General features: G+C 37.4%; 1 protein-coding gene and 1 long non-coding RNA gene across 4 annotated transcripts; one reads left to right on the top strand and one right to left on the bottom strand.

Moving 5' to 3' along the window:
- On the top strand, positions 4,581-103,056 carry TNIP3 (TNFAIP3 interacting protein 3). Of its 2 annotated transcripts, XM_013998200.2 has the most exons (14): positions 4,581-4,750; positions 20,983-21,068; positions 55,842-55,962; positions 69,774-69,860; positions 73,496-73,573; positions 75,556-75,621; positions 76,993-77,121; positions 79,370-79,498; positions 83,023-83,142; positions 85,993-86,118; positions 90,352-90,402; positions 91,301-91,399; positions 94,250-94,310; positions 102,273-103,056. In XM_013998200.2, the coding sequence occupies exons 1-14, from the start codon at positions 4,748-4,750 to the stop codon at positions 102,302-102,304; spliced, it is 1,188 nt and encodes a 395-aa protein (XP_013853654.1). In that variant the 5' UTR covers positions 4,581-4,747; the 3' UTR covers positions 102,305-103,056. The 2 variants fall into 2 exon arrangements, 1 of the variants encoding a protein (XP_013853654.1); XR_002346816.1 differs by lacking the exons at positions 4,581-4,750; positions 20,983-21,068; positions 55,842-55,962 and adding an exon at positions 69,159-69,550 and having other exon boundaries at positions 83,023-86,118.
- Positions 45,913-56,199, bottom strand: LOC106510483. 2 transcript variants are annotated; one of them, XR_002346818.1, is made up of 4 exons: positions 55,806-56,199; positions 53,693-53,836; positions 50,528-50,663; positions 47,430-47,605 (listed from the first exon to the last, which is right to left on the bottom strand). It is a non-coding gene; the product is annotated as an uncharacterized LOC106510483 (long non-coding RNA). The 2 variants fall into 2 exon arrangements; XR_002346817.1 differs by lacking the exon at positions 53,693-53,836 and having other exon boundaries at positions 45,913-47,605; positions 55,806-56,175.

Here is a 144,179-nt window from a genome sequence, read left to right on the forward strand (position 1 = left end):
CACTGTAGAACAAAGTGAGAGTTATATTTTTTGTGATTTTTTTCTCATCTACACAAGAGACCTTAAAAAGCATAAAACCAATCAAAATGAAAAAAATTTTTGCTATTCAGGGTGATACTGAACCATAGAATCTTTGACCCTGATGGGATTTTAAGCATTATCTGTCCCAATCACATTTTTAGGTAAAGGAATTGAAATCTCCAGGGGTTAAATGACTTTCATATGTAATGACACTGTTAGAATGTATGCCATGGGGGAATAACGCATTGGTTTAAATTAAACTTCTATAAAGAGATCTCAGCATTTTGCTCCTTGGTATACAAAATTATTTCCAATACAAGCTTCAAAATTACCTTGTGAGTTTCAAAGTTTTACATTTGTTATGTAATCTTCTGAGTCCCTAGGGATAAAATACTGAGGGCCCCTTCTCAAACTTTAGCACAGTAAATGACTTTTCCATAAAATATCCATAAAGCTAATCATTTTAATGACAGTATCTACAGTTTTAAAGTTCCGGTCTATTCCCAAGTGTACAAACTCTACAATGCTGCAGATTTGGACTCAAGATCTGAAGATCACATGAAAACAATTGGCAGCAGATGAGGGTCATGGAAAGTGGAAATCACAGCTTAAGATCAAAAGTCATTTTTCTAATTTAGATTTTCAATTGAAAACAAGAAGCTTCTATAAGAAAAATGTCCCTTTGCGCAGAATGTCTAGGCTTTCTAATGCTCAAACTCAGTTTTTGCACAGATGGAGAATGTGTAGACTATTCAAGGCTGGTCTTGCAAAATTCAGTCCAAAATGCCTGACTTCCAAGTTAATGCTCTTTGGGTGGTAATTCCTGCAAGATAGGAATGATGAAAAGCAAATTTAATGTTGAAAACAGGTATGGTTCTTGAATTTGGATGAGAAAATACACTCATGTCTATTGAAGACAGGAAGGGATTCAGTTGTGGTGAGGGTAAAAGTCTTCGGGATCGAGTGTCAAAGAGGTCTCCTGAGATGTCTCCACTCTGTCAACACCTGCGGTGTCTTATAAAGATCTCCACATCTTTGGGCCTGGCGCATAGTGATAACTAGACTTTGTCCCAAACAGCTGCATTTCTGATTTATCTACATCTGTGATTCATGTCTATGGTTTCTTTCTCTTTAGAAATGAGATTTATGCCCCTTCTCCTCCCTAATTGTTTTTCTGATGTACCCTCTTTTTGTCAGAATTTTATAGAAAAAAAAAAAAGGTCTAGTTCTTAGGGAAAAGTAGAACTGTGATATTTTAATAGTTTAAATTATATTCCATTTAGCCTTTTGTTATCCGTGCTAGAATTTAAAAAAAACAATGTATGCATACACACACACACACACACACACACACACGCACGCACACGCACACACACACACAGAGTAATGAAGAACTCAGTGAAAATGCATAGAATTACTCAATTCTTGAAAAGGATAGTTCTGTGGGGGGGAATAGACAAAAAGAAATCAAACTTGACCATTAAAGCACAACTATAACTGTTCCCAGAGTTTTATGAACAGGTATTCAATTTTTCAAAATGAAGAAAAAATTGTTCTCTATGTAAATTTTCTTCCAGATGAAGATTTATCAAATAGCGAAATCATCTGTACTCCGCATTGTTATGGGAATTTGAATCTGGGAGGGAAAAAAGTGACATTTTTATGAAGTAGAAAGGGGAAATTAACACTAAGTTTTATTCTTCATAAAATAGGCTAGGAGACAGTAGAGCAGAAGTCCTAATATTACTGTTCTGGTTTGATATCCATCCAGCTGAGGCTGCTGGCGTAACCATCTCCGTCCCTTAAGTACTATTACAGGTGATATCCTGAGTTCTAATGGAAATACACTCTCTGGTTGAACCTCTCATAGAAACCATGAGGACCAAAGTCTGGCAAGAGGCCATGGCCTCCCTCTTGAAGGACTCTGGAGGATTATCAAATGTCCTTCATCTGCAGGAAGCTCTCGCCCAACAGATGGAATCTAGCTTGAACAACTCCTGAGAAAACTGTATTTTAATGCGACAAACATTATTAGGTTGATTTTACCACATTTCTTGGAAAACCTTACAGTGATGAAGGCTTTGAAAGTCAATTTCTTATCTGTGGTACCTGGGTGATTGTCTGCATTCAACCTCCATTCTTCCTCATGATTTGGAATCTGGGATGTTGGGAAGCTGAGAGGAAAAGGAGCCAGAGTTATGGCAGAGAGGGAGAGAAGCAGGCCTGGAATTGGGCCAGAAAGCAAGCATGTGGAAGTACTTTGCTGTCTGCCTGAGGACGCCTGTGGACGGCCTGTACATGAAGCACAGCTGAGGTCCATTGGAGCTTTGTGACTGAGTGACACATTCAGTTCATCTTTAGAGACAGGTTGGATTTGCCCTTTCCCAAGCCTAAATTTGGGAAACTTCCTTACCTTAGCCCCTCTAATACTCTCAATATTACTTCTGGACAAAGGAAGAAATATTGAATATGACTTTTTTTTCCCAAATTCAACTGTCAATGGCTTTGTCTTACTTTTCCCTCAGTCACTTGTACCCTCAAGCCATATGAAATTAATTTTAGATCAATCACATTAGGTACTAGTCTTTGGGTTTTATTTTCCACCCACTTCCTTATTTTTCCCAAAAGGTAAATCACTAAACAATATGCTCTTTCGTGAACAGTAAAAATCACTTGGTCAGCAGATAGCCAGCTTTTGCTTGCAGTGGATGTTAATTGGCTAGGATGTGTACTAGAGGCAATATAGTGCTCTATGGACCAGGAATGCCTTTATTTCATGACAGTGTTCTAGAGAGGGTCCAGCTTCCCCTTTATAGTTGTGTGAAGTAGAGATAATAAGACCTGTCCTTCTGTTTTAGAGACCCCTCCCTTCTCCAACATTTTCGTGAGGTAAATGAAAATAATGTCTTATTCCATCTTCCGTTGATAAGCATCACCATCCTCACTGTCCATCCCATGGTTTTTAATGGAAAGAGTGTTCCTGCTTCATCTTCAATAAACTCTGAAAGAAACTTCCAGGCTTTCTTCACACCTTTTAATTTAGGGGGTCGTCACAAGATTGATCCTTGGATACACTCTGGGAACACTTCAAAGTGTTTACAGCAACAATGACATGGTACATTTGTATAGCACTCTGTCATTTTAAAAGAAATTTCAGAAAAGGAAAATATCAGTTAGAACTAAAGCTTCCAGGGTATAAGAATGACTTGGCTTTCCACCTTATTGTTGTTGGCTGATAAATGTCTCCTTGCTCTTTTGGTATTACACTAAAATGGCATATTCTTGTGAAAGTATGTATTTTCCTCACATGGATAGAAACTAATGGTGTAAATGTCATTTTGTGTTAACTCAAAAGACCTTTTAAAAGACATACTCAGAAGACTTTAGGAGATCTTAAAACAATCATAGTGGTATTTTCACATCAAATATGTTTACATTAATAAATCAGATTAAAGACTGATTATTTACCCCCTAATTTCTGTTTAGATTTTTTATACTGATTGTATGTACAAACTACATTGCACTCTGGACTTTTTTTCTTGTGGAAAAAATTTGAAGTTATAGACAAAGCAAAAAAAAAATCATAAACTCTCATGACCTCATCACTCAGCATGGATATTTATGACATTTTTGTCATTAAAAGAAGATACCTTTGAAGTTCTTTTTGGGAGTCACTGAGTTTCCAGTGTGTGTTTGTGGAGTGAAATTATAGAAGTGGAATCTTCTCACTGTGTCAATCTGTGTTTCTGAAGTACAATGCCTCTTCTGATGAGAGTTGAAATGCAATAACAACAAACTCTGATATAATCTATCTTCTCAAGAGTGTTGATCACATACTATTGGCTGTTTACTTAATCTCACCATGTCCACCAGAAAAAATGAATATCCAGTATAATCAAATGGCATAAATAACCACTAATTATTACTCTTGGGTATTTCATCCACAATGATTTCATTTATGAGATGGTATATTTTTTTTACTATTTTGGAGAGGTTTGCCCCTGCCAATAATTATACAGACTATCGTCCAGTGGAATGAGAAAAAATATGCATAATTCCTATCTTATAATGCCAGTGAAGCAATACAATTTCCCCTGTAGGAAAACACTCAGCAACTCCTTTTTATTTTATTTTTTTATAAGAGAGTGGGCTTATTTCTAAACTATTTTAAAGAGTGGTTAAATGTTAACCGGGGTGCTAGCTCTCTCAGGGAAAGAAATAGGAAGATGAAACAGGGGAACATTCCTAGAAATGAGTGTGTGACCTATGTGGTCTTTACAGTAAATTATACTAATTCTACATTTATGTTTATGTGTTGTGGCCCTATTAAGCTGATATAACTTTTCCATTAAGTGGGCAGGTGGATTTCCTGTAGTACCTTCAAGTGCCTGAAGAGGTATATTGTTTTCTTGTGTTTCCATTACAACATAGAGACTAAGAGGGAATCCTCTGTGGTATTTTTTTACATAGGTTGTGAATCTTGTTATCTGTAGGCTGTATTTGTATCCGAAAGGTGAATATTAATAGCCTCTTGGCAGCAGAGTGACTTTCTTAAAAAAGGGGTTTCCCTGTGTATGGGTGGATTAACCTTTCAAAATATATGTTTCTACTTAAACCACTTAGTTACTGTTTGATTCAAAGGTTGTCATAAAGACAACCTCTCCACATCTTTATTAGACCTTGTAGTACGCTTACCTAGATCTGAGCGGAACTTTCAGTATAGAGCATGGTGAGTAACGGATGCCTTGTGCCTCTACTTTCGTTTCGCTTACTTGCTAGAGTTTGCTATAACGTATTTCTTTTTAAAATGCCTGAAGTTTTTGTATTAAGACGGCATGTGTGATTTTTGAGTTCGCTAATATTAGCAAGTAAGATCTGGGTGCATGTATTCCAGGTGGGAAATGAGATAGAATTTATAAAATGTAATAATGTGTGATGTTCTCCTGTAAAATTTTTATAGCTTTCATGAGTTATCCCCTTTGTCCATGTCAGATAAAGTAAGCTTTTAAAATGACACATTTAACCATATGGTGTTATCGTATACACTTAACTATTCCTAACAATCCTGTAAATACTAACTAAATTTAAGTACTCACAAGAATAATCTTACTGTGTTTGTCCTCTTAGGCTATATTTCAGGGTTCAACAATCTTAATTAAGCAATGATCAGTGCAAGGTGCCAGGCAGAGTGTGTCACAGTAGTGGAGAGCCTTGCTTGTATTCTTCACGGTATTATGTAATCCTGTTGATGGGAAGCATAAAAGTTCTAAAATGATGTATTTCTAAATATGAAGTCACTGGGTTGTTTTACTTAAATAGTCAAATTTTCCAAAAGAGATTGGAAAAAAAACTTCCCTAGGTAAAATTTAGTTGTAAGCCATCAGATTGACATCCAAGGAAGCTTCATTTTAAAATCCAGCAGTGGACAAAGACAGACCAGATAACTATGAGCACAGTGATGATTTATTTTAATTAATTTAGCAACATTAAATTTCTGGCTTAGCCACAAAAAACTTTCTGCTGTGACATTCTAAGAGACTTCATTCTTCTTGGGAATCTCGGGCAATGCCTTGTTAAAGAAACTCTGAAAGAACTTTTTTAAATGGCAAAGCATCCAAGGACCTGCTCCCATAGCCAGCCCACACAGGAGCTTAACGTTATGGGTGACAAATAAGTATATGCAGGATGGGTCAGTCTTAACACAGACTATTTTTAGAAATGCTTTCCTAAAATTTTTGAGGCTATTTTTAAAAAATCAGATTTGTAATATATTTTTAGAGCCCAGAAAATAAAAGGGAAAAATTTCTCTAATTTTCTCCTTTGCTTTTCACTCTCTGTCTCTCAGCTTGCTTTTCTCTCTCTCTACCAAGTCTACACTAGTACATCATAGGCTTCCAGGATAATTTTTCCATTGAAATTTGAAACCACTGTACAATTTCCCAATATTAATGAGATAAATGAGGCATGAATTTGTAAGAAATAATAATTCTTAAACATGGGAAATTTAGTATTAAACTCAATTCCTCCTGCTAAAGGAACCTGAAACAAAGGCATCAGAGGGAACTGTGGAACAACAGAAGAGACAGGCACTGTTCTACATGCCTCATCAATCAAGGTCCCTGACTCCTTGACCATCTTTTTCCACTGAGTTTAAGCATCTTCACCTAGATTGTGAGGGGGGAGGGGAAGGAGACTGAAGATGCTTAGTAAGTTCTTTGTCAACTGAATACTTCCTGCCGAGGATAAAACCTTAGGCCTCATTTTAACTGCTAACTTTTTAAAAAATTGCTCTTTAATGTTTTATTCTTAAGCACTTTAGCTATCAATTTCTAAGCTTTGCTTCCTCATTAAGATTAGATAATGCAGAACTCTCAGAGGAAAACCTTTTAGTCACGGTTGTTCTCCTATCTGTTTGGTGTTGTGACAGTTTAAATCTTTCAAATATTGTTTTCGTGAAGGAAGAAGGACTTGAAAGAAATGGACTTTACACACACATGCCCCCAAGACTTTAAGAAAGAGGCGGGAACTTTTAAAAATGTCTTTCTACTGAAACTGCACAGAACATGAGTAAAAAATTAATTTTATTTGAAAACACGGTGAAGATTAAATATCTCCAGGGTTTTTAAATAAACACAGTATATGGAGGAAAATTATCCTAGTGGCTGCAAAGCACAGTCCCATCAAATGGATCTCTTGATGGACCTAAGAATGTAAAAAGTCTTGGAAGACAGAGAGAGTCACAGTGGGGCAGTTAGTACACAGTTAATAGAATATTAAAATAATCAAAGCTAATTATTCTATGTTTTTGCTAATCTGATACAAAAATTATGCAAGAAGAAATATATTAAGTAGCATAATTAATAAATATATTTGAAAGTAAATTACCCCTTTTATAGTTTTAAGTTACATCTTAAATTATAAAGATGGCAAAATGTTTCCTTTTGCTGTAAATAAATATTGATCAGTAGAACAGGTTATGTCCTGATGCCTCTGAGATAGTTTGTATGCTCACAGGTATATCAGTACATTCTTCAATGGGTTGCTCTATTCACTTCTTTTTCTTCAATATTAAAGAATACATTACCATTTTTCACAAGCTCTTTACCAGGAGAAGTTGTTCAAAATTGTTCTGGGAAGACAGCTTACATTATTTTAACTACAAAAGGGAAAGCAGTGGTAGATATTAAAAATAAAAGAAAAATTGTTCAGCCTAAACATGAAAATATGCTTCCCTTTTGAATTTTTCTTATAGAGAGGAACATAAAATACTGGAACACTATCAAAACAATCAAATTTGATTTACAATTGAAAAAAGTGAGTAGGAAGGTTTTCAACTTTAAAGTGTATCATAAAGACAAATTTAATCCTACCTAAATATGTGTCAAAAAGATAAAATTCTAATTAGACATCTTTCAGTTGCATATTTAAAAACAAAAAATATATCAAAATCTAAAACCATAACATTAACATTTAGATAAGACTAAGGCAGATACTATATAATTAGTCTGAAAGAATCTTGAACTTTACATGTAAAAACCAAAGGATAGATGCTGTGTCTGAATGACCATGGGTCAGTTCTCATTCCAACTTTTCATTACCAACAGAATGAAATTTATTTATTAAAATTTATTATTATTATTATTTATTAAAATCTCCAGGCTGAGCCCAGTAATTATCAGTTCTTATCATACTAAAGAGTTTTTAATTTATTTTCATTTGAGTCACATTGATATAGCATAGTTCTTTAAACATAAGTTTGTTAATCTTGTGATAATCATCTGGATGTTAAAATTCCAGGTAATTTCTACATAGTCATAGCTATTTAGATTTATCACAATTGCTTGATTTTAATAATAATTATTTTGAAAGTATAGTCAATGACATGAGTGTTTTTGCTAAAAATTTGGTTCAAGTCAGAATACACTCACCTGAAGCACATTCCCATAGAACAAACAATACTGGCTTTCACGATTTTCATGATTTTCAAGAAAACAATCAACATTCATAAATAATAACATACATAAAACAGTCATGTCCCCAAAAAAATCACTTTCTCTACAGGCTTTCCAATGAGTTTTGAATGTTAAACAGTATTTAAATTTTACAATGTTTATTTAGACCTTACTATTCACCCTTCCTTGTAGAGGAGGTGAACTGGAAATGCTTTCAGACATAATCTGTTGTTTAATCTTTATGTTTTTTCCTGTTGAAGGTAGGAAGTATTTTTCCTGCTTCACAGAGGAGGATATTGGGGCTCAGAGAGTTAAAATAATTTGCCAAAATTCACTAAGTTTGTTGCGTATAAATTCACTACGTTTGTTGAGTTAAAATAATTTGCCAAAATTCACTAAGTTTGTTGAGTATAAGAGATAGTTTGTTAAGTATAAGAGATAGTCGGGACTCACATCTTTTGACTCTTAATCCAGTTATCTTTCTAATACACATATTAAGAAAGATGAATTTATAATTTGGGGGACTTCACCGAAGTTCTTCAACAGAAATCCACAGTATGAAAACAATTCCTCAGAGAGGAATAAAGACCAAAAGTAAGTACATGCTTGTCTTGCTGTGGGGTGAAGGACTATTCTATGGACAAGATCTTCTCTATGGGATAAAAACTGGCCATTGGTCATGTTTCAGTAAGCCTCTAAGACACATGCATCACAAGCGATACTGCACTATATATAATTCCAAGATGACCCATTTCACAGCAACTGAGTGTTGGAAAGGCTCTTAGCCATTATAATGTCCAAAGGCCCCAGATTTGAGAGATGGTGATAAACAATTTACCCAGGGACAAACAAGTTTACGGACAGCCCTGGTGACAGAATCTTGGTCTCTTGACTCCTGTTTCAGGAAATTTTCCACTTTCAGTCCCCAAATGTTAGTTTTTCATATAGAGGTTGTTCAGGTGCCCTGAAGTGCTTGAGTTGTACAGGTGCCCAGAAGTGGTGGTAAAGAATTTTACTTTATTGCTATAAAACAAAAAAGACTTCTTAGAAGGAAATAGATGATAAAAGTCCCCTGATTTGGCACCTTTCTCAGAAATAAGAAATGGAAAAAGGGGGGGGGGTTCTTCTTTTAGGTATTTCTTTCTTTTGGTTTAACCAAACAATGTGTAGCCAAAAATCTTTCTTAGTCTCAATTTCCTTCGAGTTGTTACCGTAAATGTGAGTGAGATAAAATTTTCCTCTCTTCCAATTCCTTCCACAACCACAATCAAAAGGCCTTAAGTACCTGTTTTGAAAAAGGAATCATATTTGCTAGAGAAAATAAATGAATGAAACCTAAAACGTATATGTATTTTTAATGGCATTATCATATTCTTAAAAAATAAAACCTTGAGCATTTGCCAAATTTAGCATAGAAATTATCTGAAATATCTTAATGAAATCCTAGCTTTGTGCTTATAAATTTTAGGTTGATTTTTGTAATCACCTGATATACTTTATAGTCTCTGTTCCTAGGTTAATTCGATTCCTTTTTTTTTTTTTCTTTTTTAATTTTTTTCAAGATAAAATGACTTTGATGGGGAATTCTGGGGATAAATTTTCTTGAACATACAAACCAGTTTAAAGAGTAATTTAGACTGAACTAAAGTATCATTAGGAAACCATGTTTAAGATTTTTAATTAAAAATATTACAATTCCATATACCACTAGCAGCTGACATAATTAATATCCTTCAATTCAATCATTCATTATGTGTGACACATTTAGCATATTTTGGCACTGTACCAGGTACAGGGAATTCAGCTGAGAGCAAAACAGATGTAAAAATCACAGGACTTAGAGTCTAGTGGAGAAGATGGCCTTAAGCAAATACTCATTTCATACCAAAACGGTGAAATTACAATTATGATAAATGCTACAAAGGGGAGATGCATACAGTTGTAAGAGTGCATTTTAAAGGAATTTGTCCAGTGTAAATCAGGAAAGATTTAATTTGATGGAGGAAGAATCTCACGAGAAGGAACAGTACCTTCAAAGATAATAGCAGAAGGGAGCATGGCACCTTCAAGGAACTAACAAAAAGGCCAATGGGTAATTTTTAAAAAAGAGAAAAAAAGAGGCTGGAAGATACTTCTGAGTCAGTGGGGGAAGAAGGTAGCATTTTTGGTTATCTTAATGACTATGGCTGGTAATGTTAAGCACCTTGCCATACCAGAAGAGTTGCGACAAAACAAAGAACCATCACTACCAATTATCCAATAGTGACAGTTTTGAGACATGAGAGCCCTTTAAGCTATCTTAAGGACTTTGGTCACTGTAATGGAAACCCATGAAGGTGGTTTTATTGTGGGGATGAAGAGATGGGAGACGACAAGATCAAATATGTGTTTTGAAAAGTATTCTGGAGTGTCCGTCGTGGCTCAGTGGTTAAGGAATCCGACTAGGAACCATGAGGTTGCAGGTTGGATCCCTGGCCTCGCTCGGTGGGTTAAGGGAGGGTCTGGCATTGCCCTGAGCTGTGGTGTAGGTTGCAGACGCTGCTCGGATCCCACATTGCTGTGGCTCTGGCGTAGGCCAGCAGCTACCGCTCTGATTTGACCCCCAGCCTGGGAACCTCCATGTGCTGCGCATGGGTGTGGCCCAACAAAAAGACCAAAAAAAAAAAAAGAAAGAAAGAAAGAAAAGTATTCTATGTCTACCATGGAGAGAGCAGATTGAAGGGAGCCAGCAGTGGGAAGGGGCACACCAGTTAGGATGCTCCTTAAGTGGTCCAGGTAAAAAGAAATGGTATTGTCAGTGGTTTGCAAGCATTGGAAAGAACCTGTAAAATACATGAAGTTATTTCTTTCCAGCCAATGTAACATAACATTAAACATAAAGAAAATTTATTTGGCCCATTAGCTCCCCACTTCTTTCTTGAGTTTTGTACAAGTCATTTAATCCTACTTTAAGGAGAACCAAACACAGACAACAATAGACCCCTGTCACCTTCCTGCCATAAGTGTTAACCCAGTAGTGATCCTGGTCATTGTACCCAGTGCTGACAACAAATATTTGGCAATGATCATCATGGAATTTTAGAACCCACGGAACATTAGATATAATCCAATCAGGCCTTGATTCTGCAGTAGAGGGCTAAAACCTAGAGAAAAGAATTAAAATGCTTAAAATTTTAATCTAATTAATTTAGGAATTGGGACCAGAAAAAAAAGTAAAAACAAACAAAAAATTTTCTGATTTCTAATCTAGTGCATTTTTTTCATCATTTTTTTTCTTATTAATAATGGCAAGAGTCTCAAAACTCATGTATTACTACCTACATATTGGCAACAAATATGCTCATACTTCAGAAAGTTACAAAAGGCTGTGAAAAATAGATCTGATGGTTGCTGAAAGTCAACAGAAATATTGTTTAGGCATATTGCTCTTTGTTCACTTTGCTTTTTGGAGTTTTTTTAAATTGAATTTTAAAAACTTTAGGCAGGACATTCATTTACTTGTTCTCCACAGGCCCAACCACTGCCTACTGTCACCAATTTATCTTAACTTCTTGACCCTGCCGGCATTTTCCCACTCCTGACTGAAACCGCTGCTATTTTTCCAACCTCCATTTAACCTGCTCAGCATGAACTGACCATGCATGCTACCTATTCTGTTTGTAAAATGTAGATTGGCACTCAAGGCATGCCTAATGCTGGAAGCTAAGGACATTCACTTACTTCTGTCTCCACAAGTTTAGTGGTACATTTACCAAGTCAGTCATATTTATCCCCCCAAGCTATAGGGAATTGCATGATTTACTTTTTTTACAATTACGTGATTTAAATAAAATTTGTATAAGCTGATGATACATGAGTACAAAAAAATATAGTTGGTCTATGCATGGAGTTCCTGTCGTGGCTCAGTGATTAACGAATCCGACTAGGAACCATGGGGTTGTGGGTTTGATCCCTGGCCTTGCTCAGTGGGTTAAGGATCTGGCGCTTCCCTGAGCTGTGGTGTAGTTCACAGACGCGGCTCGGATCCCGAGTTGCTGTGGCTGTGGCTTACACTGGTGGCTACAGCTCCAATTATATCCCTAGCCTGGGAACCTCCATATGCCACGAGTGAGGCCCTAGAAAAGACAAAAAGACACACACACAAAATTGTTCTATGCAAGATAATTTGAGTATCTTGGAAACATCCAATAAAGGTGAGTTGTCAAATTTAGACTGGATGTGGGTGAGGCAAATTTAAAAGATTGGAAAAATAACAAAAAACCTAAAAGCATTCTATTTTCAGACAGCTTTGTAAATGTCTTATAAGTTTAATTCTCTTGTAAAGAAATTAAAATTCACAGATTTGTTGTGGGCCAGAAAGCCTAAGTGGAACACCATCGGTAGATCCCTACTGAGAAAACAGGTCTTGGCAACTGACATGCACTTGCATACTTTAAGTTACAATAAATTAATGTGGTTTTAATATATTATTCTTTATGAGTCCCAGTTTTAACCAATTTTTGGAACAATTGACTACTTGTAGGTCTCTTATGTGATCAATAAGAAAGCATTTATGTATTAGGCTCCAGTATGTCATTTCTTTAAAAATCAATGTAAGACTATAAGTGCTTTTATGTATGTACTGAGAATATAGGTATGCATGGTTTTCAGCACATCATAAAATCTTTATTATTTATCACATAAAGATGTAAGGATAATAATTTTCATGATGGTTTAGTACTTACCTAGGACACTTCATCTTAAAAATATATTGAACCTAGTTAACATTTGATTTTGAATTCTGTTAATTAAGGTGGACTCTGGAATGAAACAGATTTTCTGGGGAAGTATTATGAGTTCTAAATTATATGCCCCAGAGAGCAGAGCATTTTATGCAGATAAAAATCACTTGTCAGCCTCAGGTTTTACTGCTTTTAGTAAAATGTTCAAGTTTTTGATTGCACATTTATTTTGATACATTCCAATGCTATAGCGTAGACTTGACCAACATAACAAATTTATACAATGGTAGAATTCTTTGGCAATTTTTAATGTGATATTTCCAGGGTCTGTAAAACCCATTTCTGCATAGTTAGCAGGTAATACTCTCACCATAGTCCCTGAACCTGACTTTAAAAATCCAAGTGTATTAAATGGCAAAAAGTTAATAAAACTTGGTTTACTTCCAAAAGTAAGTTTATCCTCTAAAGTTGGGTTATTTTGGAACTGCGAATTGTGTAAACTTCTGCTTAAACAATCAAACAGTTTATGATCTTCACTGATGTTCTGAAATTCATCCAAGAATCCAGGACATCTTTTGGTTAAATTAAACAGAAAGCAACAACTTCTTCTTGAGCAGTAAGAAACTCCTTAAAAAGAGGAAGAACTGGTAGGAGAGAAGAAAAGGAAGAATAAAGTAACCAAACAATGGAAACAAAGAAATGTGTTTGCTTTTAGCTAAGAGGATGCTGTCAGCCAGTTAGGTATTCTAACTTCTATGATCTTTTAATTGTAAATCTTTTGGTTCCCAGAAATTATATGTGGTTTATACCGGTTTTCTCCCATGAAAACAAAAATATAAAACAACTTTAAGTAAAAATTTAAGCCCTCTCATTTTCAAATTTCCTTGATTTAAAAGACAAAAATAAAACAATGAAAACAAACCGCTAATGTCTGAGCACTTCTGTTGGCTATAGTGAGTCCTTTTGTCCTCAAACTCTTAATTGTCACTATCACTCATTTTTCATTTTAACATCTCTCCTTTCACACAGTTAGGTATCTTAATTCTACCGTTAAAATATTTGGTCCTCACTGTGCTTTAAGCACCATGTAGGATTCTGGGGATGAAAATAAGAAACACCTGGATTTGTGCCTCTTAAGTATAGCGTTCTATTTTCTCAGTAGGATGATGAATTCTTTGAAAGCAAGCACCTGTTTCTTTACTTGGAATCTTAGAAGCTGAGAATTTGAGAGTCAAAAGGAGCCTTCAAAGATATCACATCTGCTAACACCTATACCAAGCTCTCCCAGTATGAGTTCCTCCCAACCACCAAGAGTTAAAGTGGTGAAATGACCATGATTACTTCCCTCTTCCCTCCAAGATTCCATTACAATGACACCCGTTAGCAATTCGAACTCACTAATCATATGCCAGGCACTACTGTATAAATTTTATTTTCCACTTTTAGATCTGTATGCTGGCTTATTTAAGTGATTGCTTTCCAATTGTGGTTTCCTCCATCCTGTCTCATCTTACTTCTTTTTTATTTAGAGAAGTCTTTTCAGTATTTCTTTTAGAATGGGTTTAGTATCGCTGTTCTCTTTTAGCTTTTGTTTGTTGGAGAAATTCTTTATTTCCCCTTCTATTTCAATAATATTCTTGCTGGATAGAGTATTCTAGGCTGCAAATTTTTTCCTTTCAGAAATTTGAATATATCTTGCCACTCTCTTCTGGTTTGTAGCGTTTCTGTAGAGAAGTCAGCTGATAGACTTATAATTAACGCTTTGTGTTTCTCTTGCTGCCCTTAGAATCCTCTCTTTATTTTTAACTTTTGCCATTTTTATTATAATATGTCTTGGTGTGGGCCTGTTTGGGTTCAACCTGTTTGGGGCCCTCTGTACTTCCTGTATCTTGATATCAGTTTCCTTTAGATTTGGAAAGTTTTCAGACATAATTTTTTCAAGCATATTTTCAATTCCCTTTTCTTTTTCTCCTCCTTCTGGAATTCCTAATATGCATAGATTATATATTATCCCATAGATCTCTTACACTGCCTTCATGTTTTTTCATTTGGTTTTCTATCTGCTGTCCTGATGGGGTGATGTCCATGATTCTATCCTCCAAGTCACTAATTCATCCATCTGCATCACTCATTCTGCTCTTTTCTGGCTTTAGCTCATTTTGCATCTCTGCAAATGAATTTTCTAACTTTTCTATGTTCCTCCTTATATTTTCTAGTTCCTTCCTAAAGGAATCTGCATTACTGTTCACATCTGCTCTTAGTTCCTTGATATTCAGCCTGAATTCCCTCAGTATTTTCACTATCTCCCTTTTGAACTCAGTGTCTGTCAGACTGCAGGGGTCTGTTTCATTGCTTGCTGCTTCAGGTGACTTCTCCTGCTCTTTTAGCTGGGAATGGTTCCTGAGCTTCTTCATCTTGCTTATGTTTTTTCTTTTTCTGTGAGTTTAGGGAAGCCAGACCGTAGTCTTGGGGGGCTACTTCTGTGCAAGAACACCCCTTTGTATCTTGTAGGAGGTTACTGTTTATTTCTGGTGTGGGAGTTTGGATATTTGCTGTCTCTTTCTTCAGTGTGAGCAGGCTGTTATCCCCACGGTGCTGAGTGTGTTTCCAGGGAGAAGGAGGCAGTGGGTAGGGCTAGTAGTCAGTGCCTGGTTGCTGGGCTCTTCACAGCAGCAAGGACCTGCAGGAAGGTGGTGCAGGCTACTCCTAGTCACAGGGCCCTGGGAAATGGTAATGAGCCTGAGGCAGATTTACAAGGTGGCCGGAGCATTTGGCAGTGGCAGGCGCAGGGTATGAGTTCCCAGGGAATGAGAGCAACAGCAGGTAGTGTTAGGTCGCAGTGCCCTCCTCTGAGGTGATTGGGCTGCAGGTGGTGTCTGTTCTTGGACCCCTAGGGGTGGCAGGCCATGCCAAGCTTGTGGGCACTGCCCAGAGTGTTCAGCAGTAGCAGCAGTAGGGCCAGTTTGCTCCCAGGGGTGGGAGAGCAACAACGGGTGGTGTTTGGTCACAATGCCCTCCTCTGTGGTGCCCTCTGAGGTGGTTGGGACCGCAAGAGGTGCCTGTTCACGGTCCTCTAGTGGTGACAGGCCACACCCTCCTCTGGAGTCAGTGATAACTGTGGTGGTTTGCCTTGCCAACTGTAGACCATCCAAGAGGCACCCTGTCCCACTTAGGCCACACAGGAGGTGCTGCACAGGCTGTTCCTAGTTGCAGGATCCTGGAAGTGACAGTGACCAAGCTTGTGAGTTGAGGATTCACCTGAAGCAGCAAGCAATGAAACAGATCTCTGCAATTTGATTGGGGCCACAAGTGGTGCTTGTTCACGGAGTGCCCACCTCTCAAGTCAGAGATAACCTCAGTGGCTTGCCCTTGCCACCTCTGGACCATGCAAGAAGCACCTCGTCCTCTTAGCCCCCACAGGAGGCGCTGCAAAGGTTACTCCTAATTGTAGGTTCCTGGGAAGGGACAGTGATCAAGCATCTGGGCACTGCCCAGAGCATTTGGCAATGGCAGCAGCAGTGTGTGAGAGCCCCCAGGGGAGCTAGAGCAACAACAGATGGTGTTCAGGTGCAATGCCCTCCTCTGTGGTGCCCTCTTGAGGTGGTTGGAGCTGCAAGTGTTGTGTTGCCTGTCCTCGACCCTTAGTGGCAGTAGGCCATGCCTACCCCTGGAGTCAGAGATAACTGCAGTGGTTTGCCCCCGCCACCTGTAGACCACATAAGAAACACTCCGTCCTGCTTAGCCCATATAAGAAGTGCTGCACAGTCTGCTCCTAGTTGCAGGGTCTTGAGAAGGGACAGTAATCAAGCACCTTGGAGCTGCCCAGAATGTTTGGCAGTGGTAGCGGCAGGGCAGGTGTGTTCCCAGGGAAGTGAGAGCAACAGTGGGTTGTGCTCATTGGCAGTGCCTGCTTTTTTTTTTGCAGACCCCTGAGGTGACTGGGGCTGCAGGTGGAGCCCACTCACAGGTTCCCAATGGTGGCAGACCCTCTGAGATGAATGCCGCAGTCCATCCCTGCTGCATATACATCAGGCAAGGCCACACTTAGCGCCCCCCCCCCGCCCCCGCTGCCCTTAGCCCACATAAGAGGTGACCATTCCTCTGAGAGCCCAACTGCAGGTGCAAGGAAATTCCTATGAGCTTCCTATTCCGCTAGCCCGCACAAGAAGTGCCCAGTCTGCTATAGCCAACACAAGAGGCTTCTTGCCACCCTTAGCCTGCACCAGAGGGGCCGCGCCCTCTGAGAGCTCAAGCGCATGCGCACGGGGATTCCTATGGCCGGCCGCCCCTCCTCCTCTCGCGTCCCCAAGAATGGCTCTTGGCTTCTCCTGCAGGACCAGACCTCCTCCCAGGTTCCCTCTGCCATGGCGTCCCACTCCCCAGACCATAGGACATTGCTCCTCCACCTGCTACGCTTCTTAGCCCCTCAGGCTGTGCCCACACACCCAACCTGAGGCCTCTCCCCTGAACTGACCTCTGGAGCCTGAATCTCAGCGCCCAGCCGCCACCTAAGCATTTCAGGCTGTGGTGTCCGGGTAAGTGGTGCAGATGATCTGAGCGGCTCTCGCTCTGCTTTGTCCTCCTCAGTCCAGCTGCTGCACTTTTCTCTCGACTGTGAGGTCCCTCCATCTCAGCTGATCTCCCCATCGGTTAGGTGACTTCTCAGGATTTGGGTTCCTTTTCTCTTTCACAGCTCCCTCTCAGGATTCCTTTTCTCTCTCTCTCTCTCCCTCTCCCTTTTTCCTTTTTTTTCTTTAGTTCTACCCAGTTATGTCAAGAGTTTCCTGCTCTTTTTGGAGGTTTAAGTTCTTCTGCCGGCATTCAGTAGAGGTTCTGTGCAAATTGTTTTATATGTAGATGTGGTTTTTTAATGTGTTTGTGGGAGAGGGTGCCATCTTGATACTTTAACGTATAAATTTTACACATATCAACATATTCAAACTTCATTATAGCCCTAATGAGGTAGGTACTGTTATTATGACCCTCTTACCACAGAGGCACAGAAAGGTTGCAATCTCTCAGTCAACGAGTCACTAGAGGAGAAAGGACTGGACTTGGGCAGTCTGGCTTCCAAGCCTGCTCTTAGTCGCTATGCTACTCTGCTTCTGTATATGCAGAGAAAATACATTTTAAACGTTTACAAACAGGAGAAGGAAGCCAGCTCCATTATTTTTCACCCTACATTTTTAAACCGCTAATAGGACTAAGCTTTCCTATCTTCACTTTATTTACCAAAATTTAGCCTGATAATTTAGGCCTTTTCCAAAAATTTTCAAAAGAATGCTAATCTAATCTACTTCTTAGATTCTAGAAGTAATTTCAGAGGAGAGATTTCAGTATTTAAGTCATAGTAGTTTTGTTGGCAGAGAGGAGTCACCTTATGGTCACACTTCTTATCAATGATAATAGTGTACAAAGCTTCTGTGTCTGGTGCACCACAAACATGAACATTTCTGGGAGAAATAAGGACTTCTCAGATGACCCTGCAGGGTAAAGGACAAATGTCACAGACATGAGAGAAAGGAAACATCTGTTGAGTTCTACCTAAAAGTTAACAGAACTAGGAGTATAGCAAGCAGAGACCATAATTAGTGTACAAAATTGAGCCGTTTATATTGTAAAGACTTCAGGATAAACTATCTGAGAAATTCACCTTGAATGGGCAAAGGTTAAGAGGAGTCTAGTATCCGATCTTTCCTTTATCTTTCTACTATTCAATATTGATACAATTTGCTTAAATGAAAGTTGCATGATCTATGTCTGGCTTGTCCAATTTAGGATTTGTTTCAAGTATTCAAAATGTTTATCAAGGCAAAAATGTTTGTGAACCTCACTTAAACTGCAACAGGCTGCAGCATGCTGCTAGAACTCAGAGTTCTGACTACCGTGTTTCCTGGTTTGGTGGAGCAGGTGCTTTGCTTCCTGCCCATTTTCATGTTTCCACGCCTGTCAATTAAAATCCGGGAAGTCCATGCCCTCTCTTCCAGGCTGGTTTTGAGAAAAATTAAACGGAGTGAGAACTTCAGTAGAATTCCTTGTTTTATGGTTTAATGTCCTCCTGACTTACAATTAGTAAAGTGCAGAGAGGCACGTAAATTTCTGCTATGTCTTGGGAGACTTCTGAAGTTGTTCGTTTTCTCTCAGACTCAGAAAAAGTGAGGCACTGATACTGAGAAAGGCCCTTGGTCCTCAGGGTTGGTTTAATTTTATTTGCTTCCACTTGAAAGAGAAGCCCTTTAATTGCTGAGTGTCTTTTTCTGATTGTCTTCTTTGTTATTGTCTTCTTTGTTCCATGTGGTAGAAATGGGTAAACTATTATAAATTACAACTGTTCCTGGGAAATGGACCTTTCTGACTATTGCTAATTGATATTTGGCTTCCTGGAGAAGAATAACAAGTGTAAAATTCCAACCTATGAAAAGTCTCTTTAGAAAGGAAGTACAATATTTGGTAAACTGCACCATTGAGACTATACCTATCTTGTCTGTTTCTAGTGCCTTGGAGGCATTTTCTGTCAATTTTTAACTGTAAAATTTTAAGTTTGGAATTTTCCCTCTCCACCTGCTGTTTTGGGGGTTGTTCACCAGCAGAGCTTAAATAATACAATGCCATTGACTAAGAAATATATTTTTATGAGTTTTCATTTATAATATAAACATTTCATATTTTACTGTTTAAATATTTCAGTATTAAAATTAGATCTCACCTTGTTTCAAATGTGAAATTTCATCTGTTCATTAATGGAACAACAATAGAAAATCATTGAGTCAAACAGCTTGACATCTAATCTTAGATCAGCCACTAATTGGCCAAATCATTTCCTCTTTGGGCTTCTGTTTTCTCTGCTGTAAAATGATGGTGTTATAATTCTCAGTATTCCCCAAGGTCTCAAATTCTCTGATTCTCTGATACTCCAAGACTCTGCGTGTCATTTTAGTTCTACTGAGAAATTAGCATTTTTAAAAGGAATAGTGAAACCATTGAAAACATTTTTTAAACTTATTGCAATTTTACTTTATAAATTAAATTTTAAAAACATCATCTTCCAGAAATTAGAGGGAATACTCAGGCAAGTTACTTCTGTCAGGTAGGACCTCACTTGTGTGCCTTTTTGATGCATCTGCAGAATTGTGTATAATTTCCAGAGTGTCACATGAAGAAACTGGACAATTTTGCGATTTTGTATAGGTAAAAGATTAGTTGGTGGTCTAATTCCTCCAACAGTCCTGAAAGACATTTGCTTTCATCTAGAAACTGGCTGCCATGGTGGTAATGAATGACTTTTAAACAGCTGTCACAAGCTGAAAACCAAACAAAATTAAAAAGCCACCCTCCCACACTATGTAAAGACAGCTTGCCAATAGCAAAAACAAATCCTTCTTGGAGCATTTTAACAAACAAGCCTTTTTTTTTTTTTGCTACAATTAAATAGAAACTCATAAAATTCAAACAAATGCCACATTTCAAACATGGCTTCATGTTTCCCACAGACCTGAACTGCCTAACTTTTCTAATGGGATCCCAGCAATTAGTGGTTTCCAGATGCATTTAAAATGTGTTAAGTGCCTGCAGGAATTGGCTTGTAAAATATACACAAAGTCTTCACATGTTTCAATCTCAAGAATCTACTATAATCCCCATGAGGGACTATGATGTCTGTATAATGTTCGGCCACAGTTTGGTGCTTAAGTTGCAATTAATATTAAATAGGAAAAAAAGTGGGAAATGAAAAAATTTCTGTATCTTAAACACATTTAAAAAAAATTTCCTCCTTCTGTTTTAATGATCACATTACCAGTCCCCTTGCTATCTTGAAAATCACAGAAATAGTCTCTAACTCCTATTGGAGAAAAGAGTTGAGAAGAAAACTCTTGGTGCCATTGGGTTGTTAGGCACTCCTGGAAAACTTATTCTTGGACTGTGGCTAATTGAACTACAAACATGTCAATCTGACAACATTAACAGTTTATGACTCGTGCGTTGGAATGTCCAGCTTTCTTTACTTGCTCCTGGACAATTTCTCCCTGTCATGACACTCTTCCTTCACTGAAAGACTGGGTCCTTATGTTTACACTCCATATTTTACTTCTGATTAAAACTAGGCAGAAGGCAAGTTTGCAGTCTGTCTTCTTATAATTGGCAGAACTGGAAACAAGACATGAGAATAAAAACATGGCTTTGGGGGGAAATGCATTTAACAGGTGGTTTTTCCTCCAGTGACTGACATAGTTATCTTCCCTTGAGACACAGCCAAGCCTCATGTCCTTTACATTTTTTTTTTCTTTTAGATTCCAAGGGGAAGACTCTTAAGTAAAAAGGAGAAACACGAAGAGAAACTGGTCATGTTCACCAATCAATCAGAAGATTCCGAAAGGTAATAACATTTTATTTGGAGGATGTATGCCTCTAATAGTTATGTTCTAGTAGGAGCACTTTGCTTTCAGACAAGAGTGATGAGTCTATTAAGAGTAGATGAGAATCTATCTGGATACAACCATAAAGCACTGATAAGTAAGATATGGTGGGTAACAGTGTGGACTATTTGAACACATTTTCTTTCTTTCGTGGCTATTCAAGGGGCAAGAAGCATGGTAGATTATGGAAGTTATTTGATTTTTTAAAAGTATGTGATAAATTTCCCTTAACAAGTTTGGATCTTAAGAAAATTCCCCTTGAATAGCACACATTTTCTCCTGGGAATCAGTTCTATTCCGTTAATAAGGGGAAGAGTAGCTATACCTTCTCTCCTGAGTTATTAAATCCTGAGCTCAGGTATAGGATGAGAAATATGCTAGGTCCCTTGCCAAAAACATCTTCTTCAGTCACTTTCCTCATTCTGGCTTCAAGCTTCTCTCTATTCATTGACTTAACATAGTTTTTTCTATGACTTCTAATTTGGCACCTTTAATGTGCAAGATATTGTGCTAGCTGTTTGCAAACCATGAATCAGATCCAGTGCTTTTCCTCTAGCTGCTTGCAGTTTAGAAGTGAAAAGCTGCATATGTAAGTGTATGTTGAATCTTTTGTCTCATAAAAGAGGCACTGATAATCTGTTCTGAGAAATCATAGGAAGGTAAGATTCCTAGTTGTAAGCATAGAGAAATACATAAAGAAGGATTTGTTTGACTTAATTTCTGGCAAAAATAAAACAGGGAGAAAGATGAAAAAGGAGAAAAAAAAAAAAGAGTGTTCCAGGCTGAAGGAATGTGTATGAAAATGTCGTGTAGGTAAGTTGGTTGAGGACTTGTGTTGAGACCAGTGAGTGATTCAGTTTAGTCTCCACATCCAGCATGTAATACAAAACCTATCATGACTGAGAGACTAACTAGCTGAGAACTTATTCTAATAGGCCAATGTTTCTTCGTCTATAGAGACAAAACTTTTTTCAAGTGAAAGATAATTTAAAGAAATAATAACCATCAAGTTCTTGAGTTGCTCAAACTAAGATTCTCATAACCTGTGGATTTGGAGACATATTCTCAGGGTTCTTATTCTGTGAAAAAACTTTTCATTAAAAGGGGCCCATATGTACTTCCTCTGTGAGAATCAAGACTGTGCACAAGGGGACCCATTTAGAATTTTGAACAAGGATTAACAATAAGCTAATCTGGTAACAGTGTTTGAAACTGGCAAGAGGGACAACTAGAAACCTGAATAAACATAGAAATGCTGATTTCTCCTGTTCCTCTCAACCAGCTACATTTAGTATCAACAAGCATTTTAACCTTTGATTTCATAAATTTGGCATTTTATTATGCATTACTCTTTATTATTCTGTAACTGTACTATGTGTATGTTTTATCTCCTTGATAAGATTTTATCTTCCTCGAGGGAAAGAACTTGACATACAACAGTATTACCTTCTTTAACAGTAGGTTTATAATAAGCATTAATTAATTTTATATAAATTGTCATAAAATGTGTAAGTAAAACATAAATTCACATCACAGGAATAGTTTGAGGATTTACTGATTACATTGACAATCTCTAGAAACTATGGCTATTACAGAAGCATAGAAAACAACATATGATAGTGAATGACTTCCAGGAAAGATGATCCCAACGCTCCATTAGTAGCAAAGGTCCATATTTGGCAAATTTTGCATTTAAAAAAAAAGAATGAAAGAGAAGAAAGGAAAGAAGAATAAAGAAAGGAAGGCAGACAGACCTGTTGTTTCTGTGTTCTGAAAATATGTATATCCTGGCTTTTCTTTCAGTATGGCCATGATGCAAAAAGCAGGGATTATCCCCCCAACACACACGCGTGTGCACACAGGCACACACGCACACACACCATTTTCTTCCATGTGGAGAATTATAAAGACTCTGCTCCTGAGCCCCATTCTATTACCTCCTCTCCTCAGCCACCCATATTAATGTTTAGACTCTCTCTATTTACCCATGATGAAAATTACTCAGAATTTAGTAGTTAACATGGTTTCTGCAGTAGTACAATTTTGTATTTCTGAGAGAATGAGAGGTAGGTCCTTTGACAGTAGTTTAAAATGTTCCGGAGATACTTTTCAGGTTACCCTTTATGATGTATATGACTTGGGGTCCAGAAGAAGGATAGATGGATGAGGCAGATGCTGCAGTCCATGCCTCTGTCTCAGGGAAGTTGAGAAAGAGAGAAGGAAGAATGGCATGAAGACATGCCACAGGATAGGAACAGAATAGAGAGTGCTGGGCATCTTTCTCTCCTGAACCTACTCCTTCTACTTGGACTATTTCAGGTTCTGCAGGATGAAACTTGCTACCTCTTGAAGGTGATACATTGGTATCATAGTTGTCAAACCAAACTTCTTTTCAGAGTAAAGGAGCAGAGTAAACACACTTGGACCCCAGTGAAAAATTATCAAAGTAAATACAATACTTTATGGTTTTTATACTTTTCTTTAACAAAACCTTGAAGCATATTGTTTAAAAACAGCTCCACTCAACATATTATGATCCTGGGCTCATCTTTGTTTTGACATACTCTTATAGGACCAGCTCCTCACTTGAATTTTTCTAAAGCACATTATTCTAAAGCATTTAAATTCTTCCCTGTACTAACACTTATTGTAAGGAATGTATTTTTAATAAATTATGTGTTCAGAAAATTATAACCTAGCAAGGAAAACTGTTATGATTCATTATAGCCTCAAGTAAAGTAGTCTCTGGAGAATAAAATGAATATTAAATTCTTATGATGTGCCCCCTTTACCTGGCATTAAACTCCTTCATGTTAGTACTTGTTCAACCTACGTATTAAACAGTCAAATACAGTCTCTGTTATTCACTGCCTTCTGGGAAAAATACACTGATTTCAGATGCACTTAAGGAGCTCCCGTGTACTTCCCCATATTCAAAGTATTCAAATGTCCTTATGTAAAACACTGACGTACTTTAAAAATTAAACAATAGGGTTTTTTTCCATGTGTATAGTATAGTAATAGTACTATAAAAATAGTATTTGTTAGCCAACAACTTCTGGCTATTAAATGTCATTTAAATATTCATATTTTTGCTCATAAAGGGAAGAGTGGCGTAGGGCGGTTTATGGGGTGATAGGCAGATGTTTTGGTTGGAGCAAGACTGTGTGGTAAGCAAAAGCTAAAATGATTATTTTTATGATAGTCTCCACATTTTTACAGTTCTTTTGGCCTCTTTGTTCTTAACTTTCTTCTTACCTGACCCTAAATTAAACTATTCTGGAAGGGCAGCAATAAAGGGCCATTTATATAGTTGCTATCTACATTGTAGAGAAGTTAATGGCATCGTCTACTTTCTCAGACAGACATACATTATTTTCTACCCATTCACATTGTTTTGTCAGATAAGAGAAATTACTTTATATATATAATGATTTACTTTATATAATGATTACTTTATATATATAATGATTTTTATTTTTTTCCATTATAGCTGGTTTATAGTGTTTTGTCAATTTTCTACTGTACAGTACAGCATGGTGACCCAGTTACACATACATGTATACATTCTTTTTTCTCACATTATCATGTTCCATCATTAGTGACCAGACATAGTTCCCAGTGCTACACAGCAGGATCTCATTGTTAATCCATTCCAAAGGCAACAGTCTGCATCTATTAACCCCAACCACCCCATCCATCCCACTCCCTCCTCCTCCCCCTTGGCAACCACACTGGCATGTTCATTGCAGCACTATTCACAATAGCCAAGACATGGAAACAACCCAAATGTCCATCAATAGATGATTGGATTAGAAATTACTTTTGAAGTGCTAAATAAGTATTTTTAATGAGTCACAGAACATTACAGATCATAACATTTTTTCTCATAAATTTTACTAATTCTTAGTCATGCTTTAATTTAAATAGTTTCAGTATTAAAATTCATGAAACAAATGTGTTTTTCAGAAATTATACTTTTTCAAACTAATAAACATCCACAGTTATATTGGGCTTCTGGACAACAGTCTAATTAAGTCTCTTCTCTTTCCAAAATAAAGAAGTAGCATCTCAAGCATGTGTTTATGTGTAATATATTACATAAAGTTAACTTTCATTGGATGGATACATTCACAGAGATTTAAGATAGGGTGGCTTTTAGAAAACTTGTGTTTTCAGCCAGGCTCCACACATTTCAGAAAAACTTTTTCCACACAAACCACACCCATCGGGAGTTCCCATTGTGGCTCAGTGGTTAACAAATCCAACTAGGAACCATGAGGTTGTGGGTTCAATCCATGGCCTCGCTCAGTGGGTTAAGGATCTGGCATTGCCGTGAGCTGTGGTGTAGATTGCAGACACGGCTCGGATCCCACATTGCTGTGACTGTGCTGTAGGCCAGCGGCTATAGCTCCGATTCGACCCATAGCCTGGGAACCTCCATATACCGAGGGTGCAGCCCTAGAAAAGACAAAAAAAAAAAAAAAAAACCCACACCCATGGGATGAACACAGACATTCCATTTTCTAAGGTCCATCTTATACAAAATGCCCAAGAAGATATCTATAGTATATCTTTTATTTTTTTATTTTTATTTTTATTTATTTATTTATTTCGCTTTTTAGAGCTGCACCCACGGCATGTGGAGGTTCCCAGGCTAGGGGTCGAATTGGAGCTACAGCTGCTGGCCTTCGCCACAGCCACAGAAACACAGGATCTGAGCCACATCTGCAACCTACACCACAGCTCATGGCAATGCCAGATCCTTAACCCACTGAGCAAGGCCAGGGATTGAACCCACATCCTCATGGTTATTAGTCCGATTCATTTCCGCTGCACCACAACGGGAACTCCTTTTATTCAGTTTTTAATATGGCTACATAAATTCTTTGATTGATCCAATGCAACAATCTCTTATAAAGTTTCTGCTATGTGCTAGGAAGTGTCTGGGGAAATGTTATTGAAAGGAATACCAAATTAAAATTCTGCAAAGGAGCTTATCAGTAACCTGTGAAAACTGGTACTACCTCTTAGCATGAAATTTGTGTGTCTGGAGACTGGATCTGCCAGCTTTTACCTCAGTGGAAAAGTCTTTGAGATTAACTGTGAAGGCACAGAACTTACTTGGAGGTCTATAGTAGGCCCCAGGCAGGCGGCAGAAAACATGCAGCCAGTAGAAAGATTTATTAGTCTGTTCTTTGGTGTGTGTGACTACTCTTAAGATTTGCCCTTTTTTCACAGAAGGCTTCAGAGTTTAAGCTAACTGCATGTCCTCCAACATGGTAATTAAATACACATACCCTTTTAAAGCAATACATTTAGTTTCTGTGGCTTGAATTTGACATTGTTTAAAGCCAATTAGCATGATGGAAGATTTGGCATTAGCAAAATTCCAGTTTTCAGGGAAAGTTGGAAATAACAAATTCACAACTCTTTATGCTGACAGGAAATTATGTAAAAGCACTAAGTGAGGAAATAATGTGGAAAAATGAAGGGACTTGGAGTTTGAAAAATTCACTTTGGTTTTGGTTTGAATCCTTCTCTTTTATTCCTTTATATATATAAATTGAAATTTTAAATTTAATATCCTCAGCGAATTGGATTTTTTCATCTCTTGTAGGCTTCTACTTTGAATACTAGTACCTCTTTGTTCAAACATAGGTTTACTTTAGAAAGTAGTCAGGTTATGTTCAGAATTTGTTTGAAATAAATTTTTATTCCCTGCTTTTAGTCATTTATATCATGTGCTAATTTTTATATTGAGATAGTGCTCACTTTATATGCTGAATATATTGCTCTGCTAGGAAGGATAGCAATTTCATAAATCCCACATCACCTCACTTTCCAAGGCAACTGCACTAGACAATCATTTTTCCATTTGACATCAAGGAAATATTTCTAAGTTAGAGACATCTGCTCTCCAAATACAATTACTTTCATTGTTCTAACCATGGAAGTGCCATTATTCTCTTTATATCACCAGATCAATGTTTACAATTATTGCAGAAAATATCAGCACATTAAAAAGTAAAATAAAATTTATTTAAAGACACATCTTTTAGATGATTTGCCTTTTTTAAGTAATTTTTTTCTCTGTGCAGTATCACACTTTTATTAGTTTAGAATATAAACAGGAAGGGAAATGTAAATTAAGATGAGCTTCACACTCTATATTGTTATTGTCAGTATTTGATTATGAGATTCTTAGGGTCATATTCATAATCAGATTTACATTTATTTAATATTTTACACAGCATTGACAGTCTTTTCACATTTAAATCTAAATTTAGAGTAGATTACAAGATACACAGAAAAGTAAATTTCCGTATGTGATTCTTGATTACGTCCAATTGCTTCTGTGTCTTACCTGCTGAATAGTGATTTGCTCTTTATGGAAAAAAGAGCTGATCACAGTGAGTAGCACACAATAAATACTCTGAAATGTTTGTTGAAGGAGTAGGTGAATGGATACTAATTTGGCCTATAAGGTTTCTCTACTTCTCTGCTAAACAGAGCATTTTTCTGATCATTACAAATTAAACTGCCACCTTCTTATTCTCTTTGTCTTCATCTTTCTCTTTCCTTTTGAAAATAGCTTTTTTATTTTCTAACTATCACATTGAAACATAAGTTATAAGTCAGTTCTTTCTCTATGTAGCAACTTCTTGTTCAGTTACTTTTTTTCTAACACCCTCACTTCTTGAGCTTTCTGTCCTTCTCTCCAATCTGGATTGTCACTCTTTGGCCAATGGTGCAGCCTTTTTCCTAGAACTGTCTTTACTACCTGATAACATCTAATCATTGGTTCTTTTCTGATCAGTTTTTCTCGTGAGGGTTTTTCCAATTTGTAGTCTTGAGATACATGAATGGCTGTAGGTATTTAGAGCAAAGTGAGGGAGGACTTAGACTACTACAGTTTATTGTGCAGATTTTCATGCAACCCCTCATTCCCAAACCAGACCTCTTCTATGTCTTCTGTCCCTGAATCCAGAGGCTTTTAGTTTCGTCTTCCTCAAAGAATCAACCTCTGGCCGTGTGAGTGGTAGTTGCTTGGCCACCGAGGTTCACATGAGAAGAGATCTGGGGGTTCGAATGCTCCAAAAATCAGAGAACAAATCACTTCCCTTGTTTTCAACTTTTTCTTCTTCAGTCCTTTCAAGTACTCAAGCTTCTCAAAGACCCTATGGGGCAAATTGGCCTCACTTCTTGGTGGCTTCTCTCTCTAAAGACATGGGTTTTAACTTCCTCTGCTCCAGTAATTCTGTTACAACTTCTGCTTTTCTTTTTCTAAAAATGGATTGTGAAGACTTTCATCCAGTGTTGTCTCCTCTCCCAGTTCTCTTTGTCCTTGTGGGTTTATGATGGTCTAAAAAATTCATTTTTTAGGATTTTAACAGGACTTTAAGGAAAAGAGTTAAATTCATATGTGCTATATACCTTACAGGTATCTTTTTGTTACAGAAGCAGACTAAGTCAAGATCAATTTTGAGGATTATTTTATAAATGAGACTTGGTGTTTAGATACTATCTGAAGCTTAATGTTTTCTGACATTTTCAATTTAATGGCCAGAGACCCAGTAAATCATCAAGTGTATTTGCATCCAGTTAACTTCATAGAGTGTTAATGTGTTTCATTCAATACTTTGCACCCGAATTCTCCACATTGCTGATTTCAACCCTGGCATTTGCTGTTGTTTTCACTTGTATACTTTGCCTTGGTCCAGTCCCTTACCTTTAGCCTCTCAGAATCACTTGGTTTTGGAAAGTCTTTTCTACTCACCATAGTTAGGGGTTTTGCTTTGTAAGCTGCATTCAAACCTTGCTCATTAATAATCCAAGTTAAGCCTATTTATATATGTTGATTTGATCAGCATGTGTGTTCTCAATACTGTCTTATTAATGTTAATATTAATTTTAGATTTACTGTGTTTCTCAATTTGTCTTCTTTGCTTATTTTTAGTACTTATTTTTGCATTTAGGAAAACTTATATTTCAATGAACTTATTCTAATTTATACTTTTTCCCTTCTACAATTTTTAATTTTGTCAGAACACATAATTTACATAATGCTTTTTCATACTTGTTCTCACCTTTTAATCTTGGGCATATTTTTAGATACATTATTCTAATACTAATCAGTAGTCCTTTTGTCAAAATTTCTTTTAGTTTTGATACATGTAAAGCAGCTTATTTGGATACAAGATACTTTACTCATATTTTCCTAAAATTTTTTTAAGTGCTGTGTCATTTTTGTCTTGCTTTTTATATTTCAGTCAAGAAACTTCGTAAGTTTCTTGGTATTATTTTCCCAGAGGGCCAATTCTTAAAAATTGAATAGTTTCACTAGACTCTGTCTTGTAATTTTAAAGGTAAGTGGTGGTCTGGGGGGACTTTCAACAAGATTTTTTTACTTTGATTATAGTTTTAATTGTAGTTTTATTTCATTGTTTTATTTTTCTTATTCAGAAAAATCAAATGTGTATTGGATCATTTTTGCTGTTCTATACCAAGTACTTTCTTTCTGATCCTATTTATTTCTTCATTTTATTTTTGTTCCTTTACTCAAAATCTCTTATGAGTCTCTATGAGACTATCCTTCCTTGTGTACTTTGTAATTTTTTCTTCACCCATCCGATAATTTTTATCTTTTTTTCAATTTTCTTTCCTGAATTTAGTTGTATCTCATTTTAGTTTGTGCTTTTATTCACTTCTGTCCTGGGTTTTTTTGAATTTATGATTTAAGGTCCACCTTTATAACCAGAAATGCTTAATTAGAGCTGTTTAATTCTCATTAGGGTATGTGTTTTATTACAATTTTCCTGTGCTTTGAGTCTGGATTTTTAGAGAATATTTTCATTGGCTAAAATCTTTTGATTCTCACTTGCTGTTTTCTTCTTATAGTTTGTTTGTTTGTTTGTTTTCTTTTTTTTAGGGCCGCACCCGTGGCACATGGAAGTTCCCAGGTTAGGGGGTGAATCAGAACTACAGCTGCCGGCCTACACCATAGCCACAGCACATGGAATCCTTTACTCACTGAGCAAGGCCAAGGACCGAAGGGTTCGTTACCACTGAGCCACGAAGGGAACCCCTCTTAAAGTTTTTAATGTTCATCGCTCATCACTTTATAATCATTTTCCTGGACTAGGAATAATGTCTCTATGTAGCCTTGATGAGAATGTCTCTCTAGTTTTCTTAGTTCAAGAGAACCCTCCTCTGCTAGAAAAAAGAAACGCTTTTTTGGTATACTTGTTCCAGGTTGATGTGTATCCTGATTTTATTTCCCTGGAGTTCAATTCCGCAGCCTGATTTCTTAGATCTCTTCACCACCAGACTCCACAGGATGCTTCTTCCTTCCAAGTCTCATCCTCTCCTTCCCACCCGTGCCCTCCGAAGGCCACCACTGTCAAGAGACAGATCTCCTTGCATCTCTCACATTCATGTGTGTCTTACAAGTACAGGCACTGATTAATTGTTCTGGGTTACATTTTCAAAGATATTTATTTTTAAAAATTCTTAGAAGACAAAAGCAATGTCTTCTCTGGACTAAAGCACATAATTGCTTAAGTCTCATAATACAGTGTCTCCCTTTGTAGCTGGGGCAGGCAGATTTATTCATTTTCCTAAGATCAGGACTCCGCCTCTGTAATGCAATAAACTTGGTCACAAGTGCCACCTGGCTTCCTTTGCACCTCATTGTGAAAACTAAACTTGAGGAATTAGCCCAGTTTAGCAAAACACTGACACACTGGCTATTGCTATTTCTGTGAGCAATAAAATTCTTTGTTTCTCATATAGAAGTCCCTCTCCTTGTCAATATCTATGAAACAACCGATGAGCTAAATTGTTAGCCTACAAGTGGGTTAAAGTCTCAGCCTCTTACAGTTCTTGATGGTAGCATTTTAATCTTTGAGTCCCTAAGAGCTAGTTTTCAGACATATTTTGAGCATTTTCCCATTCAGAATGGGAATTTTTCCTGTTTTTTTTAATCAAAATATCTGGTATATTCCTTTTTTAAAAAACACATTATGAATATTTTCAAGTATACACAAAAGCAGAGAAGGTTTTATGATGAACCCCATAATCATCATGGCATTTTTTATTACATTAAATACATGCGCAATCTTATTTCATAAACATCCACAGCTACATCTCAACTTTGGAAATTTTTTAAAGAAAATCCAAAATGTCATTTCATCTGTGAATATTTCAGTATTTCTGAAAGATAAGACTTTCTTTTAAAAAAGTATAGCCACAATATCACTGTTAAACTTCACATATTTAACAATATTAACAACAAAACTTTCACATCAAAAAATATCTAGTGTTAAGCTTTTTCCCAATTCACTTATTTCTATTCACACTTTATTGAGTTAGGATAAAGCATTTGAGTTTATTGATCTAGCTCCTAATTATCTTTTGGTCTACGGCTTCCTCTTATCTTTCTCTTCTTTTTTCTTACAGTTTTGTTGTTTTGTTTTGCTGTTGTTGTCTCTTAAAGAAATTGGGTAATTTATAACATTTGCCAACAGCAATCATGTTGATCATATAATAGATGTTCTTCTGTCTGGTGTATTTACTATAAATTGCTCTTTAGATCTAAAGGCTTGGTCAGAATCAGATTTTATTTATTCATTTGGCAAGACTACTTTATAGGTGGCAGTGTATATGTCTACCAGAAAATACTTAATGTTTGTTCATCTCTTTTTTGAATTACTATCAGCCTCTGACAGTTGCCTAGATCCATTCACGTATTGTTATGATTATAAAATAGAAATGGAACATTCTACCATTTCTTCTTTATTGTGTAAAATACTTCTATAAATAAAAGTTTCCCCCCAAACCATGATTATTTTGAGGTACAAATTATAAAAGAGAGGCAATGTAAATAATGTGATTCTGTCATTTATCTGTTTTTGAAATAATGAGGATTTTTCCTTTCTCAGGGAGATTTTATTGATACTCATCACCACTAGAACCCAATGCTCATCACCAAGAGGACTCCAATTGCTCCTCTTTTCAACCCAGTCCTAATCAGACTCCATTCTGGCATGGTTCCCAAACCTAGCTCTATTGGTTTGGGATTGAAATTTGTAGTATTCTCTGCCTCCTATTGCTATGGACTAAATTATATTCCTCCAAAATTTATGCATTGAAGCCTTAAACCCATGTGACAGTATTTGGAGTTAGGTCCTTTAGGGGATGATTAAAGTTAAATGAGATCATAAGGGTGGGGTCCTGATGCAATAGGATTAGTGTCTTTATGGAAAGAGACACCAGAGAGCTGGCTTGAGCTCTTTCTCACCACACATAAACACACACACACACACACACACAGAAGAAGAAATCATATGCGCATGCAGCAAGATGGCACAATGTGCAAGCCAAGAGAACAGCCCTCAGAATAAAATCCACTTTGCTGGCACCTTGAACTTGAACTTCCTAGCATCCAGAACTGTTAGAAATAAATTTCTGTAGTTGAAGCCACCACTCGGTCTGTGCTATTTTCTTATGGAAATTCAAGTAGACTAAGATACTTATTTATGCTACAGATACCAATTATGGTTTTTATTTGCCCTTCTTGTTGATCTTAAAAATTTTGGAGAATGTGTGGAGGAATGTGGATTACACAACTGCTAAAATCTAACAGAAATATAGAAGTCCAGGCAATATACTGGGAAATATTCTCCTAAAGAAACACACATACTTTTATTATCAAAGTTAGGATTATCAAACCTGGCTCAAGACTATTAGAAATGTTGCAGAGTTCAAGGATTTATTTTCTCTCTGTATAGTGGTAATCTTTCTTTTTTTATTATATAGTGTAACTTATTAGAAGATAATGAAAACTCTTCTTATCAATGGCTCAGGGAAGCTTACACACATCATTTGAGCAAAGTTGATATAGTTCTTATTTATTGACAAGTAAAGAGTATCAAGCAAAGCTGATATAGTCCTTATTTATTGAAAGTATGGTGTTTCTTTTCATAAAGACACTAATCCTATTGCACCAGGACCTATCCTATTGCACCAGGACTCCACCCTATATTTATTCATTCTCTATATCAATGTCACCATTTAAAGGCAGGACTGTGGTTAAGAGTGTGGTTTCTTGAGTCAGACTACCTGAGTTCAGGTCGTACTTTTTAGGTAAGTTACTTAACCTCTCTAAAATCCTCATTTTCTCATCTTCCTGATGGGGATAATAATAGTTGTGAGGATTAAATAATACATACAGAGCTCTTGATGCATAGTAAGCATTCAATCATCTGACAGATGTATTTAAAGCAACCAACAACCAACCAGCTTGGTTTATGTATAGAAAATGTTTTGTCTTAAGAATATTTCAAATTTCAATAATTTTTTTACTTAGAAACAGTCATTAAAATTAGGTACAAGTCTATACAATACTCCAAAATGTGTCACCGACTTACTTCTTATAATAAGAAATATAAGAAGCATCTAGGACAATTTTTAGGCCATACTAAACGTCAATAAATATTTGTTGAGTGAGTGAAGTAAAATCACATAATAAAATTGTGAAACTGACATTTATCTCACCCCATTTGGGATCAAGGATAGAGGATCTTGAGTCTTCTGTAATTATGTTATAGAGCTTCAGAGACACACATGAGTATATGTGAGATTTTCCATGACTTTACTGATCTGAATGTACAAGGCTGTATGGAACTTTGTTATTCTCTCTGGGATCAATAGCCTTTCTATTTATAATTCTACTTGGGCTTATATAAGCATCACTTATACCCACTATAGCATCTTTTTTCTGACACCAAATGAGTGATTTTTTTCCACACCCAATTCTCCAAAACCTCTGGGTGTCCAACAATTCAACTCAATTCTGATACTAACTACCCCACAGATTAAGGGCTCAACCCACAAGACTACCCCCACTTTGAACTCTAGTCACAGGGGCCACCTATATTTCTGACTGACCGATTATAAACTTGGAGGTCCCATAACCCTCTCCTCAAGTTCTATAATTCACTATAATATTAATACCTTAACTCAGAGTTAGAGCAGCTAAATAGAACATTTAAAAATCATCAGACTTACAAAATAGTGTAGAGAGCTTTAAAGAAATACGGTGTCTACATAAAATTAGTTGCTTAATACACTGACATTTAATAAATCATGTACAGAGACCCCCAACTTAAGATTTATTGAATTTATGATGGTGCAAAAGCGATATGCCTTCAGCTGAAAAGGTACATCAGATTTTGAATTTTGATCTTTTCCCAGGCTAGCAAAGTACAGTGCCTTACTCTCATGATGCAGGGCAGCAGCAGTGAGTGGGAGCTCCCACTCAGACAAGTGATCTCAAGGGTAAACAACCAATACACTTACAATCATTCTGTACCCATACAGCCATTCTGTTTTTCACTTTCAGTAAAATATTCAACAAATTACATGAGATATTCAACTCTTTATTATAAAATAGGCTCCATGTTCGATGATTTCTCCCAATTTTAGGGTAATATAAATGTCTTAGCACCTCTAAGGTAAACTAAGCTAAGCCATGATGTTCAGTATGTCAGGTGTATTAAATGTATTTTCAACTTATGATGGGTTTACTGAGATATGGACCCATCATAAATTGAAGAAGATCTGTATTGGTGCATCCTGGTTCCTACCAAACTTGAATAGATTTAATATTGATGGAGTCTTTTTTGATTTTCCTGAGATTTGTTCATTATTTTCCCTGTGTAATTTAGGAGTTCCTGAATTATAGCTGTCAAAGCTTAATGCCTTCTTTATGTTTTGAGCTATATATTGTTTTTTTGTTTGCTTGTTTTATTTTTTTACTGATCTTGAGGCTGCTTTCCTCTGCACTTCCGAACAATTCTCTGAACTTTCACAGTCCCTTCACCTTTTCTCTTCAATTGTGGGTAGTTAACAATACCAACAAACAGCAAAAAAAATAAAACAAATCAAAAACCCCAGACCACACACATGGTATTCTCATTAACGTGACTCTCCATAACTGTTCTTTTCCAATGAGAAGATTTTCCTCCACCTGACCACCTTTTTTTTGCTCTTAGCTCTTTGCCCTTTGGAGTCAATTTAAATTTATTTATGTTTTGAAGCAAAATGTCAAGATGGACATACACACCCCATAAATATAAAATTAGATAGCTCTGTACCCTCAGGAGCTTAAAACAAGGAAAAAATCCAGGTCATATCCAAGTGTAACATTTCAACACCTTTAAGTAAATTTGTATTTAAAACGTCAGAACACTAAATAATGTGTTTATGATAAAATGCCTCTGACAATAATGAATAATTCCTAGACTTCTCATTTCTCAAACAACCCAAATTTGCTCCTCCCTGAGTCTTCTGTCTCAATAAAGGGCAACCAGCATCTCTGCGCAGATTACTGTGTGGCTTTCTGACTAGACTCCCTGCCTTTACCCTTGCCTCCCTACAGACTACTCTAAACCCAGCAACCAGAGTGATCTTTCTAAAGTATGTCACATATTACTCTTTTGCTCAAAACCCTCATCTCTTCATAGTAAAAGTCAAGATTTCTTAATACCCACAAGCTTCCTCGAGCTGGCTCCCTTTTGCTTTGGTAGCATGAACTACAACTCACCCTCCAGCTCCCTCTACTCCAGGCAGACCTTCCTCCTTGAGTTCCTTGGACACAGCCGGCAAGCTCTAGTCTTGGCACTAGCTACCTCAACAGGGAATACTCTTTCCAGTAAGCCATGTGGCTTACTGGATTTGCAGGAGGTGCAAATCTTGCTGAAATGTCACCTTCTCAATGGGCCCTGCCTTTGATCACACTATGTAAAGTTGCAATCCTTACCTCCCCAGGCCAACATTCCATAGTTTTGATCACACTGACCTTGCTTTGTATTTTTTCTATCACATCTCTACCTGCTGAAATGCTAGCTAGACAGAGAAGTGCTGCAAATTCAAAAGGGAAAAGACATCCATAAAGAAAAATCAGTCAAGCACCAAGACTAATAACTACAGAAGGGAACAAGCAAATAAAAATAAAGATATTGAAATGAGATCAACATGATTGTTAATTAGGAAAATACAAATTAAAACAACAATGGAATACTAATTGTTGGCAAAGATATTAATACATCTAGAGCTGACATCAGTTATAGGAAAATCATGGCTGATATAAATAAAAATTACTATAACAAATTTTGAAAGTAATCTAGAAGCATTTTTCAAATATTAAACTTTTATATCCTTTGACTTGATAACCTAACTTTGGTAAATCTATTCTACGTAAATAAAGTACCAGTATATAAGAATGTATCTAGACAAATATTTCTTTTACAGCATTGATTATAGTGACATTAAAAAGAAAAAACAATTAGAAACAAATTAATATTCCATCATAAGATAACACAAATTTGATCCATTTATAATTCTCAATATTTGGCCGTGAAAAATGATTAGTTAGGAGTTCCCATCGTGGCTCAGTGGTTAATGAATCCAACTAGAAACCATGAAGTTGCGGGTTCAATCCCTGGCCTTGCTCGGGGGGTTAAGGATCCAGCGTTGCCATGAGCTGTGGTGTAGGACGCACACGTGGCTCGGTTCCCATGTTGCTGTGGCTCTGGCATAGGCCGGTGGCTACGGCTCCGATTGGACCCCTAGCCTGGGAACCTCCATATGCCGCAGGAGTGGCCCTAGAAAAGGCAAAAAGCCAAAAAATAAATAAATAAAAAATAAATATGATTAGTTAGATCTATGTGTATGAACCTAGAAGAATGTTCAGAAACATGCAAGATAGCCAAATAATTAGCAGAGTAATATATAATATGACAAAATTTTAATTTTTTTGAAAAGGAAGAAAAGAAATGTATATAAATATCATATAAATATACACATGTCTGTATAAGCATAGAGAAAAGCATAGATACTGGTGCTAACACTAATTATCACATAAAGTGGAACTGAGAGAAGAAAAGATTTTTTTTAAAGTCTTCTTTCATGTTTGCTTGTTAAAGTGCGAAAATATCCTATACAGAAAAAAATAAAATGCACTATTATTTGAAAATACATGTCTTAGTACTTTGATAATGCATAATGAGGTTATGTGTCATAGCAAAGTACCTATATTTTTATCTTAGTCCTCAAAAAAAGTTTTAAAATCAATTATGTGATTCCATTATTGAGTTGATCTAGGGTAGTTCCTTTAATTTGCATAGCAGGAAAATGAGCTCCTCATGGCCCAAGGCAGGTTCTCAGTATATGACTAAGGAATAAATGAATGGATGCATTAATTACTAGACAAAGAATGAGCTAAGTACTTGCCCAAATCACTGCCAGCAGTGGCAGATGTACATCGAGAATGCAGATTCCAGGTCCAGGGCTCTTTCCATTAGGAAGTAGGCATGGGAAAACAACACGGAGAAAGATGTGTGTATTGCTTACAGCAATGATAGGCTTATTTGGAAAACTCTTATAGCAGTCTGGCTCTGATTTTGCCTAAGGCCAAAATCAAGATGCACACAGTAAAGAACCATAATTATCTTTCCCTCTTAGAAAGCTTATTACTTTCTGTTTTGGTTGTTTTGTTGTTGTGTTTGTATTTTGCATTTTAAAGCACACAGAATAATCCTTGGAAACTGCTTTTAAACAGATGAGACACAAGACAGTGCCTAATACCCAAATGTTCTGCCCTGGAGCCTACTGCTCTGTCAGAAGCAGGCCAGTGACCACACACCATCTTGCATGGAACGGGCTTGTGGTTTCTGCAGTGAGGCCTCCCGCAGTCCTTCCAAGCACTAAATAAAGCTTCAGTATGGCTACCCAGTTGTTCTCTTTTGTGGAACATTTGATTAGCATGTTTTCTGGACTTTCCTTACACCCCAAAACTTCCTCTCTTGCCCCCTACTCATTCAGGCTCGTCAGAAGTGTCCACTGACGTAGCTTAAGGTCCATTCATAAATTAACCGTGGTTATCGTAGCCACCAAATTTCCCACTTGACCTTCAACTCCTACTCTCTTCCCCAACACACAGTTCTGCTTTTACTAATATTCAGAGCCTCTTACCAAAAAGTGACCTTTACTTTCACTCTCACCTAGCAGATCCAAAGAACCAGTTTCGCTTTGTAATACTGCCCTTGGGGTTTAGTTCCACCTAAGGTATGTTATTTTCCAGGGCAGTTCTGTTTTCTCTCTTAATAGAGACTGAGCAGAGGACTTGAAATGGCCAGCTGGCCTCGGGGCTCTAGAAATCTGCTGGATGAAAAGGAACAAAAAGCTCTTTGAGGGAATAAAAACAAAAACAAACAAAAAATCTGTTGAGGAAACAATAGCCAACATGCCTGTTTGCTGGCAGTAATCCCCTGATCATTAAATCAACCACACAGTAAGTGTCAGCCACAGTTCTGTCTGAACCAGATTGTTGTGTCATAGGAAAAAGATGTTTTCTAATCAACAGTCGGTTGGTGGTTACCTAAAGCGCCAAGGGAGCTGGGAGCCTGCTGGTCAGGACGTGTGTGCTCCAGGGTCTCTTTATGCATCCAGAGACTGCCAGTGACCCAACAGCTGCCAACTGCCAGTGACCCAGCAGCTGCCAACTGCCAAAACTTTGTGTAATGATGAAAAACGTTGCTCAGAAATGTGGAAAACCCCCTGAGCCTGGCAAGTACTAACTAGGTACAGTTTTGAGAAACTGGGTCTAAATAAAGACAGTTGAGGCCCCTACTATAAGGTTTTTGAGAAACTTTGGACTTACAAGTGTCCTCTTCTTAATTTAAGATTATGCGAAGGGAATTTATAATTGTTATGGTGTCCTCTTTGTGAAGACCTTTCTGAAGTTGTCCCAGTAAAGCCATTGTCTAACACTCTTAGGTGTGGTTGGTGTCACCTATTTGGGTGAGAACAAAGGCAAGAGGAATTTCCTTTAGTGAATCTGTGTCCATTTGGGGGCATTAAAGGAACCCATTCAAAGTGGTTTCAGTGTCTCAACAAATGAAGAGAAGAAATGCCAGATGCCACCCCAGTGTTGCCAGGTAAGGGCTTTATCTCCGACGATGGTTTTTCAGAGAGGACATAGTTACCAGGGCACCACTAGCCAATAGAGTTGCCTTTGTCTAATTGAGAAACAGGTGTTCCTTCTCCTGGGTGTACACAGCCCCATGCAAGAGCACCTGGCTTGGCAAAAGGAGAATGGATGAAATCCCAGCCTTCCCCAACACCAGCCAGGTGCTCTTACACAGCAATCTACACAGCTGTCATCAGTGAGTTACCCTGACAAGTTACCTGCTCTGATGTTGCTTCCCAAAGTTTAAGCAAGCTTCCTTAGATTCCTTTCTTATCCTAGGGTATCAAAGGGCTGCTTCAACTCCAGACCTTGTGACGTGGGGTTGACATGACCCATTTCTTCTTCTCTGGGACATTCTTCCCCAGCCATTGCAGCTTGGTACACACAAGCAGTTCCAGTTCAGTGTAGGGGAATTTGGAAGATAAAAATCAGTTCAGTTACCGGTTTAATTTCACATCTCTCAGCTTGTCAAGGGTTGAAACCTTCAATCAATTGTTCCCAGTTGCCACTTCCTTTTCTAATCCATTGACCCCCAACTCATGCCAGGAAACTCGGAGTCCTTGTTTTCCCTGCCCACTTACTTCTGCCAGGCAGGGATATTTCCAATCTACACGCGTAGCATGTTTCATATAGGCCTCATGCCTAATTTTTTAGCTTTTTATTTATTAATTTAAAAAAAATTTTTTGGCTGTACCCTAAGCATGCAGAAGTTCCCAGGCCAGGGGTTGAGCTTGTGTCAAGGCAGTGACAACGCAGGATCAGGCCTGCTGAGCCATGAGGGTATTCCCTGACTTCTTTTACTTTTAAATGGAAACTGCTTGCAAAGTAAAAACAAACTCCATTGACTTTGCCCTGTCGCTATTACTAATATTTTACTCAACTCTTCCTGGCTCTCACATCCATCCCTTACGTCCTTGAAGTTGGTTCCCCACACACACCCCCTATCTCCTGGAACACTTCTCAGGTTTCCTTTTCTTTGGATTTCCTCCAGATTTTCTATTTGGGGGGGTTTTGGGGTTGGGGGGTTGTTTTTGTTTGTTTTTTTGTCTTGAACTATCACTTCTCTCTTGTCCTTGCACTGTGTTTTCAACTGGGCCTGCCATGTTGCATCTAGGTTCTCAAGTTTTTTATTTGCTTTGTTTTCATGTTCCACTAAACATTCTCTTAATTTTTCTACAAATTTGTATTTCTAGCCATCACAGAAGATCTATACCCCTTTTGAAAAGATCTCTTTAAAAATATTATGTTGAGGGAGTTCCCGTCGTGGCTCAGTGGTTAACGAATCCGACTAGGAACCATGAGGTTGTGGGTTCAATCCCTGGCCTTGCTCAGTGGGTTAAAGATCTGGCATTGCCGTGAGCTGTGGTGTAGGTTGCAGACTCTGCTCGGATCCCGTGTTGCTGTGGCTCTGGCATAGACCGGCAGCTACAGCTCCGATTCAACCCCTAGCCTGGGAACTTCCATATGCTGCAGGAGCCGCCCAAGAAATGGCAAAAAGACAAAAAAAAAAAAAAGTTAAAAATATTATGTTGATAATCTCTTTCCTAGTAAACTCCATAATTCTACTTTTTTTTTAAATTTAAATATCTTGGAGCTGTGTGAGTGTTTTATGAGGTAAAATTCTAGGTTCACATATTCACTTTTGAGAAGGTATTGTTTTCATAACATTCCATGATTTTATTAACATTCTCTTTGAACCTACTCAAGTAGATATACTAAACTCTCGATTACCTTAAGGCAGTTAATCTTGATCAGCATAGTTAGTCCTCACTAGATCGTCTAAGTCATGTTTATTAACCAAATTGACACCAAATTCCCTGTGAGTTTGTTCAGAGGCAGGAAGATGTTATAGCTGCTATTTTTAAGAGATTCTGAAATGTAAATTCTACAAGCATAGGGATCTTTTTTTTTTCTTTTCTGTTCATTGATATACCAGGAAGAGTGTCTGGCATATAATAGATGTTCAATAGTTATTTGCTGAATGGATAAGTGATAAAATCTAGTCTTTTATGTTTTCACCTCTGTAGCTCTGCGAGGATGATTTCATAAGGAAAAAATCTTCAAAGCCTTCAAGGCCAAGTAAACCTCTTTGTAACTAAAAATTTAGGCCACAGATATCAAACTCATATGTTTTGGGCTATTTTTTCCTCTGAAAATGATTCTCTACAATGAAGCTCATGTACTAATTTTCAGACTATTTCTGTAAGTTTATGTATCTTTCCTGTAGTCCAGTCCTTTTGTCTTAGCATTTTGGTTTGAAAGTCTTTTTAAAATGTCATTGCTATTGTTTACCTTTTCTTTCCTGTAGTTTACAAAAAAAAAAAAATGAAATCTTCCCTCGCCCAGATTCCTGAAAGAAACCAAATATTTATGCTACCCAGAAATTTGTCTATTACATACATCCCTTAGTTCTTTTCTAAAACATGTTTGAAAAACACAACAGAACATTTTTATATTTACTCAATTTTTAAAATTGCCTTTGCCTATAATCTTGGTGAAAAGATTTTTTTTGTATATTTAATCAATCAAGCAAGATTTATCCTTATGGAAATTCTTTCCACAGATTAAATGACTTTCATGTTAGTAAATCTCTATCATAAATTCCACTGCTCACTGAAAATAATAATAATAGTCTTCTTATATGACGATTCTTATTAATTAAAATAGTATTAGTAACACTTGTGTCTCTGGTAGCTAACACATTTTAAGGAAAAATCCTAAATGTGTCTTCAAGTTGTTTCAGAATTCTTGGATGAATCCCAATATTTTGTTTATGTTTAGCTTTATAGCTAGGTTTAGAATAGGTCTTGTGTATACTTAAGCTTGCACTTAGATGTTAAAGAACACTCAAAGTCTTTAACAGTTAAGTCAAAAATCATTCTTAACAACCATCTACTTGATAAATACAACTTTTGCATTGTACCGATATCCCCCTCCCTGCTGTTTTTTGAGTGGTTTTTGCCTGTCTTTGGTGTATTGAAATACATTGTATTTTCTTAAAGTTCATTAAGCCTAATACTTGGCGCCAAGTCTATTAATGTTTGTTCTTAAATGTTTTAAACCGAATTTCTATTCTACCCACGGATCTCTTTACTAAAGGAAAAGCCTTTAATGCTCTGATGATGTATTAACAAGAAAAGGTAAAATATAATACTTTACATTCTCATATTCCCAATTTACAAAAATACATGTGCATATAAAGAAAAAGGATAAATTTACCATGATTTTACTCTAAAATTTCTATATTAAAGTTGTATTACTATTATAGTAATTATTATAAAATTTTTACTACAGAGGATTGCAATATGTGTTATCCCTATTTATCCATTTAGCATTTATTATGACTTGATGCTGCTAGAGATGCATACTTATATTTGGTACGAATGTATGTTTTTAAGCAATTATTAATTTTTTTCATCTTCAAAACTAAATACCTTTCCCTGAGTATTTTATAATTCCATTTTTCTAAAAATAAGTCTAATTCTTTGGTTATCTAAATTTCACTATATATAATTGTGTTATGATCTCCATTAAACAGTCAAGCATACATAATTACTTCCTGTTCCAGTTCCTAATTTTTAGCTCTTAAAAACCAAATGTCATACATGGCCCTTTCTTGTCTTACTGTCTTTAAACAAAAGCACATATCATAGAAAAAAGAACTGTTTATGAAAAGATATTAAAAAAAAAAAAAAAGGAGTTCCTGTCATGGCTCAGTGGTTAACGAACCGACTAGTATACATGAGGATGTGGGTTCGATCCCCGACCTTGCACAGTGGGTTGAGAATCCCGCGTTGCCATGGGCTGTGGTGTAGGTCACAGACACAGCTCGTATCCTGAGTTGCTGTGGTTGTGGCATAGGTCAGCAGCTACAGCTCCAATTCAGCCATTAGCTGGGAACCTCCATATGCCTAGGAAGACAAAAAGACCAAAAAAAATTGTTTTAAATAAAAAGATCTATCACTACAACTACCACTGATTGATCTGTTCTAATTTTTTTACCTTTGGCAATCTATACAAAAGCCCTGCTCAATAAAACACAATGGTTGAGAAGGACTCAACTTGGGCAAGTTACTTCATCTCTATGAACTTCCATTTCCTAAACTATGAGACAAGGGAAGCAGTCCCTACCTCAAGGAGCCTTTCTATGGATTGAATGGGATAAAGCATAGACAGTGCTTAATGCAGTGCCTGGCTAAATAGATGCTGTCATCACTGTGACTAGCCTGGCCAGGGGACTGTGTGTACATGTTTCAGTACGTGTCATCTGAGTAAGAGTAAATGTCATTTTTTTAGTAGAATGCTACTGTTTCCCATTCATTCTGTCATCACTCATAAAAACAATGTCGTCTCATCCACCTGCTGGTCCTTGTTTTCACTACAGAATGCTTCTGGGCCTTTGGAGGTGATCTTTTTTCACTTGTTCACAGAAATGCCAGGTATATGTGAGGTTCACTTCTGCTTGCCAAATATTCTAACTTACTCAGTTTTTTTAATTCCTTCCCTGGTCTTTGTTTGGTTGCATTTATACAAATATGTGAATTGCTTTTATGTCCATCCTGTAGGGATATTTGAAGAACAACAGCAAAAAAAAATTATACCAAATAACCATTTCACTTCACTGGTTTCTCACATAATCATGACCCTTGATAATTTCCATCTGAATTAAATAATTTGATATTTTGTAAAAAAAAAAAAAAAAAAAAAAAAGGGAAGCCAGTGTTTTTTTCCATTTCACTCTAGAATAAATGATCCATTTTCTATACTCAGAAATAGACAAAGTCAATAATAGTTTTATTTTATAGGTTTTGTATCTAAAAATAATGCTGTGATTAAAAATCCATTTTAAATCCCTGTGATAGTCTTTGATGCCAAAGATCATGTCGCTGTGTTTTAAAAAAGTAATTAATGAAAAATATCTTATTTGATGTGCATTTCTTTTAGAATCCTATCCAAAATCATGAGGAAATAGACTTTTGAAGGTTAATGGGCTTTTTACATAAAGAAGTTTTAGAGAAATATTTGTTGAATTAAAAGAAAAAGTCTTTGAGTTTGGGTTTTTGGTTGGTTTGGTATTTTTTGGTGTTTTTTTTGTTTGTTGGTTTTGTTTTTTTCGATTGTGCATGGGTTTTAGCACTAGCTCACATTTCTAAACTCAGGCTTCTATAATCTGAGGATTTCAACAGATCCTGTATGTTTATTGTAAGAAATCCACGGGGAGGTGAAATGCCAGACATTACAGAGCAAAGATGAAGACATTCAAGGTTTGAGGCCTTTCTTTTGTGTTTTTTTCCTATCTGGGCTTAAAATATTATGGTGAAAATAGCTCGTTTCATTTTTGGAATCCCTTTGCTAGACCAGACTATCAGAGTAATTTAATTCACATGAATGCTTTTCTTCCATAATCTTTGAGAAAAGCACAAAACACTAAATCATCTTGCTTTCTTTTGGTTTGCACTAATTTCACAGTCTGAAAGATTTGTTGGCCTGCGTCTTAGTTTCTGCAACATAATGAAATGCTAATTTCATTTTTAAATTCTATTTTTATTATAGTTGATTTACAGTGTTGTGTTCATTTCTGCTATACAGCATACTGACCCAGTTCTAATACATTGAGTATAGATGTCAAATCCAATTTTGTTTTATAGGTTTACTCTTTACATACATTTTTATTCTAAAATAATTTCAAGCTTCCAAGAATATCCAAGTGTACAAAGATTTGTTTTTCCCCCCAAGTCATTCAGAAACAAATTGCCACTGGATTATTTAGTGTGATATTCCCACAACCAAGGACATTCTCCTATGTAATCACCAGATGAGCATCTATCAAGAAGGAAAGCACATTTCCTCTACCTTCTTAGGTTCAGGGTCAGGGCCTGCTAATTTTAACTGACAAAGACAGTAACAGGAGAAAGAAATATACATTATTAATATTTTATTTGCATTTGAGTTCACAGAAAAGAAATAAAATTTAAAAAAGCAATTAGACTAAGGAGCTTCTATACCCTTCTTAGCAAAGGAAAGAAGGTTTGGACTTGAGGGGACAATAACTTGTAGAGAAGTGACTGAGAGACACATGTGCATCTTAGTAAGGTTTATGCAGACTCATTTTGGTTGCCAGCTCTTCAGCTGCAGCGATGAGTTCTTCCTCTCATCCTGGGACAGGAAAAAGGCAAAAATTATGCTACCTTCACAAAAAGAAATTTATGCCCTGCTTTTAGGAAGATCAGGGAAGAGCACATGCCTCTTCCAGTACTAGTTTTTAATTGCCTTCAGCTCAAAATAATCCTCATATCAAAGTGGCATATTTTGAGGGTGGTATATCCTGATCCTTTTCATATCCAAATCAGAAAATGAACATTACAATACTACTATCTAATCCGTGAAGCCATTCAATCTTTTGCCAGTTTTTCTGTTTGTGTCCTTAGAGAAAGAAGGATCCAATCCAGGATAATAGATTGCAAGTAGTTTTCATGATTTTTAGCCTCCTTTCAATCTGGGACAGTTTCCCAATTTTTGCTTGACTTTCATGACCTGACACTTGATATATATTTTCAGCAGGAATACCACAGATATGAAGCTATGTTTTTGATACATCCTATCAGATAGTCAGTGTGGATTTTCCTCACTACAGCTGATTTTAATCTTGATCATTTGATTCAGGTGGAGTCTGCCAAGATTCTCCAATGTAAAGTTACTCTTAAATATTTCCTTTAATGTTCACTAAGTATTAGGGGAGGAAATTACATAAATATGAAATTATGTAACTATCTCATTCCTCATCAAAATTTCAGCCCCAAGTTTTAGCATCCATTGATATTTCCTATTTAAATTATTACTATAATGGCTGGAGTTCCCATAGTGGCTCAGTCGTTAACGACTCTGACTAGCATCCATGAGGACACAGACTCGATCAGTGGGATGCAGGCTTGCTTAGTAGGTTAAGGATCTGGAGTTGTCGTGAGCTGTGGTGTAAGTCGCAGATGTGGCTCGGATCCGGTGTTGCTGTGGCTGTGGCGTAGCACTGCAGCTATAGTACCGATTTGACCCCTAGTCTGGGAACATCCACATGCCATGGGTGAAGCCTAAAAAAAACGCTACGATGGCTATGAAACTGATTTTCTAATACCGTAATTTCTTCTATATTTATTAGTAAGTATTCTAATATAAAGATTTCTCCTGTCCCCACTTATGTCTATTTCTAAATTTATTATCAGTATAAATTAACTAATCCTATTTAATGAGTTATAATGCATTTTTATCAGTACTTATTTTGATGCTGAAATTGTTCTATATTTAACCAGTTCTTTAAGTACTTCCTAATTTCTGGCACAAAAAATTTCTAGGCTCATCAATTTCACATCCACATGAACATCACAGGAAAAAAAAAGAAAAAAGAAATAAATTAATATGGACCATTGCAATCTTTAATAAAGTCAACTTACACTGTAGCAGGAAAGTTATCAGAGGAAAATCTATTATATAAAATTTAAACAATGACTGCAAACTAAAATAAAAAACTTTTATTAAAAAAGGAATGTAACTTTATTAAAAGTTTAAAATCCAGAAAAAAAAAATGACTTGCAGTTACTACAGAGGTATACACCACACATTTCTTTTTCCTGAACTCAAAATTTAAAGTAAAAAAATTTTTTCCTTATAATTTTTATTAAAATATAGTTGATTTACGATGTTTTATCAAGTTCTGTTATACAAAGTGATCCAGTCACACACATTTCCCTGTGCTGTACAGTAGGATCCCATTGCCCATCCATTCCAAATACAATAGTTTGCATCCCCAAACCCCCCAAATGCCCATCCATCCTACTCCCTCCCTTCCCCCCCCAAGGAACCCAAAGTCTGCTCTTCTTGGCCATGATCTGTTTCTGTTTTTTGTTTGTTTGTTATTTTTACATAGGATCATCTGTTTCATATTTTCAATTCCACAAATAAGTGAAAATTTTAACAAAATGTGAGCAACATCAGAAACTAGTTTCTACCTGAACTGAATGCACAGTGCCCTCTAGAGGGATCATTTAATCAATGCACTATTTCCAACTGCAAAAGAACCTGTTTGTATCTCGGGACAAAGTTTCAGAAGTTCTCATTAAATACATAGGTTTACTCTACACATTCTAATAACTGATCATGATATGATTCATAATATTATTTACTACCTCTAACAAAACTAATGTAAGGAATCCAACAAAAAGTGGCTGGCACTTTATGAGGTAAAGAATTGGGTCATGTGATCACAAGATAAGAAAAGACATCAAATTTTCATATGTCAGTTTGTGATTTTTGGTAAAGCTTTTATTAATCTCCCAAAAATTTCATGCAGAAAAAATGCCTCCATAATTTATTCCATTATTTCCTCACCATCCATAGACAAATCAGGTGTAGATTCAGCTTGGAATCTGCTTCAATTGTCAGTCTTCCCTTGGCTCTGTTCTGCAAGTCCTGCTGCAAATTCCAAAACTGCTGATTAATTAAAATCAGAACTGTAGTCATGTCTTGAAATGACATTCTCGTACAGATGTGAAAAATTCACATTTAAACTGATAGAGTTTAAATAAATATTACTTGATGGTCAAATAAATAGAAAGATAAACTATTTCTCCCATTATAAAAATTTTATACTGCTCTCAAGTATATGGCATTTAAATTACTTAATACCTCAGATATAGTTATAAAAATTATCTCTTTTTTATATCCCTTGCAGTAATGCTAAATAATCTGAATAAAATTATTTCACAAGTGGCTATCCATTTTTTTTTTCTTTATTCATTTTTAGGGCTGCACCCAGGGCATATGGAAGTTCCCAGCTAGGGAGTCAAATCGGAGCTACAGCTGCTGGCTTACACCACAGCCACAGTTACACAGCATCCAGACTGCATCTGCAACCTACACGACAGCCCACAGCAGTGCTGGGTCCTTAACCCAGTAAGCAGGGCAAGGGATCGAGCCTGTATCCTCATGATACTAGTGGGATTCGTTTCTGCTGCGCCACCATGGGAACTCCCTGGCTATCCATTAAAAAAAGTTCTTTCCAATATTTTCCCCAATAAAATTCAGCTTTAACAATACAAATTTGAGTTGAGAATAGTTTTAACATAATATTGTTTTATTTGATGATATTTTTACCTAACTATATAGTCAAGACTAAATAGAAATGAGATTCTAGGGAAAATATAAATATTAGACATGACTCAAATTTACTCTTCCGGTCTTCCTAGGTAATGTTGCAACTTGATATTGTGTAGAGATTTGAGAGATACATTTTGATAAAACAAGGGAAAACTATAGTTGACACCAAAATGTGGTTACATCAGAGGTGTATAACCAGATCTCACTGATCTACTTTGCTTTTTTGATACAGATATAATTTCATAATATATAATTTAATGTACCTGTTAAAAATGCCCATTTCCAAATACAATGTAGTAGAGGAAAGTTCTCAACTGGGGCTCATAAGAAAAGACAGCTTAGTAACAGAAAAACACACAAACAAATTTTCTGTAACATGGAAGCCCTCTTAAGGAAATGAAGACCCAATGAAGTGGCAAAACCTAAATGCTTTTATTCTAAATCGAACAAAGACAGACAATTGTGGAAAACTAACTGAAGCATATGGTGAGGCTAAAGGAAGATAAGAATTATTTTAACAAGGTCTGTTTGAACAGATTTCTCTTGGTCTGAATTTCCCATCCTCAACGATAAGAATGCTTCTTTCTTCCTAGATAGGGAGGGCATCTTTCCCAAGGGAGCTTCATCTCATTTTCAGGAAGAAAGCAGGGAGATTAGAATGCTCTTTTTATATCTGCTGTTTTTCAAGAATCTTTTGCTCAGAATAATCCTTGTGCTGAAGTGGCATATTTTGGGGTGGCATACTCTGATTGTTCAACATTCACAGTAAAATATATAATTTTGCTCTGCATGTAATTTGTTTTCAATAAATAAATGTTAGCATATTTTCCCTGTAGAACAATATCCAAAAATATTCACTACATGATACAAGGTTAGATTAAGTGCCAAGGTTTCCTTGACCTAAAAATAGAAGGTCTTAACTTACAATGCCGGTTGAGAATTATGTTTCCTATCACCTGAATCTTTGAGATTTTTCACTTTTTATAGTCTCTGCTTCTTCAAAAGAATGAAATTTTAAATAAATAAGAAACAACCTTGATGATACAGTACGTATATATTATACATAATATAAACAACCTTGATGATGATGATAGTATCAAAACAATAATAATAACAAAAACACCAAGGACTCTACCCCTCTAATGACCCATAAAGCTGTTAAGCTATGTCCTTTCTATATCCTTGTTAGAGGGTGCATTTTGCATCATTTTCAATTCTGCAATATATGGCAGGGAGGGGAGCAATGTTCTCATGACTTTTCCATTTTTCTGCTGTTCCTCTACTAGGGTCTCTGCTCCCTGAAGGAGAGAAATTCACATTCTAACAAATTCACATCCTGGTTTTCTAGGCTCAGAGAGCTTGCTGGAGGAAAGAATTACGCTTACTGCTTGCTCCTGGATAAGATTGTAGCCTCACTTATATTTCTTCTCAAGAATCAACCTGACTGCACGTTTAATTCCAGGGAACTGGGAATGACTCCTCAACTCCTAAATCCCTCCAGAATCCTGTTTGCTGATGCCTAAAACTCTATGGCTTGTCACAGATAGGTGTGTCCCCCCCATCATCTTCATAGCAAGAGGGCTTTGTCAGCTCCTCTTGCCAGAGGCAGATGTATTAAAATGAGGAAGGAAGAAATTACATTGGTTCCATGGAAAGAATGCAGAGAGGACAGAGGAGCAGCCTACATGTGACTTTTTAATACAAGCATCCCCTCCTTAAGGACTACCTGGCATCCTTATTGGCCTCAGACCTAGTTCTTGACTATTTGTTCTCTTGCCAAACATTCAGTGACCGCACTGAGGCTCTGGAGATATGGTGATAAGCAAGCAAGTGGAGCCTGTGTCTGGCTCCAGGGGCTTCTGATCTAAGGGAGGATCTATGTGAGGAAACACACAATTACAATCAAGTGTAATAAGCTGCCTAACGGGGGAGATACAGGTTGCTGTGGAAATACATAGCTGGAATATCTCATGCAACCTAGGATTTGGTCACCATCCCATATTTAAGGTGAGAAGTGCAGGATGGCTAACATTTAGACAGACAGAAAGGCCAAGTTATGTGTATCAGAGTATCTTCCAGTGAAACTGTGTGTATTCACAGAGGCCGTCTCCTGTCTCTGTCACTCCGTTCTTGTGAACCAGAATGCTTCGCTGGTGCAAAACAGTTCCAATAAGGAGACCAAACCTGTCTCAGTAGGATAGTTGTTGGAGGATGTAGTTTCTACAGAAGTGTGCTCACCTGTAATTTCTCACGGTCTAAGCAGCACCTGCAGCCCCCCTTTATCTCCACTCCAATCTGACTCCTCTGCCTGTGTGTTCATCCAGCACACAGCCACAAGTGGTTTGGCTTGGGTATGGGGCATCAGTTCAGCAACCTGGCCCATCACAAAAGCAGAGAGGAAATAAACAGGGATCCAGCCAAGAATGCAGATTGAGGGCAATAACAGAGTCCATATTTATAAGAAATATCCATATCCTCTAGGCTTTCATTTCAGACATGCAAAGACCATTTTCAGACACATATATAAATTATTAAGCCACAGAGCCTTGGGTTAAACTCTAGGAATATTCATTCTTGCCTAAGGCCAATGCTACTTTGAAAATTCTGTTAGCAAAACTTTTCTATTACTTCCTTAAGCCACAACTGTTAGAGTTCTCAAACAATGAAGACGCCATGACTTGTGGACCTAAAACAAATTTACACAGAGTCACTTCTTCAGTAGGTAATTTGTTTCTCCTCAAAATAGCCAGGAGCATGCTTAGGGTACTAATCATAATCACAAAAAGTAAAACCTAAAAATTACTGCTTAATTATACTCTTTTATACAACAATTCTCATTCTGGATCCCAAAGGTTACAATTCCTGGTCTTTGAACATCTGGAAGCATTTCTATTATAGAAGAAACTGCTCTTGATTTTTCCTTGTCTTATGTTTGGAAATATGCTTTGTTCTCCAGAACCTTCCCTAAAAAGACTTGGCTTGTGACATAAGATCAAAGCATAACATATGACCTTGGCAGTAGGGTAGGAGGAAGTGTGGACATTTGAGGGGGGTGCATGTGTGCAGGAAGAACAGTAGTGTCCTTAATTCTTGCTCTGGCTTTGCTCTCTGCCGCTTAACCCCTCTGAGCCTCATTCCTCTATTTTCTAAATTCAGGGGAGGAATTAAATGATCTTCAGGGTATTTCCAAAATTGTGGTTTATGTTTTGTCTATTGATTGTAATTCTTTTCTTTAGGAATTTACACGACTTGCCAATACTAATGAGGCAACCACAAGTAACCATGAAAACCGGGTCTGGGGGTTTGGGTTGCCTGCTCCTCAGAAATCGTTATTAGCGACTGGACATTCCATGGTCTCAAAGTGTAGATATCCAGTGGTGTTAATGTACAAGGCACAAAAAGTTAAAAACATGACAGTCCTACAGATATAAGATGAATGTATGTCTTCTGTTTTAATTCAACTTATTAATTAATGAGTTATCCAGAGAGGTAAGAAGGCTCATTCAAAGAGCATTTGAAGAGCTGGATGTTTACAGGCAATTTAGTAAAGGAATGGCAGAACAGGATATTGGATTAGATGCAAAAATGGTAATGCCTTGCAAGGCAGTAAACCAAAGATTTTGAGGTTATCTTTTCTACAAATTAACAATATATTGACTCTAATCAAATAATAAAATGTAAATAAATATTTCTTTGTACTGGTGACCCTTGAATATGTAATAGAAGTCTGAGGGTACCAAATATACCAAAAACCTATTCACCTCTTTCCCTGTTCTCTCTGGTTGCTCACCAGGCAGATTGCTACCTCCCAACCCTAGACTAGGGGAAACCAGTTTGTACATCATATGTAACTTAGAGAAAACTTAAAAAAAAAAAAAAAGCTTCGTATTCACATTGGCTTATCCTCTTGGTAAAATCTAATTCATATTAATATCATTTCTATTTAATTTATTCTTCTGAGTGAAAGACAGGAAGAAGGGACAGTAACATGGGAGATTTATATCCATGTAAGTTTAAAACAACCAACAAATAAGCCAAGGGTCCAACAGGGATTTACTGGACTTAGTTGAATTCTGTTATCCTCATCTTGAAAAACTCCTAGCCTAGCAGTACTGCCTTGTAATTCTCTCTTCACTTGCAGTGTCCTAAAGAGGCCACTTTGAAGTTCCCACTGTGGAACAAAGGGTCAAGGATCCAGCACTGTCTCTGAGGCGGTGCAGGTTTGATCCCTGGCATGACGCAGTGGGTTAAGGTTTCAGCATTGCCACAGCCGTGGTGTAGGTCACAGCTGCAGCTTGTATTCATTCCTTGGCCCAGGAACTTCCAAATACCATGGGTGTGGCCAAAAAAGAAAAAGATGAGGCTACCTCAAATAGACTTTAGTTAATAGTATTTGATTCAGAGTGATTTCTGAATTTTCATAGATCCTCCACAGTTTAAAAAAAATAATAATCAAAGTACATTCTTAAAGAAACCATGATGAGATTTGAATTTAAAACAGTCACTCGTGGCAATAACAAACTGGGTCAGTGATTTTTAGCATTTGGGGAGATCAAGAAAAAGCTATAGACTCTCTCCAGAAAGAGACAATAAGCATATAAGACATACAATATAATGTATATGATTTTATACTTAATTTGATTTGGGATGATTCCTGGACCCCATGTGTCTCATCCTGGATGCTGGTCCACAGCTCCCAACTTAGGAAAACAAGGAGCCACACAAAGGCTATCGGTGAAACACCTGGACCTCAAAGCTTGTCTCTCAAGCCTCTCCTGAAACTGGTCTTTTTAAGTCAGCTGTATTTCATTTGCAGGCACCAATAGGTTGTTTTTTTGGGGACTGAAACAGAAATGCCCATCAGAATGGAAAACCTAAACCCAATTATTTGGGAATAACACAGTTCTCTATGGTCCTGCAGTAGTTAACAGCTCCTAAAATCACTGGCAACCCAAAGGTAAATTAAAAAGTCATGGGCTTCAGGGTACATTTTCACTCTGTCCCTCATAAGTCAAGTGACCTTAAGAAAAGATACTTGGAGTTCCCTTCGTGGCGCAGTGGTTGACGAATCTGACTAGGAACCATGAGGTTGCGGGTTTGGTCCCTGCCCTTGCTCAGTGGGTTAACGATCCGGCGTTGCCGTTAGCTGTGGTGTAGGTTGCAGACGCGGCTCGGATCCCACATTGCTATGGCTCTGGTGTAGGCCGGTGGCTACAGCTCCGATTAGACCCCTAGCCTGGGAACCTCCATATGCCGAGGGAGCGGCCCTAGAAAAGGCAAAACAAAAAACAAAAAAAAAGAAAAGATACTTAACCTCACTGAGACTCAAGTTTCTTAACTGAAAAATAAGAATAATTAGGGGGTAGGGCCCAGAACACAGAAAACTAGAGCCAAATCCCTTACCTAATCAGCCGAGTAGAATCAGGGAACATGCTCCCCATGAATGGCATGGGGGGTGCAAGACGTGTGGAGGAAACAGCAAACACCAATCCCCAGTGAGGGAAGCAGGTTTGGTATGTTCTGTACACTGTGCTGGGGCAGGTGTGCCTGGAAGAATGAGGCAAGGTGGAGGGGAGCAGAAGATGAGCTCAGAAACACAGCAAGGGAGCCAGTTTGTTTTGGGACTTGAAGGTGACAGCAGGTTGTATCAAAATGATCCCCTTTGGGATTTGGGCTCAGTAACATGTGACATGCCACAGAGGAATGGATTACCAGAAAGGATTGTGACCTGTCGAAAGCCAAGTCTGGTTCAGAATAGGTCATAATGCTGCCCCAGGGCTAAACATTCAGTCTAGTCCAAGTCCATTGGACTAATTAGTTAATTGGGAATCTAATTAACCTGAAGGATTTGGAGGGAGGTTATGAAAGGAGTTTTGTGATTCTTCTCTGGGGGTTGTGGGAAATCTCGAGGATAGGTCCAAACTCAAGGCTGCATATGTACAAAATTTTGGGCCATGAAGGGTTTACTGTACACCCAGTAGCTTGCTGTATATGGTGGCATCATACAGCAGACATGAGGTACAGATATTTCACAGCCCAAAAGAAAGAAAAATATAAATATGGAGGTTAAGTTATCTAGAGTTTTTTTCTATAACAAGTAAAGGACACCAAAAAGCTAGCTTAAGAAAAATAAAAAACATAATTCGTTATAAAGATAAGGAGCGATTAGCAGAATGTAGAGGTAGGAAGGCAGCCATGCCTTAGAAAAAGCTGATTTGGCACTAGAAAATTGCCAAGCCTCTCTCTAGCTCCCTTCCTCTCTGCATTTCCCTTCCTAGCTGCTTCATTCTTAGCTCCCTCAACACACAGAAGAAAATCTCATTGGCCAAGCTGGGATCAGTTGTTTACTTTTGGTCCAATCAGCTATAACTAAGGAAGTGAGGCCACAGAACATCAGCACGCATGGTTGTCAGTCCTCTTCCTGGGAACCACTCTCAAAGAAGCCAGCGCTTTGGGCAGACAGCCCAGGCAACAACTGCCACAGGGACATGCCATTAAGTCATCCACCTAAATATTTATTTTACTTGGGGACAATTTTGAGAAGTACTCCTGAAAGAGCTCCTACCCCAATCCAAGGGATTATTTTTAGAGGGTGAAAATGAAGATAGGTTAAAAAAATATATATATATATAAATATATATAAATTGCAAATATATATAAATATATATATTTATTATTTTTATATTATATTTAATATATAAAAATATATATTAAATATATATTATATATAATATTTTTATATATAAATATATATAAATCGCAAAATGAATGCATTTTTCTCTTGAATTCAGTTTTTAATAAGAAAATTTCTCCATCATGCCAACATGATATAGTGGAGAGAAAAATGGACTTGAGTCAGAAAATCTGATTTAAATATTGATATTATCAGTTAATAGTCATAGGAATGTAGGCAGTTCATTCTGGTTCTCATATAAATTATGCCAGTTAGACAAGATTCTCCTTAACATAACTTCCAGATACTCTTTGATTCTAATATACTATTTTCATTTGGTGACAAATAATTGCTTAAGGATTTGTTCTCAGGTTAATTGAAGACATACAGCAAAAACAGACAAGAGACAGGTTATAGGATCTGAGCTTGATCTTAGCCTTGCCAATGTTTTTTGGTTTGATGTCACATAAATAAGTAGATTAGTTAAATTCCTAAGCCCAAGTTTGTTCACCTGTAAAATGCAGGCAGTGCTGACTACTTCAATGGGTTACTGTGTCCACTTAATAAGAAAATGGTTGTAAAGCACCTGGTTTACTGTGAGTGCTCAGTCCTGGTCATTGTTATCAGTGAAACAATAAATCCCTAAACTTGCCTGTATCTTACTCAATTACTTTTAATAAACCTGTAAGTAAGGGAAAATTAAACTCTAATGCTCTTTAAAGTTCTCTAATGGCAGCAACTAATGACTACAAAATGAGATTAGAGATCTGGAGATTCTAAAGGGGTATCATACACAAATAACACCCCCATATCATTCACAGGCTCATAATAATTTTTAATTACCTTGTAAAATGTGCCTTTCCCACGTCCCCGGGGCAGATGCGAAAGCATGGAGCTGGATAATAAAATCTGCGATCTGATTGAGAGGAATGCTTCTTTTGATCCCAAAGGGGTCACTCCGGGGGCCATGCTGAGTCACAAAAGTCTGTGTCCTGTAAAGGTAAGAAAACACCTTCTTTCTACCATTTCTCAATATAGCCTTCAGCAGCTTGTTCACCAAGAAGAACGCATGGGGACAGTCCTCAAATCATTTACAGTAATGCACTTCCTTGATGGCAGAGAGGACAAAAGTGAACCCATATAAACTTCTTTTACACAGTCACTTCCTGTTACCAAAGAAACCCTCACCAGATGGTCTTTCCAGTTTAAAGTGTGGTATCAGGCAACTGTGACTACAGGAAAGGGAGGCGGAGCTCAAGCCATTAGCAAGAATGCATAATGCCATGACAGCTCTTTTACTGGGAGGAGTTCATCTAATTTGCGTAAACCCACTTACATTGGGTTACTAAAATCAGCACATCTCATGTCCACTTTTTAAAGAAAACATAAGACTTTTGAAAACATAAGAAAATTCAAAGGAGTTGTTTGAATTTCCTCTTGTTTCAGGATACTTGTCTATGGTGTTTCAAGCAAATAAAATTCAGTGGTAAGCTCAAGCTAGGAGTTTTGTGGATGACTTTCCAGAAATAATCATAAATGACAACATAAGTGCTTAAGCTCTGCAGCCCTTATGAAACTGTCTCTAATGATCATTAAAAAAAAAAAAAAAAAAAGAAGAAGACCTAACATAAGTCAGTTAGAGAGTATGGCTGACTTTAAAAACATGTACCTAACTTCTACTTTGGCTCTTAGTTCTAAAGTAATTCATGCTCATTGTGGAAAAGATGTACTAAGCACAGGGAAAACTATAAAAATCATGAAGAGACATGATTTTTTGAGATTTATTGTAGAGCTAATGAAGCTTGAATTCCCCTAAATAAATATTAACTCTTGTAACTAAATTGCATTCACAAATTTGTGTCTTTTTCTCTTAGAGAAGTTCCTGGAATTGTATAAGCCTCAGGTTTCGCCAAACCTGTATCAGCCTCAGAAATCCCCTCCATGTCCACTGCTCCTAGAGAGCCTAGCCTCTCTTAGCACTGGGGTCTGTCTGTGTTTCTCCTTTCCTCTCTCTCTGTCTCTCCCACATACACACACACATACACACACACACACACACACACACACACACACACACACACACTTTGTTAAACTTAACCTTTTTGCACTTAATAATATGTTGTGGATTCTTTCCTTTATTTAATGAACAAATAGTATTGTGTATGTTCTTCCCACTTCTCCCTGAAAAAGAAGTATGTCTTTTCCAAGTTAGAAATGACCCTTGCTAGCATAAGGGGCCAAGAGGCTTCTCCCCCACTCCTTCCTTTCTTCTCTTCTCACCCCCATTCCCAACCCATACCTCTAACTTGCACTTTCTTCCTTCATGGAAATATGTGCTTTTTTGTAGTGGCCGTCTTGTCCAATCCCGGAAAGTTAACAATAACAACTTCAAAATATATGCTGATGACTTCCAACACATACACTTACTAAACATGGAGATCTTTTCTATTTTTATATCAACTTCACTCAGGATTTTTAAAGGTGAAGTCAATATCTTTCCTGCTAAAACTGCTTAATTTTTTTCCCACTCTCCATTTCCCACTTCCCCAAATACGTGTTTGTCCTACCACCCCATAATCCTTTAATGGACCACTCAGTTTCATGTGCTAGACCTTTTCACATGCTGTTTATTCTTCATGGAAACCCTTGCCTCCTTGCCATTGGATTAATTGTCTTTTATAACAAGGTTTGAACATTTCACGGTACCTCTTTAGTCCCATAGAGTTCTCCAGCCCCTTTTTGCTCTGTTCCAAATAAATACCTTCTTTATGCCTCATTTGGAGGCTTTATCACCTTAGTTCTATAATTATTTAGGTATAGACGTGTCTTTCCCACTAGTCATGGACTTCCTAAGGATGGGATATTGTGTCACCTGAATATATAAAGTATCACAACATAAGTTTTTCTAGAAAGTACCAATGTTATGTAACATGTTCAGCTTCATGAACCATAATAAAACTAGATTTACAATCACTTTATCTCTAGAATCCCTCCATAAATAATTCTCAAAATCTACAGGGGAATATTGCATGTACACTCATAAACCTAGTCTCTTATCCTAAAGCTGTTGACTGCCAGTGGTTGTCAGATGCTCACCTACACTGCTGCTTCTAGAGTCAGCTGTACCACTCTCGATGGCATTACTGTGGTACCACTCATTGTGACAAGTAAGCCTAATATTTAGATATATTCTCCAGAGCCCAAGTGCAGCTAAACACTATTGTTCTCTCCACTTCAGTGCAAAGGACTTTTTCTTTCTCAACTTTTGTCTCATGGGTTCCCAGTGCTACTTTATACATCCAGTGTTTGCCAGAAATATGTGTAACAGTCTTTTTGATGTTCCGTTCTTTGGGTTTTAGCTATCATCTATTGAGTGACTATTCTAGGTCAGCAGTTTGCAAAGCATTTCTATACATCAACTTACTTGATCCTTATCTTTCTACAGATGGGAAAACTGAGGTTCACTGAGGTGAAATAATTCTCTCATGATCTTACAGCTAATAGAATTGGATCCTGGACCTAAACCTAGATCTGTCTGACTGTCCACTGCCCTGTACATCCTGCTCTTAATATTCCCTCCCTCACACAAGAATCATTTGGTGACTGGGCCCACGCCCAAGCTGGTATCAGGAACATTGCTGTTGTCAGAGGAACCCCTCCTTTTCTGGCTTAAATCATCACTCTTGGAGCAAGCTACTGTGCCTTTACTCTCTCTGAAGGTGAGGTCTCCCAGGAACAAGCCGTGGAAGTTTTTCTCTATCTCACCAACTTCCGGCATTTCCTCTTCAATTGTCGTCTGATGTATCTTCAAATATTTGATTCCTTAGGTAAACACAGCTTAGTTTCCAGCTGGAATCTCTGCCAAATTACTATTTACATTAGCACTCTGCAGAAGGAAATCCTACATTCAAAACAAACAAAAGCTTTTATATTGTGAGATATTGATGAAACTGAAAAAAAGTTTAAGAAAAACTCTTTGGGGGTGAGATGAAGTTAAGCCAATGACAGAGGAACAGTAACGTGCATTTCTCATTTTCCCACTGAATGAAGTAAGCATAACAACAGTAAGACAGACTCCCATTCCAGGAGGAGGAAATAAATTTATGACTTTATGAGATGGGAAGAGTGTAGCTGAATAAAATTAATATGATTTAATGAAGAGGCCTAAGACATATGTCATGTTCCCTTTTTGCTCTATCTTTGCCAAGGATAACAGGGAGAATTACTATAAGAGAGAATGAACAGACTGACTCATTGGTTTGAGGAAACAAAAAAAATTATTGATAAACATGAGGAATTCCATCAAGTATTAAAGTAGGTTTTAATATTCTAGGGGAACTCAAGAAGAAAGTTGGCAAACAGAAGGCATTGAAAGTCTTGTAAACAAAGGATAAATAATTTTCTCAGTAGGAATAATATTCAATTCCAAAATGAGTCAAATGGAAGTTATATTAAACTAAGACATGGTTTTAATACTATGAGAAAATTAATATATAAACATTAATTTATAACTCTCTAATTTTATGTCTTCAAATACGAAAGAAAATGATAGAAGGCTTGAGCTATATATCCTGAACAAAGACATTCCAGTAATGCTTGCAAACAAGGATGCAGCTTGGTATCGGGAAGAGAAAGTGTCCAGATTTTAAGAAGATACACCAGAACCAAATTTTCTTGAGATCATTTTCTTATCTTTAGACACTATTTTGCTTTTCTGATTTTAACTAAGAAACAGCACTAGAAATTGGCTTTTAATAAATTCTGTGCTAGCTGAGGGAAGATTTCAAAGTAACTAAAGACAAATTCTAGCTCTGGACATTCTTCTCACAGTGAAAAGCCTTGGGAAAATGCTTTGAATGGTCCAGAGAGTAATACGAACTTATGACACTTTGAAAGATTATAAGGGAAAAAACTTCTTGGAAACTACAGTAAGTTGACACACGTTTTCTGTAACCACATTGAAAAAAAAAAGGTCTAGTTTCCCTTTCCTTATTTCTCGTTTTCGAAAGTTAAGCTATTTCTTTATCAAAACCAAAGTTTGATTAGCAGAATCTTGTTTTCTCATCTCTAAAATGGGTTGAGACAAGACTATAATGAAGTGAGCGAAAGCGTGAAAGCATTTTGTAAGTGTAAAGAGCTAAAGAAACACAACACTCTCTATTATGATGATGATGTCATGATGATGATGATGCTATGCTAGTGGAATTAGCTTGAGCTTCAAAGTCCTCTTGGGTTTTTTAATACAATTACTGGCTTGCTTTTTGAATCCCATTTTTTAATTTTCAGTGGTGGTAACTATGGAGTATTTCAATCCTTTTTTTCTGTTAGGAAGAAAAGTTGCATTGTTGTGTGAGGATCTGTTTACTATTCTCTAAGAAATGTCTGAATAACGGGTTAGAAAAACAGAAAGTTAAACACCAAGAAGGCCCTGTCTCAATTTAGCTGCTGCACTTTGTGGTGTTTGAGGCTCACAGTTGGCAACCTGGATGAAGTCATTTAAAAGAACTATGTATCTTTCTATTATCTCTAAATTTGACTAGTAGTTTTTAGTCTTATAGTTCTAAAAATATATTCAAATCTCAGAAGCAAATAGATTAGTGGATAGAGAAGCCAGGATGTGTTTCCCAAAATATCACCATAGAGGCTAATCTGTGACATATTACTCCTTCCATTCATCACAAAGATTTTAAAAGCTTCTGCTCTCTGTGAATATCATGTATATGCCCAGATAAGGAGATCCTGCCATGTGTGCTCATCTTGAACTTGAAGACCATAAGATATAACACCACCAGATGCCACAGGAAAACAAAGATACAAGTCTGTAAGCTAAAATCGAAACCTGAGGCTTGAGAATTAAAATTCTTACTAAAGAAGGGAGACAAAAGCTCTCACCGATATTTGAGAAGCAGACGGCCATCTATAGGACGAGAGAAGTGAGGCAATGAACTCAGGCTCCTCTTGGTTGACAGTAAGAGATACTTTTGGATAGGACACTCTTTCTTACTCAAAGGTTTTCTTTTCCTTCACTGGGAGGATTTGACCCAAGTTCTACAAGAGAGGGAGTTAGACAAAACTTGAAGATTCAAGTTTGAAAGATGTAAGCAGTAATAATTCTGGAAGCTCCAATGCAAGCTGCATTGGTGGCCAGAGGAGCAATGCAACAACACGAAGGGGTGCTGGTGGATGATGCCACCAAGCGTTAAGGAGAAGGGTGACATCCGGGTGGAAATTATAGTATGTGTTATAATTTAACAATTTAAAGAATGTAAGGCACCCAGGAGCCTGCAAAGAAAAGAAAGAGAATTTAGAGTCTCAGGATTTCTACTGAACAGCCACTTGGAGTTAAAGGTATTAGACATACTTTCGGAATCATCACTCTAATTTTGGTTGTCTTCTCTTAAAGTTATATGACTTCAGAAATTACATTTGAAAAGAATTTAGATACGTCTCTCTTATGCAAAAGAAATAACATCAGCCTCTGTGTTCAGAAATTTGTAAATTTAAGGAAGCAAAATTCTTGGCTTGGGAGATACTATAAATGAACATGTTCATAAGAGTTGTTTAGCAAATATGTGTTCTTTAATCTGTTTAGATTTGTGACAGAATGTGGATCTCTTATAGAGAATTCAAAACCTAAGCCGGGGTTTGGAATATAATGTCTCAATTAGCCTTCTTTCTCAAGCAAGCCTTCTAGTTTGGTTAGAAATATTTTATTTAACATGTATGTGGAAAATACTAGCAAAATGGGCACCTTCGTCTCTCACTGAAGAAGGCTCATATCCTTCTAACATCTACCTTCTAGATGAAATGCATCTTAAGACTCTTGTTACCTTCTTTTATACTTGGAAGGAGAATGAAGCTTGACCCACCAAATATATAGATTTATTTTCCTATGGGATTCTGGGACAAGTAGCAAAAAGTGAGATCATTTATTATTTTTTTTCCCTCCAGTGCAAAAATTTACTTTTTAAAATAAATGTTCTTTAAACCATTAAAATGGGTTAACAAATATTTGCAATTTTTTTAGGCTATCATATTGAGAGATTTTCTTTAAGTCAGGCTCATTTTCGGACAAAACCCTCCCAAAAGACAGTATTTGATCACTTGTGTTTCCACAAGTCATTGCTATAGGCTCCCTTTATTTCTGTCATCTCTATAAGTACATGCTCTTTCTTAGTTATTATACATAATTATCTAAAAATAGTACCTAAATCTAGGGTCTGTTGTTGTCTCGGGAAAGGACTGTCTCTTTCACCTGAGTTCTTGAAGCTGATCACTGGTGATTATGAAACAATGAGGAAAGGATGTCATCATCAATGGAGTGGTCCCTTTAATCTTTAGGTTTTATACTCAAAACCCAGAAAATACATGAAAGATATATCTGTGTTGCTCATCTGGTACTTAGCAGATGAGCCAATCCACAATCCATAATCAATAAACATTTATTATAAGAATGAGTACATGAATGAAGCAGAGTACAAGAGAAAAATAAAATGATTTGCAGTGATAGTGAGTGATGCATCATGGATTAAGGTCCTGGCAGATAAGAGAACATTTTTAGAAAGTTCAAATGCAGGATTACAGTTTTGAAGGGTAAATTTCTCTTTTCTGACCACCAGTCATGAGAAATAGAAATTAATCTCTAGGCAAGTAGTGGTGAGAACTGGCAAGATTTTGTTTGGATATGATCTGAGGTCAAGCCAGTTCATATGTAGACCTCAAGAAAGTTTAATTCCCTTGAAACTTTTCTAAATTACATTTCTAATGGTTCAATATCCTGCATCAAACAAGCAACTTATGTTTTGTCCAATAACTTTTAGCTATGTTATTCCTGTCTCCTAATATAGGTAAAAGATAGTTTGTAGTGAAAAGCCAGGGGAGGACTCAGTTCTGGTATGAGTTCAGCCACGCACTCATCATGGAATGACCATGTGCAAAAGTCACTTCACATCTCTCAACTTCAACTTACTCCTCATTAACATCAAATATGCCTCTGCTGACAGCCTCACAGCTGTCAGGAAGTTCAAATTTAAGTAGATAAAATGCTTCAAACCACAGAACTCACACCTGTAAAATTGTAATTTTCCTTGTTTTTTAAGTTGAATTTAGTTCCTAGGACCCCTATCCTGTCTTTCAGAAGATAATTTAATCCAGTTGACTGCAAGAAATCTCAGCCACTCTGGTGCTTTCTCAGGCAATTTATAGTTTCAATGCAGTCATATTTAGGAATTCTTTCCTCTGTCTCAGTCTCCCCATAGCAGCACCTACAGTCTATGAAGCAGATTTTGTGAAGAAATCCAGATGGAGTAGGGTTGCCAGACATGGAAGATAAAAATACAAGGTGCCCAGATAAATTTGAATTTCATATAAACAACAAAATACTACATGTTTACTTTTACCAAAAAAAAGTATTGTTCGTCTAAAATTCAGATGTATCTAGACGTCCTATCTTTTTCTGGCAACTTTAGAGTCAGGGCACTGGTTTGCGGTACTCCACCATCACTGCCATCAGCACTAGTGTAATCCACTCCTATGGTCTTTTCATTGGCTTAGAGCCTCACTAATAATCACTGAAGCTTCTAGGTCTCTATTCTCATCTCCCTTCCTCAGATACATGTGGTAAACATTGCATTTCCCTTAATCTGACACCCAAGTATCTTAAATCCACAAAATTGTAGTTAACCACTTTTACATCCTTCTCAGGAATGCAGGAAATTTCTGGCTCTGCTTCCACACCACCCTGGGGTTGAAGTATCTATTTCAGGACTTCTCTAGGTAGACATGCCCCAAAGTCCCAGCTGTGTGCCGTCGTGTTATGGAGAATTTCTCTTCAAGCCTTGCCCCTTCCCCAGGTTTAAGCCAAGGGGTAAGGCTAAAGCTCTGCCTGCTCTGTTCAATCTGAGCAGTTTAGTAGATGATGAATCAATCCCTGGGAGTAGAAAAGTTGGGCTCAGTTTCCTCAAGAGGACTCTCAGCATTCAGTACTCTTTTCCTCTGATTCTTTTCTCATTTTCCCTCAGCCCTTGATATGTTAATCTGCTCTTCTCTGGGTGGTTGATGTGGAAAGAGGTAAGGAATAAGTTATACTATCTCTTCCCTGCCCTCTTCTCTATTAGTTGTTTATGGCATAAGACTTTATGCCTCAATTCTGATTGTTTCTCAAACATTTTATTATGAAAATTTCAAATATATAGCCAAGTTAAAAGGATGTTATGGTGTCTGCCACATAGATTTTACCATTAAAAATTTCATTCTGCTTGGTTATCCTATATCTATCCACTCATCCACTGCTTCTTTCATCTATTGATCCATGTTAGTTTTTGAGGCATTTCAACTGTCACAAAAGGAATTCATCTTTAAAATTTTGTTTTAATATATTATTTTCAAAAACACTCACTCTTGCAATTCAAAGTTTTGGTTTTCAGGATGATCTGTAGAATTCGGAGAATCTGTTTTGAAATTCAAAGGCTGAACTGGGGCTGTTTTGCCCTTTGCATTCAATGGCAAACTTATTCAGCCCTTACACAAAAAATATCTCTTATGAGCAAAGAAAGGACTAGTCACATGAAGACAAAGTACTATGTGTTCAGAGGATCATCGGTTATTACTTCAAGATATTAACTTATAAGATATAATAAAGCATTTTATAGCATAGGAAATGCTATTGAAGACCATATGTATGCCTTTTAAAAATTCCCTCAAAGCATGTATAATTATTTGTATTCTTATTAGATGTTCACCAAGATCAGGAGAAAAAAAAAATATTGAGGGGGTTTTGTGTGATAGAAAAATAGTAGTGATTACATAGCCAAAATAAGAAAGGATGAAATATTCACCTATGAAATGAATGAAAAGAAAATACATTGAAACAGAATAGTTTTTTAAAAACATGGATTGATATTCTTACTTGATCCTTTCTGATTTGAAGGCAAAACATGTAACTATGTCTATCCCTGTGAACATTCTCCTCTGGACTATGTTCCAAGAAGCAGGAGTTTACTATGATTTCCTACTAAAGATTTATGCATAAATAGATTAAGTAAAAATGTATATATCACTACACTGAACTCTGAAGTTAGTATGTTAGTTCTGAAGGCTAAGATGATGTATATCGACCCTACCTTCCAGAAGCTTACAGCCTCTCTGAAGAGAAAGGCACGTAAAATCAATGACAGTTTCACAATAAGTGCTAGAATTGATGCTTCACAAAGTGCCCTGGGATCACAGAAGATAACTAACTGCTCTGGAAAACCAGGGGAGCTTCCAAAGGGGTTGGTGGCCAGATGGGGTCAGATGGTTTACTGCTTTGGGCAGCACTGAGAAATCTTTAGACATGGAAGTTTCATAAAGTCTGCAGTTTCCTAAAGATTACCGACTAGTCAACGAAATCCAGTTTGCCCTATGATGAATCTGAGATGCACTAAAAACTAAAAGTGTGCAGTGGAAGTAGACATCTATGTACTGCATGGAAGAACTGCTTCAGAGTTCCAACCTGGAGAGACACGAGCGTATGTCCCCCATGAGACACATCCCTCATGGGGCTCTTCTGGTCCAAGTCCAGGTTTGGTGTTTGAAAGAGAGCAGTTTATTAGTTTGGAGGTCAAGCAGTTGATATTTCTGAACTTTAGATCTTTTACAAACTCTTGAGAAGATATCCAATTCAACATTATAGATTTAGTATGGGGTAAGGAGGAAGCTTTATGTGTGTCTGGGCACTATGTCTACTTGCATAGGCACTAAGATAATTGGCACTATTTTAGGTTCAAGAAATATAGAATGAACACATCAGCTAAAAATTTCTGTCATGGAGTTTACATTCTAATGGTGGGAGGCAATGAACAAAGAAGAAAATTATATAGAATATGATATACAGTGTTATGGAAAAATATACCAGGGAAGCTCTGGGATGGAGAGCAATTTTAAGTAGGGAGACCAGGTAAGATCTCAATAATAAAGAGATGACATTGAAGCAACCACCTGTTGCAGGTGAAGGGATGGATGGGGATGTGGTTATTTAAGAGAAAAACAGTTCTGGGCAGACAGAATAGGAAGTGACATAATAGGTTCATGGACCAGCAGTGTGGCCAGGGCATAAAGCAGAGTAAGCAGGGGTGCACTGAGAAAGAGGTCAGAGCAGTACAGATTTGAGTGTGTAGGACCCTGTGGGCCACTCTAAAGTGTTCTGCTTTACTCTGAGTGAGATGGGAAGCCACTGAAAGGTTTTGAGTAGAAGAGTGATGTGAGATGGCACATTTTAAAGATTTACAGTGGCTACCGGATTGATAATATATGGGAGAGGAACAAGTGGGAGCAAGGAGTCTGTCAGGTTATTGCAATAAACCAGGTAGGAGATGATTGTGGTTTGGTCAAGTCAAAAGATGCTAATCATCTTGCTCAAGGTCACATAACTAGTAAATGATGTAACAAGGATTTGACAGACATATATCAGTTACTGCTGGTTGCTCCCTTAAGAATTTTCATGTGAATAAAATCAGAAAGAAAACATTTAAGTTCTCATTTTGAAAAGCTATAAAAATGAACCTGGGAAGTCTCTAGGCTTTTGTGGCAACATGTTCCTCTCCTTTCTGGATATATGTTCAGAAAGCTTAAAAAATGTTCGGATCGATTGAGCACATAAGGTTCTTAGTTCAGAGCATGAAAGTTGTCACTGATTGTGCTGGAGAAGACAAGTTTTGTGGGAGAAGATCAGGGAATAGCTTTTATACAAGTGGAGAAGGAGATACCTATTAAACATCCAAATAGGGATGGCAAGTAGGCAATTAATATAGGCATTTGGAGTTCAGAGCTGTGGTTCATTCTGAGTGCCCCAGGTGAACTGATTATTAAATATTTTTATTACCAGGAGTTGTGAAATATTTTGAATATTACTTTTGATACTGTCTATTAAGTTGGTATTGCATCTGTCAATCTAGTCCTTCAATATATAGTGTACATATCCAGTGTTATTTTTATTAAAAAGCCACTTTGATCATTTAATTCCTTTACTCAAGGGTCTTCAGTATTGCCCTATGGCCTATGCAATAAACTTAAAATTTCTTGGTCTGATACTGAAAGTTTTTCACAATTTGGTCCAGGTCAACTTTAGATAGACCCAACAAGCCCCACTCTAGTTATAATGGTCTTGCTAGAATCCTTCATACTTAGGTTTGTCCATCTCTATTTCATTTAAGCTGCTTCCCTTATGGTAATATAGCTCAGCTATGAGATTGATGGCCTTATATTTAAGGTCATAATATTATTAATATCTAAGCTTTTATTTATATTATCATAGACAGCAACCCTAGGAAGAGGACACTATTACTATCCCTATTTTACAAAAGTAGAAGTTGAGCCTTAGAGCCCTCAAGTGTCATTTCCAAATTTACAACCAGTGAATGGCAGAGCTGAGATATGAATTCAAATGACTGGACTAAAAGCCTTTAGTCACCACTAGACACACTGTCCCCTACCTGGAAAGAACATTCACTTAAAAGTCCATGCACATAGATCTGAGGTGCAAAGGAGGTTTTTCAACTCCAATTTCTAAAAGGATATTAAAGAAAAAGCTATGTTTATTTTGCCTGCTAAAAATACCCCTCCAAGCATTTATAGAAATATGATGATCTCTCTTGGACTAATTTTGAATTATCACCAATGTGAATGGTAGTTACAGACCACTGGTAGTTCCTTGGTCCTTTACTTCACCGTATTTCTCTTTGTTATTTTCCTCTAGATGTTATTTTAGTCACTTAAGGAATGAGGACTCTTCAGAATTGCTTTGGAACCATGGAATGATATCTCCATTTCTCTGAAAGTTATTGCAGCTAGTAAGACTTCTCATGAAACAAAACTTGACTAAAAGGCAGACTCTTAAAGTAGATAGCACATGTGAAAGGGGTGGAGGTGAGGGGAAGAGGCATATGTAACAGAAAATATCCAGTTTAGTCCTAGGACTGCACTAGTGCAAATTCCTCTTTTCTCAAACCCAACTTGGGGCTCTCCGGAAGAGTTATTCCATAAATAAAAACATATTCATAAATCACCACAGGTTCTCTGGAGCTAACAGGAAATCTGTTTGTTGTTAAACTACCATTAGCAGAAGAAGCAAAGAAATTATAATGAAAACTGCAAAAATACAGGATTTCCATTCAGTGGAATCAATCACACCATGATGGGCTATAAAAATGTGTGTATAAAGGACACCTGTACAGAGAGGACCCAAAGGCAGTAGTGCCAAGGATAGTAATTTCAGCAAGAAAACGTTCTAACTACTTCTTTTGGCAGAGTTACCACATCCACTGGGTTGTTCTTATCAATCACCCATATAAAGGTAAAGAGAACCTTAAACCATATATAACTGTAAAGGAGGGGGAGCTGAGGCAGAGGTATTGGGGTGGCAAGAACAATATGTTATTGTCCTTCTTTTCTGATGAGGAAATTTTAGTGTTAATGAAGTGTCAGTCTCCAGGAAACCCCTGCTTATATCCTCTAAAATCAGATCATGTGTGAGTCATGAGCTTTACCTTTAGAACTCTGAACAATTTAATTCCCACTTGTATTTTTGGATGTTGCCTTAAGGAAGTATCATTCTATTTCACTCAAGTGCACCCCTAAAACAGACTAAGAAACCAGCAGGAAGCAAACACACCCACACATTCTAGGTGGAGAAAGCCACTGATATCAGGAAGCAAAGAGAATTCAGCAGGGCTGGGACACAGGGGAAGTTGGGGAGTGGCAGATCTGAAGGAGACAAAGGAAAGTCAAATCGTGGCCACCCATTCATTCCCTTTTAAAGGATTTTAATTGGGGGGGATGTACAATTTATCCTACTTAAATTGTGGATATCAGCTGGGGGCGGTGGTCTAAAGAAAAATGTAAATTAAGTGATTTACTGTAAACTTTCTTTTCTCCTTTCATCAACACATTCTTTCCTTTCATATTCTTGCCTTTTCTTTTTGCTCTCTCTCCTCCAAGTCCAGAAGGGGGTCTTCTGCTCTGTCTTAGCCCAAGTGTATAGCTTCAAGCATTTGTTTTTCATGCTTTAATCTGAGTAACTATCAAGTGCTCCATTACCTCAATGCCCTGTAAAATGACAATTCAACCTCATTAAAGCTAGATGTTAGTGCAAAAAATGATTTGTGCATGACCTATGGAAAAGATAGTCTTAAGCTTGAGAACCAAGTTTATAATGAATAAATGAATGAATTCTTTGTAATGAATTCTTTTCTCTTTCAATTCCATAAGAATTAGTATCACTTACAGAATTATGTATGACTCATTAAATTCCAAATAGCTAAGCTGACATGTGTAAGGCATTGCCAGAAAATCCTGCCTTTAGGGAAGCAATAACCGAGTTGTCAAAAAGTCAACAGTTACCTAACCGCCCTGGGAAACACAATGAAGTTTTGGCAGTTAGGCTGCTGAGGGAAGACTTGGTTTGCCCAGGCTTTCTGTGGTAACTTCCTCCTCTAGTGGGAGAAACTGCCAGTAAAGGAAGAATGACAATTTACATACCAAGGCAAGGCTAATCTGCCTTGTGTGTTAGTCACAGCCTGCCTACTTGAGACATCCTGGGAAATCCCTAGCTGGTAGAGAAGAAAAGTTAAAATCATAGTTGCTGTGTTTATAACCTTACTCTGTGTAATTCACATACAGAGTTACTTCTGTACATTTTAGTGAAAAACTGTTACTATTATTTTCTATCATGAGTTAATTATTTGTGCAGTATTTTTAAAGTTATGTGTATTTGCTCTCACTTTAAAAGACACCGTAAGAGGCATTTTCTTTGTTTTTTTCTTTTGGTTCTCCAAGACTCCAGGAAAAACGGCTTCTGTGGCACATTTTGTCCCGAGCACAAGTAGAATGAGTGGTGCAGAAAGTTCTACAGAGCATGCAGAGGTAAGAACACATTTCTAGGTTATCAATGGACCATGTGACGCTTGGGCAGCATTGCTAATGCAATGATTAATAAGAGTAGAAATGGCTAGTTTGTTTTCTTTAGCTAAGATCTGCTCTAAATTTTTCAACAATGTTATTCAACAAGGAAAAATATCTAGGTTATCGTTGCATTTCCCATGGCTTCTCTGAAGTGCATTTCTTCTTCTACAAAATGAGAAATTAAATCCTGTCCTTTCAGCTTTTCAATTCCGTGTTTCATACTTTGCTCTTGATTTAAAGGAATCAGGTTTAATGTAAATTTAAAAATATTATGTTGGTGTGGTTAGAAATACAATCTATTATAGCAATAGAGTACCTAGGGTAAAACATTTATAGACATGCAATTAATACCATAGTTTTTGTTCTGTTATTGGTTAGTGTACCAGACTTACTAATTGAATGAATGTGTTTTCTTAAAGTTTTTCTTAAAGATAACTAAGATGTAATAGGAAACAGATTCTTTTGTCCATTTAGGTGTTTAATTTAGCAATGTCAGAACTTGAATATCTTAGAAGTTGGTCTGGATATTAGGGGAAATGAGAAAGCAAGGCCCAAATACTTTGAACACAGATTACATTTTATAGGGAATAATTGCTGTTCTCTAAATGGGACTTAGAAGGACTAGTGTGACTAAAAATCTTTCTAATGCTTCATCAGAAACTGGCAAGCAAAACAAATACAAGTGAAAAGTTTCGACCAAACTATTTACTTAATTGATCTTTTTTCATTTTAATACACACCCAAGACATATGAACTGAATGATGATTAGTCGCTAAAGAAGTCTCTAGTGATAAACTTATGGCTTATAAACCATACCTGTTGCTGTGCTCGCTCTCCCTCAGATTTAGTATTTTAACTAAATTATTTTATAATTTTTATAAAGAGTCATTTATAAATAACTCTTATGTATAAAAAAATCCAGTGTCAAAATATTTCATAATTTTTTCTAGAGAAAATTATATATGGAAAAAAGTGTATACTATCTGATTACTCTTAATCTAGATTCCCAGAAGGCAGGGTCATACAAATGTTTGCTGGACACAGATTTTTTTTCTTTTTTCTTTTGTCTATATCATACACACACAAAAAGACTTTTTGAGGACCCCAAATCCATGTTCCCAAGCATAGTTTGCAGTGAAAGAAACTTGAACTTTAGAATGAATCATGACAACCTGTGTGTGAAATGTTTTAAAAATAGAGGTGGGATAAATAGGTGGAACACATGGAACACAGGATTTTTAGAACAGTGAAACTACTGGGCATGATATTATACTGATATTACTGATATACATGTCATTACACATTCATCTAAATCTATAGAATGTACAACAGCGAGAGGGAACCCTAATGTAAACTGTGAATTTGGGTGATGATGTGTCACTGTCGGCTCATCTGTTAATAAATATGCCAACCTGGTGGAGGAATGGCAATAACTGGGGAAGCCTACATCTACAGGTATAAGAGAAATCTTTATACTTTCCACTCAATTTGGCTGGCAACCTAAAACTGCTATAAAAGGTAAGGTCTATTAAAAATTTTGATCAATGTCAGGGTGCCCTATGTTTGGCAAGCTCCCAGGGTGACTCTGATGCATTCCTGGGTTGAGAACCACTAGTCTAGAATCCAGTTTCCCTGCACCTCTGCTTTGCTCCACCCACCCAGGACACACTAAGGTTGGCTTGCAGCATTTTCCAAATCAAAGATGCCTATATTTCATCTGCTCTGATCCAGAATAAGTCCAGTCCCTGGGAAGTCTTCCTAAAAAAAGAGAAAGGTCAATTGTAGGACCTAATATACCTGTCATCTGGAAAGTGATGTCACTTTTAACCCTGGGCCAAACCAGCTTGAGGTCAGAAGCAGGTAAAATCATTCTGATTTTGTGGGCCTACAGAAGAATGTTTTTTGTTAAATGCAGTCTTACTTATACATGGGTCTGAATAGGAAGTGACTAACAAAACTAAAAACAGCATCTATGAAAATGTAAAATACCATCAAACACTAAAGCATTGAGTGAGACAAAGGTAATTAGAGAAAAGATAGGAAAATAGTTTTATAGGAGTTCCCGTTGTGGTACAGCAGAAATTAATTTGACTAGGAACCAAGAGATTGCAGGTTAGATCCCTGGCCTTGCTCATTGGGTTAAGGATCTGGCGTTGCTGTGAGCTGTGGTATCCGTCGCAGACATGGCTCCGATCCTGCATTGCTGTGGCTCTGGCATAGGCCCGCAGCTGTAGCTCTGATTCGACCCCTAGCCTGGGAACCTCCATATGCTGTGAGTGTGGCCCTGAAAAAAAAAAAAAGAAAAAGAAAAAAAAATAGTTTCATAAATAATTTCTAATGAAAAAAGTCCTTGAAATCCCTTGATGATTGCAAAACAACATTTCCTGTAATATTTCTGGCAAAGGCCAACATGTTTTGAAAATATTTCTTAATTGTTCATGAATACCCTTAAGCAAGTTCATTGTCCACAATAACAATTGAGCCTGAAACTGAATAGCAGATTCAGGGGCTATATCTTCATTTTATTTATTACTTATATGACTCAGCCATGAGATGATTATAAGACTATTGAGTTAGAACAAACAATACTTAAGTGAACTTTGTTGGTGGTCGATTTAGACAGATGGCAGGCAGAGCCTTTGTACTTTCTTTAAGAAAACTGAAAAGGATGATTAATTTTCACTGTGCCAGTGATTTATTGTTAATCTAAATTTGTAACCTAAGGGCTTTATACAAAGAGCTGGTTAAAAGTACACAATACCAGATCATCTATACCCGCCTCTGTAACATAAGCATATGATGGTCACTGAGGTAGCTAGTTTATTGTACTATTATTTCAGAATCAGTTTGTTGCCATTTAACTGTAATTGGTCTTTTTTTCTTGATGATTCTATCACTCTTCTGACTTTTGCCAGAGGCCACGCTTCAGATCATGGCACATCTATAAAAATGATTTTTTAGAAATGTTTACTGGGTAAATACCTAACATGTGTCCATGAAACTTACCTGATTTCTATCACATTATACTCTGAATATTCATTTTTTGGAAAAAGAAAGAAATCCAAATTCATAAAATCCTAATATCTTGCATGCCTATTCTACAGATACATTTGTAACTTATTACAGAATTGTTTTGTTAGTTCATTCATATAAAGGAATCTAAAATATAAAGCTTGTTTATCAACAGGTCTCTATGGAGGACTACAGTGTGAGGATTATTACTGCTAAAATATCTTTTTTTTGGTCTTTTTGCTATTTTGTGGGCCGCTCTCACGGCATATGGAGGTTCCCAGGCTATGGGTCGAATTGGAGCTATAGCTGCCAGCCTACGCCAGAGCCACAGCAACGCTGGATCTGAGCCGTGTCTGCGACCTACACCACAGCTCACAGCAACGCCGGATCATTAACCCACTGAGCAAGGGCAGGGACCGAACCCGCAACCTCATGGTTCCTAGTCGGATTCGTTAACCACTGCGCCACGACGGGAACTCCTAAAATATCTTTATAAATCACATGAGAGTTTGTGAAGGACAGCATTTCTCCTGTTTATTTCATAGACTATTTTGATTCACTCTTTTTTTTTTTCCTTTTTTAAGTGTGCTCAATCGTCTAGAAGAAAGAATTTAAATTCTCTTGAACAAAAGATACGGTCCCTGGAAAAACAGAGAAAAGAGGTAATTTTGAAATAGCAGTTAAAGCAACATGTGCCATGGATTATTGCTGAAAATTAAATAGTGTGTCACCTAGAACCTTTTACTTTTGTTACTGGGTCACAGTACTTTTCCTCTAGAATACTTGACTGCATTATTTTGAGGGCAAATATTTCTTTCTTGAAATATTCACCTATATATCTCTTACTTGGTCTCTTGGTGTTTGAGCAAATGATTTTTAAAAAATGACAAAGTCATAAATCCAGTAATTATAATCTTAATTTTTTTTTTCAAAACTGAAAATGTTTCTTCCACATGCACTAGTTGAATTTATCATCTGTGCCTTTTATGCCCTGCAAATTGACACACCCTAAAACTCAAATTGTCAGAGGCTTTGTTGTGTGGTTGACTTAGGTGCTATGACATCATGAGTTGGGCATCCCACCAATTGGGGTTAAGGAGCATTATCATTTAAAAAAGCTTGTTTCGGAGTTCCCGTCGTGGCGCAGTGGTTAACGAATCCGACTAGGAACCATGAGGTTGCGGGTTCGATCCCTGCCCTTGCTCAGTGGGTTAACGATCCGGCGTTGCCGTGAGCTGTGGTGTAGGTTGCAGACGCGGCTCGGATCCCGCGTTGCTGTGGCTCTAGCATAGGACGGTGGCTACAGCTCCGATTGGACCCCTAGCCCGGGAACCTCCATATGCCTCGGGAGCGGCCCAAGAAATAGCAACAACAACAACAACAAAAAAAAAAAAAAAAAAAAAAAAAAAAAAAAGCTTGTTTCTAAAGTGTTATTGGGAATCTGATGGATACTATCCTGAGTTCTGTTTTTCTCAGTTTAATAAGTATTCGAACCTCTCTATTCTCCTTAACAGAAGAGGTGAAAAAAGTTAACAATTTTAGCACTATGTTACCAATTTTGTAATTTCTTTTCTAAATCATTTTCTGTATTACAGCCTTCATCTTTTTTTCTACCATACCTTTTACCCTTCTTTGATACTATATAAAATATTGTGCCCATCTGGAAAATTACTGAACTATAGCAGAGTGATGTTACCATAGCATAGAAATGTCCCTAAAATGACAACAGATCAGAGATCTTTATATAATAATAAAATATAGTCTTATACTAAACAGTCACATCTATTTCCAGCATAAGAGTTATCTAGTAACTGCCACTCTGGATTAGATATTTTGTTTTTTAATTAAGAGAAAGTCTTGCTGACTATCTTCTTAATGTCTGTCCCATATGGATAGGTGTTGGAATTTCTCTAAATGTGGCAAGTTGTAAACTTCCCTTATAAGAAAACTAAGAACAGATCATAGGTTTGTTCTTTTTAATCTACTTAGCACATATTTTTAAAACTTTCAAGTTGTTTGCAGCCTGAATTATTTCTAAATATTATTATTAACTATTCTTCCTTAAAATCTATGTTTTCAAAAAGCTGATATTATCCACTTGGTGAGTATATATTACAAATTATGTGCTGACTTTAAAAAACACATTATTGCAAGTAAATCATTATCCATTAATAGAGCTTAGAATTTTTAAATATATATTCTGCTTTTAAAAAACTAGAAGAAATATTTCATTAAAATAATCAATGTAAACATACAGAAAAACATAAAGAGGTTTAAAAAAGACCCTTCATATATTAATAGATCAGAAAACCATTAATACTTAAAATTTTTACCAGATTCTGGTTGGCTTAAACAAAGATGAATATTCATATAACTAAGCAAAGTTAAAAGTTGCTAATTAACTGCTCAGTGGACTAGTCAAGGTATATCTAAAACTTAATAGTTTTTCATATGTGAACCAAGTATGAAAGAGTGCAGGGTGTTCAATTAAATCATCCCAGATCTACCAGAATTTAGTGGAAGGAATACTGTCTTCACACACGGCTTCAAAAATCTTAGTAACCTCGAAAAATGATTTTATTTTGGCTAAATTTCCAAATGGGCAGAAATCCTTTGTTGATTTACTAACTTTTAATCATTTCAGCTCCTGGAAGTTAACCAGCAATGGGATCAGCAATTTAGAAGTATGAAAGAGTTATATGAAAAAAAGGTAAACATCTCTCTGTCTGGTATTTGCTTTAAATTAGTAATCTGGGGGAGCCAGTTCTGTGAAGATTCTCATTGATTTCAACTACAGGAAATTTGTGAATAGCCAGCCATCTGTTGAAAAATGATAAAGGGGAGGGTGCCAGGTTCATCATTGGCCTCTTGGTGCTGAAAATTAAGGAAGGAAGGAACAGTATCAGTGAATTGTCTTGAGCATGGCAAAAGAAAGGTACTAAAAATAGCCTCTAGTGATGTCTCCAGTGTTCTTATGCACATTTATCACAGCTCACAGAGTATCCTGGCCTCAGCTTTGTTACAAGCAGCCATAAAAACACAAGGTGATAATGTGAGGTGAGAGATGGCTTTCAAGTTCATACTGTGTTATTCAAGGCTAGCTCTCCAATTCTTTAAAGCATGAAGCTATTCTCCATAGATAAAGAAACAGTGTTAACAGTGTAAGGGGAAGTGGGGCTATCCTCTCTTTTCTCCAAAGCATGTTCTCTATACATAAACTGGCTTCAGTGAGAGAGAAATTTTTTTGGAGAAAATATATTTTAATGGCTAAAAGTCAACATAATTTAAAATCACTCCACATTCAAAAGAGAGAAAAAAAGTAATTCTCCCTAGATAATTCAGAATTAAGAAACGTGACCACAAGTGAGTAATACAGCAGTATTGGTCTTTTCTTCCCCATTTTGATACTCAGAAGTATTATATTTAGCAAGAGCAGGATAGTGTTCCCACTACACCTGGCCATGGTCACCCATCTTGTACTATTCAATCTGGGGCAGTTTGGGGGTCTCCAAGAACATGATCCCAGAGAGAATGTTTAAATTTCCTTCCTGAATGGCTTTCAAGTGCTTGAAGACTAGGGTTAACAGTGGGCACAATCCCCATTATTGATTAAGTGCCTGTTCCTAAGGCTTCTGTCTCGGACTGTTGGCATTTGGTAGCAGGTCTAGTGCTACAGGTTACTGAGCGGACAAGGCCATGTCTGTTTTTCTGTGATGTAGGCATATTCATTTATCCCCTGACCCGCGCTGTCCTTTTCAGCTTAGGCCTGGCACACATTGAGACTTGAAAATACAATGACAAGCTTAGAAGACCCTCTGAGGCCCAAAGATTTATTCCCTCGAAGGTGGTTTGAGAAAGGAGGGAAGCGCTGAAGGCTTAGTGTTGGCTTTTATCTGTGGGGGAAGCTTCTTTTTAAATGCACATGTCCTAGTAATGGTTTGGGGCGGCGGGAAGTAGAGCCTCCTTAGGGGACGCCTAGAGGTAGGCCGTTCTGTCCAGGGTGCTTAAGGCGCCAATAAACTCAAGGGTTATATGGACCTCAGACCAGGTGCCTGCAACTGCCTGTGAACCACTTTCTCAGGTCGCAGAGCTGAAAACGAAATTGGATGCAGCAGAAAAAGTCCTGGGCACGCTGGAGAAAGAGCAGCAGCCAAGTTTGAGAGAGAGCGGCGCACGGAGCGACCAGACCTGGGAGAAGCTGCGTGAGGAGGTGGGCGGAGCTCGGGGGGCACCGCCCCGCCCCCAGGAGCGGGCTGGGCTCCGCCTGCAGACGGTTGAAAACCGACCGTTTATTCAGATTTACTGTCTGCCTAGCAGGACCGACGTGCAAGGGTGTACAGGTTGCGCAAGTCCCCCGAGCCAAAAATAAGGACCACTTCTCTAGAATCTAAAGGAAGGGGATGCCCTGCTCCCTTCCTCCTTTGTTGCACAAACAGGCAGGCCTTAATTTTCCAGGCGTCACCCGCAGGGAGAACTGATTCGGGGATTTGAGGATATCTTTCTATCGCCTTTCAGCCTAAGAGAAAATTTCATTCTGCGTTTTTGCTTTTACTCACATAGATTAGTTTTATGACCAGTGTTGATAACATGACAATACCTTGTGTTTTTGCAGCTGCTTTTCAGCTTACAGAGAGCTTTACAAATAAGTATTACTTTTGTCATCTTAAAAAAGTAACATTTTTAAAAAGTATCTCACCATCATCTCATTTAATATTCTCAGCCCATCTGTGAGGAGAATCTTACCTTTGCCATTTTAAAGATGAGAAGGCAGAGATGTAGAGTTTAGATGCTTTGTCAATGTCGATAATGTAATACATAAGAAAATGGTACTTGAACCCAGTCTCCAGGTTCTAAGACCCACTTACATCCTCCCCTGAGATGGCAACTTCTCTGAAAATAGATTCCCCGCGGTTTATTTTAAGTTATGGAACCTCCTGGATATTGTAGAAAATGGGAGGAGGCCCTTGAACCTAGATGACTTCACATTTTTTGAGGTATGTTAGGAGATAACAAAGTGTAAATTTTCTCAGGTCAAGTCTGGTGGCTGATACTGTAATGCACTGGCTGTATTTTAAAATGTGAACAAATCTTAAGGCAATGTCACAAGATGCACAAGACAGTCCAGTTTTCCTGCCTCACTAAAGGTATCTTTGGCACAGTAAGTCTGAGGAAAACAAAGTTTAGCTACTTGATTTCTGCCATTTAAGAGCCCCTTTCTGTTCCATGTACACCCAGCACAGGAATCATGGCAATTTTTTCCTTAGGACCATTTTCTAGTTGAAATAAATTTCTCTAACATCATACTAAAGTAGAAAAAGACTGGTAAGTTTTCTACCTGTAGAAATAGGCCTATTTAAAATAAACCAAAGAGAAATGTTTTCACTTTTGGAGTTTCCACTGTGGTGCAAAGGGATTGGCGGCATCTTGGAAGCACTGAGACTGGGTTGGACCCCCACCCAGAGTTGCAACGCAGCAGCAGCTGCGGCTTAGACTGAGTCTGGGATCTAATTCCTGGCCCAGATCTCCGTGGGCCCCGGGGCAGCCAAAAAAGAAAAAAAAAAAAAGTTTTCATTTTTAAAGAAAGCCACTCACCTAAAGTAGATTTCCTAAATCTAACCATTGTGTTGAGAAATATTAATTATCAAAATAATATACATTTAACATATATATTAGCTATTTTCTCATCCTGGTTTTCCTAAATTCCAGAATGTTTATTTTACTAGATTAAAATCACAATCTCATTAAGATCCAGTTTACGCCACAAAAAGCTTATTGTCTAGAATATAAAATTAATAGTAGGAGATAGACATTGTCTGAACCCAGAGCTTATTAATATCTAAGCCACCAACCTTGCTTCAGTTATTAAGAACACTGGATTCCTTGAAGGTCATCTAAAATGTGAAGGAGTGATAGCAGTTGCACTAGCTCATCTCTACTTTTTAAAAGTAATAATTGCAACAATACAGTATTCTGAATAATTATCTGTAGTGAAGGGTTTTATTAGCCTGATATTTTATCCTCTTCTTCCTCTCTCTAGTCAGAATGATGCAGGACTGGACTTTGGTATTTTTTGTTGCGATGACCCTTTTTGTTTTTTCAGAACTTTCAAGTACTTTTACTGAATCACTTATTCACCACCTTGTAACAGTACATGGCAAGTAGCTTATTATGCAGATTCATTTGACCCTGGAAAGTGAGGAATGGATTTTTCTATCTTCTTCTGGGGTCACAAAACTTAGCACCACTAGGGTAACAAAGATTTCTTCTATCCTTATTCTGACCTCCACCCAGAGAGTATTGCTCAAATGGAAATGTTAAGTGAAAAATCTAGCAGGTCCTATTTTTATTTATATTGTTTTATTATATCTAAGAAGCATTATCACCTACAGTATCATCTACAATTTCATCTCATCTGAATTTTATTAATTTTGATTTTGTTTTCTTGCTCTTTACCTCAGAAGGAAAAGGAGAGCCTAAGCGAAGAATTACATGAATTGAAGAAAGAAAATAAGCTGTTGAAGGAAAAAAATGTTCTGGCAAACCAGAAGAAGCAATGTTATGAATATGAAATAAAACGCCTCAATAAGGTATCAAGCCAGCTCAAGCTAGAGAGGTCAGATGAGAAGTATCTGTATAAAAAGCACTTTCTTGCCTGAGACACAGCAAAATCTAAAATGCAGTTTGGCTCACAATCCAGGGGTCTTGCACAGAGTCTCTGTAATTTTACAAATCACACTCACTTGCCTTGTTCAGCCGTATTTAGCTAGGTAGTGTTTTGGGAATTCATGTCCCTGCAAAGAATTGTCATGAAAAAGAGAGATGAGAAGACATTATAGAAGAGAGTAATAACTTTGTGTGTGTGTGTGTGTGTAGTTCAAAAAACCACATAAAGCTAGTGGGTGTTTGTGAACAGTAACATATCTCTTGGTCAACCACAAAAGTTTCCTGAGGAAACAGGCTGCTCTTTAAAATCATCACAGTGGAGCTGCCGGGTGTGATGTAGACTATGTGGAAGCAAGCTAAATGCCAAACTCAAGGCTGAGATGGTGATCTTCCTGGGAATAAGCCTAAAACTCACCAGCAGTGGGACATGAGGAAGTAGGGGGTAGGTCTATTAAGAAAATGCTGGTGATTTAATGACTTTGCTCCAACTTAACTATTCAAAGGGGCTGCCCATGAATTGCTGCAAAAGGATGACATGTGTGCGTGTTCATGTGTGTGTATGTGTGTGGTTTTATGGACTAAACTAAACCCTAAGTTTCTGGGGGAAGGGATTACTGACTTGTTCAGGAAAAAATTAGGTCCTTTGCTGCTGACTTTTCCAAGAGCCATGTCATATGTGGACCACAGGAATACTTGCATTGCATGATTGAATAGAGATATTCATCTCTCAAGCTAAATTTTTTGACCAAAGTAACAGAAATTGTCTTCTAAAACAAGAATAGGTGACTAGCTGTCTTCTAAAACAAGAGTAATTAAACACATGCTTGATGCTTATATTTTGGACTAAGTCATCTTGCAGTTAACTAGTGTTCAGAGATGTTCAAATCCCCAAGGTATTAAGTACATGCCTGTACAGTTGATAAGGTGCTTTACAAAGGTGATTCTATATTTGATCTGGTTGTGGGGCAAGTGATATGGGAGAAAATGGGAAATTTGGGGGACTGACTTAATAAACAATGTATTTTGCTATCCTTTAAGAGAGAAAACCAATGTTCAGAGATACAAATTCGGGGCAAATGAATTTCCCTTTTTATTCTCTGCTGGAAATCCTCTACAAATGAATTAGAGGAACTAACATTAATTGAGATTATCTTTGAAATCTCTCCCTATTTGATATGTTATTTACTTATCAGTTTTCTTCTATTCCCTAATTCATTTCTGTGTCATGTATGCACAAGGATATAAAGTCTATAAAAATTAGAACAGCCAAGAACTTTTTGTAAAACTAAGTGTACCCAGTTATACTTATTTTCGTTGAAGGAGATACCCAAGGGCATTCTTTTCATCAAGTTCTTGATGAGACTCCAGATGAGAAGCCAAAGTGGGAGAAATTACATAAGTCTAGTTAACCAGTACCCCCATGGGCAAAATTGATTTGTCTGACATCTCACCTTTGTGAGATGAGTAGATATGTTTAATATATTTGTGGTGATGGTAAATTGCTATTCTAGAATAGGTTACGTGTATTTGTTCAAGGAAGTTGGGAAACCCCAAGATGAAATAAATGTCGATTAGACTCACCTTTCATTTATGACTCATTTGCAAAATTTCTAGAAATCTAAATAGCATGAAAGGTATAGCAGGAAATTCAAATATAATAAGACCCATAAAAATAGTCTATTCATAGTTATAGAATATTGACCCAACATGTTAGACTGTCTCAACTTATTTGGCTCACCCCACTCTGCTACTACTACTGACACATTTTAAAAATATACAATTATTATGATACTTCCTAGAACCATGTAGCTTAGCAACAAATTCTAACAAAACATAAATTATTAAACAACTTCTGCTGTTTAGTAATTCCTGGAGGAAGAAAAACATTCTTGTTTTTCTTATGACTTCCTGAAAAATGATATTTACATCAGGCTAGACAGTATCCATAGACCTTTAAGACATCTATAAGGAAATTTCTAGGCTAACTACACATAAATTTAAGACCATAAACTTGCTTTTTTTTCCCACTGTTATGACAATATTGTATAGTAATGCAGGTAAGTGAATTACTAATAGTGTCATCAAATGAACATCATTGAAGCTACTAAAGAAATACAGAGGAAGTGAATTTTTGGAGCTCTGAAAGTGAACCTTTTCTATTTGTATAGAGGACTCATTTGATAATAAGCAAGTAGTTATATTGTGGGTGGGCTCTGAGACCACAACAGGATGAGATATGTTCTGTCACAGTTTTCGAAAGTCATTTTATTGAGCCCATCATGTACCAAACCTCTTCAGAATAGACAGTGTCTTTTATATAATCTTAACAAAGTATTATATATGTGAGAGTGCCATGGCCTCATGAGTAAGGATGATGATCTGGTGGCAAACCTAAGTGTCTGTTATTTCCTTCACTTCCTCACCCCATGGTGAAAACACCAAGTTGTAAGTTGTCAAAAACCAGAGCACTCTCTTCACCCTATAGTGGGTTAACCGATGTTTTATTGGAGAATAAATATGACTGTGGTTAGGTCAGAGCATGGTATGCTGAAGGTGTACAGAGCAGAAGAGTATGGATGAAATGGATAGTGAATCTGCATGGGTTCCCATTTATGAATTTCCCTCTCTGTTGTTGGGGAGGTGATTATATAGCAGAAATATATTACTCAAAATATCATCTGAGATCAGCAGCATCAGCTTTAGAAGAATGCAGGTTCTCAGACCCTATCCCTAGATGCACTGATTCAGGATCCTTGATGGCAATGCCCAGGGGTGGGCATGTTTGTTACCTCTCCTGGTGATTATGATGCTCCCTAAAGTTTGAACTTTATTGCTAAAGCATATATTTGACTGAAGCAGAGACTCTAGAGAAGGCTATAGATGTTTTTTTTTTTTTTTTTTCATGGTTGGCTAGGTGGAGGGGGCTCTAGCATCAAGGCCTTCTCAAATAACAATGAGTTGAATAACATAAGCAGAAAAGAAAAGACAGAGATTCTGAAAAAAAAAATGCATATAAGCTAGAAAATCAGAAGAAAGTTATTCAATGATGAAAGTGGCATTAAAAGTGAAATTCTGGAGTTCCCGTCATGGCGCAGTGGTTAACGAATCCGACTGGGAACCATGAGGTTGCAGGTTCGATCCCTGGCCTTGCTCAGTGGGTTAAGGATCCAGCGTTGCCGTGAGCTGTGGTGTAGGTTGCAGACGCGGCTCGGATCCCGCATTGCTGTGCTCTGGCGTAGGCCGGTGGCTACGGCCGATTAGACCCCTAGCCTGGGAATCTCCATATGCCGTGGGAGCGGCCTAAGAAATAGCAAAAAGACAAAATAAATAAATAAATAAAAGTGAAATTCTACCTTATGAGTACATTTGATATTAGTGTAACAATTGTAGAGAAATTCATATGAAGTGGAAACACTTAGGTCAACAATGTGCTTATCTTATAACATAGGCTCTTCAGGATGCCTTGAAATTAGAAAGTTCTTCGTCTCCTGAAGACTGTTTGGGGAAGTGTGAAATGGAGTGCAGCCATGAGGAGATGAAAACAGAAATGGAAGTTCTCAAACAGCAGGTGAGAATTTGAAAGTGGCATGATTGTGCGGTGAATTTAGGTCCGTTGTTCATGCTGTTTTCGACATTTCTAGCAGTCCTGCTATTCAAAATGTGCCGAAGATTTTTTCATGTGTTTTAATGAGAATTACCTAATTTTAAAGCTTGATGGAAAAATATAGATCAACTAGCCCAACTCTCACACTTTATAAATGAGAAAATTGAGTTTCAGTTGGGTTAAGTGGCTTGCCCAAGATCACACACTTAAAAGAGGGGCAATCTAATTAACCTTTTGGTGAGATTCTATTAGCACTGAGTCTAGAGAGTCTCATGTAGACACAATTTATTTTGAAGATGCTATTAACCCAAACTCTGGACCTTTTCAGAAAATGGTAGTAGCTGGGCTGTTATTCAGTAGCTACAGGCCTCCAGGCTTTTGAACAGTGAGGGCAGTTTTCAAGGGAATACTCTGCTCTGATGACTGAAGAGCCAGATTTGTTCATCTACCCTTACATACTGTTGGTACAGCCTAGGAATTTATTGATGCACAATGGCTTCCTCTTTCCCACTCACCCAGCTTCACTGACTGTTGCCAAGTGCACAGCAAGAGTAAGGGATGTTCTCTCTACACTTCTGCACATGTCAACAGCATAGGGTTGTGGAGATAGAACATACTTGAGTCTAAATTTAGTTCAGCCAGCTGGAGCTAGCTTAGCTTAGGGACCACCCATCATATCACATCTCTTTTCCTAAGAGAGCTTAAATAAGCTAATGTAGGTAAAGGGCTAGAACAACTCATGGTGATATAGATAAATACAGAAAATATAAAAATTCCAGTCTCTGAAGCATACATTGTCAGTAATACATTAGCAGTGAGGGAGAGGGTGTCATATAACAAAACTTGGAAAGTACTATTTTCTGATGTCCCTGGGTATGACTTGGCTGTTTTGCTCTGATCAAGTTCCAGTTACAAGGATTCATGATGCAATACATGGAAGTATTGAGCAATTGTGATATTGTTGTTACTCACTTTATTATTACTTCATAGGAAGTAATCTATAAATCTAAAAAATTCAGAGCATTTGATTTAAAGTTGATTTTTTTTCTTCTATCAACCCCATTTGAATAATCTGCTTCATTACACTCAGGATCAAATATATAGCTTAAATAAATCCATGGAGAGAATAAGGTTATAGTCAGAACATCAAATCTCTGCCAAATTCTCAACCCCTAAAGTACCATTGGCACTAGCCAGGATTCCTCTGAAAAAAGTACTGCTTACATTCAAACACTTGAGTCATCTTCAATGCTCTCACGTAACATATACCACATGCCAGAAAATTGCTCTTAAACATGGTGTGCCTGCTTACACATGCTCTTTACAGTAATGGTTTAGTTCATATTCGATACAAACAATGGCAGGTTTTCTTTTTTTCATAATCCCCAGGAGTAGACCAGAATCAATTTCCTTAGTTTTTGTGTGGCTCTTTTGCTTACTTTTTACATTCGCATTTTAACTGTGTACATTTCTAATTGAACACCTACAATCATTATATCACCAATGCTGCATAAAACCCTAAAGGATTTAAATTCACAAAGAAACTGAACTAGAATCTTGGCCACCTAAGTGATGACATCGCTCTCAGTGTTGTGTTTGATAGAGTGTTCTGTTCTAATCAGATGGGCTTCTCCCACTTCAAATGCCTCTGGTAATTATTTACAGAGCCTTGGTTTAACTCATCTGGATTTGAACCTCAGCTCTCAATCAAAAAACAAAAAACAAAACAGAGCAAAAGGTCAGCTTGGCTGGGTAAATTCCCTTGCAACACTTCTGCCAAATAAAAGCCTTAAAATTAATAAGTATATATATAAAATCTGCCTCTAGGGTCAGGTAAAATGTTTAATTTCTTCCTCTCTTGGCTATTACATTTGGTCTTGTTATTATTGACTTAAATTGGATAATCATTTAGTTAAAATTTGTTGCACTGTTAGCAATGATGGTATAATGTGCATTAATGTTAATAGACAAAATCTAGCTGCTGAGTTCCCATGTAAGTTGTAATTTAAATCTGGTTTTAGAGGAATTCCTTTGTCTCATTCCTTAAACTTCATTGTGTTCATAACTCTGCATTCTAGTCTCCAGGCCATCAGTCAACACTATGCCAATTAAAACAACAATAATTAAATCTGGGGGTTTTTTTTGTTTTGTTTTGTTCTGATTTGATTACTTTTCCGGAATATTTGGAGTCCCTCTCAAAAGGCATTACTTCTTTTTTAATGATACACCCCCACAATTGCTTATAAAGGGCAACTCTGTTGAACATATTTCAACAAACATGCTCTGCTTTCCCATGTATATGAGCCTTTCATTTCTATCTTCTGCTCAGCTTATAAGTTATATTTAGAAACTTGGGCATGCCGATATTTAGTGGCTTCACTTAACAGCTATTGTCAGTAAACTGTCTTTAAGAACTTCAAGCAGTATTCATACATCAAAGCCTTGTTTTAAGGACGGATGATTTGCCCAAAACTGTGACAACACTGGGGAGGGGGAGGGGAGAGTGGAGTGAGGTGTCATGAAATAGAGGTGAGGGGAATTTTTTTCTCAAAGTATCCATGTTATTATTTTACTTCTGAATTCCTGATACATGCTCAAGGAGGAAAACATTGCAAACTTCCCTCCTGGACAAAGTGAAAAAATAAAATTATAGCCATATGTATCAAGGTGGAGTCCCCCCCTTGAAGAAATATTCATGAAAACAGGACAGGAGTATCTCAGATTGGACAAACCCAGGTAACACTTCTTCTGAACTCATTTAAATTACTTAAGAGAAAAGGAAGCTAAAAGTAACAGCAAGTTAATATTTCTTAGGTACAAATATATGAAGAAGACTTCAAAAAGGAGCGATCAGACCGAGAAAGACTTAATCAAGAAAAAGTGGAACTACAGAAAATTAATCAAACTTCTCAATCCCAGCTGAACAAGCTGAATTCTCAGGTATAGGTCAAAATCATCTTTGCCAGAACATGTATATTTTATTTTTATTTTCTTAATTTAAAAAAATAGACTTTTTGGCTTCTGTTAATTGGCACTGGATTTTTTTTTTTTTTTTTTTTTTTTTTTTTTGAGAGAGAGAGAGAAAGAGGTTAGCACCTGGAATGAAATCATTCTTAAACCATCTTGTAAAGAGATGAAAATGACTGGAGAGTCCTTTTAACTTAAGTATATTAAGAAGTTACCAAGAACTTGGATTCCAAAGTCTTTTATAAAATCCAATTCTTTTGATCTTTTTCTCATAATATTTATCTTGCTAGAAAAGGAATTGAACTACCTAGCACTCAAACTCAAAGCCAAAACACTCCAGTACAGTGAAATTGTTTCTAAACTTGTCATTTTCTTTGAAGGACTATGTTAGAATGTTCCTGGCTTCCAAAAACATAACATATTGCTAAATGTCATTAGTGAAACCAAGAATTTTGTTCAATAGGTTCCCAGATTTAATGTAAGTGGAGCACTCTCAAGGAAGCCAGAGAGTGTTAGCCAGTTTATTAGAATAGAGTATTAAATGTAAGTATACTAAAATTAAGAGTAATAGAATTTATTAAAAGTAAGCTCAAGAAGTTGCCATGGTGGGTAAATATTGCTGTTAATGAGGAAAATGTAGCTAACTCAGTTTTGGCTTGAGTAAAGAAAATAAAACACAAATTTCAATTTGCAAAATTATGCTGTGCTTTTCAATAAATAGGAAATCGCTGTGGGACATGGCTGTGACAGCTCTTTAGCTTCAAAATTCTTAGTCTTAGAAGCGAATTTAAACTATTTGTCATCCTCTCTTTCCTAATACAAAGTAGACTGTGAATTAAATTTAATTTCTTCTTTGAAATCTTTTTTAAGGAGTAACTTGAAATCCCTAGTTTTATACGGAAAATTATTTGACAGAACCACTTCCTTTCTAAAAAATTAGAAGGAATAAGATAGTGGTAAAACTATAATAAAGACACTTTTTCTGAAAATAATTCATACAATCTACTTTCTACAGCAATGGGTAAGAAAATGTTCTGATTGCTCTCAACAAAGAAATTACTGTCTCAACTTTAGGTCTTTATATGCAAAGCAGCCTTAATTTCTTTTAAGTTGTCACTGCACAAATTATTTTACTTCCTGCCATATTTTAATTTTATTCATTCTGCTATGTTAAATTCAGATTCATTATAAATATTTGTCTGAATTGGCAATGTTCCTGCCATTATAGAAGTTCTAGTACAACCAGAAACACACAGCCATCTACTTAAATTATAGACTATAATCCATAGTTATTTTTGTTCCCGTGTCATCTGTGATTTTATGTTATCAACAAAATAAATGTATTGTCTATAGTATGATATAACCATGCTTATGATATGTTAAAACTATCAAAATTTTCCTTATAATGTTAGTACAAGCATCTGTTCTTCAGAAGTCTCATTTCTTCAGGTTAAAGGATGATAGAATTCAAGATAAGTAACAGATAGCTTAAAAGTCTATGTTAAATGAATTAACAACCAATTAAATGCCATTATATTATCGAATCAGCTTTACCTTTTGAATAGCATATTACTTGAGGTCCAAATTGGCCATTTGACCAAAAAGGAAATTTTAGGTCAGATAAAAGGTATTAGTTGGTATTATATTGCTGGTATTAGTTGCTTGTATACCAGAGTTTATCCCTCCTATCACTGAGGATGTTTTAAGACAATCACCGGTAAAATAGTCAGTGTGGAGAGAGATACTTAGGAAGAATTCAAGGATGAGAGCCCAGTGTTCATGCTTGCTTTAACAATAGGTGAGAACCTTGAGCAAATATTCAAATTTTCTCTGCTTCCTTTTCTTCATCTGTAAAATGACAAAGTTGTTTCTAATAACTCTGAAACCTCTGTCTCAAAGTAAGTTGCTTAGCCTCTCTCAGTACATTCATCTGTAAAATAGAGTAATGATACCTACCTCATAATTCACAAAGTTGTTCTCAGGATTAAGTTAAAAAAAAAATCTATATAAAAACATCTCACGCAAGCCATGGCTCATAGGTATTTCATAGTCTCTTGGAAGGGGAAGTTTTAATGCTTCATTATAATTAGCCTGCTACATTCAGTTCCTCATAATTTTGATGCTTTCTTTCTGCAAGGCATTCTGCTATATGCTGTGAGGGAATTTAAGTGATCTGTGCTACTATAAGACTCATATATTGTGGGGGACATATCTAGTCTATGGCAATGGCAATGCAGATTCCATTTCTGTGAATTTGTCTACTCACTAAAATATTCTTGTCACACCAAATCAATGCTCGTGCCACCTTCAAGGTCATTTGCAAATTTGCAGAGAGCAGCAAAAAACTTCACTTTCCTCACACACTTGTTCCCAGTGGAGGTCCAACAAGATGATGCTGTCTCCTTGTTTTAGCTCTCATACTGCAAGAAGTTCCTTTTCATGATCTATTTAGTGCCACATTTTTCATATTTTTATGCTTTTTGTTGGTGATTTCATGGGGGGGGGTTGGTTTTTTTAGGGCCATACCTGTGACATATGGAAGTTCCCAGGCTAGGGATCCAATCGGAGCTGTAGCTGCCAGCCTACGCCACAGCCACAGCAACTCCAGATCCAAGCTATGTCTGCAACCTACACCACTACTCACAGCAACACTGGATCCTTAACCCATTGAACAAGGCCAGGGATTGAACCTGAGTCTTCATGGATGCTAGTCAGATTCATTATTGCTAAGCCACAATGGGACTCTGATTCCATTTTTTAAGGGGCACTCCAGGCTTAGTGCTGAAGTGTTGTTGGTCAGTGTTCCTAAGCACAGGAAGACTGTGAGGTGCCTTACAGAGAAAAGATGTGTCAGATAGGTTCAATCAGGGATTACTATAGTGCTGTTGGCCATGAGTTCAGTGATCGTGGGTCTATAATATACATTAAATAAGGTATCTTTAACAGAAACACACATAACACAAGATTATGTATTGATTTGTTAACAAAAATGATATGACCAGAAGCTGGTAGGAACCTAAACCTGCATTTCCCTGGGAGCAGTGGTTCAGTACTTGCTGCTTCAGTGTTCACGGTGACTTTATGGAACATAACTACTGTGAATCATGAGAATTGACTGTACATAGTACACATTAGGCTATAAAAAGTCATGGTAAGTATAAAATGCTATATGAAAGGACCAGGAAGGAAGGAATAATTCTGATAGATGGGCGTTGGAAAGGTGTCATTCAGTAGGAGACATTTGACCATGCTATATAGGGATGTGGAACATTGGGTATAGGGAAGAAAGTAGCATGACTTGAGTCCAGGAAAACCAGCTTTCCCTAGGTGTGTCAGATGTTGGGGGAACCCAGGATAAGTGGCTCTTCTGGATGAGGTTGGCCTTTAATAGTGAGAAGCATAGGAAGTTCCCTTCATGGCTCAGCAGTTAACGACCCTGAGTAGGATCCAGGAGGATGCGGGTTCAATCCCTGGCCTCACTCACTGGGTTAAGGATCTGGCATAGGTCACAGACATGGCTAGGATCCCAAGTTGCTATGGCTGTGGTGTAGGCCTACAGCTGTAGCGCCGATTTGACCCCTAGCCTGGTAACTTCCATATGCTACAGGTGCACCCCCTCCCCCAAAAAAAGCAAAAAAAAAAAAAAAATAGAAGCATAAAGTATAACTGTGACTTTGAACAGGTTACTAGGCATCTCATGCCTCAGTGACCTCATCTGTAAAATAGGAATAATAACATTAAATATCACATTGGAGTTTGAATGTGAGTTATTAAGTGTAAAGCACTGATCAGTGTCTGGCATATATTAAGTGCATAAACAGCTTCTAAAACTTCTTAAAATTTATTTAAGCCTTTGAATGTATAATGACCAATTCCAATTACATTCAACAAACAATAGAAGATGTTTTTATATCCATAGCTGTATCTATATTTATAGAGAGAGCTAAATATATCAACCTAAAACTGAGAATTATAATGACTTCAACAAATTGGAACAATTTTAAATTATCCCAACTTTCCAAACTTCATTTGGGAATTTCAAGATAGAACCAATGCATGTGTGGAAAATCCAAAACTCAACTATTTTCGTCAGCATTGCTGTTATCAATGCATCACTTCTGAGCAGATCACTGCCAGCTGGGTCAAGAGTAGCTTTAGGACATTTGAGTTCTTTCTGATATACAAATGCCTTTATTTTTTCCACAGATAAAAGCTTGTAAGATGGAGAAAGAAAAACTAGAAAGGCAGTTAAAACAGGTATGTTGATCTTTATTTAAATTCAGCAGCACCCTTAACACGTTAAAATTTCCAACTTTGTTTTACCCACACATTTATTCCCAAGAACGGCAGTTCCTTGTGGTCCAAATTAAAGACATATTCAAACTCTGCTACAGATGACCTAGAAAAATCTGTGTTTTTCATTGTTGACTGAAAGGTCAGTGAAGAGATAATGCTTAATACCTTCAAGGCCTCTCAACCCTAACACTCATGAAACACACATACTTTACAGACATGTTTTTACAGTAGCACAAGCCTCGGTGTGTTTCCATTCAAATGAAGGTTCCTTCATAGACCCACAAACACCTGAGAAATACATTTCTTTGGTATTTCTTGCAGTGGCTTACACAATTTAGAGTGGAATGCTACTTCAAAGACTTGTGCCTTCTTTTAGAAAGTAGAGTGTCTTCTTGGGCATTGAAGCATTCTATCTCATTAATTCTCCAGTAGCTTTAAGGAATGGATATTATTTTTCTTATTCCTAATTTCCTCTCTGGACTTTAGTTATATCATAGGAGTCTCTGGCTGGAGTTTAAGAAAATATTTTAAGGCTTAATGGCTGTTTCTTCTTAAGCAGGGACCCTCTGTGAAGAACTCAGAAACATAAAGTTAACTCTACATACATTTCAAGCATTTCTCATTTATTTAACATGGAAAAATAGCTGCAGTTTCATCTGAAGTAAAATTTGTCCTTTGAACATGTTCTGTATCAGTCCAGAGTCTGCATTGACAGGCCTTCTATCTTGAATTAGGATTATGCCAGATTTAGGACAAACCTTAAGATTTAAACCAAACCTTGTGGTTGTATAAAGCAAGTGTCGGCATGGCTCCCCAATTTCACCCACTTTCAGTGAACCAACAGTATTGTTCTCCTCAGATGTATTTCCCAACCTGTAATTGCGGCTGGAATTTCCATCTGCGGGATCCATGTGTACCAACAGGTCCTGGGGCTGTGCAGGATCTACAAAAGCACCCAGTAAGTAAGAGCTCTTATTCCAACAAATAAGCATTTATATCTCTAATAAGTGCTAATATTCTCTTTTGGTAGAAATTATGTCTGCCTTTGGAATTTTGGCACATAATACTGTCGACATAAAAAAACCTCTATTGATCTCAGCCTCTAATTTTCAGAGTTACAGTGGCCAATGTACATTACAGTTATCTTTGAGACACTATATCCACAGGATATATAGATATAAATAAAATAGCTGAAAGGTATAAAATTCAGCTAAAATTACTTGAATGAACATATAACACATGAGTCTTTTTAAATAACATACTTGACTCTACCTAAAGGACATTTCTATGAATAAAGAAGAACAAAGTGAATATAACAAAGCAATCTGGAAGATGCTATTTTCAGTTTTAAACTTATATTGAACTACTATGAATATTGCTACATTTGTGCAAAATAGTTTTTGACATTTTCCAATTGAAAGGATATTCTTAAAGGATCCAAGAAAAAGTGACCCACTTAAGTTTCTCTCATGTCTACCCAGGCAAAATGAAGTGAACAGTAGAGCAATTATTTATGAGTAAAATTGATTGAAACAGTCAACCTGAATAAGTCAGAGCCAAAGCACCCTCCTTTTCCTTCTCTGTAGTGGTATTCCACCCACCCTCTCCCATGATCTGGATGCTTGTCTCTACTCTCTATTTTGCCTACACAGACAGAATCTTTATACAGGAAATATATTATGCAGTTTTCGGCATCTTGGATTGGCTCAGACAACCACCTCCCATGTAGTTATTATTAACTGCATTTGTAACTATGCAAAGAATCTGAAATTTTTCCAGCAGAGGTCTAAAGGAGTGCGTGTTGCTCTTTGTTGCCTAAACTGCTCATACTTTTGTATTTGAGTGTGGTGCAAAGGCGTTTTCCCAAGGGAGGAGATAACGGCTCTTTGGGTGGCGGAAGGATGTCAGAATTTAATGAGCATCTCTTATTTGACCCTGATGTGACACTGCACACAGCTGAGAATTTGGTTCTTTTTGTGTTGTTGTTACTTCTGTCTGCTCTCCCTCCTCCATTTTCTTTTTTCCTTTACCTGTTTGCTTACTTTTTACTGTACACCAGAAACATTTCTGGCAATCTCCAAATGCAAATATCATTTCTTAGATTTTTTTTCAGAATGTAGATGTAAATTAATATCATAGGAAACATAAAGAGATAGAAATTTACTAAGGAGATAGTGTCTTCAGATTGGGGAACTATGGAAATACTCTTGTGAAGAGTTAACTATTAAAACCAAGTTTATCTAGAAGTAAAAATGACTATTTTCTTCAAAATGTCATTTATGGAAAGAAGGCAGAAATTCACCTACTATAAAAAAGCTCATCAAACTTTTTCTATCCATTACAAGAGATAAGGTAGTCCAGATCATATAAAATTATCACCAGATAAAGGTCTGTATTTGAAAATATATTCCAAGTCATGTATAATGGCCACATTTTCAACCAGCTAAACAAAATCTCGGTATAATGATAGAACTTAGAAAAATTCCTGGAGTTCATTTTAAAAGCATATTTCATGTTCCATACTTATTTCTAAGCCTGAATTAAAGCTGGTGCTATAGTTTTTGTAAAATTATGGTATATTCACCTTCCTTTGGCAACTGTCCTGGAATATAAAACTGAGGCTCATGTCACTTATCCTATGTGTTATTTGATACATCTAAAAATAAACGAGGAGATGAAAAACAGAGGTGATCTCATTTCCTCTTTTAGATTTTTCATGGACCAAAGGGAGCCAAGAGCCTAGGTGTCTGAGTGAGGGTAAAGTGGGGTCAGACTATACAAGTGCAGAATTTCTTAGTGTCTTGTCAGATAATTGAACTTTTAGGCTACTTTCAGTGGTATGGCAGCCCTGTAAAATGCTCCCTATTGGCTTGTTGTCAGAGAAATTTTCCCTAAGTTATTTTCAGAAGGTAATTGAATAATAGAACAAAAAGTCTATATTCTCTGTGTCTTAAGAAGGGGTCGGAGACAGGGATAAGCATCTGGATCATGAATACAGACCCACCTCTTGGGTAGGCAAAGCTGAGATTGCTCTGTTCCAAGTGGTTAAATGCAAAGATTCTGGCCCTCAAACTGTATTTAGAAATTCAGGTCTATTGCTTATGATTTATCTCAATGCGGTTTGTTTGACATGTTCCCTGATGTTCAATATCTAGCTGTTCTAATTGGTGTAAATCTAAGAGAAAATCCCAAGAGAAAAATCCCAGTCTGCCCTCTCTTCACATTGCCTCTCTAGTCTAAACTATCTGAGCAATTTAGAATAGTTTCTGCAGAGGCACAATACAGAGGAAAAGATTTTCTCTGCTTTATTATCATGAGCCTCTATAAGCCATGTCCTCACTTAATGACCTAGATTTCTTCCTTGAGCCACCGGAAGACATTAAACGTGTACCTTTTTGTCGTAGTCACCCCATTGCCTCCTGTGTGAGGGTTTTTTTTAAAAAAGTGTTTGTTGATAATAAATTGTTTAATTTACAGGCTATAGTAAGTTTTACAAAAGTGTTTATACTTCTGCACATATATCCAAAACACATCTGTATCCAAAAAAAAAAAAAAAAAAAAAAAGCCATAATCCCAAAGTAGTAGAAATTCTGACCAAATACAGAGTGGATTTAGGAGGGAGGTAGGGAGATGTAAGAGTGATAAGAGAAGTAAAAGAGGTGGACAAGACTGGCAACAGGTTTGGATAGAAACTACTTTCGTGTTGCCTGCATAACAAAAACAACATAGTATAGTTATATTTTTAACACGCCACTATGTTTTGTTTGAAGCCCATATTGCTATAATAACTTTTTATTGTTCCACACAGCCAGACTATCGGTGGTATGCTCCTGACCAATTTCCGCCAGATGTGCAGCACAAGGCAAATGGTAAGACCACAGCTGTATTGAGCATTCTTTCATGTTTACATTTTAATGGGATCTTTTGGGGATGTTTACTCAACATCCACTCACTGGTACTCAGGGAGGACCTACTATAAAGTTGTGTTGCATACACAACTGTAATGTGATGCACCTGGGGTTAAATTGCACTCCTTTAAAAAAGAAAATGTTGGAATGCAGAAATGCATGGATCTCAATTCTGGCTTCTGTTCCTGTTCAGTCTCAGAGTCAGTATTCCATCTGGGGTTAGAAATGACAACTTCCATTTCTAACCCCAGCAGAGCTGTATTATAACAACAACAGCAACAAAGCTCTGTGATTCTACTACAAAGGACAGATGCACATCCACCAACCTAGGTTGAGTTTGCTAGACAGATGTTTTAAATGTCACTGGCAGACAGACAGAGGAAACCAAAGGCTCAGAGCTGTATTCCCTAATGACCAAATGTCAGACTCCAAGTTCAGGCCAGAGATGCCCCCAGCGCTCTTCTCTAAGTATGCCGGGAAAACCTAAAAAGTCACCTACGAAGTACTCACAACTAAGAGCACTCATTTATTTTTCTTTGGTTTTCCATTCTCCTCTTTCTTTCCAGAATCTGCTATACTCTCTACTGCTTATTCTTCTGGTCTCATGAGGCCACCAGGTGTGGGCTGGATAAACTGGGCTATATTCATAATCTCAATTCTGTTCTCATCACCTATAATCAAAGTGAGCAATGTCTGCTGCATGTTTAAAATCCCATATGACACACACCTGTTACTCTTAAGTTGTTAATTTTGAAATATTGGAATCTATCTAAAAACCTGAACATGAACCGTATTTCAATTTCAGGCCATACTTGAAATGTTATCTCATTTAGTTCAGATCTGAGATCACAAAATTCTCATTTTCAGTACAAGGAGTCCATTGCAGAGTGAAAGTAAGGAGCCAGGGATACCACATGTAGTTTTTCAGGCTGTGAACTTCACAAGTTCAAGAGGCTTTTCATGGTAGTTGTAAATGGAGCCTCCTACAGTTGTGCAGTGCACAACCTGGACAGCTTTTCATAGCAGCACTGGGAGTGGCACTGTACACAGCAGCATTTGGAGAAAAAAGATAAAAAGTGAGAACTCTATAATAAAATGTCTAGGTGTTTATCAGAAAACTGTAGGGCTTTCTTTTTTTCTTTCTGTTACTAATATAATAATTAGTTTTAATGAAGTTCTTGGGTTCCAATCATAATGGAGAGTTTTTAATAGAAAGGCATACTATTGACCATGATTGTTGCATAATGCCTTTGTTTTAGAAATCCATCATTGTTTAATAGCTCACCAAATTATAATTGCCACCCAATTATAATTTTCCATTTTATTATTCTATTGGTCTGGAATGAATATTAAAGATATTTTCTCCTGAATTGGAATTTAATCACTGGAAAATACAACTGTGCAGTAGAGAATTCAGTAACATCATAAAGCCATTTATATATTGCTATTGCATTCTTCCTGGATCAATGTAATAGAAATAATGATTATGTAAAATAGAAATGAATTGTGATGGCCTTCATAAACTAAATAATATGTAAAAATTATTGAAACCTACTGATTTTTGTATACTTGGGAAGAAATATAGAGCTTTGGGATATATAAACTATTGTGTGAGAGTGTCTACAGAAGAAAAATTACAATAAAAAATAAACCTCTATTAGGTAGCAACTTAAATATTTTTAAAACATTCTTTTTTGATCTTCACAGCAATGCTATAAAGTAGGTTTTATTATCAAACCCTTTACAGATTAGGAAATTGAGGCTTGGGGAATTTAAATATATAGATTTTTTTTTTCTTTTTCAGATTCTTTTCCTTTATAGGTGATTACAAAATATTGAGTTTAGTTTCTTGTGCTATGCAGTAGATCCTTGTTGATTATTTTATATATAGGAAATATTTTATTTATGTATAAATGAAATGTATCCTTAAAATGTGTAAATTTAAATTAATATTAATTTGTACATGTGCTTTATAGATTGTCCTAGTTCTCACTTTCTATGAATTTCCTTTGACTCCTGACAAATTTATTTTTCTGACCTCAATATATGTAGGATATTTTTATCCTAGTATCTTCCTTTATAATTATTTTTCTTATTATAATCTAACCTGAAATAATGGCTCTGATGTCTATGTGTGAAATGTTTCTAGAGCAGTAGGTAGACTTGTGATTTTTAAAAGGTACTGTGGATGTGTAATTGGCAACTAAATTTCTGTGACACCACTGATCCTCCTCTGACATCCCCAAGGTCTGGGGCAAGCATACAAGGAAAGCTACATAATTTATGTATAAATAGTTAAATGTTATGAATCAAGCTTAGAAGCTATTAAAGGATAGTCTATCCTCCTATTGATAAATACACCTTGGAGGCTAGGGTCAAATTTAGAATGCTCAAATTCCAACCAGTTCTGGGCCAGAACACAGTGGACACAGAGGACAGCCCAGCTGGCACATCCCAACTTCGTCTATATTCCTCGTCACCCCACTGCAAACAGCACCCTTGGCTTCCAGCCTATGGAAGAGGACCACATGGGGCCTGGAAACATTCACATGGCAGAGAATTTAGGGATCTGCGTGTGGTTGCCAGGAGCTTGTTCCAAAGGAAGGCAGGCTCACACAGTGAGGAGGTCTGGCTGGAGGAGGGCCAGACCAGGGTCTTCTGAACAGTGGGGACACAGGGAAGAACTCCCTGGCCCTGGCCGAGGATTAAGGTCAGTAGCTACTGAGTACCACATGGAATAGTCTTCAGGTCAACTAATTTTCAGCCTTGCTCTCAGTTACCATCTGCCATTATTTTAGAGTGTTTGGGGGACACATTGAAAATCAAATTTCTTTCAAAACTAAAGATTTAAATAAAGGTTTTCAAGGCTTTGAGAATTACTTGACTTTCCCTCTGCATAGCATTAAATAATGGCATTTTTCTACATTGCAGTCCACAGATGTTAATGGGTTACAGTTTCTGTTTAAACATGTAGTTTTATGAAGAACATTTTAATCTCATTTTATCTGTTATCAGAATGGGATGCAAAATGAGTTCCATGTTTCCAAAACAATTATGGCACAGTAGAGTCAGTATAACCTTGAAAGCATGTTGTTTCCTTTCTCCTTTGTGAAATGTCAAAAGGCTATGCTTTCTGACTGTATTGTATGCAGTCACTTCCATAACTTCCAAACTTTTCATGTGGGGCGGAGTTGAACTTTGTCTAATGAGCTGAAGCTCAATTGTTACCCACTTGGAACAGCATGAAATGTAGGTATATGAAAGCGTGTTGTGAGCAGACATTATTTCTTTACAGTATAAAAAATAAAAGCCCAGCTATTTTAACTGGCCTTTACCAATGCCTAAGAACAACTAGTTAACTGAACACTGACTGATTTTGTTTCCTAGGGCTACCATAACAGAGTATACCACAAACTAGGGGCTTTAAAACAGCAAAAACCTTATGCTCTCACAGCCCTGGAGGCTAGGAGTCCAAAATCAAGGTGTTGGCAGGGTCGTTCTCCCTTCACAGCCTCTAGGGGAGGGTCCTTCCTTGCCTCTTTCAGTCTATGGCAGGCTCAGGTGTTCCTTGGCCCTGGCAGCATAATTCCAATCTCTGCCTCTAACTTCACATGGTCATCTTTCCTCTGTGTCCATCTGTGTCTAAATACTCCTCTTATTATAAGGACACTGGACATATTGGATTAGGCTAATCAAGAGTAACCTCATATTAACCTGATTAAGTCTTCAAAGTCCCCATTCCCAAATAAGGACATGTTCACAGGGGCAAGTCCTTCAACATATCTTTGGAGGGAACAAGATTAACCCCATAACACTAACTGTGTGCCAGAAACTATTTTTAGGTGCTTTATATTTATTTCTTCTCGTTTTGTAAGTGTGGAAACCCAGGAGCAGGGAGAAAATGTAACTTATCCAATCCCCATGGCTAGTTATTGGCTAGGATACAAACAAGCCCTCTCTAGCTCCAAAGCCCACGTTGTAACCACTAGGCAATATGGAACACCCCATGTTCTACATTAAGTAAAATGTAATAAGCACTTTTGGATTTAAATACATTCTAACAGTCCTGTGCTGAAAGCCAGAATCTTTATTTCTCAGTGTATGTGTCTTTTTATAACTGCCTTTATATTTTATACGTTGCAGATGATTTTATATTGGTAAATGGCTTGGATTAGTTGGATTTTTTTTCCCCAGTTCCTTATAGTGATGAAGAGATAAAGGAACCAGTGTAAAACATTAAAAACTACTTAAGAAATATAAGAAATAGGAGAAACTTAAGAGACCATACTTTTTATAATTTTGAATACAGATGAATAAAGTATGAATAATATTTTTCTTTTATAAGAAACCCTACTTTTTAAATTATCTTACCAGTGGTTAATAGACTTGCCCCTGTGAACATTAACCACTGGTAGTGGTTAAGAGAGAAGATTAATTGAAACTTAGATGATTTTAGCCTGTTTCTAGATTGTTAGAGAAGAATTACAGAAGAAGTGCCACCTCACCTTCAATACTCTAAAATTCAGCCTATCAGTAAACTAAGTGATTTTGCTAAGGAAATATTAAATAAACTGCAAGGGTACATTTACATTTCAGGAACATATGAAAATACAGATGAGTAAATATATTCCTTCACAAACATTGAGTTTATAAGCAAAGACTAAACATTCGAATTAACGGTCTGTGTAGAAAGGCAGATAGATAGAGCTTAGAAGAGAAAAATACCCACAATAAATCTAGACTAGTCACAATCCTACCAGGTAAACTGAACTGTAGTAATTTTTTTAAATGAAAGATAAAAATCCATAGGGAAGGAAAGCAAAGTGTATATTATATAGTTGCATCTCAAATGGGAAGAACATTTAGTAACCCAGGTTTCCTTACTGTTCGTGCCATTCTCAGAGGTTAGCAGGTGTATAGAGAGTAGAGTCCCTGCAATCCTTTTAAAACCTCTCTGCTGCCCTAGTCCCCCTCCCCTCTTAGTACCAACTGTACTTCAGATTCAGCTAATCCTTGATGTGGAGTAGCCACAGACATGGCCTCGGCCACCAAGATTTCAGGGTCCTGTTCAGATCACTTTGGCATCAGGCTACTTAACCAGCAATTTTGTGACCACAGAAGCCTAGAGTGTAACTGACACCATTATTAAATAGTCAGGCACACAATTAGTGGGTGGAATTTCTCACCAACAAATAAGGCAAAGCCAAGGCTTTCTAGCACTGGGATGACCCATGTTCCCTTGTGGCATTTCTCTTGTCTGCCCTCAGAACTGTGGAGCCAAGTCTCATGACAGAAGTCTCTTTCCACCTTCACTGCCTTCCTTTCAAGGAACTGAGAACCTCTCTTTGCCTTTGTTCAGACTTCCATGCTGCTGTGGATCACCTCATGGGCCACAGCCTCTATCCATCTAAAACACGGGGATAGTAACAACTCTTGCCTCTGTACCTATTTCGCAAGAGTACAGTAAAAACTACACAGGAACTAATTTTCCCCAATGTTTTCCTAAGATACCTAAGGATAGGTGCCATCAGTGGATTAATTCTAAACTTCAGGATTGATTAGACCACTGGGATTATGCTTCTGGGTCCAAATTTATGTTCTCACCATATCAGGTATCTTTTTTTTTTTTTTACATGTAAAAGCTTTTTAATCAAATTAAGGAATGATTCCAGACTTTTAAAAATTATTATAAAGTTATCATAGTCCCATGTAAATACATTCTACCTATATTTCTTAATTTTGTCCAATTTAGTGCATAATCATATAAATTCTGTCTTAAAAATATTCCAAAAATTCAGAAACATACATACATATCAATTATAATTTGGTGCCATAAATTGCATGTAATTTCAAAAATAGTACAAATATGTTAAGAATGTTAAATGGCTAGGTTCCTATAGAAAATGTAGATATCATTTCCAAGAAAGTATGATATTGCTATATTTAATATAACTTTAAAAAAGGCATTTTCAATTGATATATAGTTGATTTAACATTATATGTTTCAGATACACAACATAGAGACTCACAGTTTAAAGGTTATACTCTATTTATAGTTATAAAAATATTGGCTATATTCCCTGTGCTATACAATAAACCTCTGTAACATTTATTTTATACATAGTAGTTTGTATCACTTAATCCCCTACCCTTATCCTTCCCCTTCCCCCTTCCCCTTCCCCACTGGTAACCACTAGTTTCTTCTCTATGTCTGAGAATCTGTTTTTTTCCTTTTTTAATTTACTTTTTTCTTTTTTTTTAGGGCCACGCCCATGGCACATGGAGGTTCCCAGGCTAGAGGTTGAATTGAAGCTGTAGCCACCGGCCTACACCAGAGCCACAGCAACATGGGATCCAAACCGTGCCTTCGAACCTACACCACAGCTCGCAGCAACAGCGGATCCTTAACCCACTAAGTTGAGGCCAGGGATCAAACCTGTGTCCTTATGGATGCTAGTCAGATTTATTTCTGCTGAGCCACGACAGGAACTCTTTTTTTTTTTTTTTGCTTTTTTTAATTTAATTTATTTTTTGAGAGTGAACTCCAAGAGTCTGTTTCTTTTTGTTGTTGTTATATTCACTAGTTTATTTTTTACATTCCACATATAAGTGATATCATAGAATATTTTCCTTTCTCTGACTTATTTCACTAAGCATAATACCCTCTAAGTTCATCCATGTTGTTGCAAATGGCACAGTGGAACAATTTCATTCTTTTTTATGGCTAAGTAGTATTCCATTGTGTGTGTGTGTGTGTGTGTGTGTGTGTGTGTATAAACCTCTTCTGTATTATCCATTCATCTAATGGCGGAATTTAGGTTGTCTTTTCATTTTGTCAGTGGTTTCCTTTGCAGTGCAAAAGCTTTTTTTTTTTTTTTTTTTTTTTGTAATGGCTGCATCCATGGCATTAAGAACTTTCTGGGCCAGGGATTGAACCTGCACCTCTGCAGTGACCTGAGCCACTGCAGTCAGATTCTTAAACCACTGTACCACATCAGAAACTCCACAAAAGCTTTTAAGTTTGATTAGGTCCCATTTGTTTATTTTTGCATTTGTTTCCTTAGCTTTAGGAGGTAAATCCAAAAAAATACAGCTACAATTTATGTCAAAAAAAGTTCTGCCTATGTTTTCCTCTAGGAGTTTTTATGGTTTCTGGTAAATATCTTTTTAATGTAATGGCCACAGTTCTCAGAAGAATACTTTTTAAGGCTGGAAAAGTAATTTATATTGTTCCTATTACTAGAATGTTAATTTAGCATATCTTTGAAATACCAAATGCAGGGCAGGAGGTATAAAATGCTTAACATATACTAAATTGTTATCATGAATAAGGAAAACCCCTTACTTCCTGGCATTTATGATTCTTTTTCCTGTGACTATGAGTAGACTTTGATTTTGTCTTCCCTGTGATACTTATTTGTGGCATTCTATCTTCCTCCTATTAAAATATTCTGAATTTTTCATATTGGCTTCCCTGATATATGATCACATCTTAGAAACTGTGATCTTTTCTATGGCTTTGGCACTAAGGCATCCAGTACCATATTTTTAAAGTAGTTTATTTGCAGTTAGCCCTCTGTGGGGTGAGTACTGAACTGAATAATAACATATGACTTACTTTTGTAAGCAAATGCCCAAGCCATCAAAATGCCAACAAGAATGGAAAGTAGTATAGAACATTCTTCTTCAGGCATGATTAGAACTAGGCCACGAGTGATTTCACAAAATGCTAAGCCTATGTCAATTCTGAAAATAATAACTCTCCATTTGCTGCCTCTTGATTTCTCAGTGTAAACTTGTGGGGGCTCATGAGTGAAATATTTCTTTTCTTGCCAGCCACGAAGTTTATGTTAGCCCTAAGCCAGGGGAAGAGAAATGAATTTTTAATTTTTAATCTGAAACATTTTCTGATGTTTTTCATAGCTTTCTCCTCAGAAAAGAAAGCCAATCAGTAGAAGCACACCAGTGGAGGAGCACAGAGGCCAAGGGAGCCCTTGGCCCGAGGCCCTCGTTCTTCTCTCTACTGTGGTCTGTGTCTGCACATCGTCTACTCCACCATTTGCGCTGGTAATGTTTCCCTTTGGCATGGATGGAGGATAAGGCTGTGACAGCTGAGATCCTGACCAAGTCTGAGGAGGCGGAATCTCACAACCTCATAACATCAGTTTCCTCGAAATGAGATTTGACAGATGGATTATGGGCCTTTCCTAGAAACTCTCTTCAGCATATTGCTATTGGATTTTCAGGGATGACTTCATGATTTCAGCCACTCCACTTGAAGTGCAGTGATATTGTATGTTGATTTAAATATATGTTCCCTGGGGGAAAAGTTTTTGCAGTTGTAAAATTTTAACATTGCTCCCATTATTTTTATAGGGGCATAGTTCTTTAGTCAGTTTAACTCGATGCCACTATGTTCGTCATTGTTGGCCTTAGTGAACTGTAAATAGAACTGAAGAGATGTATGTACTTCACCTCTATACTAAATGAGTGGTTAAATCTGTATAAAATGGTAAACTTGAAACTATTCTTTAAACAAATCATTTCTTTAAGATGAGAAATTGTGAGCATACCTCATTTTTAGGTGAACTAGATTGTGAAAGATAAAATCCTTATGTGATGGTGATAGCTTTGCTGTGTACATGTATACTCACAGAAGTAGTTCAGAGATAGATGGATTTGCATTAAATCTATGTTTTTTCTTCCTGTACATTTGAGTAATCATTACCAAAAAAACATGGCTCTGTTTTCTCAAACCAACAAAAAATGGAAAATGAATGTCTCCAAATTTTATTGCAAGTAAATTATACAGTGACATGACAGATGTCTAAAAAATAAGCAGATTTAAAAAGGATTAAGTTCATCTATTTAATAAGGATTCTGCTAGGACCAACTGGAGATCCTTCGTGGGCTGGTATAAAGCAGGAGTGTGAGGTCCACAGATAAAAGAAAACCAGGAGTATCTGCTGTAGCTGCAGTCAAACAATCCAGAGATGTAGCTGAGACTATCTGGCTCCAACTTCCAGAAGTTAGTCTGCTTAATTCCAGCTCAGTTTTTTTTTTTTCAATTTCTGGAAATATTTGAAGCTTTGTCTAACACAATGGCAAAAGAGCCTTAGGCAGTTGAATACTTTCAATCTCAGTCTGGCTACTTAATTCTTGATAATTCTTGAGAATGAATTATCCTTCTCTTACGTTAATTCACTAAAGGGTTGTTTCTTCTATTCCTTTTTAAAGAAACAAACCATTCTTGGCCACTACTTCAGTATAAGTGAATCAGAAAAACAACAATTGTATCAAAACATTCCCTTGTGGCACAGAGGAAAGGAACCTGATTGGTATCCATGAGGATTTGCATTCGATCCCTGGCCTTGCTCAGTGTGCCGGGGATCCAGCATTGTGGTGAGCTGTGGTGAAGGCCACAGATGCAGCTTGGATCCAGCTTTGCTGTGGCTGTGGAGAAGGCCAACAGCTGTAGCTCTGGACTCAACCCCTAGCTTGGGAACTTCCATATGCCACAGGTGTGGCCTTAAAAAAGCGAAATTTTTTAAAAAAATAGTGTATTTTTTAAAATTACTATTTCCTTGGATTAGTGAAAAAGTCATTGTAATACCAACTTCTAGTTGTGGATTAAGTTTGTCTAATGTTTCCATCAGAAAAAAAAAAATTGAACAAACATGCAAGAAGTACCCTTTGATTGGCTTGTTATAGGTCAATTCAACAGCAGTAAAACATGATTTAACCATTCTATTACTATCACTGAAGTCATCCTATCAACTAATTAGCAAGCTACCAAGCACTGACAAGATTGTGCAAATACTAATGTATTGGGAAAAAATCCAATTTAGGTGAGACCTAATTTTATTTCAATTCCCAGCAGGTGACTACAAATGTGCAAAGAGGACCCCCTTGCTCAGAGTACTATTGTTCTGAAAGGACAGATTTCCACAGCCCTGGCCTGAGAATCAGCCAGTTGCCCCCCATGTCCTTTTCCCCAGAACATTTCTTTGGAGACTCTCTGTCTCAGATCATTATAAAGGCTATACTCTTCTGCTGTGGCACTTACTTCATTATCATACATAATTTGTAGAAACTGTTTGAGGAAAAAATGTGCCACTTTGAAAGGAGAGGAAGTCATACCACATAGTCTGTTTACTTTGGAAATGTAAGATCAGGCATATTTTAAGTTTTCAGTGATCATGGAGAATTTGATCTTTGACTTGAAGGCGTATTCACTTTGCCATGGTTGTGATGTGATGTCAGAAAGAAACATTCTTCCTTGGGGTCTAGTTAAGTCTGGGAGTTAGGCCAGCCTCTAACACTCACTGGCATAGATTTCTTAATTCCGTTTTCTTTATCAAAAAAAAAGGATATATTAGTCCAAAATCCTAATATTATTAAGCATAGACTAACTTCCAGATAATTTTCCTTCGTTTAGTTATTGAGTTCTGTCACCCAGTAAGAGAGGTTTAATTATCCCCTTGTTATAGGTGATTGATCAGTGTCTCATGGAAAGAAAATGGCAGAGCCAGGATTCAAAACTACCTGGCCCAGGGCCAACAAGTTCTTTTACATGCTATAATTCTGCTTCCTAGATTACACCAGCAGGTTCTATTTGTTTTAATGGTTCTTTGGTTCTTCATCAAGTTTCAGGACAAGAGCATAACTTCTTAAAAGAAAATATCTTTTTTTTTTTTTTTTTCCTTTTTATGACCACACCTGCAGTGTGTGGAAGTTCCCAGGCTTGGGGTTGAATTAGGAGCTACAGCTTCTGGCCTACACCACAGCCACGGCAAAGCCGGATCTGAGCCTTATCTGAGACTTATACCAGGCGAGGGGTTGAATTGGAGCTACAGCTGCCGGCCTACACCATAGCTCACAGCAACACCAGGATCCTTAACCCACTGAACAGGGCCAGGGATTGAACCCTAATCCTCATGGATACTAGTTGGGTTCTTAACCCACTGAGCCACAATAAGAACTCCCAGAAGATAATATCTTGTTAAGAAAAAATACCATATAATGTGTAGAATGTATGTTACCCTCTGAATTAAAAGAAGTTAGGAGAAGTATCTCATTTAAGCTCCTACATAGAAAAATAGACACTTAATGTTAAAATGTATTAAAGATACAAGTGTGGGCCTTATTGGTTGCTTTTGTGTATTAATACTTTTTCATGTAGCTTGGTCACAGGTAGAATTGAATCTAAAAGACATATCTCCCAATTCAATATTTCAATTTAACAATTATTCTTAAAATACTCATTTTCAAAAATGTCCAGGTAACTCAAAACATCTCACACTGCTTCTTTATGTGTTAATTTTGGTTGAATCTATATTTGGAGGAAAGGGCACAGTCATTTAGCAGCCATCATTCTCCACAATTTGAGGGTCCCTTCTCCACATTTCATTTCTGTTGTTTTTCTCCTAATCTCCCTGGGCACCTGAATGATATTAAATCCTAGGGAGATATAAAATCATTTGCATTGCTCCTACAGCCACACTATGATCTTTTTACTAGCTTAAAATTGCTTAAGATCCTAGTACATACTCAAAAGAAAGAAAAATATTTGCTATAATCCTTACTTTCAGTAGTTCTGAAATTTTACTTAAAATGATTTTAATTTTTCTTGCCTAGTTTTTTTCATATATATATATATACCTCTTCAATTACATCAGTCTTTGCTCCAAGGGAAAAATATGTCATGGGGAAATAGGTTCTACCTGCAGTCTTTGTAATTCATAGAAAAGGAAAGTTTTACCACCATATACACATACTACACATATACACACATACACCAGACACCACAAACATACCACCCAGGCTTCACATGCACATGCACCACACACACACACACATGCACACACATGTACACGCTGCCTCTACCTCCTTAACCTTCCAGGCAACACTGTGGGTCTCTAGGTTTTCCATTTGTGGCTGGGTAGATTTATTCAAATTGGAAATTTTGTATAATAAAGCTAATTTTTTCCATTTTGCTTCAAATCCTTGTGTGTATAATATATTGCCAAGAATATTGACAAACTCTATGTTAAGCCTCCTACAGGAAGTGATAATGTTGAGATCTAGAGCCAATTAACTTGCCAGTAATTGCTGACTAATATGAGAGGAATGTAATGTTTGGAGAAATGTGTGAGTTTGTGTGTCCTACACTCAGAAGTTAAAATAACTTCTCTCTGCTCGTCTTCCAATTTATTCACTCCAACATAAGAAGAAAGAACACTATTTATGAGGCTCACGAAGTACTGCTTTGATCAAATAAATCCAACCCTTAGGGCTTCCCAATATGCTTGACTTATTAACAAGAATTAATTTGCAGGGAGAAATCCATCTCATGAACTCCTTTTCCTGAGTCTGCCCTTGAAGGGTGGAGTGTGCCTAGATGGACTGGTGATCCTGTTTGCACATCTGTGGGAGAAACTCACGTCTCCATTCTTCCTCCTCTGCTGCCATAGGGCCATAGCGTGATGAACTATGTCAGCCAACACAGATCCACAGGCAGCTGGCGAGCACCAGCCCTATCCACTCAGAGACACATCTGTAGACAGGGGCTGGCTTTGTGCTGTTGAAGCTGTTCAGAGTGTCACTTCACATTCATTTACCACATGTGAGCCGTATCCATGTGCTCTAGGAAGGGAGGCTGAGGAATATGTATGCAAGATCTCAGGGTCTGGTCTAGGCTGAGATACCCTGCATTTCTCACAAGGGATTATAGCACTGAGCAAGATTTAGCACATAAAGAATGAAATAGGTCTCCTCCCCTCCTTGATTCTAACTTCCATAGGTTCTTTCTGTCTTCCTGCTTCCTGACGTCTCCTGAATTCCTTAAACCAAAAATATGTCTTTCCCTTAAATTTCCTCTATTTCTTCTTTCGTCTTCTCATATTTCTTTTAAGTAACTGAAGTTTCAAAAGGACAAGCTGGATGCTAGCATAAATGTAAACAGTATGATCTCGAGTTCTCTTAGGAAATGTAGTAACTTATGTGGGGTCTCAAGATTCCAGTTTCTGAATCCAGACCCCTCTCCTGATTCTTAATAAAGAGCTCAATGTGTCCCAAACTGTTATGAGTGGCATCTTCACTTCCAAACACACTCTGTCTTCTCTTCCCTATTTTTATCTACAGAATTGTCATGCATCAAGTCCCACAAACCAGAGACCTGGGAAATATCAGCCCCTCCACACTCTGCTTCTTCTAATCAGCCTTCAGCTGCAACCCATTCTGCCTCCCCAACACCTCTTGTTCCTCTCCAGAACCTCACCTTTGGCATCTGTTCATGCTTGCATCACCTCTCACCTGAGCTACCCTTGTATCCAAATGTCAGTGGACACCTTGCCCTGCACCCTCCTAACCTCTCCAGGAGTGGCTTACATTTTTTAGTAGCACAGGGCCCTGAGCTCCTGCTTCTGCTGAATGAGCTCAGCTTTGTGGAACATCTCAGTGCTGCTCATGCTGCACACTGAGCAACCCCAGTCATTCCGCCACATCCCTGAATTATTTCCTCTGCACCCTAACACATATTTTTGTGTGTAGTGAAAGATTTGGGGGAAATCAGTGAGGACACTACCATAGTGAAACACAGCTGGACTCCATGGTTCTCCGCCCCCATGTTCTCCACTTGCCTTCCATTTATAGAAAAAAACTTTGGTCAAAGAATAAGTTTAATCAGAAAAGTGAGAAAATGCAGAAGCAAAGCAAAAGAGTCAAAGGAGGCCAAATAATAATAGTTTAGTATAACCATTAAGCAAAATCAGGGACCGTCTCAATTCCTTCTCAAGAGCTATAGATAGTATTTGGAGCCATATCCTTTGCCTTATAGAGACTGAAACACCCTTTTAAAAGCTCTTGTCCACTAATTATCAGTGGAGGGAGTTGGCTTTGGACCCGAATCTGCTCTCCCCTGCTCGCCGCAGTTGCCAGCCTCTGAAATAAACTTTCCTTTGAATCCACCTTGCCTTTGTATTTTATTGGCTTTAGAGCAGCAAGCCGGACCCCAGCTTTGCTAATAGCTTCTGGTACCCAGTGTGACGCTGAGCTCTCGCGATAACTGGCTCCTCCGGGTTTTCCAGAGGAGAGGCGCCCGCCATGACACGACAGGCGGATGGCTGCTTTGCTCCAACTTCTTGTGGCCCGCTGATCCTGAGAGGGGTTTGGGGGACAGTTTTTCAGCAGCTGCTAAAACCGTTTCGGGGATCCTCCCTGTTTCTCTCGTGCTCAGCACTGGCTGCCAACTTACAATTTCCCTTGGTGGAAAGGAAAGGTGCATCTGGACAAGCCGAAAACCTCCAAGCCCGGGTAAGTCCACCCAAGAGCACCACACAAACTTCTCTTTTGAGTATGAAGAGCTATTGGGGCATTTTGCCAATTGGTTCTGACGTGTATCTAACACGAGGACTGTGTGTTTGCGGGAAGTACTTTTTTGGGCCTCCATATCAGTCGTCATCAGAGGTTTTGTGACATTTCTGTTTTCTGGTGTATCTGTGTTCCATTTGTGTGATTGGTGGTCTTGTTGTCTTTTGTAAAATGACAAACTCAGATTCAATTCATTAGAAAGATTTTACCTCTGAAACTATGACTAAAGAAAAAAAGATGATTTAAAAAAAAAAAAAAAAAAAAAACATATGGCAGCAGTACTCTTTGGGCTCCAAAAAAAGTTGATTAAATGAAACTCAAAAAAAATAATAGGGAGTTCCCGTTGTGGTGCAGTGGAAATGAATCCAACTAGTATCCCTGAGGGTGCGGGTTTGATCCCTGGCCTCGCTTAGTGGGTCGGGGATCTGGCATTGCCCTGAGCTGTGGTGTAGGTCGCAGTCTGGTGGGCTTGGATCCCGAGTTGCTGTGGCTGTGGCATAGGCCAACAGCTGCAGCTCTGATTCAACCGCTTAGCCTGGGAACTTCCATATGCTGTGGGTGTGGACCTAAAACAAAGAAAAAAAAGTGGGCAAATTAATATGGATACAGAAGGTGATAAAAGTTTTGTAAAGGTGATTTGATAAGAGAATTGTGTACATTGTTAAGATCAATTTAAGATTAGATTGAATTTAGGTAAATGAATTTTATCATTAACAGTAACCTGGTGCAAAGCTGAAATTTGGTTTCCTGTTAAGAGAACAGTTTTCCTGGAATATTGAGGTGCTTTTGATAACAGATTATAACTTTCTATATCTAGCTAATTTTGAGATTTCCAGAGGACCCCAAGGCATCTCAGTGAGAAATATTGGTTAAAAAATTTAAAGAATTCTAATAAAAAGATATTATTTTACTTGATTTTTTTTTTTTTTTTTTTTTTTTTTTTTTTTTTTGGCTTTTTAGGTCCGCATATGCGGCACATAGAGGTTCCCAGGCTAGGGATCTAATCGGAGCTACAGCTGCCAGTCTGTGTCCCAGCCACAGCAACACAGGATCCGAGCTGTTTGCAACCTGCACCAGCTCACAGCAATGCTGGATCCTTAACCCACTGAGGGAGGCCAGGGATCAAACTTGGCAATGTCATGGTTCCTAGTCAGATTTGTTTCGTTTCTGCTGTGACGGGAACTCCTATTTTACTTCTGATCATGCTTTTGACCCCAAAGTTCAGGATGGAAAAACTTATTCAGTGAAGTTGTCACAGAGAATAAATACTTATGATATGTGTCACTGCTGGCCTTAAGTTTACTGCTTGAAGCACATATACAACGTTTATGTGATGATTGGGTATAATTGGTAAAATGTATAACCATCTATAAAATGTTTCACATTCAACATACCTCTGTACTTGTTTGTTATGTCTGATTAGTTTACCCTAATGTGAATAACTAGGCCAATATGTAACAAAAAGTAGGCCTGGCACCAAGGGACATAAATGGACCCAAAGTAGGCCACTGAGCCACTCTGGAAACATTGGGAAAATATATTATCAATGCTTTCTATGGAAACATTTGCAATTAAACTGGGGGGAAATGATAGAAAAATCTTCACATACTGAGATATGGGGAAGTCATCCTGGCCTATACATGAGTTAATTTGAACTTTAGGCCAACCAAAACAGCCTGTGCTTTAATCATTAGAGGGAAAGAAAAACACATTCATGGAATAATACAAAGATGCATTTTGATTATTACACTCATTGTACTACTGATTTTCAAATGTTTTTCCGGGTACTATGACAAAGTAATCAAAGAGAGAGGTAATGTTTTCGTAATACAAAATACTGATTTTAAGCTTGGAACTTGAAATTATTTCCAACTGTGTCCATTCCCCAAATTAGGTAGGACTACTCCCCATTTCAGCAGAAAGTAACCAAAGCAATCAGTGCCCCATTCCCTCAAGCACTGGAAAAAATTGGAACGGAAATGGAACTAAAACAGAGTTCCTCAGCCAAGTTTATGATTAACCTCTCTATCCAAAACTTGATTCACTTTCTTGTTTTGTACCTGTCCCTCCTCAAGACTGAAGAGTGTTAAAGAAAAGGGGGAAACTAAAACACAGCTGGACTCTATGCCCCCCACCCCACCCCCCACCTGCCATGTACTTTGCCTGCCTTTTGCCTGCAGGAAAACTTTGGTCAAAGTTTAATCAGAGAAGTGAGAAAATGCAGAAGTAAAGCAAAAGAGTTAAATGAGACCAAATAATAATAGTTTAGTTTAGTCGTTAAGCAAAATCAAGGACCTTCTTAAGGTTCCTTCTCGAGAGCTATAGATAATATTTGGAGCTATATCCTGTGAGCTGTCTTGTAGAGACTGCAATTCCTGTTTACAAGCTCTTTTCACTGATTGTCAGTGGGGAAAGTCAGCCTTTGGACGTGAGTCTACTCTCCCCTGCTCCCCCAGTTACCAGCCTCTGAAATAAAGCAAACTTTCCTTTCTATCTACCTTGCCTCTTTATTAGCTTTAGAGTGATGAGCAGCCAGACCCCACTTTTGATACCAGTAGTATTTGATACCAATATTATCATATATAATATGTTAGTATATGATACCAATTGTGTACGATACCGGTAGTATATTATTGCTTGTAAACAAGGCTCTCTGTAATTGCTTAGGTCTTCTAGGGGAGATATTGTGGGACCATAGTTCATGTTGTGAAAAAATGAATCCGTGTACAGCTCCAGTACACTCACAGAGAATAGAATGGGAGAGAAAAAGTGGAAACAATAAATTTCAAGTAATGAATCTGAGAGTTTATTTTCACTTTTTGGCAGCCCAGTAAAACAGGTAGGAGCTCTGGTATTTTCAAACTGTGTGCAGTGAAGCCCTAGGAAGCGATCCTAAGAGCCACCACCAGGGGGTGAAAAAGAGACAAGTGCTCAAGGTCCAGGCCATTTACCTGATCCACCGAGAGAAGTTCCACTGCCCTGGGATGTGGCGATTAGAGATCCATTTAAGAGTTAACTTGAGGAGACCCTGTCCTGGCTCAGTGGAAACAAATCTGAGTAGCATCCATGAGGATGCAGGTTCGATCCCTGGCCCCACTCAGCAGGTTAAGGATCCTGCCTTGCCATGAGCTCTGGTGTAGGTTGCAAACACAGCTCGGATCCAGTGTGGCTGTGGTGCAGGCCAGGAGCTACAGCTCCGATTCGCCCCCTAGCCTGGGAACCTCCACATGTCACAGGTGCGGCCCTAAAAAGACAGAAAAGAAAAAAAAAAAAAAAGCTTAAAAAGCAGTGGCCTGAATAATGCACAAATCCTTATTATGGCTTCCAAGACAATTCACTTCCAAGTAGTTCCTCCTCAGACATCCTCCCACTGCCAATAATCAGTGGCCTCCTTCCTGGCCTCCTAGAGATCTTCCCTCAGAGAAGTCTTCCCCAGACACTGGCTCATTCCCTCTTCTATGCTTTCAACCACACCTGCTTCATACATTTAGCCATCATTATATTAGTAACATTGTTTTAGAAACTTTTGGTTTATGTGCCAGTTTTCCTTGCTTATCTATTTGCTCTAGAGAGAAGCACTTTAGTTATTTTTATATCTCTGACATGCAGCACAATAATTCTGTGAGTTTGACAAAAATACTCAGCCTCCATGAGCTTCAGATTTTCCTTGAATAAGTATCCCACATATTATTTGGGGCCTTCGAGACCCTCTGATATGGCTTGTCATCTCTGTCTTACCAACTCACCATGACTTCCAAAGCTCATGTCACCCTGGATGTAAACCTGAATATAAAATTCAGAACCTTCCAGAGTTTCCACAAGTAATCTAATCCCTACAAAGAGTTTCTCACAGTTTGTAAAGTCCTTCCTGAAGATTTGTGGGGTCAAAGGGAATGCGTTCATACAATCCTACAAGTTCCTGTCTAGTATTTATGTACCCTGCCTTGCCTTCTATTACAGTTTTATTGCCCTGTTATTTTTATTTTTATTTTCTCTTTTGCCTTTTTCCACTTAGTATTCAGTTTCTGAGCTTTTATCCAACTTCCACTTCTTTCTTTTATGTCAATAGCAACAAATATTCTCCCCTTTGTCATAAATACAATGATGGTCACTTATTTTTCAAATGTGTGCTTGAGGTCTTACCCTGTTCCTGAGAAGATTATCTTTACATTCTGTCACCAAAAGAACAAACAAAAGGCAAGGCTCTCTCTGAAATGAATTCTGATAAATTCAATTTTCTCTAGATGTTAAGGCACAAAATGAAGAAAATAGTTATTAATATATGGAATTATTTAAGGATTAAATTATATAATGTATATAAAGAGCATAACATGGTGACTGGTACATGGTAGGAACTCAATACATTCTTTGGTTTCTATAAAGAAAAATGTCAATGTTGATAAAGGCTGATCAAGAACTGTACAAGTCAGCCTGCCACAGTTTCAGGGATGAGCAGAAGACAAATGACTCCAGGGTCAGAGACAGAAGATTTCATTACTCCCAGTGATAGGAGTAGCCACAGTATCAGCATTTTCTCATGTCATTTCTCTGAGCCTGATTCCCACAGAATAAAGTAGAGACTACCAGGTGACATCTTCACATGCAGTCGGCTGCATTACAGGAAAGGAACCCTGACTTAAAGGACCCAAGCCTTTTATGATGGGCAGTAAGCCTGCCTGAACTTTCCTCTGGAAAGAGACATTGTCTTTATTATACCAGACTGAAAACCAGTCTGCCATTTCCTCCAGGAGATAGTTCCTCTATTTACTGAATCTGTTTACTATGAAAATATTAAAAAAAAAAAAAACAGAATTTTTTGCAGAATTTCTGTTTGCAAGATGTACAGAAATGGGAGACCCCAATGGAGAATTATCTCCCAGCAGATATTTATGAATAAAATCACAAATTTTCTAAAAACTGTAATAAATTTAATCTGTATGAGCTCTGAACTAAAACTTGGGTTACATGTACAATAACTATCATTTATAAAATGGGAAGCTTCCAATTAACTCAGTCTTAGATATATCTTGATACCCTTATCAACAGTATGTCTTAAAGTCAGAGTTCTCATCATGGCTCAGCAGAAACAAATCCAACTAGGAATCATGAGGTTGCAGGGTTAAGGATCCTTACTCAGTGGGTTAAGGATCCGGCGTTGCTGTGAGCTGTGGTGTAGGTCACAGATGTGGCTCAGATCTGGCATGGCTGTGGCGTAGGCTGACAGCTATAGCTCCAAGTAGACCTCTAGCCTGGAAAGCTCCATATGCCACGGGTGCGGCCCTCAAAAGCCAAAAGAAAAGACCAAAAAAAAAAAAAAAAAAACCAGTATGTCTTAAAGTCAGTTATTAGGCAGTATCATTCCTTATATATCTTTGGTTTCTATTGTATGTGATACTCAAAAGAATGATTAAAAAAATAAGATTTCCTCGTTCTCTGAAGAAAGTTACTCTAGCATAATACTTTTTTAAAGGTATTCAAGAAATCGTTGCTTTCTTGCTTTCCACCATCTTTTTGGAATAGCACCTCAATGTCCTTTAGGAAAATTATCTTTTTCCTCTCCGGACCCATTTTGATCGAAAGTGTCCTGTTCTCTCCTAGGCAAGAGATAACCATGTGATCCAAAACAGGCCAGTTGGATACTCCTTTGCTGGAATTTGAATTTCAAGCCAGCAATTTGCCTTGAGGAATCAGTGGTTTCTACATTTCCCCCTTAGATTGACCATGTTCTACAACTTTCCTGATATTCATGTGAGTAACTCAGCATCTCTTTGATCAATTCTTTGTCAGTCAGAGTTAGTTTCTCTAGTTTGAAACAAAAGAATCTTAATCACAAATGTTGTCCTTAAAGCTGAGATTATTTCAAGGGTGTTATGAGAAATATACATACCATGCATATACTTTTTTTTCTTTATCTTTGAAAATGCTAAGTCGGACTGGTGGTAGCCTTATAATGACATAATCAGATCCAGTATGATCAAATGAGCTAAACAATTCAAATGTTACGCTTGCCAGTCTTACAAAATATTACGTCGGATCATTACACAGTACATTTTAATATATTTTAAAGTGGAAAACACCATAATAAAAATAAACAATTATTCACTTGGATTTTCTCTGAAATCTGACAAAATGCCTTAAGAAGATATTTTAATGAAGCACCTTTGGGAAAAATTCCAATGAAATAAAACCACCAAAGCCCACATCTAATGTCCTTATTTATTTAGCCAAAGTGCTTACTTGCATGTAACTGATAATTTACGTTTTAATAGATTGTTAATAAATAAATCATAGGAAATAGAATTCTTTTGTGTAAAAACTATACCAAATGAGTTTTGTTTTAAAAAAAAATCAATGGGATGATGGTGTTTCTTTCCAGCAAAGTTAAATTCTAGTGTTATAAACTTCAGATTATTCTGTAGCAAAATGTTAACTCAGTACAGAGCAGCTCCTCAATGAGAAATTAAGGTAAAATTCCTGATGGCTTCCACATTTTCTGTAAATCAGTACATTTTGGACAGTTGTTTGATTCCACACATATCCTAACTCTAACCTTGATCAACTGTCTATTTTGGATGTTATTGTTTGTCAGTGTCATTTACTAGAAATTCCTTTTGTGTGCATGAAACTATTGTGTGTGGAGTGTTGGGTGATATAAAAGAGAGGCCATTCCCATGTTTTCTGTTGTCTATGGAAAAGCATTCTAGCAGCTCTGGGGAGAATGCATTGAAGCCAGGGGAGCTTGAAGCTCCTTTTAATTTCCAATCTACTCCTTGGTCTTTCAATGTCTCTAGCAGTATCATCTTCCTTCTATATATCACAGGAGGCAATCAGTCAAATTTGGCAATTTAAAGTGAGCAAAATATTGTAATATTCAAGTATTCTACCAAAATTTTGTAAGGTTTTTTTTTTTTTTTGCCAAAATATATTATTTAACAATTCACAAAATGTGGAATCATTTTTTCCAAAAAGATTACTAGCTTTTAATTTATTTTTATGTTATACCTAGTTTGATAATGTTCTAACAGTATGACAGAAATCTGTCTTTAATGTAAAATATTAAAATTAATCCCAGAATACAAATTAATTACCAAGAAAATTAACAAATTTAAAATGAATTTTTTATAACATAGGGAAATGGAGAACCAATATTTCTGACATAACTTCATATTATAATCATAAATTTAATTTTTTCCACTTTTATTATGTGTTTTTCAGAAGGAATTACCATTAACAATATTTGGCAAATTTTTAATTTACCTTTGGACATTAATTATTGCTTTATTACCAAATAATTTAGCATCTATTTTCTTTACCCTCTACAGATTGCTTTCAAGTAAACTGAAAAAAAAAATCATCAGGTTAAAATAAGGTTTTTACTGATAGATGTAGTTGAGATTGTTTAAGAGCTTTTATCCTAAGTCCTGCAAAAGATTCACTTTTATCAAATAAGAAAGTAATAAATAAGCAAATTTTGTAGAAAATTTTATAGAACGTGCATAGAATTTGGAGTCAGGTACAGATTCTGTTCCAGCCAATGCTGGACAACTTGACATGCAAGGAGATAATGGAGCAGCAGTTGTCATTCTTTTTTGACATTATACTTTCATTTTTCATTTACCTTTTCAGTCATCTTTCAGGTATCCTTATATAAATAATATGCAAAAAATTAAATTACATTGCATTTTATATAAATAGCTTTATAATATCTTTATGACAAATCAATTATAAATACTTGGTGTTAGTAATATATACTTACATTTTAAAAATACATTAAAGTGCTACCATACCTAGGGTTAGTAAGAATGTAGCAATTGTACAATTCAAGGAACAGGCTTCCCTGAGAGTTTATCTTTCAGTTTTAAAAATCTGAGTTATTAAGTTCATAATATTTAAGTCACAATTCAAAGCCAAGGGCTACTTGAGTCAGAAGTGTTTACTTTTAAAACGCAAGAGTATTTAACATTTTAGCTATTACACAAAATTCTTTTCATAATTTTTATTCTTTCTTGAAATTCTGAAAAATTTCAAGGTAAACTCAGGTTCCAGGAGCATTTATCTTTAGAAAAATAAATCATATCACTCAAGGAGAAGCTAAATCACAGGTGTGGATTTAGGGTTAAATCCACACCTGTGATTGTGTGGATTTGTAGAATGAGGACCTTTTATGTTATAGTCTAGTTCGGAGGCATCCTGATGAAGCCGAGCTTATGTATATCATTTTATGTAGAGACATTTTATAGATCAGACAATATTCCAGAGTAAAGAGTTTCAAGCACATTCTTGATATTAGTGTCTGCAAGACATCTCCAGTTTCCAAAAGACAATCAGATTGTCAATTAGTTTCTACAGAATATGCACCCTAGTTCCTAATTAGATTATTTCGAAGACTGGAGGTACAGATTCTCCAAGGTGCCCCTGAAATTTAAGTAAAAGGACATTAATGGTAAGAAGTATATAAGCCAAATGCCTTTCTTTTACAATTCCCTGTGAAAATGATTTATATATGATTTTATGCGTGTTAAATCTCTTATATATAAATATTTAATTATAGCATTAAATAGTCAGATTGACAATTAAACTATTCCAACAAAAAACTAACCAAGAAAGAAAAGCTAAGATTCTGGTAAACATTTTTCTTCCTTCTGATAACTTTCTGAACGTTCTTTTACACCAAAAACATGCCACCTTAGTGCATTTCAAATTCTTTATAAAGGATGTCCAAATTGATTGCTAAAGAAGTTACGTGGCAGCTTGTAAAAGTTAGCAACAGTCATGCCAGTGTGGCATTTACATGTCCTTGAACCGAGGATTGCTGGAATAAGAAGCAGAATTTAAAGCTTTAAAAAATTATTCTCCCATTTTCATCTGAATTGGCCTCTTCGCAATCTTCTGTTTGACTAGGCTTTGGCAGGGGGAAAGAGGGAGTTGGCAGAAAGAGGGAAGGTTGAGGGTTGTTAGTGGAATGGAGGAAGGATGACATCAAAGAACATCCATCGTCTGACACTCCATAAGAAAAACCAGTTAACTTCATACATTGCAGCCAGAGGCCAATTTAAGTGTCAGTGCCTTGGAGGCATTGAGGTCATCTTTGGTAAATTAGCAGCCACATCATGATGCAAAGCTACATCATGATCATCAGCCAGGCCAACAGAGAACACTTCCTGAGAAAGGCCACCTGTTATGGTTCTTTGTAGAATAAGAGTCATCAAGTTCTTTTTTGGAGTTTCTGAATCTTGGCATGTGGTTCATGGCCTAAGATTTGATGTGCAGAAGCAACCATAAGTGTGTAAATGCTGCATTTACCATATGTGGTATTTAAAGGTAACACATGTAAATATTTTTAAAACAATATAGGGAGTTCCTCTTGTGGCTCAGCAGGTTACAAACCTGGCTAGTAGCCATGAGGATGCAGATTTGATCCCTGGCCTCACCCAGTGGGTTAAGGATCTGGCAATGCTGTGAGCTGTGGCATAGGCCGCAGCTACAGCTCCAGTTTGACCCCTATCCCAGGAACTTCCATATGTCACACCTGCAGCCCTGAAAAATAAGCAACAATAAAGTTTCCATTGCTGACCAAGCCCTTTGAGTAAAAGCCAAGGGCATGCCTCTTCAGCATCATGGTGGCAGCTAATTTGCACACACTTGAGCCTGGCTTAGCTACTTGCTATATAGCAATGCATCCTTACATGTTTTGGGTTGGTTCTTATTTTTGCCAACTTCAGTCTTTGATTTCATTTTGAGAAATCATTTAGAAATTTTGAAGTGGTCTGTGTATTGTTGGGCTGCACCTAAGTCCTTTACTTTCTGATAAAGCAAAATAGAACTCAAAGGCATGTGTGACAAAAAAAAAATCTGAGTATCTAATTAGGGCAAACCAAACAACAAATAGACTCACAGCAGTCTTATTTCAAAGCTATTCTTTGAACTTAAATTTTCAGCCTTAATTTGAGTCCTTCATTATATGGAATAGATGTTTTTCAGAATGTTGGCTGTGATATGAAGCTAATACTGGTGATTTTTTCATTGTCTTACATGATAAAGGCATATTTCTAACCCCAAACTCCTCCAAACAGAATTGAATTCCAAAATTTCTAGCAAAAAGAGACTGAGTATCAGGTTAGACATGAGATTGCTCTTGGCCTTACTAGACTTCACGCAAAGTCCCTTGAGAATTTGCAGAATTACCACCCCTACTGGAGATGTTTATTCTATCATTGCTGCCAATTTTCAATGATTCCGAAGTGATAGAACTCCCCACATTCCCCAAATTCTTTTGACCACATGTTCATGATTCCCTAAATTGAACATGTTTTTCTCTTTTGATTGGGTATATACTATACAAATGTGGGTCCTACAGTGAATTCAGATGGAACAAATGAAGAACGAGTCTGGAACTCGGTCTTCTCTGAACTTGTCTCTGAGGCTAGACTCAGAGCTAGACCATGATTCCTACATGTTCCACATCTTTCCTACAAAGGAAATGAGCTAAACCCAATATTTCTAAAAGATTTCACTGAAGAACCTCTATTGAGAAGAAAAAATGAATGTGTTTGAAACATAGACCCTTTAGGAAGATTTCTATCATAGGCTAAAAATTCAGGCTATTTGTGAAGTCTTAAGTCACAATATGTATTTGTTTTCATATATAAAATATTGAATAAAACTGAGATGTCAGCAAGATGGACCATGCATATTTTGTAACGACTTATACTCCAGACTAGTATATTTCTCCGGTAAGATGCATTCTGTAGTTTTAAAACCTGACAAGAAGTTTCTTCCTGTATTAAAGTCTTCAGAACTTGTTTCTAATGATGCTAGGCTGTAATACCATACATCGTCAGTAGGTGTCACCACTTCACATAATTTACTAGAAGGTGAAATTCCTTTGTTCACTGTCCAGCAACAAAGTAGTATATTTTAAATTTAGCATCATTAATGTAGAAGGGGCAGAAGGTAGCTTTATTTAAAATCAGGATATTTTCTACTAGGAATCTAGAAAAAGTTAAATTCTGTAGATAAATGCTATGTGAAATCAATGGGGGGATAATGGCTGCGTCCCTTGGAGAGGCATCCATTGTTTTCCTAGAATTTGGGATAACAAATGTACTTTTTTGATAGATTTTATTCCTATTTTGCCTGCAAAATTTTAAAATAAATATATAATATTGTTTCTAAATATACTAAAATAACTTTCTTCTTAAAGGGGAAAAAAAAATAACACAGTATTGTGGAAACTCATGGGATTTGGAGTCAGACCTAAATTTGAGCCCATCTCTTCCACTTACTATGTGGACACTTAAACAATTTACTTAAACTTTTTCTTTTCTTTTCTTTTTTTGCCAGAGTCCTTATATCTTACTTACAAGGTTTACACATCTGACAGTTTTTAGATGATGAATAATGTATGTAAATCTCCTTGCACATAGTAGGCATTCAAAGGCCATAGTTATTAGCAGTAGTCATGTTTCAGCAAAGCCTCAGAAACTACATTACCAGCATGGCATATGGTAGTGTTGAACATTATTATTAATAGTAGTAATATTAAAGTTAATTTTAATTTGCTCTAATGCAATATGAATCTAACATTGAAGAAGTAAGTATATTTCCATATCAAATCAAGTTCCACTTAACTTTGAATTTGATATTAAATCTGCTCTTTTCCTTGGACTCATTTACAATAAGCACACTGTCTGAAGGCCAGGCAGTAGGGAATAAACTGTAAAGATCAGGACATCCTCCCCAATGGGAAGGCCCAAATCCAAGTATGGAGGATATAAGGGTGCTGGGTACATTGTAGTGCTTAAAAGAACATGAGCTGCATGATTGCGTATTTTCCAATCAGCCCATCTGGGATTTTGATTACCTACCTCTGTCCCATGCACAGAATGGAAAACGGCAACCATTGAAAAACTTACATCATGGGCAGAGGTCTAATTGAGGTTTTGTGTGTACAGTTAAAACAACATTCTACATTGGTCTTGGCATTTTGCATTTATAGGGACACATTCAGCACACTCATACCACATAAGCATAGCATGCAACTAGAAGGGAAACAAACATGTTTTTTCCCAGTATAACAGAGCCATATCTGCCGAGGCTCTGACACATTGATCTCAGCTGGTCTTTATTTCACCATCTGGCCCCCTTTCCAGAGCTCCCTCAAAAGGGATATCTCTAACTAACCCATCAGGGCCTTCTCTCCCATACATCAGTCTATGTAGAAACAACAAAGGAAGTCAATTGTGCTGATTTTCTGTGTAAGGCACCATACCAGGCTTGTTAGCAGAAGCCTCCTCCTTCACCCAGCCTGGCTGGCCTCCCCTTCGCAGTCAGGAGTCTCCATTTAAGTCCCTTTTAATGAGAGGAGCTGAGAGCGAACTCAATAGTCCCAACCTTCCTCTTAAAGGAACTAGGCTCCACCCTCCCATCACAGCTACTTCCAACAGCATTCCTAATAAGACTCAATAATGTTTTCCTGTGATACTTATTCAGTGCCTACGCATTTTTATTTTCGGAAACAACAGTGCTGTTGGTTCACCAGTTTGAGCTTATTCCATTAGTAGTTCTGGACCACTTCTCAGTTTGTTGGGTGAAACTTTTTTACTGATGAGATGTGTTCAAAGAGAGGACAGTGTGCAGAAGCTCTTTCTGCTTCCAGTTATTTCAGTGATTTATTTGGAGCCAAATAAGCCACTTAATCAAGGAGTGTTTAAATAATGCAGGGGTCAGCTGTAGCTGAATCTTTGATAGCTTTTTTGATTTAAGATGCATACGGACTCCCAGACCTGCCTATGGACATCACCAGGAAATCTATTCTATAGTATTCTCTTTATGTTTGTTTCCACCTGATGGTGTTCTTCAAATATGGAGTGGCACATTCAAAGATACATGTAGCACAAATCTCGCTCTCACAAGTGATTGAAGCAAATATATGCCATCACATTTTCCTCCAAGAAAACTTTTTGTGGAAAATTAAAAACTTGTCCACAGTTTTCACATCCTCTGTTTACTTGGTATGACCTAGTCAGCCTTGCCTGACAGTATAATCAGCTCTCACCCACTGAGGTCACATTTACACAACACTTCCAGATTGCACTTGTCACTTGGGTTATGAGATCTTTGGCAAGCAGACCGGGCAAAATCGGCAGTATCTCTTTGTGGTAGAGATAGAGGTGCCCATATTTCCTCGGGTGTTGTTTTGACTCAATGGCTTTACCACAATGCTTTATGAACTGTCCAAAAGCTGTGATTTTGGGCATTAAGACACTGATTTCTTTACTGTAAAAAATGACATTATTAACATTTATAAACGATGGTTCTCAAGTGTGGCGCCCAGACCAGGTATATCAGCAACAGTACAGAACTTGTTAGCAATACAAATTCTCAGGTCATACTCGAGAAGTTGAATCAGAAACACCAGAGGGTGTTTTAACAGTCTCTCCTGGGGCCTTTGATGCATGCTGAGCTTTCACCTGTGAGATCCTTAGCAGACAGCAGATTTTACCTGCACCTTAATTGGATAACAGAGAAGATTCTCTCTTGCTGAGAAAAGTCTGAACAAAGCACTGTACAAAGGTGCCTAAATAATGTTTTTGAAGCCTTTTGCCTTTACTACAGAATCTGAATCTGAAAGCCCTGTTGAAAAGAAGCAGGTAAATAATTTTAGGCAGTGGAAACAGCCTAGGTGTATACAGCAGGTTCCCACAAAATAACTGGAAGGCTGTGTGCCTCTTTTACTTGTTTTAAAAATGAGAATCTTCATCTGTAGGCTATTCCCTTTTTTCCCTACTAAGCACAACCTCTTATTTAGGATGTTATTTTGCCCAAGTACTCTAGACTTCTCCTAATAGGCTTTCTTCTCAAGCAAGGTTTTCTTAATCCTCTCAGGTCAACTCCAAACATAGCCATTCTAATCATCTTTTCTGTTGTTGTTTCTTGACTTGATGTGCTGGTAATTTCCTTTAATCTCCTCCCATTAATCACCAAGTTTATGTCTTGGGCATTTATATTCTCCAGTAATCTTCACCAGGCTTTTTGGTCCTGTATGGTCTTCTGCACTCATTCACCATCTCTATCCAAGCCATTATTTTATTAGTTTCCTTCAGTTGGTCCTTTGAGTCCCTTATCTTTGCCTTTTCCTGGCATCTGTTTAATATCTTACAGCATCACGTGGCTTAAATGTAGGTAAGCTGAAGGGCTGTCCACAGTGACAGGATGGATCCAAGACAAGATGAAATGGGGACAACCTCCTTGTGGGTGAAACATTTTAAAATAGAATCTCTGGAAGAGGATCAAGGTTGTTGGGGGTAATAGACCACAGATGGAGGTCAGGTTGGCCAGCGTGGAGCCATATCCTTGTCATCACTTTTTTTTGTTCCAGGCACTGTGAGCTACCTCCAGTTTTGTCCTACATGCCTTGCATGTTGCTTCCCATCTTTGGTTTACCCCATGCCTTTGTGCAAGTTACGCAAGGTGGTCCCTCTGAGCAAGTACACCCACAAGGCAGACATTTATTAAAGGGGCCCGCCTGGGTGGACAAAATACAGACAGGTGGCCCTTCTCTTATAGGGCGCTGGTCTTAGAAAGTACAGAAAGGGCTGGATTTCAATGTCCATTGTCACTCCACTGCTCTCCCTAGTGCCTTTGTTTTATGCTAAAACTGTATAATACGACCCATTGCGCTGCTTGTCTTTTCCCCCATTTCTCACTGCTCTGTCTAAAAACGTGGTTCTCAAAATACACTTCTTGGATCTATAGCACCATCACCTAGAAACACGTTAAAAATACAAATTCTCAAACCCTGCTGCAGACTCCTGCCTCAGCAAGCAGCAGTCTGTGTTTAAACAGGCCTTCTGGATGGTTCTGATGCATATGAAAGTTTGGAGACAATGGAAAAATACCTGGCACATAGCAGGTACTTAGTAAATATTGGTTGGTTAAATGAGTAAATTAATTTCTCTATCAAAATTAAGCTCAAGCACTATTTCCCTGAGGCTTCCCTGGCCTCCATCTCATTTGGCTATGCCCCTTCTGTGTTCTCACCTGCACTGTGCAGTGAGGTTTAATGCCCTGCAGGAAATCAGTGGACCACTTGGCTGTTTCTGTGCCTTAAATTGGTGCTCCTTCAGGAGGAGGATAGGGTAGGAACTCTGTTTACTGAACTTTGTCTTTGTACCCCTCAGCACATTCCTTTATCCATAATAAGAACTCAGTTCACATAGAAGGAAGCAAAGGAGGAAGATGCAAACAAGCAAATAGGCAAAGAACAACACAGTAGTCACCAGGCTGGGAATTGATACTCCCCAAAGGACCTGGACTAGAAGTTTTCTCTGTATAAAATTCCAATCAGTTCAAAAGCTCATGCTCGAAAAGATCTGTCCTTATTGTGCCTGAAATAATGTACTATTTCCTCTTGCACATTATTAAGTTGTCTTGCTTTTACCTTAATAAGCAATGTATTTATTCAAGTATTTAAGCCACACGTGTCTAAGGCAGCGTTCGTTTTTATTTCTAGGTCTATACCGAAACAGGGTCAGAGAATGAACATGGCCAGATCCTTAAAATACCAATCCAGTCAAGAGCAAGAGTCCAAGGATACTGGGAAGTTGGCCTCATGTGGGTGAAGCCCCAGGGGAGGGAATGTTTGACAACCATAGAAAATGGTCCTTGAATCTTCCTGTCTAGACAGCTGCTCCTCAGGTCACCACAAAACCATGCTTATCAGGGTTTTCCCCTTCACTTCCCCTTTAGCATCCTTCTTCAGCACAGCCTGTGAAGGATTACACCTATATCTATAAAACTATAGAACTAGGATGTCCCAAGAAACTTGTTTTAGTGTTTTAGTTTGCTAGGGCTACCACAGCAAAACACCACAGACTAGGGGCTTAAATGTCAGAAATTTATTTTTTCGCGGTTCTGAAGGCTGAAAGGCCAAGATAATGTGTCAGCTTGGTTTCCTCTTGGCTTGCAGATGGCTGCCTTCTCTCAATCCTCACATGGTCTTTCTTCTGTGTGTTCTCCTTGGAATCTCTGTGTGTATCCAAATTTCATCTTCTTGCAAGGATACCAGTCATATTGGATTAGGGTCCACTGTAATGGCCTCATTTCAACTTAGTCATCTCTTTAAAGGTCTTATCTTCAAATACAGTCATATTCTGAGCTACTGAGCACCAGCTTCAACATACACATTTGGCCCATGTCATATGGGAAAGCCTGTCCCTGGGTTGATTTGGAAGTAGGTTCAGCCATTAATCAAGATCTTAGGCAAAAAAATGCACTTTCTCAGGTAGGTTGATGTGCTCTTTGCCCTATCTCCCTTGATTACCTGTACACAGACTTACCTGTATCTAGACTTATCTGAACTCTTGATCCCAACTCAGTACCAGAAATGTCCAGGATCTATCCTCTGGCTTTTCTGGATGTGCAAACTACCATTTTAACCATTTTTAAGTGTCCAACTCAGTATCATTAAATATATTCACTATGGCTCTTTCCACCATGAGGGTTTTGCAGAGAAGCTGGCAGTCTGCAACATGGATGAGGAATCTCATCAGAATCTGACTGTGCTGACATGCTAATCTCAGACTTTCAGCCTCTAAACTTACCCACTGAGCAGAAGAAGATTGTCATCCTCATTTTGCAGTGAGAAGCCAAGTCCAAAAAGGTTCAAGTGACCATACTCTTCAGGTGTTTTAGAACTTCCCCGTATATAGAGAAGGGATTAAGATGGCAGAATAGAAGGACTGGAACTCAACTTCTCTCCTAAAAACAACAAAATTTGCAACTAAATACTGATCAATCTTCACCTAAATGGACAGGAAACTTTCAAAAAGATATCCTACTCCAGAAGACAAAGAGGAGGCCACATCAAGAGGTAGGAGGGGCAATTATGCAATATAAACAACCCCATACCTCCCGGGTGGGAAGCCCCACAGACTGGAAGGTAACTGGTTCACAGAGAATCACCTATAGGAGTGAGAGTTCTGAGCCCCACATCAAACTCCCACGTGTGGGGATCTGGTACTGGGAGAAGGAGTCCCTGGAGCATCTGGCATTGAAGGCCAGTGGGGCTTATGCACAGGAGCTCCACAGGACTGGGGGAAACAGAGACCCCATTCTTGAAAGACGCACACAGATTTTCATGTGCGCTGGGTCTTGGCAAAGCAAAGCCTCCATAGGAATCTGGGGCAGGCCTGAATGCAGTTCTTGGTGGATCTCCTGGGAAAACGGGGTGAATGTGGCTTGTTGTGGGGGAAGGGCATAGGAGGCAAAGCTTTTGGAAATATTTATCAGTATGGTTTCTCTGCAGGTGGCTATTTTGGGAAAATCTGTCCCTACCCATCAGTGCTGAGAAGCCCCAGGCCAAACAACAATCCAGGTGGGATCACAGCTCTGCCCATCAGTAAACAGGGGGCCTAAAGACCCCCTAGGCACACAGCTGCCTCTAATATTACCAAGAGACAAAGCCCCACCCACCAGAGGGATGGGAGTCAGCTCCACCCACCAGTGGGCAGGCACCAGTCCCTCCCATCAGGAAGCCTACAGCAAGCCCCTGTACCAGCTTCAGCCACAAGGGGGGCAGACACCAGAAGTAAGAGAAGCTAAACTCTATTATCTGCAAAAAGGTCACCACACCAAAAACCTATAAAAATGAAAAGACAGAGAACTATAACTCAGATAAGGGAGAAAGAAAAAACCCCAGAAAAACAGCTAAGTGATCAGGAGATTCTCAGCCCCCAGGAAAAAGACTTTAGACTGTTGATGCTGAAGATGATGCAAGACATTGGAAATAAACTGGAGGCAAAGATGGATAATTTACAGGAAATAGCAAAAAAATACAAGATATAAAACTTAAGAAATGCAGAATTTAATAACTGAAATTAAAAATTCATTAGTAGCAGCTAACAGCAGAATACAGGAGGCAGAAGAACAAAAAGTGAGGTGGACAGACTAGTGGAAATCACTGATATGGAAAAGAAAAGAGAAAAAAGATTGAAAAGAAATGAAGACAGTCGTTAAGAGTACTCTGGGACAACATTAAATGCACCAACGTCTGTATTATAGGGGTGCCAGAAGGAGAAGAGAGAGAGAGAAAGGGACAGAAAAATTATTCAAAGAGATAATAGCTGAAAACTTCCCTAACATGGGAAAGCAACCACTCACTCAAATCCAGGAAGCACAATGAGTACCATATAAAATAAACCCAAGGAGGAACACCCCAAGAGACATATTAATCAAACAGATTAAATACATTCACTGTGTTGGATAGACATCATCACTATTTTCAGAATTACTCATTATCCCAAACTGTACTTATTAAACAATAACTTCTCATCTCTCCCCCAACCTCCAACCTTTGGTAACCTCCATTCTATTTTCAGTATTAATGAATTAGCCCTTTATGTGTACCTCATAGAAGTGAAATCATAAAATATTTGTCCTTTTGTGTCTGGCTTATTTCACTTAGCTTATTTCACTTAATGTTTTCAAGGTTCATCCTTGTTGTAGTGTGTATCAGAAAGTCACTCCTTTTGAAGGCTGAATACTATCCCATCGATGTACACACCACATTTGCTTATCCACACACCTCTTGATGGACACTTGGGTTGTTTCCACCTTTGGCTACTGTGAATAATGCTACTGTGAACAATAGAGCTTTTACGGTATAGAGTAATGTAATAGTTTCAAATTGCTGGAGGGGGTGTGGAGAAAAGGGAACCCTCCTGCACTATTGGTGGGAAGGTAAGCTGGTACAACTACTATGGAGATCAGTATGAAGATACCTTAGAAATCTATATGTAGAACTACCATATGACCCAGCAATCCCACTCTTGGGCATATATCCAGACAAAACTTTCCTTAAAAAAGACACATGCACCTGCACGTTCATTGCAGCTCTATTCACAATAGCCAAGACATGGAAACAACCCAAATGTCCATCGACAGATGATTGGATTTGGACCATGTGGTATATATACACAATGGACTACTACTCAGCCATAAAAAAAGAATAAAATAATGCCATTTGCAGCAACATGGATGGAACTAGAGACTCTCATCCTGAGTGAAGTAAGTCAGAAAGAGAAAGACAAATACCATATGATATCACTTATATCTAGAATCTAATATAAGGCGCAAATGAACCTTTCCACAGAAAAGAAAATCATGGACTTGCAAAATAGATGTGTGGTTTCCAAGGGGGATGTGGAGAGAGTGGGGTGGTTGGGGAGCTTGGGGTTAATAGATACAAACTGTTGCCTTTGGAGTGGATTGGCAATGAGATCCTGCTGTGTAGCACTGGGAACTATGTCTAGTCACTTATGATGGAGCATGATAATGTGGAAAAACAGAATGTATACATGTATGTAATGTGTACATGTATGTAATGTGCAAAAATAGAATGTGTACACCATGCTGTACAGTAGAAAAAAATTGTATTGGGGAAATAACTATTAAAAATAAGTAAATTAGTTAATTACTTTCCATGAATTTTTATTTGCTTTGTATATCAGCATTCTATTTGAGGGTTAAAAATAATAGTTTTATTGGTAAAGTAGAACAAACTAATGCTTTAAACTCAAACTAGATGCCATTTCTGCCTTCTATTTACCATGTACACTTGGGCAAGTGATTTAACTTCTCTGGGACTTACTTTCTTCATCTGTTAAATAGATTGATATAATAATGCCTGTTGTATAGGTTGTAGTGAGGATGAATGAAAGAGCATACATAAAGCACCTGATCTAATGTTTGGCAACAAGTACAATAGTAGAAACTGGTAGCCATTAGCATTATTTCCAAATGGCCAAATACTCCAACCCCTATACTTTTCATTTAACCAAACTGCTTTCTTCATCCCATTGTCACCTATCTGACCTTTGTTCCCATTGCTGTTAAGAGTTATTTCAGTCACTTGCATAGGTCATACCACCACTTCCCAATTTTCTACCTGTTTAATATTTTATTATCAGAGATCTGTTTTATCAAGTTTACCTTCTGCTCTAGTTTATAACTTCAAGAAAGATTGTAGGAAAATACATTTTTAGGTGTTTTTAGAAATTTAAGATTGTTCATGTATGAATTAATTTGAGGCCCATCTATTAAAAAGTGCTTATATGACAAAGACTCCTTCCATCTCAGTGAAAGGGCAAGGGTGATTGACCTTTAAGGCCTAGATAGAAGACATTCATGGACCATATGACTGAACTATTCATTTTTAATTTCAAAGTGGCATTTTGTTACCCTGCAAATACATGGGGATCCCTGGGTGGGGGCCTCCCAGCTCATAGGCCTAAATCCAAGAAAAACATTGAGAAGCCCTGGAATTGGTCCCAGTGTAGGCAAAAGGTGCAGAGATTCTACTCAACCCAAGACTGCCCTGGTATACAGTTTGTCTGCTCTGGGTTGAGCCACTCATAGTCAAGGAATATAAGGGATAAAAGAAATGTCCTGCTTCAATCCAGAGACCCTCTCACCTGCGAATACAATCTGCAAGTTTTAGAAGTTTTGTTCAGAACTTAATCATTTTAATTTTAAACCAAATGAAAAATAATGATCCAATCAGCCTTGTCAGTCTTTTGAAATAAAAGGCATCAGCTTTACACAGATCCATTCATTTGTAGATTTGGGTTTTAAGTTCATGAAACCAAGATAACAATAATAAGAACTTTGACTTCAGAATTACTTTATTCCAAGTGTCCAGAGGTTTTTTACTCAATAGGCTTTTTTTTTTTATTACTCAAATGAATTCATCACATCTGTAGTTGTATAATGATCATAACAGTCCAATTTCACAGGATTTCCATCCCACAGCCTAAGCACATCCCCCCACCCCCCAAACTGTCTCCACCGGAGACCATAAGTTTTTCAATGTCTGTGAGTCAGCATCTGTTCTGCAAAGAAGTTCAGTCTGTCCTTTTTTCAGATTCCACATGTCAGTGAAAGCATTTGATGTTGATGTCTCATTGTATGTCTGACTTCACTTAGCATGATAGTTTCTAGGTCCATCCATGTTGCTAAAAATGCTGATATTTCGTTCTTTTTGATGGCTGAGTAATATTCCATTGTGTATATGTACCACATCTTCTGGATCCACTCCTCTGTCGATGGACATTTAGGTTGTTTCCATGTCTTGGCTACTGAAAATAGTGCTGAGATGAGCATTGGAGTACATGTGTCTTTGCAAGTCGTGGTTTTCTCTGGGTAGATGCCCAGGAGTGGGATTGCTAGATCAAATGGGAGTTCTATGTTTAGTTTTCTGAGGAATCTCCATACTGCTTTCCACAGTGGTTGCACCAATTTACAATCCCACCAACAGTGTACTAGGGTTCCTTTTGCTCCACACCCTCTCCAGCACTTATTGTTTCTAGACTTTTGGATGATGGCCATTCTTGCTGGTGTAAGGTGGTACCTCATTGTGGTTTTGTTTTGCATTTCTCTAATCAATAGGCTTTTAATCTGCTTTTAGACCCAATGTGATTGGAAGTAGCACTGCCAAATCAATAAAAAAAATCCAGTCCAGCTACTATTTTGGAATCATTTAAATGAAACATTTGAATAGATTGACCATTTTGCTAGTATGTTGCAAATTAGAGCCATTTTCAGAGGTCAAGTTTTCATGTTTCTAATATTTCACTTTAGAGGGCACTGATATTGAGAGGAAGCCCTTCTTGTGCTGTATGACTAAAGCAGTTGTCAGTGTCATAGCTAGGGAGTGACCAGCATATATCTGAAGTCAGAGTCTAATAAATATTGCTGAAATGAATAGATGAATCGTTTATATTACTCTGTATTTTTGGAGACATTTGTACCAGATTGTTTTAAATTAAATCGTAATTTTATCTCATCACAGTCACTCCAGAGTTATGTAGTTTGTCCACATTGCTTAGATTATCTAATTTTTTCTATCAAATTCCTAGTGTGTTCTTTTTTTTTTTTTTTTTTTTTTTGCTATTTCTTGGGCCGCTCCCGCGGCATATGGAGGTTCCCAGGCTAGGGGTAGGGGTCCAATCGGAGCTGTAGCCACCGGCCCACGCCAGAGCCACAGCAACGTGGGATCTGAGCCGCATCTGCAACCTACACCACAGCTCACGGCAACGCCGGATCGTTAACCCACTGAGCAAGGGCAGGGACCGAACCCGCAACGTCATGGTTCCTAGTCGGATTCGTTAACCACTGCGCCACGACGGGAACTCCCCTAGTGTGTTCTTAAACATAGGAAAGTGTTTTATTCACAGGTAGATAATTCTCTTTGTTTTTCAGCTTAATCATTTGGTTTCTACCTTGTTAATTGTAATTTTAATATTTTAAATTACTTCTGCTATTATCCTTGTTATTTTCCTTTAATGCTGATTTCATTAAAGAGGAAAAAAAAAACAGCCCCTAACTTTTGGAATCAAAGGTTTGTTTCTAAGTAAATGTCCACTAGATGGAACTATTGTTTCAAAAGAACAAGAGTGTTGCCTTAGCATTTCTAAAGCTTTCCCATTGAAACTTACCTCATAAAAACTGATAGATAACATCTTTTTCTTTCTTTTTTTTGCTAACTCTTTTTATATAAGTGACATTACCATTTACAACATATGCCATTCAAAGGCTTATGTTTTAAAAATCTTTGCATCTCTAAGACTTTATTTAGTTGAGGCTTCAACACATTGATAAGCTTCCTCTACATGTTATCCTACAAGTGTGTGCTTTCAACAATTGATAAAGAGAAATCTATTTGCTCCTCAGCAAACTCCTTGAGGTAGTGATTGAATATCAAAGGGTACATATTTCATAAAACAAGTCTGAGTTACCATGATATCATTGAAAATACTGTGATTCCTTTTTTCTTTATAAAAACTGAATTTTTTGATCATTATTATGTAAGTTTCAGGTATACAGCATAGTAATTCAGATATACAGCATCGTAATTCAGGTATACAGCATCGTAATCTGTATATGCTACAAAGTGATCACTACCACAAATCTAGTTGCTATCCATCACCATAGAGTTTACTTTTTAAAAAGTAAACTTTTAAAAAGTAGAGGAGACTTTTTAAAAATTAAATTGTAATAGTCATAATACCTTCTTAAAGCTTTTCTTCAAAGCCCTCACAACTAAAAAGTAATTTTTAAAGTTTTGAGAGTAAATGTTCTTCCTTACATAATTTACTTAATAGTAAAACTTAGGAAATAAATTAAGGTTCTCAAAAACTAATAGCAAAATAAAGTCAAATGTTAGAGTTTTTTCCCAGTTTATTGAGAAATAATTGACACACATCACTGTATAAGTTTAGGGCATACAGCAGGTTTGATTTACATATATTGCGAAAAGTATCATCATTATAGGTTCAGCTAATATTCATTTTCTCATGTAGATACAATAAATAGAAAAGAAAGAAGAAAAGAAGAAAGGGAAATAATTTTTCCTTGTGATGAAAACTTAGGATTTACTTTCTTAGCAACTTTCCTATATGTCATACATCAGTATTAGCTGTAGTCACCATGTTGTACATTACATCCCTAGAATTTACTTATCTTAAAACCAGAAATTTCTACCTTTTGATCCCTTTCTTCCAATTCTCCCTCCTTCCACCCACCACCTCTGATAAGCACAAGATCTCTTTTTCTATGATTTTTTAAAAAACATATTCCACAGATTAGTGAGATCATACAGTATTTGTCTCTGTCTGACATTTCACTTAGCGTAACGCCTACAGGGTCCACTTGTGTTGTCACAAATGGTAGGAGTTCCTCATTTTTTATGGCTGAATAATATTCCTGTGTGTGTGTGTGTGCCACAACTTCTTATCTGTTCATTCATCAGTGAACACTGAGGATATTTCCATGTCATGGCTGTTGTAAATAATGCAGCATTGAACACTGGGGTATGGATGTCTTTCCAAGTTGGTATCTTTGTTCCCTTTGGATGTATTCCCAGAAGTGGATTGCTGGATCATGTAGAAGTTCCACTTGTGCCTTGGATGTCATATCCAAAAAATCATTACCAAGACCCATGTCAAGGAGCTGTATTCCTCTGTCTTCTTCTGGGAGTCTTTTGGTGATACATTTAAGCCTTAATCCATTTGGAGTTAATTTTCGTGAATGTAAGATATGGATCTCTTTTCATGCTTTTACATGTGAATATCCAATTATTCCAACACCACTTGTTAAGTAGACTGTCTTTCTTCATTAAGTACTCTTGGATCACTTGACAAATATTAGCCCTTGGGTTTATTTGTGGGCTCTTTACTTTGTTCCACTAATCTGTCTATTTTTATGCCAGTACTGTACAGTTTGATGCCTGTGTGGTATTATGATATTGCTTGAAATAAGAAAGTGTGATGCCTCCTGCTTTGTTGTCCTTTCTCATGATTTCCTTGGCTATTCAGCATCTTTGTGGTTTCATATAAATTTAGGAGTGTTTTTTTCCACTTCTGTAAAAAATGCCATTGGAATCTTGATAGGGATTACATTGAATGTAGAGATGGCTTTTGAATGTAGAGACACTTTAACAATATTAATTCTTCCAATCCATGAATGATATACCTTTCCATCTATTTGTGTCTTCTTTTATTTCTTTCATTAATGTCTTGTAGTTCTCAGAGTAGAGATCTTTCACCTCCTTAGGTAAATTTATTATAAATATGTTGTTTTTTGATGCTATTATAAATGAAATTGATTTCTTTCTTTTTTCCCTGAAAGTTTGGTTTTAGTGTATGGAAACGCCACTGATTTTTGTATGTTAATTTTGTATCCTGCAACTTTACTGGATTAACTGATTAGACCTCATAATTTTTTAATTTTTTTCTGGTCCTTGATTGCTCTAGCTAGGACTTCTAGTACTATGTTAAATAGGAGGGGTGAGAATAGCCACTCTTTCCTTCCTCCTGATCTTAGAGGAAAAGTTTCAGCCTTTCAAATTAGTATGATCTTAGCTGTGGTGTTATCATATATAGCCTTTACTGTGTTGTTTTGTTACTTCTATGACTAGATTTTAGAGTTTTTATCATGAATCGATGTTGAATTTTGTCAAATGCTTTTTCCACATCTATTGAGATGATCATCTTGAGATGATTCTTATCTTTCATTCTAGTTGGTTTGTGTTTGTTTTTGTTTTTTTTTTTGTCCACACCTGTGGCATGTAGAAATTCCCCGGCCAGGGAGTAAACCCATGCCACAGCAGCAACCCAAGATGCTGAGTGACAATGCTGGATCCTTAACCCACTGAGTCACAAGAGAACACCTTGTCTTTCAATCTGTTAATGCGATGCATTGATTTGTGTATGTTGAACCATTCTTATATCCCAAAGATATCAAAAATTTGGTTTTGACTTAATGTTATATGTACAAATACAAAAGTAATTCACACACTGTAAGTTTCACTTATAAAATCTTTATACTTTGAAACATCTAGAAACTCTTTTTCCAGGCGTAAAAGATAAACAAGGAAGTTAATCTACTGTGAGATTGTGAGCCAGTTTGTTATATAAATGGCTACATGCTATTGTTGTTTGGCATAAATGGCAGAGGTAGAACTGAAGTCAGCCTCCTCATGTAATTTCGCTAGTAAATGCAAAGCAGTGTGAATCCTTAACTCCAGTGTTAGAATGATTGCATGATCATTGTTTGTTTGTCCATCCAGTTACCCCTTCATTCACTAACTAACATTTCTCAGATTCCTAATAATAGTGTTTTTAGCATTCAGTGTTTTCTACGTCTTTGTTTTTAGTATGTTGTCGTGCTTTTCTCATTTGATTCCCAAATGTTCTACATTTTTAAACATAAAAAAAAAATTCTATAACTTCCCACCACCTATTGAAAACTAGTCCAGCTCTAGACTCCTTGGTCTGACGTGGTGGATTTCTTTATTGCAGCCCCAACTTACATTTTGACATTCATCATCTATTATTTCATCTATTTTACCTTTCATTCAGATATTATCTAGTCACCATTCCCTAAAGATCACCTTCATTTCATTTATATTTTCCCTTTGCTTAAACTGTTCTCTTGGTAATGAGCTCCACCTCTGAGTTCCTCACAGATTTCAAGAATTGTCTCAGATTTTACCTCCATTATGAGTTCCTAATCCATCCCAAATCACTACCAACCTTTCCATTCAGTAAGCTATCATTCTTTGCCTTTTATTTCTAAGTCTCTCATGTCATCTATCATTTTCTTTTTTTCTTTTTAGGGCCACACCTGCGGCACATGGAGGGTCCCAGGCTTGGGGTCCAGTCAGAGCTGTAGCAACCAGCCTACGCCAGAGCCACAGCAATGCAGGATCCGAACTGCATCTGCGACCTACACCACAGCTTATGGCAATGCTGGATCCTCAATCCACTGAGCAGGGCCAGGGACAGAACCCTCATCCTCATGGATGCCTGTCAGGCTCGTTAACCACTGAGCCAAGACAGGAACTCCCATCCATCACTTTTCACTTAACAACAGAGTTATTAGCATGTTTTATCTCCCTCTTCCAAACTGAGAGAGATGACTGAGATCTTGGCATATTTGTCTTTGCATCTTGAAAGCTCTTATCACGCTATCTCCCATTACCCAACGTGGGACCATCTGGACCCTCATCGCTCTGTCCTCCTGATACTAGAAGGGATTACCTCTTCCTGGTAAAGACTAATGCTTCCACCAGTGCACTGTATCTCATACCCTCATTCCCACCTCCTTAGGGATCTCCTGTCACTGGCTATTCTCTTTTCCTCCTTTATTGGATTCTTCCCATCAGCACATAAACAAGCTTAAGCCTCTCCTAAAATCTTTTCAACCTGATACACTCTTTCAGCTAGAACACTGTCTTCTCCCTTAACAGCCAAACTTCTTGAAAGCGTTTTCTACACACACTGTCACCATGTCCTTGTCCACTCACTTCTGAACCCTGTATGATCTGGCTTGCGTCCCCATCACTCAAATGAAGCTGTTATCACAAAGGGATACCCATTACCTTCTGGTTGCTAAATCCAATGGGTACTTCGTAAAATATTTTTTTTGGGGGGGTAGTCTTTAGATCACCTAAGACTATTGACCATTCTTTCCTCTTTCAAGTACCCTCTTTCTTGAACTTCTGTGACATTTTATGTTCCTGGATATCCTCCTGAGTCTCAAATCACCTCTTAAAATGTGAATTTTGGCCAGTGTTCTGTCCTTGGCTTACCTCTGTTCTAAGTCTACCTGCTTTCCCTGAATGGTCATCTAATCCATAGTTTCAAATGTCATTAGACTGGTAACTTTTTGGTCTTTGTTTTATCTCCAGCCTAGTCTTCTAAACTTTATACCTACATAAAGCCTGATAGACTTTCTGTTTGAATGGTCCATATGCACCCAAAGTACAACATATCCCAAAAAAATGCATCACATTTTCTCCCTTAACTGAAATCTGTTGCTTATTTTTTAACTCCTCATCACATGGAAAGGTAGTACCATAAATCAAATTTCCCAAGTCAGAAACCAGAGTATCTTCCCGGAATTAATCCTTCTTTTTTATTCTGTGTATTCAATTAATTCCTGAACCCTGCTAATTCTAACTTCAGCGCTTTTGATTACTGTTCCTTTTCTCCAATCTCTCTCCCTTTACCCTGGTTAAGACCACCAAAATTTCTAACCTGAATTTCTGCCATAACTTCTAACTCATCATTCTGCCTTTCAGTCTTGGGTTTTGGTAATTGATTTTCCATACTGAGGGTTGAGTAAACTTGACAAATACAAATCACCACACTGGTCCAACACATCAGTCATGCTAATGATTTGTAGAAGAAAGTCCGACTTCCTTAAGATAGTTTATAATAGTGTGCATGACCTGATTGCTGCTCATATTTTTGGCCTTTTCTGTGGTCACAGCCCCTTCAAACTCAACATTCCTGCTCTCTTAATATCTCCAAGTTCCCTCCATATACTCTGATCTCTCACCTTGGGCTCTATATATGTGCTGTTTCCTGTATCTAGACCATACTTTTTCCCATGTCTCAACCCTTTTGCAAGGCTAATTCCTTCTCATCTACCACGTCTCTTAGCTCACATGTCATTTCCTCCAGAAAATCTCCACTATCTTACTGCACCTGGGTCAGGTATTTTATATACCTCCAGTGGCATCTTATACATTGTAAATCATGCATAATTGTTATTGCCTATTTACCTATCTATATGCTCACAAATTGGGCCTGTGTCTATTTTGTGCACAGCCATAACCTAATGGCTAATACAGTGCCTAATGCAATGCCTAGTATATAGCCATGACCAACATGCACTGAAGAGATCGTAGGTGTTGAAAAAATGTATGTAGTATGGATTTTAAAAAGTAATCAAACCTACCACAGTGGGGAGATAAGGGCTTCTGGGCTTGGTTAAATAGGTTTTTCTGTTTTGTTTTTGCTCTGTGAACTATAAGATAACAGTGGTTTTATCTAAGCAAATCAATAACATGGTCATACACATAAACCATATTATGAAATAGTAGGGCAGTTCTATCAAATTATATTTTCGTATGTACTTAGATGGACAAGTCTACAGTAATCGCCACATCATAATACTTGGGTCATCCTGAGGTAATCAACACTAACCTTTAACGGGGTCTGAATAAATGAATTAGCTTGTTGAAACTCTGTACATTCATGGCTTTACACTCAGCCTGTGCATGTATTTACACATTATAATATTTATGTCAAAGAAATAACTTATCATAGATTATATAGAATTATGGGAGCAATTACTTTCCTTTTTGGATAATTCTAGTCATTCACAAATTGAAATGAATTCTTCAGCTCGGTTTTTAGAGCCATTATCAAATGTAACATTTGATCCAAAATAGTCCAAAATGGCTAACTGCATAGAATAAATACATAGTAGTGTGCCTAAATCCCAGAAAGTCTTTAGTACATAATTGGCAATAGCTAGACAAGCAAGGATCATTGTTTAAATTCCCACATCATAGAGATGAGGAAAAAGGTGTCCTGAGAGGTCAGATTTTGTTGTTAAGGTCACCTCACTACATAGACACAAATCTCCCCTGTTGTTAATAGGCACATTGTAGAATCATTTGTCACATCTTCCTACCCAGTGCTGTTTCCATTACACTGTGCTGTCTCTGACCACCCTTACTTCTTTTCATTTGCAGCTTGTCTGAGCACTCTCACTTTGGCTTAGAATTTCCAAGTCTTGCAACCTTGAGAAGGTATTTCAATGCAGTATGTGTTCTACCTAGGGTTGTAAAAAAAAGAAAAAAAATTAATGAAGTCTTATCTGGAATTACAATGTAAAATACAGATAAGGAGTTCCCGTTGTGGCACAGCGGAAATGAATCTGGCTCGGAACCATGAGGTTGTAGGTTCAATCCCTGGCTTTACTCAGTGGGTTAAGGATCTGGCATTGCCATGAGCTGTGGTGTGAGTCGCAGACGTGGCTTGGATCTGGCATTGCTGCAGCTGTGGTGTAGACCAGCAGCTCTAGCTCCAATTAGACCTCTAGCCTGGAAACGTCCATATGCGTGGGTGTGGCCCTAAAACAAACAAACAAACAAACAAATAAATAAATAAATAAATAAATAAATAAATAAATGGCAGATAAAATTGGAAGATCCCCTTATGGCTCGGCAGTAATGAGCCTGACTAGTATCCCTGAGGATGGGGGGTCCAATCTCTGGTCCTGCTCAGTGGGTTAAGGATCTGGTGTTGCCATGAGCTGTGGTGGAAGTCTCATACGTGGCTCTTATCCCACGTTGCTGTGGCTGTGGTGTAAGCCAGCAGCTGTAGCTCAGTTTGACCATTAGCTTGGGAACTTCCATATGCTGCTGGTGCGGCTCTCAAAACAAAACAGATAAAATTGATGATTAAGTTTTTCAGGCAGTTTAATCTTCATTGTTTGTGGAACTCCTGATATCCTTTCAAAAGTTTGATATATCTAGGGAGGGGAGTTTGCAAACTACTCTAAACTGAGGGACTTAGATATTTGGTAGCAGGAGTTCTGGAGTCTGCCATTCTCCTTGGACTTGGAGCAAGCTTGTTGACATGGTAAAGCATTATTTTAGCATTCTTATTGTTCTAATAGTGTTAATTTTTTTTAACCACAATCAAGCACTAAATAATTACTACAGTAAGATAATAACCTAACTCAAGAGTCCAATGAGAAAATGGGGGGAGAGTTCTCATGCTTTGTCTCCTTGTCAGCTTACATGCATTCATTCAACAACTTAAACATTGTTTGTGTATTTTTTGTACTATTTTCCCCTGAAGGAATTCTCACTTAGTGCTCCTATAATCAGAGACTTGACCTAAATAGACAATTTTTTTTTAGTAGCATAGTTTATGTTGCAGACACTGGCCAGTAGTTAAAACAGGCACATGTTCCATCTGCCATGTTTTGCTTTCCTCCCATTCATGACTCCAAATCCTCTCCATATTTCATTTCCTAGTAATTCTTCAATGTATATTTCACCCTCACTCTCTCATGAATGAAGCCAGATCTAACTCATCAAAAAGAGACTGATTGCTTTCTCTCTTAAACCCTTATGGCATTTACTCACATTTCTTGTATGCTATTTGGATTCATCCATTTTAGAGTTTTCACAGTACTTGTCTTCTCTCTGTCCCATCATCCACTCCTCTCCATACCACACAATGCACACTTCTGCTTCTACTTTGAGACACTTGCTTTCTTATTTATCTATACATCCACTGGAGCAACTAGCTCAATGCCTTGAAAAAGAATGGGCTTTGAGAAAGATGAATTGATGACAAATCCTTGCCTTACAATTTTTTTAACCTAATACGTTGGTTATGTAACCTTTTTGCATCTCAATTTCCCCATCTGCAAAATGGGGAGAATATTTGTCTATAATTTTTAGTTAAGATTGCAAACATAAGTGGGAGTTCCCATTGTGGCTCAGCGGTAACAAACCTGAGTAGTATCAATCCCTGGCCTTGCTTATTGGGTTAAGGATCTGGGATTGCGGTGAGTTGTTAGTATAGGTCACAGAGGTGGCTAGGCTCCCATGTTGCTGTGGCTGTGGTACAGGCCAGCAGCTACAGCTCTGATTTGACCCCTAGCCTGGGAACTTCCATATGCCAGGGGTGCAGCCCTAAAAGATTAAAAAAAAAAAAAAATTGCAAACATGCATATAATGTCCTCAACCCTGGGCTAGAAGGAAGTCTATCATTACTAAATACATGATGTAATTTGTAGCATGGAGCTTTTGTCTACAGATTCCTGTGAGTGCAATTTTAACAGTCTTTCTACCAGTGGTATATAGCTACAGGTATGTAAATACATAGGCCAGAGCTTGCCTTGTAAATTCAGTTTTGTAAAGGCTGGATTTCTTTCTACCAAATCTGTTTTGTAGTCCTGAGCCCACCTAAGGCAGTGCAAAATGATAGAAATTTGGAGCAAGAAAACATTGTTTTTAACCTAAGCTGTAATTGTTTGTATGATAACTGAAGAAGTCAGACATTTGTGTCCTCAGGTTTATGTGCCTAAAATGAGAAGAATTCTGCCACATTTGCCTCACAGGCTTTTAGTGACGAGCGGAGAGAATTACAGAAATGAGAGCCATTTGGAAACTGTGAAAAAAAATACAAATATGAATTAAACATTTAGTTGGCTTTTGTAAAATTTTTGAATAGGTACTATATATACTTTATACTCAATTTTAAATATACAAATGGGTACCCAATGAAAGGCAAGTCCTTCTCCCACTCCCTTCCCCAAGCCACTTAGCTCCCCTCACTAGGGGCAACAGATGTTATCATTTTTTTTGTTTATCCTTCCAAACATATTTATATATTTATATGCAATATATTATGTAATTTTTTATAAAAGTCTCTAAGAGCCTCCCACACCTTCCTCCAGTCTAACATTCCACTTAACACTTTTAAAGCCAGAAATAACTAGTTGGTCAGCTTGCACTGTTTACTGTATTTACTACTAAGAGTGACTCACTCACTGAGATTTTGTCATAAGTCTGAAAAGGCCATCATTCTTAGCACACAGTACCTCCCTCATTCCCTGGCCCCCTGTTCCCAGGGAGTAGAAGGCCCAGTGAAGCCCAAAGTTTTATGTCTTCTGCTCAAAAACATAATAACTAAATGGTTCCTGTTTTCACATGTTCCAGCTGAAACCACAATCCATTGAAAATCAGTTGTTTTACCTTTTTCATCTACATGCCCTTGTTCAACTTGGATACATGTGAAATTATTTATTTGGATTTTCCCCTACATTTACTTGAAACCATTGTTCATATACTTGAAACAATCTTTTTTTATTTTTTTTTTTATTTTTTATTTTTTTTTTTTTTAATTTTATTTTTTTTATTTTCCCACTGTACAGCAAGGGGGTCAGGTTATCCTTACATGTATACATTACAATTACAGTTTTTCCCCCACCATTTCTTCTGTTGCAACATGAGTATCAAGACATAGTTCTCAATGCTATTCAGCGGGATCTCCTTGTAAATCTATTCTAGGTTGTGACTGATAAGCCCAAGCTCCCGATCCCTCCCACTCCCTCCCCCTCCCATCAGGCAACCACAAGTCTCTTCTCCAAGTCCATGATTTTCTTTTCTGAGGAGATGTTCATTTGTGCTGGATATTAGATTCCAGTTATAAGTGATGTCATATGGTATTTGTCTTTGTCTTTCTGGCTCATTTCACTCAGTATGAGATTCTCTAGTTCCATCCATGTTGCTGCAAATGGCATGATGTCATCCTTTTTTATGGCTGAGTAGTATTCCATTGTGTATATATACCACATCTTCCGAATCCAATCCTCTGTCGATGGACATTTGGATTGTTTCCATGTCCTGGCTATTGTGAATAGTGCTGCAATGAACATGCGGGTGCATGTGTCTCTTTTAAGTAGAGCTTTGTCCGGATAGATGCCCAGGAGTGGGATTGCAGGGTCATATGGAAGGTCTATGTATAGATTTCTAAGGTATCTCCAAACTGTTCTCCATAGTGGCTGTACCAGTTTACATTCCCACCAACAGTGCAGGAGGGTTCCCTTTTCTCCACAGCCCCTCCAGCACTTGTTATTTGTGGATTTATTAATGGTGGCCATTCTGACTGGTGTGAGGTGGTATCTCATGGTAGTTTTGATTTGCATTTCTCTTATAATCAGCGATGTGGAGCATTTTTTCATGTGTTTGTTGGCCATCTGTATATCTTCCTTGGAGAAATGTCTATTCAGGTCTTTTGCCCATTTTTCCATTGATTGATTGGTTTTTTTGCTGTTGAGTTGTATAAGTTGCTTATATATTCTAGAGATTAAGCCCTTGTCAGTTGCATCATTTGAAACTATTTTCTCCCATTCTGTAAGTTGTCTTTTTGTTTTCTTTTGGGTTTCCTTTGCTGTGCAAAAGCTTTTCAGTTTGATGAGGTCCCATGGGTTTATTTTTGCTCTAATTTCTATTGCTTTGGGAGACTGACCTGAGAAAATATTCATGATGTTGATGTCAGAGAGTGTTTTGCCTATGTTTTCTTCTAGGAGTTTGATGGTGTCCTGTCGTATATTTAAGTCTTTCAGCCATTTGGAGTTTATTTTTGTGCATGGTGTGAGGGTGTGTTCTAGTTTCATTGCTTTGCATGCAGCTGTCCAGGTTTCCCAGCAATGCTTGCTGAATAGACTTTCTTTTTCCCATTTTATGTTCTTGCCTCCCTTGTCAAAGATTAATTGACCATAGGTGTCAGGGTTAATTTCCGGATTCTCTATTCTGTTCCATTGGTCTGTCTGTCTGTTTTGATACCAGTACCACACTGTTTTGATGACTGTGGCTTTGTAGTATTTCTTGAAGTCTGGGAGAGTTATGCCTCCTGCTTTGTTTTTGTTTCTCAGGATTGCTTTGGCGATTCTGGGTCTTTTGTTGTTCCATATAAATGTTTGGATTGTTTGTTCTAGTTCTGTGAACAATGTCATGGGTAATTTGATAGGGATTGCATTGAATCTGTAGATTGCTTTGGGTAGGATGGCCATTTTCACAATATTGATTTTTCCAATCCAGGAACATGGAATATCTTTCCATTTCTTTACATCTTCTTTGGTTTCTTTGATTAAGGTTTTATAGTTCTCGGCATATAGGTCCTTTACCTCTTTGGTCAGGTGTATTCCGAGGTATTTGATTTTGTGAGGTACAATTTTAAAAGGTATCGTATTTTTGTATTCCTTTTCTAATGTTTCATTGCTGGTATACAGAAATGCAACTGACTTCTGAATGTTAATCTTATATCCTGCCACTTTGCTGAATTTATTAATCAGTTCAAGGAGTTTTGGGGTTGAGTCCTTAGGGTTTTCTAGGTATAGAATCATGTCATCTGCATACAGTGACAGTTTGATCTCTTCTCTTCCTATATGGATGCCTTTGATTTCTTTTGTTTGTCTAATTGCTGTGGCTAAGACTTCCAAAACGATGTTGAAGAGCAGTGGTGAGAGTGGGCATCCCTGTCTTGTTCCAGATTTGAGTGAGAAGGCTTTCAGTTTTTCCCCATTGAGGATTATATTTGCTGTGGGTTTATCATAAATGGCTTTGATTATATTCAGGAATGTTCCCTCTATACCCACTTTGGCGAGGGTCTTGATCATGAATGGATGTTGAACTTTGTCAAATGCTTTTTCTGCATCTATTGAGATGATCATATGATTTTTGACTTTTTTTTTGTTAATGTGGTGTATGATGTTGATTGATTTGCGTATGTTGAACCATCCTTGTGAACCTGGGATGAACCCAACCTGGTCATGGTGTATAATTTTTTTGATATGTTGTTGGATTCGGTTGGTTAAGATTTTGTTGAGAATTTTTGCATCTATATTCATCAATGATATTGGGCGATAGTTTTCTTTTTTGGTGGTATCTCTGCCTGGTTTTGGAATGAGGGTGATGGTGGCCTCATAGAATGTCTTTGGGAGTATTCCTTCTTCTTCAACCTTTTGAAAGAGTTTAAGGAGGATGGGCACCAATTCCTCTTTATATGTTTGATAGAATTCACCTGTGAAGCCATCTGGTCCTGGGCTTTTATTTGTATGGAGTGATTTTATGACCTCTTCAATTTCATTTCTAGTGATCGGTCTGTTCAGTTGGTCTGTTTCTGCTTGATTCAGTTTTGGCAGGCTGTAAGATTCTAGAAAATTGTCCATTTCTTCCAGATTTGAAACAATCTTTTTTTTTAATTTTTTTTTTAATATTTTTTTTAATTTTCCCACTGTACAGCAAGGGGGTCAGGTTATCCTTACATGTATACATTACAATTACATTTTTTCCCCCACCCTTTCTTCTGTTGCAACATGAGTATCTAGACATAGTTCTCAATGCTATTCAGCAGGATCTCCTTGTAAATCTATTGTAAGTTGTGTCTGATAAGCCCAAGCTCCTGATCCCTTCCACTCCCTCCCCCTCCCATCAGGCAGCCACAAGTCTTTTCTCCAAGTCTATGATTTTCTTTTCTGAGGAGATGTTCATTTGTGCTGGATATTAGATTCCAGTTATAA

The sequence above is a fragment of the Sus scrofa genome, chromosome 8 (genome assembly GCF_000003025.6).
Source record: "Sus scrofa isolate TJ Tabasco breed Duroc chromosome 8, Sscrofa11.1, whole genome shotgun sequence".
In the NCBI taxonomy this organism is placed as follows: domain Eukaryota; kingdom Metazoa; phylum Chordata; class Mammalia; order Artiodactyla; family Suidae; genus Sus; species Sus scrofa.

Bases quoted from the DNA above. Each gene is read 5' to 3' on its own strand.
- TNIP3 (XM_013998200.2), top strand. The intron at 79,499-83,022 runs GTATCAAGCCAG...CTTATAACATAG, and splicing joins AAATAAAACGCCTCAATAAG to GCTCTTCAGGATGCCTTGAA. The intron at 91,400-94,249 runs GTAAGTAAGAGC...TGTTCCACACAG, and splicing joins AGGATCTACAAAAGCACCCA to CCAGACTATCGGTGGTATGC.